Source organism: Mauremys reevesii, linkage group 4 (assembly GCF_016161935.1).
Source record: "Mauremys reevesii isolate NIE-2019 linkage group 4, ASM1616193v1, whole genome shotgun sequence".
Lineage (NCBI taxonomy): Eukaryota > Metazoa > Chordata > Testudines > Geoemydidae > Mauremys > Mauremys reevesii.
The window spans coordinates 19,636,231-19,742,237 of NC_052626.1; the positions used below are offsets into that span (position 1 = coordinate 19,636,231).

At 41.5% G+C, this 106,007-nt stretch overlaps 1 protein-coding gene across 2 annotated transcripts; it reads right to left on the reverse strand.

Moving 5' to 3' along the window:
- Positions 1-8,587: 8,587 nt before the first annotated feature.
- Positions 8,588-87,856, reverse strand: ASPG (asparaginase). Of its 2 annotated transcripts, XM_039533665.1 has the most exons (17): positions 87,600-87,856; positions 75,942-76,071; positions 71,781-71,892; positions 67,718-67,843; positions 65,290-65,373; positions 62,525-62,651; positions 54,416-54,528; positions 50,139-50,324; positions 45,827-45,940; positions 41,486-41,605; positions 37,056-37,151; positions 35,884-36,047; positions 29,408-29,494; positions 14,239-14,338; positions 13,862-13,921; positions 8,773-8,832; positions 8,611-8,679 (listed from the first exon to the last, which is right to left on the reverse strand). In XM_039533665.1, exons 1-17 carry the CDS (start codon positions 87,784-87,786, stop codon positions 8,638-8,640), a joined length of 1,908 nt encoding a protein of 635 aa, XP_039389599.1. In that variant the 5' UTR covers positions 87,787-87,856; the 3' UTR covers positions 8,611-8,637. The 2 variants fall into 2 exon arrangements, with proteins under 2 accessions (XP_039389600.1, XP_039389599.1); XM_039533666.1 differs by lacking the exon at positions 8,773-8,832 and having other exon boundaries at positions 8,588-8,679; positions 87,600-87,855.
- Between the last annotated feature and the right edge of the window lie 18,151 nt (positions 87,857-106,007).

Below are 106,007 nucleotides of genomic sequence, written 5' to 3' on the forward strand. Positions count from 1 at the left end.
ATCAGAGGGGGGGCCAGGAGGGCCATTTGGCCTGGGCCTCAACTCACAGGGAGGCCTCGAATTTAGACACTTGCAAAAGTTACAAATGCCAAAAAACTTACAACTTGTTTTTATGCGCATCCCTATCGGATCAAAACATGACACACTTTCTCAGCTTAGAGCTGCAAATTTAAGCAAATAAGAGATGTGATTTGGTAAAAGACTTTTTTTTTGTTAACTGATATAGATTTTGTCATAGTAATGAGTTAAAAATGTTCATAAATATTAATCAAAATATATTGGTTCTGATGGCACAAGATTAGACCACACGTCGTCATTTTTTATATTTATTATGGCCATGGGGCCTCAAAAGCTGGAAGTGGCCCGGGCCCCTCTGGACCTCTGAAAGGGCCTGATTCCAACTGGTACAAAGCACAGCAGCCTGTGCCCAGTGAGCCCCTGTAACACATCAGTCCAGCATCCAGGCTCCCCTCTCAATACAGACTCCATGTCAAGGTCTCTCACTTACTATTTAAAGCTCTCCCTGGACTGGCCTTATTACAATCACTTGTGATAATTACTTGCCTCTGGATAAAAGACAGTCGCTAAGTTACGCCTCAGTTTAGCCTGGACTGCTTCGATAGGATACATGATACGCTAATTGGTTATTGAACTCCCAGGATCATCATTTTGCTTATATATAAATAATTTAAATTATTTGAAATCAAGTTATGCAAATAACCAGCCTACGGAAATGCATGTTTTAGTGCTTCCCTTGCCCTGCCCTCCCCTCCTGCTTACTGAACTCACATACATCGTGTCTGAATTTGGACTGTGAACTCTTCAGAGCAGAGACCACGTCTAACTGTGTGTTTGTACAGTGCGTAGCACAATAGGGCCCCAATCGGGTTTGGTCCAACAGGCCCTACTGCAAACAATGTATGTATTGTGTACCCACACCCCATTACCTGTTCTGACAGACAATATGACTAATGCACACCCAGAAACTCTGCCTGCACTGCCTAACATGCATGCCCTTGCTATGAAGAGGCTCTCACACCCATCAAGCTTCTGGTCAAGAAGACCTAGATGTGGCCTATGGTTTGAGGCTGACAGCATGTAAAACCAGGGGAAATACCCTTGCCTGAAGGGATGTCATCTAGTGTTGGAACAGGAATGAGGCAAAACCCCTCTATCCCGTGCATAGCCGTGTTTAGCAACAGAGTCTACAAACAAAGGGCCATATTCTCTCTGTTATATACTCCAGTGGGAGTTCTGAGAAAACATCAGAGTAGCCTATGGATGCAAAATGCCACCAAAACTTTCAACGAGTATCATCTAGCTCATGGGTGGGCAAACTTTTTGGCCTGAGGGCCACATCTGGGAATAGAAATTGTATGGGGGCCATGAACGCTCACAAAATTGGAGTTGGGGTAAAGGAGGGTGTGAGGGCGCTGTTTGGGAGTGCAGGCCCTGGGGTGGGGCTAGGGATGAGGAGTTTGGGGTGTAAGTGGGTGCTCTGGGCTGGGACCGAGGGGGTCAGTGGGTGGGAGGCGGATCAGGCCTTGAGCAGGGGTGCAGGTTCTGGCTGGGGCTGCAGGCTCTGGGGTGGGGCTGGGGATGAGAGGTTTGGGGTGCAGGAGGGTGCTCTGGGCTGGGACTGAGGGGTTTGGACAGCAGGAGAGGGATCAGGGCTAGGACAGGGGGTTGGAGCTCAGGGGTGCAGTCGCCAAGTGGCACTTACCTCAAGCGGCTACTGGAAACAGTGGCATGTCCCTTCTCCAGCTCCTACGCGGAGGTGCAGCCAGGCGGCTCTGCACGCTGCCCATCCGCAGACACCGCCCCTCCAGCTCCCATTGGAGTGCCGGAGGTTTCCAGGAGCCACATGGTGCCAGAGCGGGGCAAGCCCCAGACCCCACTCCCCAGCGGGAGCTTGAGGGCCAGCTTAAAACAGCTCACGGGCCAGATCTGGCCCTTGGCCGGAGTTTGCCCACCCCTGATCTAGCTAAAAAGTTTATCACCAACTTTTAGAGGTGATGCTAGATTCAGTTAATGAATCCTGGGTAATTTTAGCATTCACAGACATTATTGTGTCCTCAGCAATGTTGACAGCTGATCTTTCTGGACAAGAGAGGCTGAAAAAGTTGTGGCAACCTAATTAGATCATTTCCTCCAAACTAATGACCTTGCTGAGAAGTCTGACAAGGTTCAGACTTTATTTCTTTATAGAGACCAACCTTCTTAGTATTTACTAGTGGTTTGAGCAAATATAATATTGGATCATCCTGCTTCACTTAACCTATTGACCATGTGTTGGCTTGGGTAGTAACAATGTGAGACAGATTTCATTTCTTAGTGTGCATGATTGGGAAGGTGAATGGAAGTTTAAATAGGGGCCTAACAAGCAGTAGTAGGCCGGAGTCAGGATGTCTGTAGTAGCTAAGGTAAGTAGGAAAGCTTGGTGCTACAAACAGTGGACAAAATAAACCTGGAATGTAAAAGTCAAGTTATACAGGAACAGCACATGGACAGATCATGCTGTATATGGATTGGTTTCTAAAAAGTAACCAAGCCAATCAGGAAGCATATAATGCAATGTCAGGTTTCAGAGTAGCAGCCGTGTTAGTCTGTATCCACAAAAAAAACAGAAGTACTTGTGGCACCTTAAAGACTAGCAAATTTATTTTAGCATGAGCTTTCGTGAGCTGCAGCTCACTTCTTCGGATGCATAGAATGGAACACACAGACAGGGGATATTTATACATACAGAGAACATGAAAAGGTGGAAGTATGCATACCAACAGGCAGAGTCTAATCAATTGAGATGAGCTATCGTTAGCAGGAGGAAAAAAACTTTTTGAAGTGATAATTAAGATGGCCCATAGAAGGTGTGAGGAGAACTTAACATAGGGAAATAGATTCAATTGGTGTAATGACCCAACCATTCCCAGTCTTTGTTTAGGCCACAGTTAATAGTATCTAGTTTGCATATTAATTCAAGTTCAGCAGTTTCTCTTTGGAGTCTGTTTTGAAGTTTTTGTTGCAAAATTGCCACCTTCAAGTCTGTCACTGAGTGGTTAGAGAGGTTGAAGTGTTCTCCCACTGGTTTTTGAATGTTATGATTCCTGATGTCAGATTTGTGTCCATTTATTCTTTTGCGTAGAGACTGTCCGGTTTGGCCAATGTACATGGCAGAGGGGCATTGCTGGCACATGATGGCGTATATCACGTTGGTAGATGTGCAGGTGTACGAGCCCCTGATGGCGTGTCTGATGTGATTAGGTCCTATGATGGTGTCACTTGAATGGATATGTGGACAGAGCTGGCATCGGGCTTTGTTGTAAGGATAGGTTCCTGGGTTAGTGTTTATGTTGTATGGTGTGCGGTTGCTGGTGAGTATTTGCTTCAGGTTGGGAGGCTGTCTATTAGCGAGGACTGGCCTGTCTCCCAAGATCTGTGAGAGTGAGGGATCATCTTTAAGGATAGGTTGTAAATCTTTGATGATGCGCTGGAGAGGTTTTAGTTGGGGGCTGCAGGTGATGGCTAGTGGTGTTCTGTTATTTTCTTTTTTAGGCCTGTCCTGTAGAGGTGGCTTCTGGGTACTCTTCTGGCTCTGTCAATCTGTTTTTTCACTTCAGCAGGTGGGTATTGTAGGTTTAAGAATGCTTGATAGAGATCTTGTAGGTGTTTATCTCTGTCTGAGGGATTGGAGCAAATACGGTTGTATCTTAGAGCTTGGCTGTAGACAATGGATCGTGTGGTGTGTCCGGGATGGAAGCTGGAGGCATGTAAGTAAGTATAGCGGTCAGTGGGTTTCCGGTATAGGGTGGTATTTATGTGTCCATCGTTTATTAGCACAGTAGTTAATAGGAAATGGACCGCTTGTGTGGATTGGTCTAGGCTGAGGTTGATGGTGGGATGGAAATTGTTAAAATCTCGGTGGAATTCCTCGAGGGCTTCTTTTTCGTGAGTCCAGATGATGAAGATGTCATCAATGTAGCGCAAGTAGAGTGGGGGCGTTAGGGAACGAGAGTTAAGGAAGCGTTGTTCTAAGTCAGCCATAAAGATGTTGGCATACTGAGGGGCCATGCGGGTACCCATAGCAGTGCCACTGACTTGAAGATATATATTGTCCCCAAATGTGAAATAGTTGTGGGTGAGGACAAAATCACAAAGTTCAGCCACCAGGTTAGCCGTGATATTATCGGGGATACTGTTCCTGATGGCTTGTAGTCCATCTTTGTGTGGAATGTTAGTGTAGAGGGCTTCCACATCCATAGTGGCCAGAATGGTGTTTTCTGGAAGATCACTGATGGATTGTAGTTTCCTCAGGAAGTCAGTGGTGTCTCGAAGATAGCTGGGAGTGCTGGTAGCAAGCTCATGCTAAAATAAATTTGTTAGTCTTTAAGGTGCCACAAGTACTCCTGTTTTATAATGCAATGTGTAGTTAAAAATGTATGTACTACTAGCATTAGTAAAAATGTATATACGTTTTGCTGTGTAATTTTGGATGTGTAATACACTCTATATCCAGCCCCTATGCTTGAGTCTGACCAACTCAGCGTAGCTTTGGTGTATGCCAAATAAAGGAACTTGAGTGAGACTGGAGTCAGAGTTCTTGAGGAACCAAGTAAAAGGAGGTCTTGAGAAAACTCCAATTCCATGGATTGCTGCTTCAGTGATTGAAGTTCAATATGTTTTAAAGTGATTTGCCTGCACTCTGAGGTCTCACAGGGCAGAGCCCTTGGACCTATGCTGTACTGTTTGTACTATATATATTTTACATGGGTGCTATGATGCAAAGGCATAATTATCACAGTGACACTCACGAGACACATGGTTACTCCTCTCCCCATTCAGTTGACTACAGGAGAACAACTCTTGGTTTAGTTAGGATCTAACTCTAAAGTAACTTTCAGCCAAAGTCTGAGCAAACACCACAGCTGATTTAAGGTGGTCCCTGCTACTTTTTGAATACAGTAGAACCCGAGAGTTACGAACACCAGAGTTACAAACTGACTGGTCAACTACACACATCGTTTGGAACTGGAAGTACGCAACGTAAACTCCCCTCCCCCCCCCCCAAAAAAAAGCAAATACTGTACTGTATTAAATGTAAATTACTAAAAAAATAAAGGGAAAATTAAAAAAAAGATTTGACAAGGTAAGGAAACTTGCTGTGCTTGTTTCATTTAAATTAAGGTGGTTAAAACCAGCATTTTTCTTCTGCATAGTAAAGTTTCAAAGCTGTATTAAATCAGTTGTAAACTTTTGAAGAAACAACCCTAATGTTTTGTTCAGAGTTACAAACATTTCAGAATTACGAACAACCTTCATTCCCGAGGTGTTTGTAACTCTGAGGTTCCACTATAGCTTCATTCTTGTCAGTTCCCTTTAATGGGAGTATCGATAGCCTGCTACAAAGGTTCAGAACCCTGCTTTGTTCCCTTCCTGTGATAGCTTTTGCTTGCTATTTTAATTACATCATGAATCCTTTACAGTCATTTAGCATATAAAAAGGTTACTACTATTTACTGTCTCAGGTAAATGCTTAGCCTTTCTTTCATGCTTTTAATATACCTCAGCTACATAATTTAAAAAAACTCATTCTCTGCAGACCTTCCAGACTGTTTACTTTGCCAGCAGCAATTTATCTGGAACTTTTCACGTTGCTTGCTACTTTATGCAGAATGTGAACAGCATATTACATCAGCGTTAAAGGCTTACCATTGTATTTTAGTTGGATTTGACATATTTCTCTTCAGTTATAAAGCATTATTATAATTTTCCTAGCCATAGCAGGCAAGTGTTCATTCCACATACATGACTTGAGTATTGCATTCTAGTTCTAAGGTTTTATTAAGTTCTTGGATATAAACCCTTTTCTTACTATATCACATTTCTGAACTTTTGCCCAAACTTAACCAGGAATGCTGGACACACCACTGATTTCAATGGAGTAGAGTTTGCTTACACTATGACTGAAAACTTGGCCCCAAGTGTTTTAAAAATCAGAATTTGTTCACCTGGTTTATGTGCAGGAAAAAGTCAATAACTTACCTTTTTCCCAGTTTTAATGCCAAAGGCTAGTACTTTTTTTTAAGTCACTTTAAGATGCTTGTCAAGTATCAGAGGTGTAGCCGTGTTAGTCTGGATCTGTAAAAGCAGCAAAGAGTCCTATGGCACCTTATAGACTTTTTGGAGCATGAGCTTTTGTGGGTGAATACCCACTTCGTCGGATGCATGTCATGCATCCGACGAAGTGGGTATTCACCCACGAAAGCTCATGCTCCAAACGTCTGTTAGTCTATAAGGTGCCACAGGACACTCTGCTGCTTTTAAGATGCTTGTACAGGAAGTGTGGTATAGAAAGATATGCTGTATTGTACACTTTAAAGACGTGATCACCAGTTTTTCTACTTGAGCGTATATGCTTTTATGATTTTCTTTTCTAAAGATAGACTGGTATCTGCAGTATATGTCGGCCCTTAGAGGGTTTCTCAATAAGTGCTCTTGTATACTGTGTATTGCAATAATAATTCTGCTGTGTCATTAAGAATGGATGCCATGGATGAATTGATTTTTGTCTCCCAGAATCAGTTTAAAGCCCTGTGCACCCCCCAAACTCCACCATTTCAGTACCAAATTTAATTGATCTTCAAGTGACATATTACTGTTAGTGAAGGATTTCCTGCTCCAGCAATTTTTAGAAAGTTTACCATAGCAGGATTGATTCTTAAGATGTCACTCAGTCTAGGTCTTATACAAATAAAGCTATTCTAGTGCACTATGATCAGGATAATACATGTGCATAGCTTTTAAATTGTTAAGTCCGCCTATAATTTACCAGTTGAAGGATATGTTAAAATTGTGGCCTAAAACATCTTGACATTGTTCCTTTTGAAGTTTATTTAATCATCATCTTTGGATTTTATTAGCTTGATCCATATTAATGTGAGAGCTATAATTTACTTGCTATGTAATGCTAGCCATTTAATACATTTTATTAATGCAATGGGTCAGGATGTTAGCTTAGGAAGAGAAGTTCCTAATACACAAATACTGTTCAATCATACCCATACTGGATTAGGCTCATATAGTAGTAATGAGAGACAGTATTTTTGCACATGCATTAAGATGTTTTTTGTGACTAGAGGAATGCTCCAATGTGAAGGATGCACCAAATGTATGTTAGCATAAAACAAGATCATGTATTTCTAGGTGTAAAATCGGGTCACATGTCTACAGTATATTCCATAGGAGAACAGTTGTGTTTGGCAGAGAAAGTGGGGTTTCCTCCAATCACATGCATAGTGTTCACTCCATATTCCTGGGGGAATTTGGTCTGTAAGTTGGCCTGGGAAGGCTCAGAAAGGCTCAATGGAGCATTGGCTGCATGGAAAGGGTAGCTATGGAAAGGGGGAGGAACTCCTCCATGCTTCAGCAAAGGTGCCATTTGTTTGAGGAAGACATAACATCAGAAATCATAGTTGTAAATCAAAAGTTGTGTCCCCTGTCTGTGCATCTGCCATAAGTATTCTCTATATTTGTAAATTCTAGGCTTTCATACCTAGAAGCATTATTGCTTTAACCAGAAATCTATTAATTCTTTAGCCACTCAAGATCCAATCTGATGTCAAACATAGCTATTCTGATTATGTCCTGTTCAGAAGGTAGGTAAAATCATTGTTACAGAAATTCAGTTCAGTTAAAGAGTCCCACCAACTAATGTGACTATGTCTACACTGTGCCACAGTGCGAACTATGGGGATTCAAATTGCAGAGTGCACCAAAGTGTCTCTAACTATATTCATGTTAATGTGAACTGGGTACCTTTTAGTACACACCTCCTGAAGCATCCACACAGAGCAGTGAGCAACATTTTGGCGCACAATTGTGAAGCCTGTAGTCTGGACTGTGGCACAGTGCAAACAAGCCCTGTGTTTAAGGTGTCAGCCTTATAATACATTTAAAAAGTGCAGTTTAAATGACACATCGGTGAATATTAGCACAGAACTGCAGGTGGATGCTCTTGATTGATGCAATTATTTGCGCTGACACACACACAGTTGTTGTAATTATTATTACTGACACAATCTAAACTATTGCAAAAAAACAGTGAAGTGAAACAAATGTTTATTTCCAGAGATTTTATTAATGTAAATCCATGAATATATAATCAACTTTAAATTCCCCCCCCCACAAATATAAATTCCTTGTAACAGAAATGCTGCAGGTTGCATGCAGCATTTCCCCCATAGATTTACTAGATAAAAACTCAGTGTCCCAATTATAGAAAATAAAAAATTCAGCATACTAGTTATAGAAAAATAAAATAAAATATTTATACAGTAAGAGACACTATATCATGACATTCCAGTCTCATTTGATTACAGCTATATGCTCAGACACTTGGCACTGAAAAAGAACCTAAACTGAGATGTGACATGCTAGTGTAACAGGTTTTCATTTTTTAAAAGAAATTTAAAATATCAGCCATAAGAAAATGATCTTAAAAGATAAGAAAAAAGTAAATATATTTCTAAATTAATTCTAGGTTCCCAATATACTCTAGTAGCAACTGCAATCATCTCCACCTTCCTTTTTAAATTCTTCTTTTTTTTTTTTTTAAATTATTGCCCGGTATTGTTTAATTGTTCAAAACTGGCTTTTTTCCCAGGAATGTTCATTTTCCATAACCTATGGAGAAATCATATAAAGAAACAGTTAGCTTTAAGACATGCAGTGTGGACCACTTCAAATTTGCCTGAAGCCTTTCCAAGAAGAGCTTACATTGTAGCCTACTGAGTAAACTCTAATCCAACACTCAGGAATGCCTTCAGATTGTCTTTCCTATAGGTAGGGAAGATTAAAAAAAAAAGATCAAGAGATGGCCCATATGAGAGTTACAGATTTAAAGTGACATGCTTCTCAGTCTGATATCAAATTGAGGTGAATTGAGGTGAATGTAAAGGCACCACAAATCTTTGAATTTTACTGAAACACTAAATCAGCGTGTAGTAGGTATAGAATGCTACCAGTGAGAATTCCCCACTCACATACACCAATGGGAACGTTTTATATCCATTTTGTACAGGTGTAAATGACTACCCAAGGTGCATAGCAGTGGAGAATCCAGCCCAAAGTGTTTAAACATCCTGAGGGTTGTTTTTTTTTAATCTCTCCAATATCTTAGATTTTCCAGTACACTGGAAAAGAGATATCTAATCTCCAACGTGAGAGGATTGCATCAGAGTAGAATTTTGAAAAAAAAAATGTAAGTGTTTAAAATTCCTCTAGTTATAGTGGCAAGCTGAGTGGTGAATCTTCTCCAAAGATTCACGCATCATTTAAGATTTGGTTGACTGTTCTCCCAGTTTCATTTGACTGTTGGCTGGAGAAGGTATATGTCAATACTGTTAATTTTGACATTCAGTGTAAATAATTTAGAATTCAGACAATCTCTGAAATTCCTGATCTCTCCTACTGTCCTGATTCAGAATCTACAATGGCAGGGTGATTCTGTGAGGCCTTTTAAACTCAAGTCTTCTATTGTCAATATTTCCTAACGTGCTTAGTCAGGTCTCTGTCTCACTCTTTTTTTTTTTTAAATTAAGATTGTCTAAATTACATTATTAGGAACAAAATCCTGAGTTAGGATAGCCGGGGGCAAATGCTCTGCTGGTTAAATTGTCATTGGTGAATTCAGTCTAGCTGAAGATCTGCGCCACTTGGTTTCAGTGCTGGCTAACTACAATACAGTCTGTCCTCTAGCCAGTGAGCCAGAGTGTGTGTTATCATTTATGTAGTGCCATAGGTGTCCATATGAGGCAAGGGTGCTACTCAGAGGAATTTACAATCTAATACAGGCAAGACAGATGAATATGCCATCAAAACATGCCAAGGATGAGATGAGAAAGGAGTGGGATGATATGAAGTGATCCCAAGTTGTTGTTCTGGCAAATAAGCCCATCTTGTCTTTTAATCTTGACATGGAAATGGTTGGAAGTCTACACTGCAATGAAACAGCCCCACAGCCCAAGCCATGCAAGCCTGAGCCAGCTGGCACAGGCCAGCCACGAGTTTTTAATTGCAGTGTAGACATACCCCAAAAAACAGTTGTAACCAGAGCTGAAGTGTCACTCTGTTCTTTAAAAATGAGTACTTGTGGCACCGTAGAGTCTAACAAATTTATTTGGGCATAAGCTTTCGTGGGCTAAAATCCAGTTCATCAGATGCATGGAGTGGAATATACAGTAGGAAGCTATATATAGCAGTACATGAAAAGATGGGAGTTGCCAGACTAACACGACTGCCACTCTGAAATCTATTTTTTAAGTTTCTGGTGAAGGCGCAATACATATTTCCCAAAGATGCTGTTTTCTCTAGTGCTGTTATTAGATTGTTTAGCTAATTAAACTCATCCTCTGCCCAATGACTCCTAAGTCACATCATATGAAAACAGATCCATACAGTTACATGAAAGCAGCAAAGAGTCCTGTGGCACCTCATAGACTAACAGATGTTTTGGATGCATCCGACGAAGTGGGTATTCACCCACAAAAGCTCATGCTCCAAAATGTCTGTTAGTCTATGGGTACGTCTACACTACGGGACTATTCCGAATTTGCATAAACCGGTTTTGTAAAACAGATTTTATAAAATCGAGTGCGCACGGCCACACTAAACACATTAAATCGGTGGTGTGCGTCCATGGTCCGAGGCTAGCGTCGATTTCTGGAGCGTTGCACTGTGGGTAGCTATCCCGTAGCTATCCCATATTTCCCGCAGCCTCCCCCGCCCCTTGGAACTTCCGGGTTGAGATCCCAGTGCCTGATGGGGCAAAAATCATTGTCGCGGGTGGTTCTGGGTAAATGTCGTCAGTCACTCCTTCGTCTGGGAAAGCAACGGCAGACAAGCATTTTGTGCCTTTTTCCCCTGGATTGCCCTGGCAGATGCCATAGCATGGCAATCATGGAGCTTGTTTTGCCGTTTGTGACTCTCACCGTATGTGTACTAGATGCCACTCACAGAGGCGATTCAGCAGCGCTACACAGAAGCATGCTTTTGCTTTTGCATGACAGCAGAGATGGTTACTAGCCATATTGCACCATCCAAACCCTTCCATAAATTGGAACTGAGGATGATCATGGCTACCAGTCCTTTTGTACCATTTGCTGCTAGTGCCCCTGGCCGATCAGCCAGGGGCGCAAAAGCCAAGATTGGTTACTAGCCATATTGCACCTTCCATCTTTTTGTACCATTTGCTGCTGTCATAAGTGCCCCTGGCCGATCAGCCAGGGGCGCAAAAGCAAAAATTGGGAATGACTCCCTGAGTCAATCCCTCCTTTTTGGTATCTAAAAATAGAATCAGTGCTGCCTAATATAGGCAGGTGTACTAGAGAACCACCGTATCATAGAACCAGAGAGCACAGCTGCTCTCTGTCAGAGCCTGCAGAAATTATGATCTGTATGCTATTCACAGGGGGTGCTCCTGTAACAACCCCACCTGTTGATTCCGTTCTTCCCCCAGCTTTTCTTGGCTACCGTAGCATTGTCCCCCCACTTGTGTGATGAATTAATAAAGAATGCAGGAATAAGACACACTGACTTGTTAGTGAGAAATGAGTGGAAGGCAGCCTCCAGCTGCTATGATAGTCCAGACAGGACATTAAGCAGTGTGTAGGAGAGAAGCCCAGCATCCCACTGCTAGTCCAGGGGCAACTGAATCTTTTCTTTACACATGAAGGGTGGGGGCTGATGGAGCTCAGCCCCCTGTTGCTATGATGAGGATGGTTACCAGCCATATTGCACCATCCATCCACCAGAAAAAATTAGGGCCAATAGGCTGATGACGAGGACGGTTACCAGTCCTTTTGTACCATCAGCTGAGGCTGATGATGAGGATGGATTTCCATCTTATTGTACCATCAGCTGAGGCTGATGATGAGGATGGATTTCCATCGTATTGTACCATCAGCCGCCCATGGCGGGGGGGGGGAGCAAGGATGTTGGTGTTGACGGCTGCAGCATCGTGTCTATCTGCAGCATTCAGTAAAGATAGGGTGACATGTAAAAGAGTCAGAGGATTGTTTTACCTTTCGCTTCTGGGGGTGGGTGGGGGGGTGAGTAGATTGCCAAGCTATGCCCTGACCCGCGGACACTGTGTTTGACCCTAGAAGCATTTGGAGCTCAGCCAAGAATGCAAATACTTTTCGGAGGCTGCAGGAACTGTGGGATAGCTTCAGTCCTCCAGTCCATGACCATCCATTTGATTCTTTGGCTTTCCGTTACGCTTGTCACGCTGCAGTGCGCTGAGTCCCTGCTATGGCGTCTGTCTGGAGATTTTTAAAAAAGGATTCTGAATTTCATCTTCTGTAACGGAGCGCTGATAGAACGGATTTGCCTGCCCTTACAGCGATCACATCCGCATGGTCCATGCGGGAGCTCTTTTTTTATTTTGATTTCGGACTGCATCGCCACCCGTGCTGATCGGAGCTCCACGCTGGGCAAACAGGAAATATTCAAAAGTTCGCGGGGCTTTTCCTGTTTACCTGACCACTGCATCCGAGTTCAGATTGCGGTCCAGAGCGGTCACTGGTGCACTGTGGGATAGCTCCCGGAGGCCAATACCGTCGATCAGCGTCCACACTAACCCTAATCCGATATGTTAATACCGATACTAGCGTTACTCCTCTCGTTAGGGAGGAGTACAGAAACCGGTTTAAAGAGCCATTAAAATCGATATAAGGTGCCTCCTAGTGTGGACGGTTTTGGCGTTAAATCGGTTTTACGCTCCTAAAACCGATTTAAACGCCTAGTGTAGACCAGGCCTATAAGGTGCCACAGGACTCTTTGCTGCTTTTACAGATCCAGACTAACATGGCTACCCCTCTGATACTTGAGTTACATGCAGGGCCGGCTCCAGACCCCAGCGCGCCAAGCGCGTGCTTGGGGCGGCATTTTGCTGCGAGGGTGGCAGGCGGCTCCAGCGGACCTTCCGCAGTCATGACTGCGGAAGGTCCACCGGAGCCGCGGGACCAGCGGACCTCCCGCAGGCATGACTGCGGATGCTCCACTGGAGCCGTGGGACCAGCGGACCCTCCGCAGGCACGTCTGCAAGAGGTCCCCTGGAGCCGCGGGACCGGCGACCGGCAGCGCGCCCCCTGCGGCGTGCCGCCGTGCTTGGGATGGCCAAATTCCTAGCGCCGCCCTGGTTACATGAAAGGAACTTGTCGGTTTAAGTATCAAGATACTTGTTTTGGGGAATGTTTAATTCACTCAATGTATTTTCTTGGTTGCTATAAGCGTAATCTATTTGCACACATTACAAAAACATGACATTTTCCTTTTGAATGAAATATGTAAACTCTCAAGTATTTGCATGGTTGTAGTTTGTCTCTCTGTTTTCATTCTGACTAGAAATATTCCTGATTTGGGTTTACTTAAGTAAATTTAAATCGATGTACCATTGGTTGTCAGACCTGCGGAGAAGAAACTCACTAATGCATTATTTACTTTGTAAATTCTCTCTCTTTCCATTACAGTAATACTTAGATGAAATTCAGGATCCCATAGTACTAGGTGCTGTATAGGTCCTGTGTAGACACAGTCCCTGCCCCAAAGAGTTTATAATCTAAACAGACAAGGCAGTCTATTTAGATTATACCCCCGTTTTATAAATGGGGAACTGAGGCACAGAGAGGTTAAAGGTCTTGCTCAAGGTCACAGAGAAGTTTGTGGCAGAGCCAGGAACTGGACTCAGAATTCTCCAAGCCCAGTCCAGGGCCTTAACTACAAAACCATCCTATACCAGCAGCAGCAACCAAAAAGACAACTCGGGCTCATTTCAGCAAACAAGAACTTTTAAAATAACCATTACCTGCTTTATCTTCAGTTGATTAAGAAAGTCTAGGAGCTCCACATGCCCTGTAGCCTCTGCCTGTAAACAGAAATGTAAAGAGTACTGCCATGTCTTGTCTGCATGTACACATGCATGCAAAACTACTTAAAGCCTGACTGAAATGTCTAATTACTTGTGGAGAGTTGGGAGAATGATGGCTTTGAATGACGTATTACTTGACGAGTTCTGGAAGTGTCATTAATTTGAAGCAAAGACTTTTTTTTAATCAAAATGGTCGGAACCAAAGTGGCATTTATTTTGCCCAACCTAATACCATCTGACATGTCAAAACAGATATGCCATAACACACATGCTTAACAGAGCTCCACATGCAGAAAAGCAATAGTCACACTTACTATTTGTAAGGGAGTTCTGCCATCATACCCAGTTTGTTCCAGGTTTACACCAGCTAGATACCAGGCATACAACCCTTCCACATCGCCATTAGCAGCGAGGCTGGAAAAAGAACAATTAAGAACAGTTTACTTTTTCTAAATCTGTAAGGGCAACTCACTGTAATACTGTGTTCTCTTAACGATCAGAGAAACTAATGTGAACACTAAACCAACAACAATTTTAGCATGACTGCCAGGATGGAGGAGTGGAGGGGTGGGGGGGGAGGAAGCAAGGGAGGGAGAGGTTTACAAAAGCTTTGAACAGCTGAGCCAGCAACAGGGCTTGATGAATCAGTTCCTAAATTAACAGGGTTGTATTATAAGCAACTTACAACAGGCTAGTTTCACTCAGTGGGTGTGACTATGACTAAAGGGGAAAAAAGATACGCAGTTTCATATTTCACAACACAATATTTATCCTGTGAAATACCGTTTAAAGGGGACTAGGGGGGAGCTATCCCACATTTGAGTTGCAGAGTTTTGCATTTTCAATAAGTTTTACTATACAGAGATTGACAGAAGACATGCTACCAAAATATTGTACTTAAAAACAAACGCCAAAAGTTGTATAAACATATCTGATACAATATTGCCTCTAGCATTAATGTTAATAGTCATTATCAGCGGTTTCTGTGGTGCCATTTGGATAATTGTAATGATGCTACAGTATTTGGATCTTAAATTAAGGGCAATTTATAAAACTCAGTGTCAATAAACAGCCATTTTACACACAGTGAGAAAAAAAGTCTGCTAAGGGTGGTCTATGCCCATCAGTTCTAGATGACAAACATTATACAGTATCAAAGTGAATCAAGACATGTGGATTTTGAATTTGCGGTGTGACACCACAGGCAGTTTCTTGCAGGCCTGCTGGCAGTCCCACTAGTATCTGCAGAACTTAATCATTCATTTAAAAAAATGTGTTTTTAGCTCCTGTGGTGTGAAAAACACCTGGATGTGCCCCAATGCAATGTCACCTGCAGACAGGCAGAAACAACAGAACAGCATGTAGTCTGAAAAAAGTGGGTGGGTCTCACCATCATTCCACCATCTGTCTGCCTGTCCCCCCAGCAATTATTTCTGACCTCAAATCAATCCTGCCCCATAATCCACATATCAATTCTGCCCCTTTCAGCCTCACCTCTGCTCCTCCTACAGCTCTAAGGGTGCTTCACCCCACCCCAAAAGTCTGGGGAGCTGCACTGGGGTCTCCTCTCTGCTTTCCCAGGATGCAGGGACGGGAGGAGCAGAGGAGCTGTTCCATTGCTCACAGGAGGGCAGGAGAGCAGAGCCATCATGAGCCGCTGGACTCTTTCTGCTTCCTCCCCATCCCCTGCAAGAGGGGTGCAGGTTGCTTGGGGATGGAGTGGAGAGCTCTGCCTGCTTGCGGCCGCTGCCCTGGGAAAAGCAACCAATCAGAGCCCCCGCAGCTGTATTAAAAATGTGTACCCCTCAGCAACTTGGCTGGCTTCTTAGAAAGGTTGTTTCGCAGATCTGCGACCTGACCCGCTTTAAGGCCTGGGGCTACCCCCAGCCATCTCAAGAGGATGTTAGCTCTGGAGCCGTAAGGCCTTTAAACATTAATATTGACTACTTGATGAATATCTGAACAGAAACAGCCAGGTGATTCTCCAGTGAGGCTGGATCTCACTGAAGTGAGGGATGGAAAAGGCCTGTTAGTTTAGAGGCCTGTTTGTTTAGTCTGTGGTAGCATATGACCTGCTGCCCTGAATGTCGCTCTCTTTCTGAAGGAAAAGAGTACTGAGAACAGCAGGCGATGGGTAAGGAGGAAGGTGAAAGGCTCCTGAATGTGGTAGACTGGCTGAGCAGACTTGACTGCTGGGGGGGGTGCAGTAAAGGCATGTGAGATCTCAGCAGCAGGCAGCCAGGACAGCTTGTAGAAGGGTCATTCTGTAGTCAAGTCTGCAAAATTTGTTACTCCCTGCTAGTCTGAAGCCACTTCTCAACTGTTGATAATTATTTTTAGGTACTTAAAAAAAAATCTGTAAACAGGAGTGGAAACCTCTAACTGCAGCAGCCTGAGGGTGGGTGAGAAGAAAGCTTTTTCAAGGTCTTTCCTTGCAGCAGCCTGAGAGGGTGGAAAGAAAACAAAGGCTGTGCCTTTGGCTGTTGAGATGGAGTGAAGGGGTCTGGGGCAGGGTAGACGGAGAGGAGTTAGGGTCTTTGTTTTGTATGAGAAATGTAATAGTGGGAGCAGGCATAGGTAAGAGAGGAAATGTTGAGGAAGCACTAATGGAAAGCAATGTTGTTGCAAAAAGGTTATTTCCCACTGACAACAGATCAAAGGGGGGAGTTTAATAGTGAGTTAAAAGGGAAGAGCCCTTATAAATTGCACAAGACTGCAAGAGTATTAGAAAAATAGGGAAATGAGTAGCTCACAGCAGTGGCTACTCAACAAGTGAACGTTTATTTGTTTCAGAAGATTCATCTTTTGCTACAGGCAAGGTGAGATTCTCTGGCTATAAAAATCAAAGCCAGATGATGAGAATCAAGAGCTTCTCAAAGTCTGGACAGGAAAGTGCTGAGCTGCCAAAAAGGGGTCTATCATTCACCCATCATGTAAAACAAAAAATCTCTATGCCCAAAGAAGAGCACATTAAAAAACACTGTGTTACCAAACAAACCCAGGTAATTCAGACGGTATCACAGTTAGCACCACAAACAAAAGTGCTTTACTTACTTGCATGCTGCCCATCCAAAAGCTCTTGTTCAGAGAGGGCAAGCTGAGTTAAAATTGCCACAGAGGTTGAAACTATGAAGCTGCTTCTAAGTCAGTAACAAACAAACAAAAATAATACTGGTCACTGATCAGGATTTCTTGTAACAATGAAAGGCTGTTCCAAATTAAAAAAAAAAATCACATCAGAAGTTTGTTAATTTAAACTATTGCTGAATAACTATCCAGCCAAAAATAAAACAGATTTCAATGATTACTCTGCATTTCACCTAAGGATTAGCAAAAAAATTCCTCTGCTTCAATTTGGTGACTGACAATCTACGTAATGCACATCCACAATTCAGATGCTTATTTTAAATTTCTGGGATGACAAAATTTGAAGTGGAAAAAAAAAGTTTTGGGGTTTGGCTTTAATTCAAGGCCAAATAAAGGGTGCTGACCTTCAAGACTATAGTGGCACACATGCAATCTCTGTGTCTGGATTTGTCCAAATTTGCTGACATCATCATAGATGGGAGTCTTTAACAACAAAAACTAAGGCCTGGTCTACACTAGGACTTTAATTCGAATTTATCAGCGTTAATTCGAACTAACCGCTCAACCGTCCACACCAGGAAGCCATTTAATTCGAACTAGAGGGCTCTTTAGTTCGAATTTGGTACTCCACCCCGGCAGGTGGAGTAACGCTAAATTCGCACTTGCTAGCTCGAATTAGGCTTGGTGTGGATGCTAATCGAACTTAGCAGCTCCGGGAGCTATCCCACAGTGCACCACTCTGTTGACGCTCTGGACAGCAGTCCGAGCTTGGATTCTCTGGCCAGCCACACAGGAAATGACCCGCGAAAATTTGAATTCATTTTCCTGTCTGGGCGGTTTGAATCTGACGTTCTGGTTGCACATCGGGGCGAGCTCCGCAGCACCTGCAACGATGCAGAGCTCTCCAGCAGAGGAGTCTGGGCAATCCCAGAATAGAAAGAGGTCCCCAGCATGGAGTGACCGGGAAGTCCAGGATCTGATCGCTGTGTGGGGCGAGGAGTCTGTGCTCTCGGAGCTGCGCTCCAACAAGCGGAACGCAAAGACCTTCGAGAAGGTCTCTAAAGCCATGAAAGACAAAGGATACAGCCGGGATGCGATGCAGTGCCGCGTGAAAGTGAAGGACCTAAGACAAGGGTATCAAAAAGTCAGAGCGGCAAACGGACGCTCCGGAGCCCAGCCCCAGACATGCCGCTTCTACGAGGCACTGCATGCCATTCTAGGTGGGTCTGCCACCAGTGCCCCACCAGTGACGGTGGACTCCGAGGACGGAATAGTGTACCGGGACAGTTCCCCCTCCCTGTTCGCCGATGGGGAAGATGAGGAAGGGTCTTTAGAGGACGGCGCAGGCGACATCGAACCCACTCCCGCTTTCCCTGACAGCCAGGATCTCTTCATCACCCTCACAGAGATCCCCTACCAACCGTCCCTGCCCGTTAACCAGGACTCGGAATCAGGGGAAGGATCAGGCGGTAAGTGCTACAAACAGGGAAACATTTATTTTTTTAAGAAACAGGGATTTATATAAAAAATAGAAATACTATATAAACATTTTTAAATATGAAACTAAACAAACAGCAGGTCTACACAAACAGCAATGGAGCAAAAGTCCTCTGGGGATATTTCAAAAAAGCTCTCAGAGAGCAGCTGGAAAAGCCTCAGCAAGAGGTTTCTTGGGAGAGGTGCTTTATTGGGTGCTCCGTTGAAGCACACTCTTCCGCGCCATGCCATCCTCAGGTAGAGGTGACCATCGCCTCTACGAGCATGGCAGCGTAGGGTCCTGGTCTGTGCAGGGCTTCTATTAACATCCGCTCTCTCTGTGTGCGCCTGACACGCCTCAGGGTGATGTCGTTGTGGAAGTGCTGCATCTAATTAGTGGAATTAGTGTACTGTTACTATTGTGCATGGTAGACTTTTACTTTGCATAAGAATGACCCTCGCTTAACAGAGTTTTACTTTGCATAAGAATGACCCTCGCTTAACAGAGTTTTACTTTGCATAAGAATGACCCTCGCTTAACAGCCACGTGTTGCAGGCCTCAGAGGAAAAGCATACAGGGTCTTTCGCGGTCACTGGCGGGAGATGCCGCATAACGCTCATCTTTTCTGCTTTGCACATTGCCTCCAGCAGGAGAGCACAGCTAAGCACTATCTGATAAGCAGTCTGTACTGTAAGGCTTACCAGGACTTTGTGCAAGAGGGATGCAGCTGTCTCTCCTCGCTTGCGCTATCCAGTGCAATCGCGCCGCCAATGAGCGTATTCCGAAATCTCGGACTAGTTCCGAGATCTCCTGAGACTTGGTTCCCTGTTTGGTCTTCTTAACTGAAAATGACTAGACTGTGTTTACTGTTGGCAAACATGTATTTGTTCAAGGAAATCACCTACTTTTTCGCATCACACAGCTTGGCTCCTTCACGGACTGCCCCGCCATCCCCTGCAGAGGCTGGCTCAGATTAGACGCCGAAAGAAAAGACAAGGGACGACATGTTCCAGGAACTGATGGCCAGCTCCAGAGCGGAGGCGGCAGAGCAGAGACAGTCGAGGAGAGCCTGTGTCAGCAGCATCGCACACACATGGAACGGGAGGATAGGTGGCGGCAGGAAGACCAGCAGGCGACTCAAACGCTGCTTGGTCTAATGAGGAGCAAGCGGACACGCTCCGGCGCCTTGTAGATGTTCTGCAAGACCACAGGCAGGAGGAGAGCCCCTGCAGTGCATCTGCAACCGCCCTCCAACGCCAAGAAGTCCTGTCCCCTCACCCAAAGTGACAAGAAGGAGGGGCGGTAGGGGCCGTGAGAACTGTCACTGCACCGCAGCAGAGCGCTAATGTACAAGACACCTCTCGCGCTGTAAATTTGTAGAAGTTCTTCCCTTACAGGATCACCCAGTCCCAAATCCAAGTTTCAACCCCCCACTGTGTATAACATTATTAAAAGCGGTTTGCTGTTACTCTCTGTTTCCGTCACGTTTCTCGTGTCAGAAGACTTTGGGGGGGGGGGGGATTTTTAATTACAGTGCATAGCCCACATTACCAGGGTACAGACTTGGGGGAAGGGTCAACTGCAGGGCACACACAGACTGCAGTCACTAGGCACCAGGGACAGTGTGTGTGGTGTATGCTGCCCCGGCTCTTTCCTTGATGTGTAGGGTCCTGGTGCCTGACATCCCCGAATGTAAAGGCAGGCTTCCCTTCACATGCATTTGGACCGTAGTCACGATCCTCCCCGGTGCCCCGAGCCCCAAAAAGAGACCTCATCCAGGGCAGATACTCACCCTTCCCCACACCCCTCACCCCTTCCAACGCCCAAACCCACAGCCATCATGGTAACCCCTATCCAAGGACGGCACCCCTCGCCCCTTCCTGCAAACCCACCCATCAGTGCACACCTTAACCAGCACAGAATGCTTCCATGTTTCAACGAAGAAACAGAAATGCAAAGTCAACGAAAGATTTATTATTAATTACTAAAACATGTCCTTAGTTTTAAAACGTCCTTGGAAAGTGGGGAAAACTTGGTTTATGATCAGGCTCTCTTAAAATCAAGTGGACAGTCACAGGTTACCCTGCTCTGCGAGGAAACTCGCTTTCAAAGCCTCCCTGATGCATATCGCTTCCCGCTGGGATATTCTCTCAGCACGGGTGTCTGGCTGATCATAAACAGCAGCCAGGCGATTTGCCTCAACCTCCCAAGCGGCCAAAAGGTCTCGCCCTTGCTCTCACAGAGATTGTGGAGCACACAGCAAGCAGCAATAACTACGGGATATTCTTCTCGCTGATGTCCGAGCGAGTCAGTAAGGTCCGCCATCTCCCCTTGAGACGTCCGAAAGCACACTCCACCACCATTCTGCACTTGCTCAGCCGGTAGTTGAAGAGTTCCTTTTCAGTGTCCAAGGCGCCTGTATAGGGCTTCATGAGCCAGGGCATTAGCGGGTAGGCCGGGTCCCCGAGGATCACTGTAGGCATCTGCACATCCCCAACCGTTATTTTGTGGTCCGGGAAGAAAGTGCCTGCCTGGAGGCGTCTAAACAGACCAGAGTTCCTGAACACACGCGTCATGAACCTTGCCCGCCCACCCGGCGTTGATGTTGGTAAAACGTCCCCTATGGTCCACCACAGCTTGCAGCACCATTGAAAAGTAGCCCTTCGGTTAATGTACTCGCTGGCCTGGTGGGCTGGTGCCAGGATAGGGATGTGAGTCCCATCTATAGCCCCACCGCAGTTTGGGAATCCCATCGCGCGAAGCCATCTATGATGACCTGGACATTTCCGACAGTCACTACCTTTGAGAGCAGTTGCTCAACGATTGCGTGGGCTACTTGAATGACAGCAATCCCCACGGTAGATTTGCCCACGCCAAAGTGGTTCGCTACTGACCGGTAGCTGTCTGGCGTGGCAAGTTTCCAGAGGGCTATGGCCACTCGCTTCTGCACAGTCAGGGCTGCTCGCATCCTTGTGTCCTGGCGCCTCAGGGCAGGGGACAGCAAGTCACACAGTTCAAGGAAAGTGTCCTTACGCATCCTGAAGTTTCGCAGCCACTCTGTGTCATCCCAGACCTGCAGCACTATGCGGTCCCACCAGTCTGTGCTTGTTTCCCGGGCCCAGAATCGCCGTTCCACACCATGAACTTGACCCATTGCCACCATGATCTCCACTGCCCGGCGTACCCTGCTTTCTGAGAGGTCTGCGCCACTCTCCTCACCGTGCTGCCGGAGCCTCCTCGCCCGGTTTCTCAGCATCTGACTGTGGAAGAGGTGGACGATAACGTGCGAGGAGTTGACAACGGCCATAAGTGCAGCGATGATCGCAGCGGGCTCCATGCTCGCAGTGCTGTGGCGTCCGCGCTGTAACCGACCAGAGAAGGGCGCGAACAGATTTCCGCGGCGCTTTCAAGGAAGAGAGGGAGGCGGGATTGACGGTTCAATGACGACACATTTTCCCCAGCATGCATTGGGGAAATCCCTAATTCCAATGGGCAGCGGGGAGTGCGGGAACTGTGGGATAGCTTCCCACAGTGCACCGCTTCCAAAGTCGAAGCTGGCCCCGTGAATGTGGACTCAGAAGTTCGAATTTGTGTATTTAGTATGGATACACAAATTCGACTTATTAAGGTCGAATCCACAAATTCGACTTAAGTAGATTCGAAATAGTCCTGTAGTGTAGACAAGCCCTAAGAATGGCAGGTTATCAAGTCACAATTGCTCAAATGGGTAATGAACTATCCTAACCAAGAGCAAAACCAGTGAGATAAATGTTTATTACTTGTTTTCACTGCTGTCACTATATGTGACCTTTATTCTATCCTGTTGATTAATTCACAGCCAATTTACATTTCCCCTCCAAGATATCAAAGCTAAATAGGGCCGGGGGCATCCTTTGAGGTTTACTGCCTCAGAGGAATGGTTTTGGTAAAGACCTAGATGAGATTTTTAAGTTGAAAAGGTAAATCAATTTGATATGCTTGAAGAATGCAAGTAGCTTGGTCATCTTGCATCTCACAGACATTATGCTGATTCTAAATAACTTTAATCCAATTTCAGAGGTGTGCCAAAAAGGAAATCTCTTTAGGTCTGCATAACAGGAACTCCACTGGTATGTACCTTCTGAGGTTTGCAGGGCCTCCTACCCACTGCCAGAAGCCTTCTGTGCACCTAACAGGTTGGCAACAGAGGAGAGCCACTGGCATGCCTTGGAAGGAGCACAAGAGAGAAGCCCTGCTACTACAGACTCCCCTAGTTTACAACAGAAGAGCTACCTTCCTACATGTCTCGCATGGGTATGTCTACACCACATCTGGGAGAGAGCCTTCTGGCCAAGTCCACAGACTTGTGCCAGTGGGGCTTGTGCTAGGTGAGTACACGGTGCTTTGACATTTGGCCTCAGGCTGCCAGCTCCACTCCGGCCATTAGAGCCCCAGCTCTAGCCCAAGCTGCAACATCAAAGTACCATCTACAGAGCTATTTTTACCGTGCTAGCATGCGTCTTTCAACTCGGGCAGGAAGGCTTGCTCCCAAATGCAGTGTAGACATACCCCAAGAAGCTTTTGAGGCAATCCTGAGGTTTGCAAGATAGGAGCTTCCTTCTTGCACACATGCGGAAAAGCACAGGAAGGAAGGGCCTGGCTCTGTAGAAAAATGGGAGTGTGTCTGGTGCAGAACAAGTTTCAAACGCTAGCCCAGTTTCAAACGTTCAAGGCTTCTTGTATTTTTATTTTAAAAAAGGAAATCCCACCCTCCAAAACAAATAACTCTTCAACACTGGTTGAGAGTGAAAAACAACACACTGCTAAGCTCCTGTGCCGCTTGGTATACCATATAGTAGGCAGGAAGCATAAATGAGACTACCACTGGATTTTTAACATTTGGGAAGGATGATTATAGAACAGTTACATAATACAGGAATTTCCACTATGGGCAAAATGACTTGATTGTAGAAGAGTCAAGATGGTGGAAAAGTGATACATGTAATAATATTAGCTAGTATGTGCAGGTTGCACTAGATTACAAGCATAAAAACTGTTACAAAGGCTGTGAATCCTCAGTGCTTCATGACTTTTAAAATACGCATTGCAGTGACAGCAAAATAAGAATAAGAAGTTGGTAACATTTTAACTGGCTTAGAAGAAAGTACAAGTTTCTTAGCGGCTATTGACAGTGTTTACCATGAGGTACTGTTGACTCATTTGTAGGATTTTGCAAAGGGTCGGGAGGCTAAGTTCCTTTTTCTTGGTGAGTTCAGGATGGACCTCATCTTTCTCAGGGGGTCTTACACACAGTTCCATGTGGGGATCCTGCTTGTTCAATGTGTACTAAAGCCACTGGGAAATGGTGAGATATTTGTAGCTGCAGCACCACCCAGACAGTAGAGAAATTAGGTTTCTCTGCTGGTGAAGATTCTTGATATGCAAGGTAGTGATTCTGTGAGGGACTAAAATAATTCTATCTAGAGTGCACTCAAGGATACCATTCATATTATCCAGTGTCCCCAGGCCTTTTTGTTCATGTTTCATAACTGCAAGGAGAGATGGGAGGTTAAGATTATAAAAGCATGCTTCATATTTTATTTCTTCAGAAAGTTAACCAGGTATTAGGAGCATGGTCCCAGTACCTTCAGAACTATAATTTATCCCAACATCTGTGATCAGACTTAAAAAAGTATGTTATCCTGATAACAGGTTTGAAAAGAGAGCATCCTTGGATTTCATAAACTGATATTTTAACATCTGAGGATAGGAGTGAGTGAACTCATTTGGTTGCTCCCACCTGCCCTTACTTCAGCCTTGTTGAGCACAGACTGTTCAGAACAGGTGACATTCACTTAATTGACAAAAAACCAGCCAGTATAAACCAAATTTGTGGCTAAACTGTATCTAGTGGAGTAGCTTCCTGAACAAATTTGGGGAGTCACCATTGTGTGTCTTGGAGTTGTCACAGTTTTGTTTTGCATAAAGACAGCAATACCCCCGCGGTAGGAAAACAGATTTGGAAGATTCTAAGGGATGACTGGTAAGAAAACTTAGTTCTCATCTCGACAAAATGGAAACCTGAGATCAAAGAATTAAACATCTTAAAAATGCAAATTCCTCATCTCACTTTCTAAAAACAACAGGATGAATTAACTCTTAAAAGAGGCGGCTAAAAGACTGGATAACGTGATCGCATTTTGTTTGCAAATAAATTTCCAACATTAGATGCACTAGAAAGAATTCCAACTGACATTTTACAGTAATTAGCTGATGTCCTAGTTGATGTACTAAACCGACCACTTCAATTTCTAAATCCTAAATCATTTTACGTCTAAAGATAAGGAAATTAAGGGGCTAGCATTAGAACAGCAAAAGCACTGGCCATGGAGATGAATGAAATAAAGCCAAATTATTTTGACAATAGAGAAGCAGTGAGAAAAACTGGCTTTTGGATCTTAATTCAGGTAGAGAACAATATAAGATGACTCCTGACAATTCTAAAATTAGCTAGACCAGTCCTTGAATGCTACTTAGGAACCAGCCCCCCGGGGGCTGGGCCTATTGCCATGATGCCAGTCACTTAAATTAGACAGAAGGAGGAGTCAGTAAAACATCTAATTGTTCCAAAGGCAACTCTAACCAGGCTGAACACATGCAACAGCCTCACCAATATGCCAATGCCTAGTATGAGAAAACTCCTTAGGAAGATGGTGCAGGGGTGGTGAATAAAACGAAACTGAATAGCATGGAAGAATAAATCACTGAGTTTTGCTCAAATCATCTAAGAGCTGGCACATGAAATTGCAAGCCCATTAGCAAGAATTTTTCATGAATCTGTAAACTCAGGGGTTGTACCGTATGACTGGAGAATTGCAAACATAGTTCCTATTTTTAAGAAAGGAAAAAAAGGTGATCCGGGTAACTGCAGGCCTGTCAGTTTGACATCTTTAGTATGCAAGGTCTTGGAAAAATTTTTGAAGGAGAAAGTAGTTAAGGACATTGAGGTCAATGGTAATTGGGACAAAATACAACATGGTTTTACAAAAGGTAGATTATGCCAAACCAACCTGATCTCCTTCTTTGAGAAGGTAACAGATTTTTTAGACAAAGGAAATGCAGTGGATCTAATTTACCTCGATTTCAGTAAGGCATTTGATATGGTTCCACATGGGGAATTATTAGCTAAATTGGAAAAGATGGGGATCAATATGAAAATTGAAAGGTGGATAAGGAAGTGGTTAAAGGGAGATTACAACGGGTCATATTGAAAGGTGAACTGTCAGGCTGGAGGGAGGCTCTCTATAAATATATCAGAGGAATTAATACCAGGGAGGGAGAGGAATTATTTAAGCTCAGTACCAATGCGGACACAAGAACAAATGGATATAAACTGGCCATCAGAAAGTTTAGACTTGAAATTAGACAAAGGTTTCTAACCATCAGAGGAATGAAGTTCTGGAACAGCCTTCCAAGGGGAGCAGTGGGAGCAAAGGACATATCTGTCTTCAAGACTAAACTTGATAAATTTAGGGAGGGAATGGTATGATTGGATAGCCTAATTTTGACAATTAATTGGTCTTTGATGATTAGTGGTAAATATGCCCAGTGGCCTGTGATGGGATGTTAGATGGGTTGGGATCTGAGTTACTACACAGAATTCTTTCCTGGGTGTCTGGCTGGTGAGTCTTGCCCCCATGCTCAGGGTTTAGCTGATTGCCATATTTGGGGTCGGGAAGAAATTTTCCTCCAGGGCAGATTGACAGAGGCCCTGGGGGTTTTTTGCCTTCCTCTGTAGCGTGGGGCACGGGTCACTTGCTGGTGGATTCTCTGCACCTTGAAGTCTTTAAACCACTATTTGAGGACTTCAATGGCTCAGACATAGGCTAGGGGTTTGATACAGGAGTGGGTAGGTCAGATTCTGTGGCCTGCGTTGTGCAGGAGATCAGACTAGACGATCATCGTGGTCCCTTCTGACCTTCAAGTCTATGATTCTATGATATCCCAATGTGAGTATTCCTGACATCTTGGAAGGACAGAACATCTGCAACAAGACAATACTAACTACAAACACTTTAGCATTTTGTTCTCTTACACTCTGGAGGAAATTCACCCCTCTGCAAAGGGACACCGAAGGCCGTCTAGAGCAGTATAAGTGAAGTGGTTCCCTTGTGCAGAAGTGCCCTGCTGAAAAGTCAAAGTTCAGTGTCTCTCTCAATACCATGTGCATTATGGAACTGGACTCCACATCAGCTCTGTGTAGGCCAGTGCAAGGGGCATGGCCACAGGATTTACGCTGATGCAATAATCCCGGGTTCCCCATAGGCGTGAGGCCACTATTCTTCTCTGTGGGTAGGGTGGCTGTGAAAGAGCTGGTTCATGCACTGTTCATTTTGTGTGGTAGAAAGTCTCAAGACAAGGAAATTCATGCACTCTTTCCATGCACAAAGCCCACTCATTCTCCTCTCCACATATGTATATTGCACTCTCTGCACAGGAGATAGCTTTAAAGCAAATGTTTTTTTTTGTCCTCTGTTAGCTTAATACCATTAAAAACCAATTTAAAATGCCTCAAAAGCCTTAGGAGTTCATTACCACTTCATTCAAAATACAAGAGATCACGCAATACAGATCCAGTGTATACCATATTCCCTGAATGTACTACAACAAATTGCATCACATTCTCTTTTTGTTTAAAGCTACATGCTCTCATTTTTGTAGTACTACTATCAGGCTAGCCAGTTAAACAGGTTCTGCAGAGGGCAGAAGGGGCTACGTATGGGGTCAATTTATTTGTGAAAGAATGTAATTTTCTGAGCCGCTCCCCTAATACTTCTGACAGGTGGATCAGAGTTAGCAAATTCTTAATTTGAAAAGTCTTTCCATTGTTTCCATCACTTGCAATGTTCTGGGAAATATGTAGTATAGCTCTATATGGTTTGGGCGCAGGCTATGTGCCAGAGATCTCTCTTCTGCATACTGTCATAACAGTTGAGGCACTATATTTAAAGTCCCTATATTTAGATGTCCAAGAGCTGGTAGCAAGGTGTTATTAGCAGAGGGCTCTCAACTGTGGAATCCATATCTTCTGTGGGGGTAGCAGAGCAGTAGCCCTCGAGGACATGGTACAATGTATTTTGCTCAGTATTCTGTCTGGGTGAGGAGACTAGTATTTAATTTATTGTTGGGGGAATGAGGAAGAAAAAAAGAAAGGCCTGTTACTTTAAGAATTGTAGAATCTACTGACACAATTTTCAGTGGGAACTGCAGGTGATTGAGTCACCAGCACCTCTGAAAATAAGCCATATGATTTTATTTTAAGTTGATGAAATACTGCAATTTTTTATTAATGAAAAATTAGCATGGAAAAGCAGTGTATGGAAAGTGTTGACGTCAATGGGACTATGTATCTGCTTAATGTTAAGCATGTACTTAAGTGGCATAGTGACCTGGGGCTAGAGTTCCCACCAATTTGCAGGTCTGAACCCATATTTATGAGATTTTCTTGTTATTCTTCTTGAGGCAGAAGCTATTCTCGCTCTACAGTTAAGGTTGAAGCTATTCCTCCATAGTACAGGTATTTATTCTTTTTGAATAAAACCACTCCGTTGTTTCAGTATAAATTGTCCCTGGTGCTCTAATCTCAAGATCTAGACACCAAAAACACAAAGTTCCCTACAACCCAAAAGTAATAAAAAAATGTATAAAAATGCATCAGGAAGAGGGACAGATGCTTCATATCCATTTACACATTTTCCATAATGCTCTCCATTTCACTTGTGGAGTTCTGCTATACTACTTCAGGTATGTCACACAGTCAATAGTAAATTTTGTCTCTTTACTTGCATTTTAGTTATTAATTCAGCCCCAAAATAGTATATGCCAGGTACCCAATGGTCCCTGGCATATATAATAAATTACTTATATAGTGCTTTCCATCTTGAAAGGATTTGAGAAACAATTCTCACATCATTTGAAACAGGTTACTATCAAAAATCACCATTTTACAGACAGAGTAACCCAATGTCAGAATCAAGATTACAACCCAACATTACAACCCATAGGGCCTTGCTACACTGCACCACAGCTCAGACTATGGACATGTGAACTGTAGTGCACACCAAAATGCTGTGCTGTAACTCCCCCCTGTGTGGATCCCTAGTTTGCACTAACGTATTATTGTATCACTCCAGTAATTTATACCCAACCACATTGGTTTGCTTCAATAATAAAGCCCCTGTTTGTTTCCCATTTCAAAGTAAGTCCTGGGCATATTAACAACATCATTTACCCTTGAAAATAGAGATAACAGGATGATGATGATGACGTAACTGTAACTGCTGCATATTAGCACAGCTGACTTGGTGTAAGATGCCAGGACACGGGAGGCCTACCTAGTGGTTGCAGCAGGACCTTACCTGGTGGTTGTGGAGGCAGTCCAGAGTAATGGCGAGCACAGATCCAGGAGTCAGGTACCAATCCGAGGATGAAGCCAGAGTCAAGATTGAGAGGCGAAGCCAAAAAGTCAGAACCAGAATCAGAATTGGGAACACCAAGCCAAAGGGTAAGCCAAAGTCACAATCAGGAAGCCAAGCCATAGATCAGAGTCTGAGTCAGAAAAGGGCAGGGAGACAAGGACTACACTGAAGCCGACATGAGTCAAGGCAGAACAAGAGTTGGAGCAAGAAGTGGAAGCCAAGGCAGGGCAGGTACAGCTGTGGGCATGGTACGAGCCGAGCAGCTGCTGTGCTACTGCTGCTGCAAGGATCAAGTAGCAGGATGCTGGCTCCCCTGCCCCATCAGGAACACACACATCTGGAGAAGGCTCACTGAGCCCAGCTGAGCTTGCTATGTTGCCTAGCTACCAGGCTGAGAGCTAGCTGGGCTCCTGACACTTGGACCATGCTACAATGCAATATCTAAACTTAGGTCATCTTTACCTGCAAAGTTCCGTTCCTATGTTCTCTAGCTCTTGGCTGGAAAGGTGAGCTCCAGTTTCACGCAGTAACTGAATCACTTCTATGTGCCTTTATGAAAAAAATTGATAAGAAAAAGAGTTATTTTTAACAATTAAATATCCTGGGGAAAAAACATCTACAGATCAAAACAAGTATTCCATAAACACAGTTTTTATACACTGGTTCTCACCATTTTTCAGATTGGTATGTCCCATTTCCCCTCCTCTTCCCCCCCCCCCCAAAAAAAAAAGAAAAACCCAGAAAATAAAACAAACAAACAAAAAAGAGAGACTGATGAGTATGTTCTCCATTCAAGGAGCCTGAGTTTAAAGAGACAAGAGACCAACAGATAATCTCTAACCTCCTTCACATCAGAGGCCACTAAACCCCACGCAGTTTCCTCTGCACTGATGTAGGGCAAGGAAGAGGCAAAGGCTTATCACATCATTTAACTACCTTGGCACACTGAATTAACAAAAATGCTACATTCTCAATTACTGAATCCAAAACAAAGAGAACGGAACATAAATACCTTTCAAATATGAATCTATTTATTTGTCCCCTGACTGTCCCCATTTCTAGCTCTTGTTAATTCAAGCACTGAAATGCAGATAGACAATGAAAGCAGCAAAGAGCCTTGTGGCACCTTATAGACTAACAGACGTTTTGGAGCATTAGCTTTCATGGGTGAATACCCACTTCGTCGGATGCATCTAACATGGCTACCCCTCTGATAATAGACAATGAAGGCATTCACAGAGTAACAGTATTTCTGTGTGTATTTTCCACATAAAGGGATAGATTAGGCAGGCATTTTGGTTCTCTCCAAAGTAAGATTTCTGTTGTTTTTAAATGTTAGCAATGAAACCTTGTGGGTTAAAATGAGAGATGCCAAAGTTCCTATGACTTCATGGATGATATAAGCACCCATAAATTTAGATTCTTATTGACCTTTGGGAGAATCTCCCACAAAATACCCCTCTGCTGAGTTTCTTCCCAACTGGATACAGTCTTCTTCATGGCCTACTAATCCACCCATGGTCATGCTTTGGCTGGCCCTCTCCCTTGAGTGCATTCTTCTGCCTGATAGGTATGATAGGATCTACCTGACCAGCCTGGCTCCCATTCCTCAGCCACAGAACTCTGAGGCCACTGCAATGGCTCCTTAAAACTTTGTTGTTTGGATTACAATGCTGTGGGATGTATACAAAATTTGACAATAGACCATATATTACCCAAAAGGGTAATAATAAAGAGGCACTATATCGAGTTGTGGGAAAACCATCAGCCAAAATATGATAGTTGGAGAACCTGACCTAATGCCCTGTGGGATTTGGACCCAGGTCTCAAGAGAAGAAAATATGTTAATTTATTGTGCTGCCTAATTCCCAAACTGAAAGGCAGAATTTAACCCAACCAAAAACATAACTGCTCCAGAATGTCTATTTCAAGTATAATCACATCTATTGTGACTTTGTTTGGAGGGGGCTATAGGAACATTTTAAAGTGAAAAGTACAAGGCTGTTCATTACCCAAATTAACAATCTATGGCTGGATTCAATACCTTAGGAACAAACCAGTCACTCAATATTAATTCATCAACAAATACAAAAATAAGTTCACATGTATGTTCAGTTTATTCTACATTTCTTATTCTTCTTGAAGACTATAATACCCTCCTATTTTGAAACTGGACTGTAGGTCAAACAGCTTGTGTTCTGAAATCTTCATCTTGACAAAGAAGTTACTTTAAAGCTTATCATGATTTGAAGCCCACTTAAAATATAAAATTTTAAATTTGATACAAGATCCACATTTCCTTATAAGCTATTCTGGTAACAACTTTATGACAAGGTTTTAAAATTTTGCCTTTTCAAAAATTAAATTATTTCAGTTGCTCAATGGAATTTTAGCATTTAAATCATGTGGCCAATTTTTTGCCCAGAGTGAAACTGAAATCTTCATTTCTTTGTTTCTCTGCAGCAAAGTAAGCATGATCAGTTACTGCAACTGCACATATTGTAAGTTGGTCTAGTTATCTTAAATATTTCATCAGAAGAGTCCCTTGAGACATGGCTGTCTGTCAGTAAGAGTCTCCTGGAGACAGCAAGTAGGAACTAGTGCTGTATTTACTTTTCTTTACATAATACAACTCATAAGAGTATGATTTAACCACAACATATCAAGCAGTTTAGTACTCATTTGAAAAATGAAACTGATAACAGATTATAGCAGAAAAGCTTTTACATTTACCCACAAACTTGTATTTTGAACAGGACTATATGCAAATAGTGTCTGTATCGGTTTCCTTGGTAGTGGTCTGTCCTGGAGTACTCAGCATTTCTAACACTCCTAAAAAGACCATTGCTCCATTGTGGTATTTTTTGTCAGCATTAAATACATATATTGAACAGAGTGCAAGGGGTGGGAGGAGAGAAGTGTGTGTGGGCAAGACTTTTCTTTTTTAAAAATAAACTGAAAGCAAGTGGAAACCTTAATAGCCTTGAGCCCACTGTTTTCACTGCAACAGCTCCTTGTCTAGTAGATGGAATTTGGAGATCTTTAGAGGTGGTATGAGGTGCAGCCCTCCTGCCCCACAGATGACCTTAGATCCATCTAGAAATCCTTCCAATCTCAGGGCCCCTATGGAGGGCCAGACCTTCTCCGCTAGTCCCCATGGCTCCTTACTCTAACTGGTAACTCAGGAACCAGGTTCTCCTTGCATTATAATCATGTCTGAACCACAAAACCATGCTTCTCATTCCATGTGGAGGTGTGAAGGTGCAGGTTGGGAATCTGTGCTGACAAGGTCAGAATTGTGTGGGTATTTCCCACATACATTTGGCAGCAGAGAGTAGTTCCCCACAAGCGATAAATGGGCTCCTGCTACTTGTGCTCAAATTTCCCTTCCTCTGACAAATTTTTGGCCATTTGCATGGGTTCTTTTCACCTGTTGTCTCTTCCTCTACAGCTAAAACCAAGAAGAATGATCTAGCCCTCAGTCTTTTGGAATCCCTAAAAACTGGTACATACCATGGTCGCCATTAAAAAGTGAATATTCACCACAGGCGGTAATCTGAGTGATCAGAGTTATTTCATTATCCTTAGAAAAGTACCTAAGACACTGATACTGCAAGGACTTCTGAACATCAGTTTATGTACCGTGAGTGCACAAAATTAAGCCCATGTGTAAGAGGCTCAGGACCTTGGGCTGTACTTTCTACCAGCCATTTAAAGAAATGCAGGTATAACGTATGTTTAAACTTGATTAGCTTTGTTCTTTTTGATCCTTGCTTCTCTAGCAGCTAAGATGGCCATGACAGGATTGGTTCACTTTTTCTCATTCAACTTTCACAATGTTGAACCACTATGAATTTCAAACCCCGAAACACTGTATAGTATCAGACAGACTACAATGTGATTTAAAAGAGTCAGTGTGGGGTGTAGATTCTCCCTCTGTCCCAGAGGTAATAAAATAACATAACCCTAACCTTGCAGATTTCAAGTATTATAATGCATGTTTATGTGGGAAGTGACTTTACCAACAATAGTTTCTGATGTTCTCACAGCAGTGTGCAACACACACTGTATACAACTTTTTCTTTGCAATCATTTTAGTCTTAAGTTTAAAGTAGAAGGAAAAGGTTATAATAAATAAAATATATGAAATTTTGATCTGAGACATCTGTTTCATGCTTAGAAAAGTTTACTTTATAAAAGTATTTATTTTACAGTTTTGAAAAGGAATACACTATTAAGGCTCAGGGAAAATGGCAGTCAAAGAGATGTAGCTAACTTTGATAGGTCCAAACAACTGACCTACATTATCTCCTGGGTGTGAGATATTGTGTGAGGTGCCCTATAATAAAGAGAATGTGTATATACACAGTAATAAAGAGGATGAGTACATGTATTATGGGAGAGAAGATGGACATGCAGCAGATTGCTATAGTTTTTAAAAGAACTCCAATTTTAACAGCAATGAAAATATCAAGTTAATTTTTTAAAAATTAAGGAAAGCTATAAGAGATTAAACATGAGACCACTGTTGACATAGGCCATTTTGTTTGCCTACAGGTTGACAGTGCTCTGTTAAGATGCTTTTTGGCAGAAACACAAATCGTGACCATTTATACTAATGGTAAGGGAAGAGAGAAATCACCAGTCATTTTTCTGATTTGCATGAGTAGCTAAAAAACCCCAAATCATTGAGAGAAGTGACACACACATTAAAACAAAGATTTTGAGAGGAGTAGACACTGTATAGAATAAATCAGTGATTATATTCCAGTTCAACTAAAATATTAATTTCCAATCAGTGCAAAGGTCTGTGAAGTTAAGGCCATTTCTTAGATTGTTTTAAAAAGCACAATTTTATATTTTGCAATTCTGACCATGATATAAAGTACAGAATATTTATTAGTAATAATTTTTAAAACATGCATTCCCCCCCTTTGCTGCTTAATATAAAATGCAAAAGTTTAACACCAATATTGTTTCTCTTCAGCTTCAACAGGCAGTTGTTTTATGAATGCAATTCAAATATATTTTGTAGTAATCACATCTTTTTAGCACATATTTGATTCCATACACCCCCATCTACATCAGAGGTAAATTAGCTCTGCAAGATTTCTAATGTCCAGAACCAGTTCAGTTTCAGTATAAAGTTTTGTATCTTGGCAGTAGAGGCCTGAAGCTATTTTTATAGACAATAAAATGACATATTTATTTAGCTTTTCTTCTCATTCTGATAAGGGCACAAACAAACAAAAACTAAAAATAGTTAGGATTCGTTTTCCTTTTACCACTCCCCATTTCAGAATGGGTATACAGGTTTAAAGAGGCATAGTAGGAGTCAAATATAGGAGTGGCAATGAAAAGGAATCCAAACAACAAACTCATGTGAAATTCCTCAGGCAGTAGTTGGGTGTGGTAAAATAAAGGCAGGTATCTGATTTGCAGGAACATCTAATAGTGATGCAGTGCTTTCTCACACTGGACTAGGGGCACCTCTGTTCAACTGCACGTTTGTTTGATTTGCTTTTAGTTGGTGTGTGTGTGTGTGTGTGTGTGTGTGTGTGTGTGTGTGTGTGTGTGTGTGTGTGTGTGTGTGTGTGTGTGTGTGTGTGTGTGTTTACAACTTTTATAAATATTGCTTATATCAAAAAGGCTTGGATAGTTATAAGATAATGACAGTGACAACTATAAAGATGTAAGAGGCACGCAATGGTCTAGCAGTAGCACACTGTGCAGCCACCCAGAGCTTTGAGGGTCCTGGGTTAGCAGAAACTGGGATCAGTGCTAAGCCAGCTTCTGAGCTCCTGTGGAGGGGAAAAACCTTACATCCTTTTGCAGCGATTTCTTCAGTTGTTACATAAACAGAACAGTCAGACTCCACAGGGAGCCAGATCCAGCCCTCACAAACAGGTGAACCTGCCAACATTTGAAAGCTATAACAGAGACATTTGGAGAGAAAGACCAGGACATGCACTGGACTTGAGGGACCTTTTGGAGGCACAGAGTGAAAAAGGATAAATATTTTGTTAAGTAAAAAATGGGCACTGTCCCTCAAAAATACAGACAAATGGCCTAAAGGATAGGGTGAATAAACAGGGAAAGCATAGGTAAGTGAGAGACAGAGTCAATCTGTAGCTTCAAATGGGTGGGAAGACCAATAAGGTTGTAAATCTCCAAACTACAAGTCTTAATTTCAGCTACAGTGATTGACACCTTTATATATTCTGATAAATTGTGGCACTATGAACCTACACAATAGGATAAAGACCAGCAGAATGACTGGCCCACAGATCACCACCACCTAGGAGACCAACTTCAAGGATTATTGGTGTCACTGCCAACACGGAGAGAGAATCACTGAAGGAGGCAGCCAGCACATGCTTATTGTGCATGCCTCTGCTGATAAATGTGTGGAGTATGTGGGAGAGAAATCAGAGAAATGGTGACCCAGAAAGAGAGAGTGGGTACAAAACCCTTCAGCCTACTGGAGTAGCCTATTTTATTTTAAAACCCTCCATTCCTGACGAGGAAGGGAAGGTAAAAAGAGACAGCCCCCTCTCCCGTATTGCTCTAGTTCCTGAACTCTCCCTTCTTCAAAAACAAAATTAACAATAAGTCAAATTTTTCTTTTATAAAGAAATCTCACCACAAATAATGGAGTCTTGGAGTAGGGGGCAGGGATAAAAAAAACAGAATCTTGATTTATTTAGCTCTGGGATTTGGCATCAGCAAGGCTGTTTTCTTCAGCTACAATGTCCTAAATATCCAACCCATTTAACACATCCTTTAAAACTACAGAATTTGCTGTCACAGAATTGATCACAGCTTTCCACTATTGCAGATTGCTGACCAAAACCCAGTAATTGAAAGTGACGTACATTTGAAATGAGATGGGGTTAGCGCTCTCATAGATCTGTGTGTAAAACGTATTTTTTTAATACCTGAATTTGACTGCATACTTCAGTGGGGTAGCACCAAACATGTCTTTAGCATAAACGGTTGTTCCATACTTCAGTAAATACTCAACTAGTTGTAAATTTCCTTCACTTGATGCAATATGAAGTGGAGTTCGACCATCATAATCTTCACAGCTCAAGTTTCCACCCTACAACATAAACACACAAACTCCTAAGGAAAGAGGTACACTGGAGGCTGGTTGGTTCAGAGGCTCAGTCACAATGATACCTACTCCAACGTTACAGTTTGAATCCAATGACCAAAAATCATTAAACATGCAACAGTTTCTCAAAAGCTTATGTGAAACTAATTGGTTAGTCAAGTCCATAATGGTGTCCAGTAGTCACGGGTAAACATGTATACTTTGAGATGCATAGACCTATGGATGTAACAAACAGTAGTTTTGTATATCAAGACCATCCTTCGCACCTCCTTCAGCTCTGGAACCTTCACAAGTGGCTAAAGATACTCTACCACATCAAGAAATTCTTTGGTGAATTCTCCAGTTCCAATACTTTGAACAGTCTGTGGATGGAAAAGTACAGGTCCAAACGCCATATCACACCTACCACAATGCCTGACCACTCGTCATAAAGAATGAATATTCAGATCTAAGAATGTGCACCACTCATGCAGACGCACACATAAATATGCATACATATATTAAATACGACCAGAAAGAACCCGCATATTTAAAAACAGCAAGGAAAGAATTATTGCTAGGGCTGTCAATTAATTGCAATTAACTCATGCGATTAACTCAAAAAAATTAATCGCGATTAAAAAAATTAATCCCAGTTTTAATCACACTGTTAAACAATAGAATACCAATGGAAATTTATTAAATATTTTGGATGTTGTTCTACATTTTCATATAGTATTCTGTGTTGTAACTGAAATCAAAATGCGTACTGCTTATTACAAATATTTGCACTGTAAAAATGATAAACAAAAGAAACAGTATTTTTCAATTCACCTCATACAAGTACTGTAGTGCAATCTCTTTGTCGTGAAAGTGCAACTTAAAAATGTAGATTTTTTTGGTGTGTTACTACCATACTCTATTATACAGACATATTGCTTGCTTCCAGTTTCTTACAAATGCATTATGTATTAAGCTATAAATAAAAGATTTGTAAAAAGTTTAATTTTTTACCATTTCTCTTATGGCTTTTAGTGCATCTGTGTCACCTGTTCTAGCTGCAGCACAGGCCAAAGAAGGAATTAATGCATCTCTAATGGCTTCCAGCTCCTGGGAAACAAAAAATAAAATTTAAAAGTTTTAGTAACATACATATCTTTTTATTTACCATTTGTGTCCTTAGAACTACTGATATTTACATCAGAAGAACAATATTGCACCCACGCTTACTTCTAGAGTAACCAAATATAATAATTGAGGAGACCAGTTAATAAAAACAATCTTGTTCACATTCTTTGAGGGAAAAGAAGTTACATGTATACTCTCCCCCAAGTTCATAAAACCCGGTTTCCATAGTTATTTGGACTTTTCTCACTTCCTAGTTACACTGGAATTAAATTAAGAGGATTTCTGAACTATGCTATTTCAGACGCACATGCTAATTACAGCAAAGAGTCCTGTGGCACCTTATAGACTAACAGATGTAATGGAGCATGAGCTTTCGTGGGTGAATACTCACTTCGTCGGATGCATGCTAATTACAGTTTTTTTCAGATCCCCCAAATGACATCCCTGAATCCACACGTGAATTCTACACAGCAAAACTCCATCCTATTATCAATATGTGCTCATGTCAAACCAATATTAGTTTTTTGGAAACCATTTCTGGTTTGGCCAATAATCAATATGCAACTGGAATAGCATATTTTAAAACGTCTATTTTCCTGAACAATGAGCATGTCGGTTCTTCTAGTGCAAGTGGCAATGAAAAAGCCCCTATGCAGTCATCTTTAAAGTTTGATAATTAATTTTAAAACAATCTCCCACTTCATATAAAAATCAATATAATAAAGAAGTGATCAAGATAATAAATTAAATGCCTGAAAACTGTATTATTACCAAACTTACCACTTCTGTACTAACTACAGATATCAGTTTCCTGAGGTCAATATGGAGTTAGGATACTTCTGAGTCCTACTCTGACCATGCTGATTCTAACAGCTATTTAATAAACAACCTTTTTCAGTATTCACAAGCCCCATAGCTAAGTAGGATCCTGCAAAATATGGCACATCCTAATATCGATAAGATGTGACCTTTTTAAATCACATTTGTTAAAGATTCTTAAATTTTGAGACCTGATTGAGTCACATACAAATTTACAATATTTTGTCTTTTTGTGGTAGCTGGTCAGAGTGAAGGGTAAAATATATAAATATGATGGACATATCATGGATCCACCATCATAAGGCTCTTAAAAAACTCATGCTGATTAAAGAGATCAAGGCCTTAATTTTCAAAAGGGACTAACAACTATGGGTGTCTCCATTTTTGGGAACCCAACCTGAGGCAACTTAAAAAGGGGTCTGAGTTTCAAAAGATCACCCAGGCTTTGAAAGTAAGACCCCTATAAGGTGTATCAAATGGGGCACCTAAACATAGGAACAATCCAAGAATCACTGGCCATTTTTGAGATTTTAAGCCTATAAACATACTATGAGAACAATATTGAACTCCATTTAAAGTATACATATAACATTATTTGCTGATATATACTATGCTGAGAAGTTTCTACTGATGTTTTGAACCAAGGAGACCAACACTTGCTATTTTTTTTTTTAATCATTCTGCTTGGAAATACTTTTCATAGTGGAAGAATATGCTGCATAAACTCCAAAAAATAGATCTATGTTACTAACGTATGTTACTTATTCACTATTTGAGCTGCGCAAATAATGAATTTTTTTTGGTACAGGGACCAAACTGAAAAAAAAAATCAGATAAAAAATCTGGTTTGATTCATACCAAAACATTTTTTCGTCTAATCAAAAACAAAAAAATCATTTTGTCAACTGAAATGTTTTGGTCGACTCAAAACAAATTATGCTTTTTGTTCTTCCCCTCCTCCTCGAGTTTTTTGTTTTGATATGGCTGTTCTTCACCTTTTTTATTGGCCACATTTGAAATTAAAAGGCTGTTTTTTCCAACCAAAGGTATTCATGGAATTTGACCTGAATTTGGCAAATAGTTTCAGGCCCCCCCCAAATGCAGTTTTCAGCAAAAACCCAATGTGTTGTAAAAACCATTGCCCAACTCTACTCGCTAGAAGGGTTGAGCATCAACAAACTTCTGGTGCACTCAACACTCCGTAGGCAGCCACCCAGGCCTTCAACATTAACACACATGATGCTCGACCAGTGGCTCTCAAACTTTGGCACTGGTGACCTCTTTCACACAGCAAGCCTCTGAATTCAACCCCCCTTATAAATTAAAAACACTTTTTTATATATTTAACACCATTATAAACGCTGGAGGCAAAGCGGGATTTGGGGTGGAGGTTGACAGCTTGCAACCCCGCATGTAATAACTTCGCGACCCCCTCAGGGGTCCTGACCCCCAGTTTGAGAACCTCTGTGCTAGACCCTTATATGTACTGGAACACGTCGTCTCTTAGGGCTCTCCCTATTTCCTAATTTTAACCTATCATTGTACTACTGTGCTTAGTGGCATGGCTTACAGGTAGATACCTTCACCCACATGCATTGGGTAACATGGTCAACTTTCCGCTTCAAGTCCTGAGGCTACATTTAGCCCGGGTGGACCAGGCTTTTGGGTCCTTAAGCTCCTTGTCTGCCTTCCGTCTGCTCAGATCACCTGGGTCAGGGTTTACCAAAAGCAAACAATGCATGTATTCTCCCCTTACAGACCTCTGTGTTGATCCAGTCCAACTGCACCAAAGATTTATTTATTGGCCAGAGGTGCATGAGATTAGAAATGGTGTAGCTGTTCCACAATAAAGCATTTATCAGCTTACCAGCTGTTATCCAGGTCAAACAAGCTATTTCCCAGTGTCTGCAGATTCACCCATTTGACCTGCAGATTAACAAAGATGCTGTCTCAGCTCCAGCCCTAAAATCAAAATAGGAGCAAAATGCAGCATCTCCCAGAAGTAGGGCACAGGACTAGTGCTTTTCTATCAAAATTCTCTCAGATCTCAGCCTCTGGGAACACAAGCTGAATCTATGGTTCACAAAAGCCAACAAAAAATGCAGCATGAAGATACTTGTGATCTTCATGTGTATTACGTAAAGCAGAGAGAGAGAAAAAAATATTTTCGATATGTATCTCAGCCCTGCAAGTTTCATATCATTCCTACTTCACTCTCACCCATATGTTAAGAATGAGTGTGGCCGATAAGGCTCTTGACTCATCTCTGATAGGACTATGAAGAGACACTTTATTAGAAGACACCAACTTCATAAAGATGAAAAGAGCCGAAGAGTCCAATGGCTTTGCTTTGTACTCTTCCTTAGACCTGATCCACGCAGTTTTTGTACCAAATTAGTTATTTTGAGTAGTTGTGTGATTTTTTTTTAACCAAAATAGTTAAGTTTGTACAACCCCCTACCATAGACAGTTATAAGCTATACCACTATAGGCACCTTTATACTGGTATAATTGTGTCCACAATAGAGGTTTGTACTGATTTAACTATATAGTTTCTAAATGATAAAGTTAAAGCAGTACAAAAACTGTATTTACACAAGCCCTGGAGTCTTATTTGGGGTCATTCCAAGCCTCCCCAATGGGTCATTAGTGAGATCTTGTCTCATAAAGCATGATAAAGAGCTTAGTGACCCACAATTCAAAGAACAGCAGCAACAAGTTCCGCTGACACTAACAGAATGACCCCAGAAAATCTGGAACACGCTGTCTGTCCTATAAGTGGGGGGTTATTTTTGTTTATTTTGTTCGTTCTGTCTCAACCACAGAATGATCCCAATTCCATGAGTTCAATGAGCAGGAGAGCGTGTAACCTTCTAAACGTAGTCTTCAACTTCTTTTATGTTTAACTCACCCTCTTTTTCCTTCTCTCCTACCCCCATGCACTCTAGAGTAGGTATTCAATTAAACCTTCCCTGAAAACAAGCCAAGAGAAGACCATAATAATTATATCTTGCAATGTTTTCCATAGAACATTTGTTGTGCAATCAACAGTGACTAATATTGACTCCACATTAACAGCTACATGCAGAATGCCTCTCATTGTACTAGTCATTTATAATTTTGTGTATTACAGTATTTTCCCTCTATGCTTCAATTGTTCCATATTGTCAAAATATGTAGAAAATTCAAAATAATTTAGTATTTTCTTTCACACCATAAGTACCATGCGTGACAATGACCCGTGTACTATTTGTGATAGCATAGATCATCAGTGAACCAAGAAGTAATCAAGAGAATTTTACAGACATAGAAAAGAAATTCAAGGTTTAACTTATTGTTGGTACCAAATGCCCCCCATGGCCTGGTTAGCTGGGACACTTAGCAAAGAAATCTGTGTTTCGTTTTCAACGTTGCACTGTATTTCACCTCTAAGATATATTTGTTTACGTTAATTTTCTGCTGTACATGAGTTCACTTTAAATATTTAAAGTAGGTACCTCCTTGCAGCTGACACTTAGAGATTTGGCAATAACTTGAATAAACTTGCTATCTGTAAGAGAGATCTTGGCTCCTGTGGGTACTACAGTCATTTCTCCTCTCAGATTCTCACTCAGCATCTGAAAAATGGGCAAACAAACAAATCATTGTAAAAAGCAAGAGAAAAAAGGGTTGATGCTGTTAATTTTTATTAGTCTAACCTAGAAAGTTACAGAAAATGCAAATGAGTGCAATTTACTGTAAAAATTACTCTTGCCCCATAGAATAAGAACACAATTGAAATTACTTAAAAATTTCTATAAGTTATTATTTATTTGCTTTGCACAGTGGAAGTGGCACTGGAAAAGACACAAAGGTAAAAACAGTTATCATTCCAAAGAGTTTATAACCTAAAAGATAGAGAAATGTCAGAACATACTCGAAAATCCAGAAGGCGGAGCAAGTTGTTTGGGGGTGGGGGGGGTGCGAGAACGGTTTGGTTTAAGTAGTCAAGATTTCCCAGCATGTTAAGTAGCATTAAAACACTGAATGAGAAAATAAAACTAGGAGATCAGTGGTGACTTTAGGAAAAGCACTGGGCCTTCTGAGATCCTGCCTTTGTCCAGTGTTTTAGAGTAACGAAGCAAGGCAATGTTTAACTCGTATGCCTTGCACTGACTACACACTTCTGGGGGAGGGATAGCTCAGTGGTTTGAGCATTGGCCTGCTAAACCCAGGGTTGTGAGTTCAATCCTTGAGGGGGCCACTTAGGGATCTGGGGCAAAATCAGGACTTGGTCCTGCTAGTGAAGGCAGGGGGCTGGACTCAATGACCCTTCAGGGTCCCTTCCAGCTCTATGAGATGATAATAATATATGGAGATATACCTGTCGCTCAATCAAAAGCTCAATGATGTCAATGGAAAGGTTCATACCAATTTTAATAGGCTTTGAATCAGGCCCTTTGGCCCTGATTCTATAAACCCTTAGGCACATGCTTAACTTTGATTTCAGTGTTTCAACATTAAACATGTATTTAGTATTTGCAGGATGAGGGCCTTAGCACTAACCAGGATCAAGTATCAATGAGAGACTCCCTGCTCAGAAGCAGCCTCTGAAACAAGACTGGAGAAGAACAGAGACGTAGATGCTGAAACTAGGGGTTCTGCTGCACCCCCTGGCTTGAAGTGGACTCCATTATACACAGGGTTTACAGAATGCTTCAATGGCTCTCAGCACCCCCACGATACAAATTGTTCCAGCACCCGTAAATAGAGACACTCTTAAACCTAGAAATAAGATTCCATAAAAGCTGGAGGAAAGAGGGAACAAATCTGAACATCATGAATATTAACAAATCCACTGGTTTCTCCAACTTAGCCAGAATATAAAATCATCATTCTCTCGTCAAGATGCCGCCACAACTATTAACAGTAAGTTGCCTCAATTACCTTGCATGGTGACAGGTTTCAGAGTGGTAGCAGTGTTAGTCTGTATTGGCAAAAAGAATGAGTAGTACTTGTGGCACCTTAGAGACTAACGAATTTATTTGGCCATAAGTTTTCATGGGCTAAAGCCCACTTCATTAGATGCATGCAGTGGAAAATACAGTAGGAAGATATATAGATATAGATATATATGGAGAGAGAGAGAGATACACACACACACACACACACACACACACACACAGAGAACATGAAAAATAGGTGTTGCCATACCAACTCTAACGAGACTAATCAATTAAAGTGGGCTATTACCAGCAGGAGAAAAAAAAACTTTTGTAGTGATAATCAGGATGGGCCATTTCAAACAGTTGACAACTCCCAGTCCTTATTCAAGCCTAATTTAATGGTGTCCAGTTTGCAAATTAATTCCAGTTCTGCAGTTTCTCCAATGGATGGGTCATTACACAAAGTAAAAACTATTTCCCCATGACAATTTTCCCCCTACTGTTACTCGCAACTTCTTGCATGCATCTGATGAAGTGGGCTTTAGCCCACGAAAGCTTATGCCCAAATAAATTTGTTAGTCTCGAAGGTGTCACAAGTACTCCTCATTCTTTTTGTCTCAATTAGAATTTTAAGAAGCAGGACTGTGCAAGTTTGCAAGAAAGCAAGGTGTGATGTGGGAAGAAAGAGTGCCCCAGATTTACCTGTGTCTAGGCATGCCCTTTATAAAAAAAACACTCCTAAACACTTACAATATTGTAACTGTCTGCTGGAAGAGTCCCATTACATCTATATTAGTGGAAGTTATGTACTGATTGGGTGCATGGAAATTTCCAGATCTGACAGGCTGACATAATTCAGATTGGTCCGCCTGCTAAAATACACTATTGAAGAGGATCATCCAAAGAGGATGGATCTAGACTGTTCTCAGTGGTAGAAGATGACAGAACAAGGAGTAATGGTCTCAAGTTGCAGAGGGGGAGGTTTAGGTTGGATATTAGGAAAAACTTTTTCACTAGTAGGGTGGTGAAGAACTGGAATGGGTTACCTAGGGAGGTAGTGGAATCTCCTTCCTTAGAGGTTTTTAAGGTCAGGCTTGACAAAGCCCTGGCTGGGATGATTTAGTTGGGTTTGGTCCTGCTTTGAGCAGGAGGTTGGACTAGATGACCTCCTGAGGTCCCTTCCAACCCTGAGATTCTATGATTCTATGATTCTAAGAGCTTTCATTAAAAAAATACATTTTTTAAAAAGGCAAAGTAGAAATTATACATTCATTGCTGTGGGATCACATATGGACTACCACTGCTTCTTGGGCAGCGCTATACCTATAAGCCATGTTCTCTACTGCACCCTTTGCTGAATGTGTTCCTGCATAAAGTATGTTGTGCACAGTTGCTCCTCCCACAGCAAAGACACCTCCTCCTTTCCGGGACAAAGATTTTGTTAAGTTACACACACAGAAAATGTTTAAAATATAAGAAACTACTAAATTAGATAGAGGTAAGAAAAAGACAAGGTTGATAGTTATAAAAATATTAAAATTTCATATTCAGACAGCTAGTAAATCTCTTACAAAGTTTATAAAACTATTTAAATTTAAAGCTGGAAAGAAAGGAAAAGCCACCACCCTCCATCTCCATAGATAAATATTCTATAGGATTTGCTTTTTTACAGCCATTATTTGAAGGTATTGACTTGGAAATAGATTTTTTTTCACAACTGATCAGGTTGCTTTTTTTTTTTTTTACCTAGCACATCCAATGGAGGGGGAAATCATTAGTTTGATAGGTTAAATCTAGTGAATGACTCATGTTGATAATCATCCAAAAATCAGGATAACAACTTTACTCCATCAGGACTATGACTTTACTGCATATAAAAACAAGTTTTAGTGTATACGTGTGCTAGCATTCCACCACCGAAAAGAGAATGTTTAACAGAGGGCTATATATTTGCATGTGTTGTATTAACTCTATCTATTTCCCAACACCTAAGACATTAATTAACCAAAACAAATCTGTCATTAACAAGTAATTATAAATATATAGCAAATTAATAAACACTTGAAAGTCAGGGATGCAGAGAAATGGTCTGTGTTTAAAGCACATACTCATTTCAAATCTTTTCATCTTAACAAAATTACATCTAACATTGACACTCAAGACTCACAGGCTTCAAATAAAGTGACAAGAATAATAAGATGCACCAGTTACTACATGAAGACTTAAATATAAACCCTGGGTGAAATCCAGGCTCCACTGAAATCAGTGACAAAGTTTTCATTGACTTCAATGGAGCCAGGATTTCACCTCAGTTCTGTTTCAGTTTGCACATTATTTATTTGGAGTCTGTGCTGAAGCCAGGGGCGGCTCTAGGAATTTTGCCGCCCCAAGCACGGAAGGCAGGCTGCCTTCGGCGGCTTGCCTGCGGACGGTCCGCCAAAGCCCCGCGGGACCAGCAGACCCTCTGCAGGCAAGCTGCTGAGGGCAGCCTGCCTGCCGCCCTCGCGGCGCCGGCAGAGTGCCCCCCGCGGCTTACCTCCCCAAGCACACGCTTGGCGTGCTGGGGCCTGGAGCCGCCCCTGGCTGAAGCTGCAGGACAGATCCACTGCTGAATTTAAAAGCAGAAGTTTTAAATATCGGTGCTGGTTTTCAACTTACCTCTATGCAGAGGTCTAAGGATTTTCTTTCCCCCTCAAATCTACCTATTTTCATAGTTCTATAACAACATTATTTTGCATAAAGTAAGAGGGTGTGAGGTATTCACATTAGATAGTGGAAGCGAATGCTCATAAATTAACAGAAAAGGTCAAATAATTTTACTTGTCAGAAGTCAGTGTAGTAAATATTAAAAAAAATAGATTTTGAAAACCAACCACTATTAAAAGTCTACTAAACTAACAGTGAAATATTTACCTCTTTCTTCTCCTCCCAGCTAAGATGGCTTTTGCTCAGTGTGTATGAGAGTTTAGCTAGGGCTGCTTCTGGTGTCATATCACCTCCTGGAATTACTCCTACAGCAGTGAGAGTCTGTGAATGAAAAGTATCAGAGAGGTAGCCGTGTTAGTCTGGATCTGTAAAAGCAGCAAAGAGTCCTGTGGCACATTATAGACTAACAGACGTATTGGAGCATGAGCTTTCGTGGGTGAATACCCACTTCGTCGGATGCATGTATCCAATACGTCTGTCTATAAGATGCCACAGGACTTTGTGAATGAAAAGAAACTTTGACTTAAGTAGCATAGTATTCAGAAACACTTCTATACAATATTGATGCATATGGGATTACGAGAGACCCAGAATGACCATTTTTTTATCCTAAAAGGAAAAGGTTATGGGTGTGCATTAACTACATAAAGAGTTGTTAGGTTAGCCCTTATTATAAAGCTGCAGTTACCAGCTTTTAAAATCAGTGTGTTTTTTAAATTGCCAAATATGTTGTTTTCCCACAAACATATTGACAAGTCATATTATGGGGTATTACCCTGGATGAATTCCAGTACTGCAGTGTGCTACCAATATGGGTGTTGTCAGACCATTCTAAGCTGCATTACCTGTGTATGATTTAGGATATGAGACTAGACTGCATAATTACAGTTCTGGCAAAAACCAAATAGTGCAATTAACTAATGACTGAACCAATGCAAAAACAGAACCAAATTGACTTATCTTCAGTATGTACATTTACAGAGCATACTGACCATGGAGTGAAGACAAAGGAGGTTTCCTTAAGATCTTCATGTACCATTTAAAACTTCCTTCTGTGCTGTAAAGTTACACAGTGTTTTCAGCCAAAGAACAGCTAAGGCTTTTTCAGGGGCCTTGATAAGAAGGGAAGTGATTTCCCCCACTTCCTATCACCACATAGACCCCTCAATTATAATCTGTTCTGGGGAGGTGGATCAGAGCGCAGATATTCAGTTACCGTAATTAAGAGAGTTTGAGATGAACCATGATTATTTAATCACTAAATCACCCGACTAGCTAAAATATGTACAGATGACAGGATAAAGCCACATGTAGTAAAGGTAACATGTTATTACCAGCTACACAAAATGTTATTTACTTTTTTTAAAATATAAAAAATTTAATACAATGTTTTTTAAACAAACTAATATTATAGTAAATTTCCAGAACTCAGCCAACATGTTTCCTCCACAGAGCTGTTACTCTTGAAAAGGGAAGGGCAGTGAAAAACCACCATTAAATAAATTCTGTAGAATTCAGCCAGAAGACACCATGGCTCTGTCCACGTTGGCAATGTTCTCCTGTACAGATACCAATATAAATAGGGTTTAGCCTCCATCAGTGGAAGTTGGTGAAGCCACATAATACATGCACCACGTTGAAAAGCTGGGGCCCAGGAATTAACAAGTGACTAAATAACCCTGTAAAGGTTTAATAAGATTAAATTAGGAAAACAGCACTTTGGATCAAACACAAGAAGTCATTTTCAGAGGTGCTTTACTTATGGAGAATTTTTCAGCCAAAATATAGGGGAAAAATTGCTACATTTTTGTTGAAGCAGAATGTCATATAGTAAATTAGATTTTGTTCTCATGAAATTTTGCAGTTTCAGGTATCTTGGGATTATTTAGTGAACAAACTTTACATTGTTTCAATTTTTACATTCAGTTGTTTGTTTATTGCTTTTTTCATTCTCCGTATATTTTGCATTAACCAACATGTATGGGAGCTCCATGATGGTCAAAGTAATCCCTCTAAATTCCCCATTTATGTAAGCCCAAAACTTTATAGCCTACTCAGTAAAAGATCTGACCTTATGTTTCAGAAGGTCTCAAGTTCAAATCTTGTGACGCCTGCTCTTTTGACATTTGTGACAGTCTGTTCCCCTATGTTCACCCCTTTTACAAGACTATGATAAATTTTGTACAAAGTATGCCTTGTGAGGTATTATCTGAAAACTCAATTTACTAATCATTATTGTCTTGGTAAAATATTTGTGGCAACATCATATGTAAAGTTATAACATTCTACTGTAATGACATTACTGAGACATGTTCTGAGTTTGAAAAAGGAGCCACAAACCAGTTCCTCGGAGACAAAAGGCAAACTGACACGTTAGCCAGATGTCAATGAAATCAAATGAACTATCACCTAGTTAAGTGGCCATTCTTTGGCAGGAAAAAGGATGTGAGCGAGATATTTACATCTTTGCAAAGAAACAGCTAGAGGTTCCCATCCCCACAGACTTTCTGTTTCCTGAACTCCAGTTGGAGATGACTCTCAAAGAAGAGGAAAAGTGTAAGAATGGAGAATAGACACCCCAAGTTATTCCTTCCTTATTTCTCTCTACCCACAGCAGCCATTACACCTGAGCAACAAAGAAACAGCTTTGGACTGAGGGAGAGATCCTGTCTGAAAGTAAAAAGCGGCAAAGAGTCCTGTGGCACCTTATAGACTAACAGAAGTATTGGAGCATGAGCTTTCATGGGTGAATATCCACTTTTTAAGATGAAGTGGGTATTTACCCACAAAAGCTTATGCTCCAATACTTCTGTCAGTCTATAAGGTTCCACAGGACTCTTTGCCTCTTTTTACAGATCCAGACTAACACAGCTACCCCTCTGATACTTGTCTGAAAGTAGTTTAGCCAGTAAGACTGCTGACACATGTGGTGAGAGAGGACTTTTGCTTTGATTCACTTAGCTTGTTAAGTTAGGTATTAGATGCATTTTACTTCTTTTTCCCTTGTAACCAATTCTGACTTTTATGCCTCATTACCTGTAATCATGTAAAATCTATCTTTCGGTAGTTGTTAAACTTGTTTTATTGTTTTATCTAAACTGGCATGCTTGGATTGAAGTGTTGGGACACTTCATTTGAGATAACAGGATTTAAGCATATAATTTTCTATTAATAAAATTATGGGCTTTATATAAGCTTGTGTTGTCCAGGAGAGGGCTGAGCAGTCCAAGATGCACATTTCTGACGACAGTCTGAGACTGGGAGTTTGCTGGTATTGCTCTACAGTGTAATTAAGAGTGGCTGGCTATAGCACTCTTGTAGTATAGCTGGGAGTAATTTACATGCTGGAGGCTGTGAGAGAGCAGACCAGGAATGGTTGCTCCCACAGTGAAGCAGTGTAAAAGGCTGGTGTAAAATCCCGTTTGGAGACTTGAAGGGACACAGCTGTTTAACAGTCCAGATTGTACCCTGGGTAATGTCACAATTCACGTTTCCCGTTTTCCTCAGTTATATATTAGGTTATAAGAAAGTTGTTGAAACAAAAAATAAATAAAGCTGCACCAAAATATTTTATGTATAAGAAACAATAATCTTTCTCCAGTAGGACTGAACGAAGTGATATTTATAAACACAAGGCATACTATGAAAAGATTAGCCATTGAATGGTCAATGGAGATCTGAAAGCAGGCGTAGGCTAGGGAATAGGAGGAAAGTTAAGCAAGACAAATGAACTTTCCTCCCACAATTCAGAATTCTCACACAGGTTATGAACACTGGTGGCGTCTGTAAGGTTCATTAGTACTACCAATATTTTGACTAACCAAAAAGGTTGTGAATTGCAAATAAAGTTAGGAAAACTCTATTAAAATGTGATGAATACCCTGAATACCAAGAGTGTCAGTATTTGCATATCAATTTGCTTTAAAGTAGCCTACACCTGCTTTCAGATCTCCAGAAGTCACAGACTACTGGCCTCCATTCAGAGGGACATCCCAATACATACTATACTGCTGAGCTCATTGGCACATTCAGATAGCCTAATGGGAGTCTTGAGGGTCAAGTAAGTGATGATGTTTAGAATATTTCAGAAGTTTGCCACCTTACTGAATGCCCTTATTTTGTAACTATTAAAGTAACTGCAAACCTGAAAAGGTATTACTTGACTTGTCTGCGCTGTGAGCCAGCACCACACTCACTGGAGTTCTTTTGGGATTGACATCAGCAGTATTTTGCAAATGGATGCTGGGGTGTCACACACACAGTAGAAGCCAACAATCAGTAAATTGGGATCAGATCTAGCTAATTACAAAATTCAGTCTAAAATAAAGGGCTTTTTTTTAATCTTGTTTGCAGATCAGCTTGAACCACTTAAAAGCTAACTGAATATGGCTGTTTTATAGACAACATCTTCCTGTAGCTAGATGTTTGTTTTCTAGCATATTAAACATACAGCCAATCACGTAAGTGAAATATTTCTTTTACATAATGTTGCAATCAGAAATTGCTGTATTTCTCTCACCTGTCCAGTTGCATAGACTGCAGCAACACTCCCTCGTAAGCACTGGGTACAATTCAGAATCACTACTTTTCGTTCTGTTGCTTTCTTCAGTTCATCTAGCAAATCTTGTCGATTATTTGGTGCATTACCAGTTCCGTAAGTTTCAAGTACAATGCCCTCCATTGGAGGCTGAAGAAATGCCTTCACCTATTTAAAATAAGGTGTTAAAGTATTACAATGCCATGCCTTTAATGTTATATAATTCAATTAGCAACTCCTTTCTCCCCCATAAATGTTTTTCAAAAGATCTTACAAAAGCAGTGGATGGCACTCACGAGCCAAAAAAAAAAAAAAAGGAATTAAACTTCTTGCTACCATGATTGACAGTATTTATAGAGAGTATCCCCACCGAGGTACCATACAGTAGCACAAACATATTAACCATGTTCAGAGCTTTATATCTGTATATGACTAATCCAGTACCAAAGTATATGGAAAAACAAATTGGAAGGGAGGGTTCAAGACAGGTTGGTAGATGCTTACAAATATTGTGGCAGTAGTGGCATCTTTGAGGAAAAAAAATAAGTATGCGAAAGGATGGACCAAGATGGACTTCAGTGGGAAACAAGTTCCAAATTTTACATGACATCAGAGCACAAATAAGAATATGGGACCCCTGAAAGGTTACACAGTGTCAGTATAGACTAAACCTGGAATTAGCCAGGGCCTACACCATTGAGGATATTAAAAACCAACAGTGTCAATTTAAAGTCAATCTACCACAAAACAGGGTCAGTATAAAAAAATTTACAGGGTAAACACTTAATTTGATTAGAGTTTCTCAAGCCAGTGAGGAAATATGCAGTTGAATACTGGTGTGTGTGTGTGTGTGTGTGTGTGTGTGTGTGTGTGTGTGTGTGTGTGTGTGTGTGTGTGTGTGTGTGTGTGTGTGTGTGTGTGTGTGTGTGTGTGTGTGTGTGTGTGTGTGTGTGAGAGAGAGAGAGAGAGAGAGAGAGAGAGAGAACATACTCTCTTTGGACCCCTACACAGAAATTAATTGCAAAAATGAAACCTCATGATTTACATGAGGGCATGTTTTACACTTGTGAGGTTGTCAACTAATAAATAAGGGTGCGGCCTGTACAAATTGCACAACTGGAAAAACTATTTTCATACTGCTTCTGACACATGGCTTTCCAAGGCAAGGGCACTGTCAAAAAGTGATGCCATGATTACTAATAATCACATGGTACTTTCAAACAAGTTCCCTCAATAAGAGGTGCATACAGAAGTGTTTAGTTAAAATGTCATTATGTCTCAAGCAGGAATCAGTGTCTTACAAATAATAAGTCCTTCATCTACACTGGCCATTTGTGGTGATCATTTTTAAAAAAATAAGGCTGGGATTTTCAAAAAGAAGGCTATGGGAGTTGGGAAACAACTTCTTTAAACTCCTATGAAAATCCCAAAGGGATAGATTTTAAAATAATGGCAATTTTCTACAGGAAGGGCTGATTAAAATGACCTTAGGGAGAAAAGGATGGCAAGCTATTGTTTAAATACATTACATAGGCTATCTGCAGTATTGTAGCCATGTTGGTGCCAGGATATTAGAGAGACAAGGTGGGTGAGGGTAATATATTTTATTGGATCAACTTCCGCTAGGGAAAGAGAGAAGCTTTCAAGCTCTGTGTGAACTCAAAAGCTTGTTTCTTTCACCAACAGAAGTTGATCCAATAAAAGCTATTACCCTCACCCATCTTATCTGTCTTACATAAGCTATGCACTTGCATGATGACTGAACACTATTTCATAAATGTAAATGTATTACTTGTAAATGCAGAAATATTCATAAATGGAACACCACATTCACAGAATTCTTACTTGATACATTTGAACCACAATGATAAAATCTACCATGTTTAGTACATATGCCTTCCAAACATTAGAAAACAAAATCATAATGAAGCCTGCAGGAATTAATTTAAATTCAAGAGACGGTTCATTTAACTGAAGAGTCGAGGGGAGGGGAGGGAGAAGTAGTTTTCTATGGGCCAATTGGTAACCACGCAGCTACTGTATCTCATCAATGTAAGGAGTCATCTAGTGAAATTATTTTAAACAACTTAGATATTTCTTTGTTGATCACATAAACTACTTGCAATACACTACAGTTGCCTATGAGGCTAACTATACAATTGGAGTTTTATTACAAATCTACCACCTGACTACATTTCCATCTGTTCAGATTCACCTAAAAAAAGACTAGTATAATTGAGGAATTTCTGCTTAAACTACTGGATGCAATTTAAGCTGACAATGGCCACGAGAAAGATAACTCAGGTTGGTGGAACATCAAAAACAGACACACCGGCACTTCAATCCTGAACTTTGCAACCCCTAACTTTTTGGCACCCTTCTGCCTAGTGGACACATCAGTAGGTCAAAATACACTATGGAATTTTTAGTATGCAGCCGCAAGATATACACGACCAGTTTGCGCACGGCACACCAGAACGCTCATAGATTTACACCTCTGTTTGCCATGCACTAACTCTCTGTATAGACAAGCCGTACACATTTCATGCAAAGTGAAAGAGCTTCAGAAAGGAGAGACAGACCTATCCCAAAATACCCTCTGACTAGTGGCTAGTCAGGGTTGGGGCACTCACCTCAGAGGTGGAAGACCTGGGTTCAAGACCCTGGTCTAAAATCAGGAAGAGGAGGGATTTGAACTCCCATGCTACATATCCTGGATGAGTGCTCTAACCACTGGACTATTGAGTATATAAGGCAGGAGGGGGCACCGCTTCAACACATTTTGTGCAATGCCTGATCTGGTAAGGTGCTTTTAGGTGGCCTCTCTATACGCCAACTGGATTTGGCCCCACAAGCGAGATAGGCTGTGGAAATGCCTAGTTTGTGAATCCTGCCAGGGCCTAGGGGTGAGTTAGGCACAAAGCTGCTCAGTGGCATCAGGACTTAGGTGGCTTTATGCATGCCCATCAGCAGACATGTAGGCAGCTAGGGAACTATAAGGTGGAATCTTAGGTGCCTAGGGACTTTAGGCACCTACAGGTTTCAGTGGACCTGAACGGGGGGTGTGAGTGTCAGTGGCACCTAAATGTTGAACGGAGGCACCTAAAATAGCAGTTAGGCACCTAACTTCCCCTCGTGAATCTAGCCCATACCATACCTCAATTCTGCAAAGCAACCTCCTAGAATTGGCCTCTGTGGAGTCCCATTGTTATCAATAGGGCTCCAGGTGTTCACAAGGGTGCAGGGGTTCACATTAGCACATCACAGAAAAGGATCAGAGCCCTGAATCCTTAAACCAGTTGCAGGAAGAAGCATGAATTGTAGAAAAGGGCACAATTTCCTCACTCCATTTCCCCATATTGTATATGCCTGCATACCTTTGGCAACGTGTATATTATACACACACACTTGACTGCATGGCAAATAGATACTTCTGGCCATTATAGCTTGCACGTGCTTGTCAAGAGTTCAAATACATCTTCCAGACACATCGAAGTGATACATTATCAATTCCAAAGCCCACGTGATTCAGGTTAAAGGTACTTTTAAAACCTTCAAAAATAGTTTTCCATGCTAGGACTGTTCAGTCATATTACTACCAGGAATGTTTCCCAACACAATTAGGGTACATTGCTTAATACTGTTTACCAAAACAATTAAACATCTTAAGAACATAAGAAAGATCATACTGAGTCAGACCAATGGTCCATCCACCCCAGTATCCTGTCTTCTGACAAAAATAATGAGGAGTACTTGTGGCACTTTAGAGACTAACAAATTTATTTGGGCATAAGCTTTCATGGGCTAAAACCCACTTCATGAGATGCGTGGAGTGGAAAATACAGTCAGAAGATATATATACATAGTACCAATTCTAACAAGACAATTCAATTAAAGTGGGCTATTATCAACAGGAGGAAAAATCCTCCCTTTTGTTTCCTATCTTTTAACCAGTTATTGATCCACGAGAGGACCTTCCCTTTTATCCCTTTTACTTTGCTTAAGAGCCTTTGGGGAGGGACCTTGCCAAAGGCTTTCTGAAAATCTAAGTACACTATATCCACTGGATCACCCTTTTCCACGTGCTTCTCAAAGAATTCTAGTAGATTCGCGAGGCATGATTTCCCTTTACAAAAAGATCTGATCAATTTTTCCATCTATAACAACAGGTATTGCATCATTGCAGCTCTGTTAGGCCAAGCAGCCATGTGTTTGGATACTCTTTCTACCATTTCAACAATTAAAAACAGAATACTTACAGTGGCAGCATTAATTCCTGGGAAGATTCGCAGCAGCCCAACATTCCTGTTCATGTTAGTGTGGACCTTAAACTTCTCTGTGGTGTTGGCTCTCCACACTGTTTCCCAGTTAACTGTTAAAGAGAAATAGAACACCATAAAGAAAGAGAAGTCTGACTGCTCATTTAATTAAGCTTCACAACATTATATTAAGTGTATTTGTAGTACTTCATACTTCCTTATTTTTAAAATCTGTACTATAATTCATTAGTATGACCTTCATAAAAAAAAATTAAAAAGGAGAAGAGAAGGAATAATCAAGAGTGCCAACCAAAATAGCTGATCTTTATTATGATCCTATATTTCAATAGTGTCCAAAGGAACCATTAGGTCAGGCTTCATCATGCTCTATTTTAAATCTTAAAATTATAAATAATTTAGATCTCCAGAAAAAAAAACAATATTATTCAGCAGAAAAGTTTCCACATTATTATTCCCCCATGTATTTATTTATATAATACAGCAGCTCAGTTATAAAATACTAATTTAAGACAATAAATATTAAATGCAAGTGTATCTGTTTGGTCCTTACTAGTGAACAGCATGATCTGCTGTTAAAAAAAGTAGACACTACATTCTAATATAATCTTCTGAAAATGTAAAGTAATTCAGTGATTGTGCAAAGTCCTTGACTGAAAATCCACTTACACCTACGCCATCATTACTATCCCCTGTTATAAACTACCCTCCTTCTACCTTCACCTGTTTAGAATACTTGGAAGGTTTGGGGCAACAGAATGGTATGAAGACAGTCTAACGTAAATGAAACATTTACTTTTCACACATTTTAATCAGGACTTCATTATTTTGTAATTGGAATTATATCAACAAGTACTCCAAGTCAGACAAAATACATCTTCTCAACTATGAAAGATGTGACACAAATTCCAAATGTCATATTAAAGACAGATGTTGTTACTATTGCCACTAATCATCTCCAGACCTTATAATGTAGTTACTAATGATTAAATAAAAAAGCAAGGATTCAATTAACTGTGATTATATATTTAAAGCCAGATGCCAGCTGTTTCATAGTCTGTGTTCCATTATTAAAAACCAAATCATGCATTATGGATTCCAAAAAGTTTACTATTCCAATGCAAGAGAGAAATGTCAGTAACTGACAACTTGTAGAAGGGGCTTTGGCATTACTCCTCAGGGCATTCTGCATCAAAAAATTAAAAATTCTGCGCCCCCCCCCAAAAAAAATTCTGCACACAATATTTTAAAATTCTGCAAATTTTATTTGTCAAAAAAATGTGGAGGCTCCAGCATGGCCTTGGGAAGTACAGGCCACTGGCTGCACAGAGGTGGGAGATCACTCTGCAGCTCCTCCCCAACCCCCAGGACATGGCTCAGCAGTGAGGCTGCACGCAACCCTGACAGAGTCCAAGGACCAAGCCTGCCCTAGAAACACCCCCAGGCCCTACTCCCCCCTGCCAGGTGCACCAGATGTGGAAAAATCCATGGATGAAAATAAAATTAATAGCAGAAATACAGAAGGCACTTGATGTATGCTCAGAAGGCACTGGATGTATGCTCAGTTGCTCAACATTAATCAAGTCCTAATGGCTCAAATGAATCATAGCTCTATGTTCAATCGTGTAACATGCAAATACTTTCTATAATCTGAAAAACACTGTGTTTGATAAAACTTCAACTGCAAAGCAGGATCCTAAATCAGCTGCAAAAAGCATTCCACCACAATAGCCCTACAGACCAGGACACCTAGCCTTTGAAGATGGATCAACTCTACTGCAGCAAATCAGTATTTGATGAGAATAGCAAGCACCACTTATTCTCCACACTTTTATCCCATTTTACACTGGTTTAAGATTCTGTCTCCCACCATGTTTCAACTGCTTCCCTTCCTGCATCCAGCATGGCATCCTCTTCACACACAGAATAGCTGAAGTACTCTTAGGTTTAAATAAAACAGGGAAAAAGTGGCCTACAATGTTTACAATAAGAAGCTGCAACAAAAGAAGGCATCTGGAAGCTGTTATAACTCATATCCCAAACAAAAGCTTCTTTCTGGGATCGTGTCAAGGGAAACTCTCATATGTGCCTGTAATGAACTGTACCGAAACATCATTAACTAGACTTGAAAATCTCCATCACTCGGTCTCCAATAGTTTGATTCCAACCCCTTGATTCTATTTAGCAAGGAAGAATTTATTGGGGCAAAATTACTGGTCGGGGGTTGAAGATGTGATAGCTCTCTCACCCAGACCAGGAGGCTCTACAGGTAAGTGGGTGTTAAAGAAATTTTTGAGCCCTGTTCATCATAACCATAGGTGGGAGGAGAGAGAGAGCAGCAGCAGTATTTACTATGATGCCAAGAATTCCCAGTTCTCTTTTTCCCCTGCAACAAGGGATTTTTTTTAAAGCTGTCTCATCTACACTCAAAGCCAGTGCCACCTAAAGGACACAAAAGCTTTTTTTCTTCTATACTCAGTCAAAGATTAGACTTTGCTGAGACATCCTTCAGAATGTATGTTACCTACTTCGGAAACTATCAGTGTACTTAATGTTTTCTTAAAAAAATCTGAAGAGTGAATTAGACCTAACCTGGTTAACTTTGCCAAAATAAGATTAAACCATCTCTCATTAGAGATCCATGCCAAGATAAGAAGACTAACGCTGAGATAACCAGCACAGGTCTAATGTTTACCTTATATTTTCTGAACCTATGTCTGAAAATGCACTCTACTGAATAATGCTCTGTGTTCGAAATGTTACAGCATTAATGGAGGAAAGTAACTTATCCCAGAAGAGAGATCTATTTTAAACAAAATTAATATAGCCAGAAAACTTTCCTCTAGTTAGCATCATTCCCCACACCAAGAGTTTTGCTGATCTGCTTAATGCAGATCATGACTTCAGGGATAAGAGTAGCAGTTATCTTTACAAATGACATTTTTCCATCCTGAAATTAACACCACTTGTACATTCTGCTCTGGCTTCCAACCTAATGAATCCAACTGAGCTGGATTAGTTCTCAAACAAACAAAAGTATAAATCCTTCCATGTCCAGCTAAGGCTTGTTCTGAGCCATTTCAAATCATGCAGAGAGCCATACACAAACTCATTCAGTAATTCTTTTGCACTGTTTGTGTTATCATATACAATATCCAAAAAATGGAGAAATTTTCCATGTCATGGCTCAATTTGTGCACAATTTATGTCATTCTGTTGGATGAACATGCTATCCCACAACTTCTGCAGCTACATCAGGTTGCGTGGATTGTTTGATGAAAATAATCTTAAGAACTGCCAATATGAAGTAAGGAAGCTTATAGATAGGCAGATGAAGTATGAGAATTTCTACCTTTCTGTGTTCAGAATAGTGCTTTATGGAATCCTATATGATGAACTGGCTAACGAGAGGAGTTATTCATTGAGCTTTTGGCACATTGCAACAGATAACGAGCAACTTGTTCTGACTTGGATGGGCTATGCTTGTAAAAAAAAGCTTTCAACTGATGTAGCATACATACTCCTCTGCATTATGTAAATTTGAGTACAAAGCTGATTATTTTAGGAACAAAGATAAGCACATTACTCATCTTCCTCAGAAACAGGCAAGCCTCTAAAGAGGATGTACACTATTTTAAAAGTTAGGTAATTATATTTTAGTGTACTAAATGTCCAACACGGCCTGGGGCAGGAAGGAAAACAGGCCAAAGCATATGAGATACAAAAACAAAAATTTAAAACCTTAAAGATTTTCAAAATTGGGTGCCTAAAATTAGACACCTACAAATGTGGTCTGATTTTCAAATGTGCCAAGCATTCACAATTCCCTTTCATTTCAGACCCTTCTGAGATAATCAGGCCACTTTCTGAGGAGTCTAATTTTAAGCAGCCAAGTTTGAAAGTTTTGACCTTCATACATAACTGTATGCTAAACCATTTTTGGCAGAGGGATTGGGGGGCAGAAGGTGTTGTGGTGTCTGGAAGTCTGGCTAGCTTCTGTTCCATTGTTAAGCCTCAGCACGAACCAGACTGTGACACCATTGTTACCATACAATCCAGTTGAAGTATGAAGAGGTTGATTTAGTATATTGTGCAGACTTTTTAAGATTTTAAATTTGTGTTTTATATCCCACAAGGTGTAATATCTGAGATATCCGTGACAGGATGTCAGAATGTGTGTACTGAGGATGTTGTTCACTTGAAAGGTTTAGAATTACTGAATAGAAAGGAGTAAGAATGTGGAAGGTTCCAGGGTCATAGGTCCTGGAAGGTAAATGAAAACCTCTTTTCCCTTTACAGAAGGGAATCTAATAAAGAGAAGACCATACATCAGGACAGAGGGAAAGAAATCAAACTAATACAACACATTCTAGAAAGCAGCAAACTTTTGTTAGGCAACACATACACAAACACCACAATACAGGTTTGAACTCATTCATTATAGGAGTACAGTAGCTTTAAAAGTGACACCTCCCTAAGGAGTGGTGACTGAACTCAAAGTTATGAAATCAAACAAGAAATACAGCTTTTAATGATCGCAAAGCTCCAGTCAAACAGCAGCACTTTCTTCTCACCCTCCTCTGCAAAGTGACAGGCAAGTCGTACCATTATATAAGCTACACCAGTGTTCATTAGAATTCAGGGTGACAGCCAATGGGTGGAGAGCACAAACCAACTTATGGATGGTTCTTAAAGGTGGAAAGCAAGACAAAAAAATACAGCTGCCTTTTTCTGGCAATAATTTGTCATAATTGATACACACCTTTTGAAATGAGTCTATCCCAACTAAATATTCATTCCAACAATAAACATGTCTGTATTTGTAAGAAAAAAATACCTTAATGTAGAGAGCTGATATTTACCTTGATAATATGAATAAACAAATGACTTGGGCTTTTTACTATGTACAGCCGGAACTGCCTAATACTGCCAAGCAAAACACAGTAACCTGGCCAATGATAACTAACCATCCTCTGTCTTTTACGTTAGTGATGCTATTAAGGTTGATAGTGTGCATCCTCTCAACTTTCCCTGTTATATCTATCTGCAAAGTCCAAGCAATTTTTTTATGTACTTGATTTTTCCTGCATAAATCTTTCAATGTTTCTTTAAAAAAAATAAAGAAAACAAAACCACAATGATGACAACCTCAGCACTCAAAATCCATATGCTAACAAACCACATGCATGTGTGATGGAGAAAAACTAGGTAGAATAAAGAAGCAGATTTTAGTTTGATACTTTCAGGCAATAAAATACTTTTGGATGATTTAGTTGGGGACTGATCCTGCTTTGAGCAGGGGGTTGGACTAGATGACCTCCTGAGGTCCCTTCTAACCCTGATATTCTATGATTCTATGAATAAAGAGTAGCTGAAGTGAGAAATACGTTATGAAATGCACTGAGACTGTCCTTATACACTGTAGTTAGTAATTAGCCTGGGCTTCTTTTTTGTCTGCTCCGTTCAAATCGGTAAGGCATCACTGGAATCAAGGTCTGTTCTTGATCACTGACGATACTACAAATATATTTTTTAATGTATTCCAATGCTTTTTGTCCTATGCTGCATCAGGAACTTAGAGTAAGTATTTCATGGGTGCTTCCTGAGGCTTGTTCACATGAACAGCACTCTGGAATCTTTTAACCGGTGCCTACAAGAATCAAGCTCACCAGATCCAAAATTTTGGGGAAGTTGATACAGCCAGTGGGTCCAGAGATGGACAATGGGACTGAAGGAAGGTGCTGCCAAAGTCATAGGAAACTTCTAAATATTGACCGGGGACATTAAAGGAAAAAAGAGGATTGATGAGGTCTGAAACCAACCACAAGGACTGATCAGTGGGAGCATGGATCAATGGGGAAAAAACGAGAAGAGCAACTGGAGGTGAAGAGGCTGCTGCAGATGCACAGAATGCAGATTAACCTTCTCTATTCTGCCTCACTCTTTGGTTCTGAGACAGATACAGCATAGCATAGCTCTCTAACCGCCAGCAGTATCTCTCCACCTCACCCTTCTGCACCAATTAATCAGTCATAGTGGGCTCTGGTCCCATTATACTCCCACCTTCCATTCTCTTGCTGGAAACAGATAATCAACTCCTCCTAATCTCTCTCACACACCTCCCAAGCCCAGCCTGTCTTCCACTTTGTAGACCTGTGGAGCTGGATTCTCAGTGGAAAGTTTCTGTAGACTGCCTATATCTCCTTCTGGAACTGACAGCAAATTGGAAGCAGACTGAAGCAGCCAGGGACAGCTCCAGCTTTTTTGCTGACCCAATCGGCAAAGAGACGGGGGGGGGGAAAAAAGGCATTTCAATGGAGGAGTTCTGCTTACAATTTAATGGGACATTATGGCCAGGAAAAAGTAACTGATAGCTTTATTGTTTTTCTACTACAAAAAACAGGTACTCATAAAGCAGATCATTTGAACCCAAGAAAGAATTTACATAAAATTTGATTCCATTATTGATCATTAAGAAAACCAAATATTTATAATGTCATTTATCCCAGTTTATAAAAATTCAAAGGAAAAATTCAAGACAACCCATCCCAGTATTCAGAAATAGTACAAAGGGAAGCATTCTGGTTAACCTAATACATTAAATAGCTGTATTTTTTCCTTAACTACAGAAGTCATTTATTTGCCTGAGTTAATTTTAACTAAATTGTGATAGCAACAGTAAGAAAGAGATTCCCTTTATCTCCCAGATGTTCTGAAGGCAGTTATTGTGGGGACTCTCGCAAGATGCACCTCAGTTCTGAGAAGTACAAACTCACTATTCCAATCTTGGAATGTGGCTGAATGGACTGTCAATGTACTTTAAATTTTAAAAAAATAAATTATAGTTGGTTTTTTTTTTTAAACACTGCTCATCATCATAGTATCTGTATAAACATTAATGGAATTATCCTTACAAGAGCATTCTGAGATAGGGAAGTATTATTAACTTAATTTTTCAACTGCAGAAAACTGAGGGACAGAAAAGTTAAGTGACCTCTTAAGGTTACACAGGAGGCCTGTGACATAGCAAGGAACAGAACTCAGATCTTCCAAATCCTAATCTAATGTCTTAGCCACAGTACCAGTCTTTTCAACAACACTAACAGGAGAGGTTTTTCAAGTTAGGTGGACATCCACTAGGGACTAGCGATGAGGGAAGGAGGTGAAAGGTTAGTGCATCCATTCCCTGCACCACTTTTACCCCCAGATATATTATTTAAATTAACTGGACACTGGCACGAACAGATAATTTTCAGAAGTATGAAATATATCTTGGTCAAGGTTTGTAGCAACCCCTTGACACCTTGATGTTTTAAATAAGTTTCTTCACCAAAAAGGAACTTCATCCATCACATATGCATAATCATTTGTGACAGTAACTTTGCATACTGGTACTGAAATCCTTATGTATTTTTTAATAATTAAAAAAACAAAAGGAACACACATCTAGATTGCCTAATGTCTAAATAAATTAGGAAGAAAGATTAAATTTTAGATCTATCAACATTAACAGTGTCCCTCTGATTTAAAAGAATCTTAGTTTCTTAAGCACCTAATAAAGCACCTTACCAAATGACTATGAACTAAAGTGCAGACACAAACAATCTGTCAAAAACTGTACGGATGCTGCCCCACCTGCTGTGCCTTATTTCAGCGATCCAGTGTAATCATTAAAGAGATTAAACTACTTTGTTCTTTCATTTTTCCCTACCTTATTTTATCCCTAGACCAAGCATTGTTGTGGCAGAAGAGCATATTCCCAAAATGCTTCCCTCCGAGAGTCTGAATATTTGTTAAGAATCAATCCAGCCATGTCTATGTATATTAGAGAACTGTACAAAATCTACCTGCAGTTTAATCGCTGATTCTTATATCTTATACAACTATCATTTTAACAACTTCTAGGGCACATGGAGTGGTGTCAAGACACAAATGGCATAACACAATGCTTTTAAATCACATCCATACTTAAGAAAATGTGTGTCTCAATTGTTTAAGTACTGATCAAATCCTGAAACAGCTCTTGAGGAAGGTAGTGCGCTTTTGCATGTGTCACAAATTACAAAGGGCTTAAACGATGAAATTGCTTACCTGTAATATCAACCTCAGCATTTGCAAGTGGAGGCAGGTTAGGTGAGGAAAAGGCATTGAAACTCCCAGCATCCACCTTAGTCACCCTATTTCCCCTGTACAGTTTATGATAAAAATACAGGCACACCTACAAGAAAAATAAAGAAACACGTCTGTGTAGAAGCCAATAATTAAAGATATAAATAAATATTGTTGTCTGCCCCTTTTAAAACGTTTTCTAATCTTTAAACTAATGAGAATTACTTAGAGGTTGGCAGATTTACAACCCTGACACTTTTTTTTTTTAAGTGGAATGCCTGTCACTTTATGGATTGTTCTTTAACTCTTAAAAAGTTAAACCTTAACTAGTTACATAATTCCCTCACAAGAGCAGGCAAAGTCTAGGAAAGACAGCGAAGGCTGTTTCTTTGGGGTTTTTTGGTCAAGTTTAAGTGGAGGTAGGTGAGAAGAAAAGAGAGGACTTTTAAAGAGCTGTTATGAGCATCTGAAAATCAAAGTCCAATTGCTTTTTGGTGGCTTACACAAAATGGTCAAGTTTTTCCAAAGGGACTAGTGATTTTGGATACATTCATTTTTGGGTGCCCAATTTAAGATGCCTAAAAGGCATCAGGCGACTCCATGCTTAGTAAAAAGTCAGTCCCCTTCAAGACGAACTCCACAAAAATTACGGCACTGAAAACCGCTAAAAACAATGAGTCGTCCTTGTGACACCTTAGAAACTAACAAATTTATTTGGACATAAGCTGTCTTGGGCTAGAACCCACTTCATCAGATGCATGGAGTGGAAAATACAGGAGCAGGTATAAATACATGAAAAGATGGGAGTTGCAAACTGGACATCATCAAATTAGGCCTGAATAAAGACTGGGAGTGGTTGAGTCATTACAAAACCTAAACCAGGGGTCTCAAACTCAAATGACCACGAAGGCCACATGAGGGCTAGTTCATTGGCCCGAGGGTCGCATCACTGCCAGGAAGTTGGGCTGCAGGAGGGGTGTGGGATGCGGCAGGGGGCTCAGGGCAGGGGCTTGGGTGCAGGAGGGGGTTGAGGTTCAGGCAGGGGGCTCAAGACAGGGAGTTTGGGTGCAGCAGGGGATTGGGGTTCAGAAAGGGGGCTCAGGGCAGGGGATTGGGGTGCAGAAGGGGTGTGGGATGCAGCAGGGGGCTCAGGGCATGGGGTTGAGGTATGGGGTGCAGCAGGGAGCTCAGGGCAGGGAGTTGGGGTGCAGGAGGGGGTTGAGGGTCAGGCAGGGGGCTCAGGGCAGGGAGTTGGGGGTGGGGTGCAGGAGGTCTTCGGGCTCTGGGGCGGCAGCGGCGCACGCCAGGGCCGGGGCTGGGGCCAGGGCCGGGGCCGGGGCCAGGGCCAGGACTGGCAGCCTGCCCTGGCCCTGGCCCCGCTCCGCTCCGGGAAGTAGCTGGAACCATGTCCCTGCAGCACCTGGAGGAGGGGGATGCTGGGCTCCGTGCGCTGCTTGCCGCGCCTCCAGGTACTTACCCCGAAGCTCCCATTGGCTGCGGTTCCCTGTTCCCGGCCAATGGGAGCTGCGGGGGGGGGGGGCAGTGCCTAGAAGCCAGGGCAACACAGAGACAGAACCCTCTGCTTCTTCCCCCCCACACCCCTCCAGCTGCAGGGACGTGATGCCAGCCGCTTCAGGGAGCAGCGTGGGGCTTGAGGGGGGCAATCCCGCGGGTGTAGTTTGCCCACCCCTCGCCTGGAGGTAGGCCGGGGGGGCAGGTGCAAGCCGCTTGGTGGACCGCAGGAAATAGCCCCACGGGCCACATGTTTGAGACCCCTGACCTAAACCTAATTTCCCCCATACTAATTTCTCCCTACTGTTACTCACACCTTCTTGTCAACTGTTTGAAATGGGCCACTCTCATTACCACTACAAAAGTTATTTTTCCTCACTTGGTATCCTACTGTTAATTGAATTGTCTCATTAGACTGACCTCACACTTGGTAAGGCAACTCCCATCTTTTCATGTATTTATACCTGCTCCTGTATTTTCTACTCCATGCATCTGATGAAGTGGGTTCTAGCCCATGAAAGTTTATGCCCAAATAAATTTGTTAGTCTCTAAGGTGCCACAAGGGCTCCTTGTTCTTTTTGCTGATACAGGCTAACACGGCTACCACTCTGAAACCTTAAAATTACTAGTCACTTTGGAAAATCTTGGTCAGTAAGCTGCTGGTCTTAACCCACATCAAACTGGCAGTTTCAGAACAGAGACAGACTGAATGAGGGTGAAAACTGAACTACTGTCTCTCTCCGCTTGATGGGTGGGTTCTGCTGGTCAGATTTCAAGCATATTAGTGAGGCAGTGTGGGGAAGCTTCCACAGTTGCTGAGTGTGATGTCCTTTATTAACATAACAGGCACTACTATCTCTACAGAGGCAAAAATTCTCTACATTTCACCAGTCTTAAACGTCTCTTCAATTTTAACTATTCTCACCACCTCCACCACCACACCACTACTTGTTTCGAGTCTCAAGCACAGTGTGCAAATGAAAATCTTTGATTTCAAGTCTACTGCACTAGTATGTCAGAGACATGACAAGTCTATACAATATATTAGGAACATACTGGTAAGTTAAGCCTGACAACAGCACGCGCACTGTGTCAGATGGGGGTCTGTTAGCCTTGACAGGGTTCCTTTAAAGATCAATGCACATACCTTGTTAGTTAACAGATATATTTTAAAAGTGTAAACATTTGGTTTTACTAGATTCAGGAAAGCAAATTCTGATGCTAGGGAAACAGACCTCAGGAATTACAAACTGTCCAGCGATCAGCAGCGCCCCTAGTAGGTTAGCTCGACCATCATTCCGCAATTCATATATAGGCACCTAAGAAGAAGAGACTGAAATTACACCCCATTTCTTATATATAAACAGAAGAAGAGATTCCAGTTCACGCAATACAAATCCAGTATAAAACATGAATAATTTATGTAACAATCAAGGCAATTCTCTCATTATATCATTTACGGTGAATAAGATTTACTTCTTCATCCAAACTAACTATTTTAGACAGAAGCAGATGGTGGAATTTCTCCCTCTGAATGTAAAACAGATTAAGCAACTGCATATTTTCTTTCAGAAGTGAAAGCCAGGTTAGCAACAATATCAAGAACAGAAAATGTGTGTACTCAGTTCTTCAGTGAGGAAGCATGAGGGAGAAAAGTGTACAGAGAGTAAGATGAGCAACAGCCTCACTTCATTCAGAGTTACCCATAGCATCATCTGAGGATATAATTTGCCCTACCCTTCCTGGCTGGATATAAAACGTGAACAGGTAGTTTGTTATTGACAGACTAGGACAAGACTAAATGTAGAGAATTTGTGTGGTTACTTTAAGGATGATGACTTCTAAGCCTTTTTAGAATGAATCTTTATTAGCAAAATCATCCCCAATGTCTGAGCTCCTTTAAACAATGCAAAAGTTAAGACTGCATGCTCAGCTGCTGGTTCATGTGCCAGGCAGATCTTTAGATAATACAGCAAAAAATGAAAGTAAAATCCTTATTTTTTTTAATGAAGTAAACAGTACAGCTAATCCTACAAACCCACCACCATTTAGAGACAGTGACCTGCATTCTATTCCTTCTTTATCATCCAAATTCTTTACTAAGTCCCAAGTACAAACTCAATCATGTAATAAATAACAACAACACTCAGATCTTATATAGCACATTTCATCAGAAGCTCTCAAAGTGCTTTACGAAGGAGGTAAGTATCCTCCTCCTCTTTTTACAGATGGAGAAACTGAGGCACAGAGATGATATGATTTGCCCAAGGTCACCTAGTAGATTAGTAGCAAAGCTGGGAATAAAATCCAAGTCTTCAGAGTCCCAGTCCAGTGCTTTAGACACTAGATTACACTGCCTCTCCTGCACAAACCCAGAGATAACAATAGGAATACACAATTATTGTTCTTTAATTAAATTGTGATAGTGCCTAGATGCCAATCAGGCTGGGGTCCAATTGTGCTAGGCACTGTACAACCATAAAGAGGAAGGCAGCCCCTGACCCAAAGATCTTACAGTCTTAAAAAAAAACAAAAAAAACCCATAACGGATTAAACCAACAAGCAGGTTGAGAAGGCAGGGTAACAAAATAATAGGATGTGCATAATTCTTAGTCAATCAGGAGTGGTAATAATAACTTGCTGCCTGCGTACCTATTGTGTCAATAAAAGCATAATATGGCCTGGACCTTTATTACTTGGGGAAATGAATGTTTCTCAGATCTCAAGTTCATTTTTCAGAGCTAGCAATAAATAAATATTTTTATTTGCAACAGATCATGTTTGATGTGGAAGTTACTGGAAGATAATAGATGAAATCTCACAATACCATTTTTCAAGTCACTTTTAAGACTAGAGTTGCACTTTTATGTTTAAACAAACAGCAGAGGCCATTCTGGTAAAACAGCAGGCGTAAAATGCACACTGGTGCAAAATAAAAAGTCAGCTTCAGACACAACATGGTAAGGCCCAATCACCAGGGTGATGGAGATGAATAAATTAAAGGAAGCATGCCAACTGTGAAATTGGGCATAAGACATCCCACTCCTATACCATGTTAGACACACCGTGGCCAAGGAAGCACATGCATCCTGTCCTGGCAATCATAAAAGGGTTAAAAATGGAGACAAAGAGTATTGAAAAAATTAAGTTAATTGTCTCCCACAACAAAGAGATGGGTGATTGCTACACTCAGATACAAAAATAATCCACATACAACAGCCCAGGACAGGATAACAATTTATAAAGGAATATAAGCCTCCATGCTCCTGGGCTTAAACAAACCGCTAACAGCCTGGTTTTAGGCAGATGTTTCCTATATAAAGAGGTTATTACACAATAGCCCACTACAGGATTTGTTGCACCTTCCTCAGAAGCATCCAGTACTGGCCACTGCTGGCAGCTGGACTAGGACCACTACTGGTCTGATTTAATATGGCAGTTCTTATGTTTCCAGAATCACTAACAATAAAAAAAAACCTGTGAACAGATCCTCTGCTGGTGTGAGCTTCCATGGCTCTATTGAAATCAATGACAACTGACAATTCATACCAGCAGAGAATCTGCCCCTGAAAGTCTAAAGCATATAGTGTTAATCAGTATACTATGAAATTTACCTACAGACACACTAAAATAAAAATGCATTTGACCTGAATTAAGGTTTACCTGAGATCCTGTCAGAACAATGGTTTTACCCAGGTTCTCACACATGAAGGATAAAGCTGAAGCAGTATATGCCATTGTGTCCGTGCCATGAAGGATCACAAAACCATCGTATTGTTCATAGTATTTCTGGAGATGGAAAGACATTTTTTCACATTAAACAGAATTAGAATAATGCTGTGCTGGTGCTGACACAAATCAAACATATATTGCTTTACTTCTGCTACTGCAGGGTGATCATTTTAACTGCTATACATTAAAAGTACTATATTTTATATATAAAATATGTTTCCTCCTAGAGAAGTCCAGGTTTTCAGTTTAACATAATTAAGAGTTAATAAGGCAAATCAACATAAAATCTAGTTCTTCTAACTAATTATGGAAGAGTCAAAGACAGATTTGTCTATGTATACATATTAATGCAGCATTTTTAAACCAGAAGACTGCTAATTAAGAAAAGTTTAGCAATGGCTTTAAACAGGAATGTTAACATATGTAAATCTGTCGCACAGTCTGATTTCTTGTAGCTGCTTTTACTCTGGAGATTACACCATTTACAAGAACAGATTAGGCAAACCAGTACTATCGTACCACACCAAAAACAGCCCATTTAATCCAATTGGCAGAAAGGCAAATTGCCAGCGTAAGAGTGCCCTCTTCCGTTCAGAAGTTAACACTGAAGTAACTATTGCATGATGTTTAACTTTTCATTGGTCATGTTACTGTGAATCTGGATTCTCTAACAAAGGCAGATGAATAAGCATGAAATTGTCACTACTGTAGGTCCATGGCTAAGTAACAAACTGAAAGAGCTCTCACAAAAAAGGACCTCTGCTATTGTTAATATGAACTATTCAAGACATGTACACATTTTAAAAGTAAGGAATGTGAAGGCCTCATAATATTCTGGGTTGTAATAGTACAAAGGCACGCAGTTCACAGCAGATTCTGTTGGAATGAAGACATCCGCTAGGTTTCGGAAGGGGGAAGGGGAAGGCCAAAACCCTTCACTATTTAATGAGCTGTTCATACAAGACATTTCCTAGTGTAATTCTGCTGTCTTCATTTTTTTAACTGCTATTTTACCTTTGATTTTCAGTTGAGCATGTGCCAGCAACAGCATGGAAGTCAGCACATGCATGTTTGTTTGTTTTCATGAAATGGAATATTTCTTTTAATGATGTTATTTGCCAGAATAAGCAAGCATTAGTTTAAGTTTTGCACTACTATGTCATCTGACAATATCACCTCCTCTACCACATGCTGATTTCTACCTCTGTACTTGCCTACAGATACTCAAATGGGTACTATTGCCACCTACTCAGAATTTGATGGGGCTCAGTTCTGCAAGTTAAATATGCAGGAAATAAAAGGGATCAAAAATCTCTTTGGGGACAAATCAACATGTCATGATGCCAAATTGTAACATGCTAAAGTCCGCACTTAAGTTATGACATGATACTGTGGTGGTATGTCATGGTAAGACTGTCCAAGGCAATCAAGCTTAAACTGTGGCTGTGGTCAGAAAAATGATCATGTGTCCCTTCTTACTCAACCAATATGCTCCCTGTGTTCTTTCAGAGTCTCATTTGCTTACACTACAAAAGTAAATTTTATTATTTAATATTCCCATTAGCTCTGTAATACTAATGCAGCTATGGGAGAGTGAGCTGGATTTGTTTCTGGCCTGTGCATCATCAACATATAGTTAACTGACATTTCAGTGGCAGAATCTTTATTGAGAATGATGTATCAGCCAGAAAGAACATAGCTTGACTTAAATTCTGAGTTTGAAGAGCTGGCAAATTAGAAAAAACATCTTTTAATTTGGAACCTGAGCAGATTTGATCTGAAGATCATTGATTCACAAATGTGAAACCCCACAATTCCATTTTTACAGAGTTATTTTTCAGCATGGAACCAGACTACAAGAGTCCTATTTTATTTGTACTTTACTGCTAAGTGTTAGTAACACATGGATGGAAATTTAATTTAGCTTCACATTAAGGACCAGATTCTTATCTGATATGAACTGGTGTAGTTCCATTGACTTCAATGGAGCTATGCAGATTTACATCATTTGAGGATGTACCCCACAGACCGAGATCAAATCCACCACCACTAGCCACCTCCTTCCAGGCAGTTTTCCAATAAGATGATACAGAAGCTAAGAGTAGTACACTGATCAAAATATGTATTTTGATTTCTTTCTCATGCTCCAAAACAATAGAAAACAATCAAAATGCATTTTTCTTAGACAAAGCATGTCTATGACAAGTCATCAGCATGCCACCATTATGCTCTGTAAATGTTCAAGAGAAATTATGTGTCTCCATCTTGTGGTAGCATGCACTTAAGCAGGAAAATTGAAATGAGTGCTACAGATTAACAGAGAGGAAAGAGTCCCTTGACAGAATAAACAAGCAGGGAAGCTCATATGAAAAAGGACATTTTGTTGTGAGCTGAAGCTAAAATAAAGCTAACATGAAATTTTAAAGAAATACAGTAGTGTTGAGCTCTCTTCTGTACCGGAATTGCTGTTGGGAGAGGCCAACATGCAGAAGTGAAAATCAGAGTGCAAATATCCTTCACAAACAGTCACCCATTTGCAGAAAAAGTGGCTCTTTGATATAAAGTCTGCTGGCTGTAACTCTGCAAGCCTGTTTGTTTATTTTATTTTATTTTTTTGCAGTGTGACATACAGGACTGAACCAGGGACCTTCAGAACTAAAAGCAGAAGATGGGTACATCTTAAGCTAAAAAGCCAAAGCTCTCTAGTTGGGGGCTATAACAGACTCCAACCCTCTGTGGCTCAGGAATAGAGGGAGACCTATAACATACATTCATCAGTGGGTTAACATGAGCAACTGCCTTCATAAACAATTTTAAAAGATTAATATATTTTTTAAAAAGTCAAACATAAGCCACTGAGATCATTTCAATGCGAATTGAAGGCTGCATATGTTCATCTTGGCTGAATCTACAGAGATAGCTGTCTGAAAGTCTCCCCTCATGGCTGCAGCACCAGTGAAGCTCCAGTGGTGGCAGCAAGAGTGGGAGCGGCCAGCCAGTGATGTCACTAGATCTGCTTCAGTTAGGGTTAGAGGAACAACACTGGCAGCTGGTCTTCAGCAGTGCTCCACAGTTGCTAGTGCTGGTTGAACTGCATTGGTGCTACTCCAGTGGTGGAGGAAAAAAGAGTCACTGTACACAAGCCCAGTTGAAATCTCATCACCAACATGCAGGGTGAACAGAACCAGGGCAGCACAGTGTTTTTTACAACCAAAATCATAATGATTAATTTTGCAAGAAGTCACATATAATTTCCTAAAAGATTGCACATTATCAACTACATGTTCACGTTTCCCAGTGTTTTGTCACAACAGATCTAGTTCCTAAAAGCACACAAGTGATTTAGATTGGGGGATGAAGACAATTTTTGTTAAACCACACAAAATTCAAGGATTTTGTAAGTTTGTTTTCATAAATGTCAGTTATTTTTGTGCACATAGACATTTCTCCAACTGTAGGTAAATCCATCCACAATAATATTGTTCTAATGACTAATGAAGCTAAGCAGTCTAGTTTCAGTGTCCAAGACAAGGGACACAGAAAAAACTAATCCATTCTTCACAGTTTTCATCATCCATGCTACTAGTACTACAGAGCCTCAGATCCATTATCTTCTTGCAATTATAATTGACATAATTTTGTAAAAATAAATCACATAAGATAACTATCAGTGATATAAAATTATTTCAATTATAACTAAATGCTCAAACATTTCTAATAAATCTGACATTTTCACAAAACATAATCCCTCTCTGGCTCTGATTTGCAAAACTGTTACTTACTATGTATCTTTTCACCGATTTTTATAAGCATACAAAAGTGAACAAGTCATCAGCAATCTAGTGTGCTGCGTAAAATACTGAATAGTATTGTACTTTTATTAAGTATATAAATGATATGAGCAGAGTACAAGTGAATTATTTTATCAGAAGATTATAATTAAACTGCAGCATATCACCTGAAAAATGATCAAGGCTATTCACACTTACGGTACCTCAATATTCCTGGCAATTTTAGCCCAATCATCTGTTGTCATGTTGGAAGAATCAAGCAGTGGTGAAAGTTCCAGAATTGTGTAAACAATTCTTTTATTTTGTTCAGAGAGGCTGAAAAGGACAAGAACATGAAAAAGTTTTAGGCTATGAACTATTGTGTGCTCATAATTTTTTAACCTTTAACTGAATGAATGATCCATCATAAACCTGTTTTTATTCACATGTGTAAAAATAGGCAATGGAATATTGACATCAAGTTTGGTAGGTTAAACCTGGGGCCATGGTAGAATTCTTCTATCAAGGTAGAAATGCACTGAACCATGAGCTCCTGAATTACAACATCCTAAATATAAAGGGTTTAAAAAATCCTAACTTTTGCTTTTTGCTGTAAAGTGCCAAAAAGTAGGAAGGCAGGGAAAAACAAAACCTAGTTTACTGGACTCACCTTACCAAGCTCTAGTGCCCAAGATTAAAAGTTAGTTTATTAAACTCTACTTCAGAAAATTAGAAACATTTTAAACTAACTCCTAAGGCTGGTCAAGGAGATCCACAAGCCTCCCATTGCCTGTGGAGTACACAGAGAAATTGGGTCAGCTTTGAAAAGCCTTCTAAAGCTTGCCACGGGGCTGAAGCATTTATCGCAGGTGAAGTAGTTCACCCCTTAAGCCTCCCCTGAATGGGTCTCTTGTGGTCCTCATAAGGTCCATGTTAAAGGAGAGAGCAATGCACCCCTGTGTGCTCCCCTCACAACTTCCTCATAAGGCTTCAGAAACAAATCTCTTCTCCTTCAGATCTTAATTACCCCCCAAAAGTGGGATACTGCTCACTGCAGACTTCAGGAAATAAGATGGAATACCCACCATGTAAGACCCCTTTCTCTCCCCTAGTCCTCATTAGGAAGTGTGTGTGTGTGTGTGCGCGCGCGTGTTTATTTATTTATTTTTTTAAGAGGAGATTCTCACACCAAAAGGCAGGTAAAGAGAGAAATTTGTTAAGGTGAATTTAAGGTTGAGAGTACACACTAGTAAAAACTCTTAAAATTCAGTCACAAGGTTAAACTAAACTGGCAATAAATCCAAACATTTGAAAACATGGCAGTGCACTGTTCATGTTTTCCATTTCAATTAGCTTCCTAAATGGCAAGCTACTGGCACACAAGAAGCTAGTTGAAATAAAAAATGTTTGAAGGCAAAATCAGCTTTTGATATTTTCTCTTCTGAGCAGGTATGTCCAGGGTTCCCTTGGAATACAGATGTGACTAAGGTGAATGGTCATTTGGACTATGAGCTTGATACAGAAATTACCAGGCGAGGTTCTTTGCCCTGTGTCATGAAGGAAGTCAGACTAATGGTCCCTCCTGCCTTAAAATCTATGAACCTATGAATCTGAGGATTAAGTATTAAGTACATCCTGATGCTTATTATGGAATAGAGGGGAGTTACCATATTTTGTTTTTAAAAATCTTTTATTAACAACATTTATACTGCAGTAGCACTTACAAGCTCCAATAAGGATCAGGATCCCCATGTGCTAGGTGCTGTACAAAAACAATGAGACCCTGCTCTGAGCAGCTTACAAGAAACATACAAATGGTGGGAGAGAAGAAAAATCAGATTTATACATTTCTTATATACACTATTTATAAACCAATTGAAAATACGCCAAAACAGGAGTCAGTTATCCCCAGCTGCCATAAATCCATCATTAATTGGCTAATTTATTATAGGTATCATGGCAGAAGTGGGTCTGCATATTTGAATAGTTTATAGTGTTAACATTCAAACAAACTTTCTGTTTCCAATCTTCTATAACTGACATACTGTAACTAAGAAATGTAGGTTTTATACAGGATTTTGCCTTAACGTTCACCATTATGCACACAAAAAAGACTCTGTATGAGAGCAAGGTTTTAAAACAACTAGAAAGAAAGTCAAGAAACAGTAGTGAAATGGGATCCTCTGCACCAGTGCTGTTTAAAAAGGAGACATATGACAGTACGGTCAGTCAACTCTTTTACTGTGGTGGAAACACCTCCACAAAAACAAATCATTAAGTCAACAGAATGTTCCATTTCATTACATTAGAATTATCAGACTGATCTACAAAGTCCACTAAATGTTCACATTTTCTTCCCTCAAAACTTACAATATTTCTCAATTGTCTAGTTAAAATATCACTAAGCAATCATTGAAATATAAAAACTACAATGGCAAACAAAATTTTGCAACACTAACCTTTGCGAAATAGTGATCAATAATACTAAAGAACAAACAAAATTTTTATTTGCCAATCCTTCACCTGAAACATATTTTTTATACTTCATGTATTTATACATTTGTTTTTTCCCTGTCTGTACACGTCACATGAAATGCACTTAGGACACAAAAAGGGCACATCAGTAGAGTTCCACTATCTTTCAGTTCCTTTCAAAATGTCTAACAAATTATTCAATTATAAGCACTTAAATATTTTGGTTATTTTAAGAAAAATATGTTTTCTTACTCATAGATGACTTTTTATTTAACAAGATCAAGTATATCATAAACTTGTGTTAGTATTGTCCCCTTTGGACTTTCCTTTGTCCTAATTTCTTTATTTTAAGTGCTTCAATTAATTGAGGTTTGAACTAAAAAATGTACTTTATTTCTTGGCTTATGTGTGTCTCCTAATTTTCCCCTCAAAGAGATGATTTTCCATAATCAACCTCAATCCCCACTCCTTATAGCAAAACAGCCATAATTCTATATAACTTTTCAAATATTTTGTAAAATATACTCCTGCAATCTATGTGTAATGTAACATGTTTACAGGGATTCAGTCATTCGTCACAGCTGGGGAAGACATCAAATTAGCATATAGTCCTCTAAATAAAACCTATAAGCCGGTTAATCATTGCCCAACAGTTAAAAAGCCATGTAGATTAATTATAAAGACCATATCTAATTGCCATGATTTTGCATAAGTTTGGGGCAGAAAGAGAGAATTGGCTTTTAGGGATTCTAAACAGCAGCAAGGACTGTAGAATTAAAGCATGAAGCCAGTTCAAAGCTGTATTAATTAGCTGCTGCTGCTACTTCTTCAGACATATATTGGAGATAATTCACATAGTGCTCTATACAGTATTCATCATAACCACCATTTATTTACGTGATAGTACCATGGCAAATAAGCACCCATGGACAGATAAAGTGTATATTTGGGGGGAAAGGTTTAAGCTTCATGACATACATTGACTGTGAGATGGTTGATTTGAAGAGTTTCAGAGTAGCAGCCGTGTTAGTCTGTATCCGCAAAAAAAATAGGAGTACTTGTGGCACCTTAAAGACTAACAAATTTATTTAAGCATGAGCTTTCGTGAGCTACAGCTCACTTCTTCGGATGCATAGAATGGAACACACAGACAGGGGATATTTATACATACAGAGAACATGAAAACGTGGAAGTATGCATACCGAAGAAGTGAGCTGTAGCTCACGAAAGCTCATGCTTAAATAAATTTGTTAGTCTTTAAGGTGCCACAAGTACTCCTATTTTTTTTTATTTGAAGAGTGTTTCTTAGGTTTTGATAATTATTTTGTAACTTAATTGTGTTTGGCAACTAGCAGAGATTGTATTAGGCACTATGTAGATCAAAATAAGTACATACTATGGTTAACTAATGTGTTTGGCATTCTGATTTTAAAGTAATGTAATATACATATTTTTGCTAACCCTACAGTGATTTATCTTGTGGTCTTAACACATCAGCTGTTAGAACATGGATGAAAGGTAACTCCACTAGCTAAGACAGGTACCTGAACAGATTTTATTTTCCACACATTCTCTCTTGATATTCCCCTCTGGCCAAGAAAAAGCCTAAAAACTACTTGGCTATTAAAAAACATTCATATCCCAGAATTTACCAAATAATGACTTATTTTAGACTGTCTCAACAATTTGATCAAGAAGGGTATTATTTTGCCTTCTACAAGTTAAAGAGGTCATGATTAATGACCCCGCAAAGCATAACAATTTAGCATTCATAAAATAAGTTATCTTATTTTAAATTATGTTAAATTAATTTCACAAGAACAACATTGGAGTCTTCATGTTAAGACGTCAGAGCACTTTACAAAAATTTCTCAAAATGAGTGAGGAGACATGTTTTTTCAGTTACTTACGGAAGCACCAAGGTGTTATCAGGAAACTTGCAGCAATCACAGTGTTTGTTTTCTTTCGCATAAACCTCATCATGCAGCATCGGCATTTTTTTCAGGGCCTTTACTAACTTATTAGGTTCAGGAGCAAGTCCTAGAAAATAAAGGGGGAAAAAACTACTGATGAAACATTCATTTTTCTCTTTTCCCTCTCGCTGGTTTTTCTTTGGCTTCTTCTGCTCCCCTGCGTTGACATTCCATGTATTTTCCAGCACAGACTTAAACCCAGTATATTCACTCCAAAAAGAACACTCAATATTAAATAGACATGGTTAGAAAGATTAAAAGTAACTGCTATCATTGCTTAAACCTTAACATGATCAGAAAGGAGAAAACATCCTGTTTATAATGCATACTCTTCCAGATCAGTTTTAAATCAGTTACCAGCAGGTTTAGAGATTGTCAACAAATCTGAGCAATTGTAAACAAATTATCTGTAATATTTCCCTGACACATACCAGGATCAGGAAAACAAGAGAACCCTTTATTTAGTTAAAAACAACAATGATGTTACCTCCTTCCTACACATCGAACTTTGATTCTTTATCCATATTATAAGACCCTCGGCCACCAATGACATTCATCCATTAGCTTTTTGTGGAACTGGGAATTTAACTAAAATGAGAGACTATGAAGAACTCAGATGGCGCCAAAAGCCATTTCAGAAATCATTTAAAACACTGTGTGCTCTCTCCATCCCCACCACTGACTCTTTGCCACTTGTTCTCCAAAGGCAACTTTCTTGCCATGCTACCTGTAATAGACAAGCAGGAGTTGGGTTCTGAAAACCTCCAGGCATCCTAGGAATTTTTCATTTTAAATTTTCTTCCTCTCTTGTTCAGAGGAGGATAAATTCAGGAGTCCAGTAGGCAAGGCGGGTATTGCATTATAGGCAGTCCTAATCTTTATTTTCAGACATGCACCTCTGCTATGCTCAGCCTCTTAAAACATGGAAACTCAATTTTTAAATGTGGATGGAGCTTTCAAAGTCTAAACCCACTTAGAGTTTAAGTTTAAAATGTTATAAAATATATATATTAGAAACCTCCAACTCCTGACTGCATTTCCTGGTCTAAAGGGACAAGGTTAGATAGCAGTCTGTGTTTCACCACTCAGAGCCTTGACACTGTCAGAAGGGTTGTCAACTTTCTAATCACACAAAACCAAACACCCCTGCCCTGCTCCTTCTCTGAAGCTCCATCCCCCACTCTTCCCCACCCTCACTCACTTTCACCGGGCTGGGAGTGCAGGCTCTGGGGTCGGGCCAGGGATGAGGGGTTTGGGGTGCAGGAGGGGGCTCTGGTGGGGGAGGGGGGAGTCCCAGCGGCGCTTACTGTGGCTCCAAGGAAGTGGTTGCCAGGTCCCTGCAGCCTCTAGGCACATGGGCAGCCAGGCAACTCTGCACAGTGCACGCTGCCTTCACACCTGCAAGGGCCGCCCCCTGCAGCTCCCATTGGTCGTGGCTCCTGGCCAATGGCAGATGCGGAGCCGGTGCTGGGGGCAGTGCACAGAGCCTCCCTGGCCGCCCCAGCACCCAGGGGCCACAGGGACATGCCCGCTGCTTTCGGGAGCCGCGTGGAGCTAGGGCAGGCAGGGATCCCTCCTTAGCCCCAGGCCCCTGCTGCGCCACCATCCGAACTTTTGATGGCCTGGTTGACAGTGCCAACCAGAGCCACTAGGGTCCCTTTTCAACCGGGCGTTCTGGTCAAAAACCAGAGACTGGCAACCCTAACTGTCAGAGCCAGAGGAAAATAAATACCTTCCCCTTCCACCTAGAGATCCAAATTAGGGGGAAAGTGGAGGACTGGACTTCCAGTAGTTAATGTCAAGGCCACCAGCAAACGACAACTATGCATCTCTGGAGCTATGAGGTGCTGCACAGCACTCTCCTTAAAACTCAAAATCCCCTTCAATCCTCCCTAGGTTCCCAAATGTCAGGGGCCCAGAAGAATACAGATTTTCCTAGTAATATTTTCTAAAATGTCTAAGGGACGTAGGAGTTTAAATCCTACTGACTTTCAATGATACTTCATCTCCAAAGTGCCTATATCACTAATGAAAATGGGACTTGTGCTCCTAAGTCACTTAGGCATTTTGAAAAATTTACCTCCAGTCTGTAGCATAGTCTCAAACACATTTTTAAACAGTTAGGCTCCTTCTGTGCTGCGCAGCCAAATTGATTATACTGAACTAACATGGTCCGGACCATACAGATTTAGGGTCTGAGTCACAGATGATCCTGATTATCAGGCCTGGATTTCTCATCTCCCAGACTCCACAAGCTGACATTGAAGATGTTTTAAATGACAGTATCCGTAAAATAGAGTAGTACAAAACATTATACAAAGCATGAATGAGACAGTGTTCCACTAGAACACGCATATGTGATCTGTACTATTAGCTTCAATGATCTGCAGCAATGTCTTGCTGGCTTGACACAGATACATGAACACATTTTTTTCTTACAGATGGAATCTGGAAAGCATCCATCTGTGTAACAAGCAATAACAGATTAATCTCAGTGTGACGGGGTGCACCTGGCTTGTGTGGCTCCCTACAGAAGGCTCCACGGTCCTCCTAGACCATGCCCCAGAAACAGGGCCGGCTCCAGACCCCAGCGCGACAAGCACGTGCGGGGGGCGGCAGTTGTCGTCAGGGGCGGCAGATTGGGCCGGCGGACCTGCCGCAGTCATGCCTGCGGGAGGTCCACCGGAGCCCCGGGACGACCGGACCTGCCGCAGGCATGACTGCGGACGGTTCGCTGGTCGCGCGGCTCGGCTGGACCTCCCGCAGGCATGACTGCGGCAGGTCCGGTCGTCCCGGGGCTCCGGTGGACCTCCCGCAGGCATGACTGCGGCAGCTCAACCGGAGCCACCGGACCAGCCAACCGTCCGCAGCTGCGGGAGGTCCATCCGAGCAGCGCGACTAGCGGACCCTCACCAGTCAAGCCAGCGGGAGGTCCGCTGCTCCCGGGGCTCCGGGGCGTCTCCCGCGCATGACTGCTTGGGGCGGCCGAATATGTAGAGCCGGCCCTGCCCAGAAAGCAGCAAACTGACAGAAAAGGAGCAGCAAAAATGGGTACTCCAGACCTGCCTAGAGAGGCCTCTCAAAAGCAGCCAATCAGAACCTACCAGACTCAGACAAAAGGAGATGCAGGCCCTTAGCAGGTTAGTTCCTGACTGGAAGCAGAAGGGCAAGGAAGGGGGCTCCTCTCTGGCCACAGGTGCTTGAAGGATTGCCAGAGTTTGTTTCTGGCTGAATTTTGCTTAGCTGGGCTTGCAGGGAGAGAGGACCTAAGAACTTGAACCCTGAGATCAGGTGAAGCTAAAAGGGCCAAGCAGGAAGAGACCCAGGGAAATAGCAGTGATGGACTGGAATAAGCAGTATGTGGCTGCTGTGTTTAGTGTCCCTGGGTTGGAACCTGGAGTAGTGGGTGGGCCCAGATTCCTCCCCAGATAAAGTGGCATTAACCCCAAGAAGTGATAGGCACTCAATATAAAGGCTTGTAAATGAAAACATAGGAATTACTGAAGAAAATAAACTAAGAAGAATTTCCTCTCTACCTATAATTGTTATATTTTGGAGGTTTAGTATCTTGCAGTCTAGAGGTTGTAATTATCCAAGGTCCATTCTGAACGGACCATTTATAAAAACATGCTGGGTTGGAGGAGATTGGATTGTCCCCAATTTTCCTTTAATTCCAGATCTTGATGGAAAATAAATACCATAATCAGGGCTGGATTTACCTTATGCGCTCCTAGGCACGGCATCTTAGGCCTCCCCCCTGTGCCTACAGCCAAGCCCCCACTACTGTACCCCGCCACCCCACTGGCTGAGACTGGCCCAGCTTCTGCATCAGTTCCAGGTGGCTTGGCTCCAGGAAAGTGGGTGTCAGATGTGGGTTAGTGGGAAAAGCAGCCGCCTTTTGCTCCCCCGGAGGGGTGGGGGAAAGGGAAAAGCAAAGGAGGGGAAAAGGAAGTCCACCCGCACTGCCCCTTGCTCCAGGGGTGGCAGGTTTGTATAATTTTTGGTGGTGCCCAGAACAGGTCCAAGTCCTGCTCCCTTCCCCACCTGCCTAAGGCTCTGGGAGGGAGTTTGGGTGTGGGAGGGGTGAGGATCTGAGCTCTGGGAGGGCGTTTGGGTGCAGGCTCTGGGGTGAGGCGGGGGTTGGGGTGAAGGAATGGGTGCGGGGGTTTGGGTGCAGGGGGTGGGCTCTGGGGTGGGGCAGGAGGTTGGGGACGGGCTCTGGGCTGGGGGAAGGGTTGGGGTGCAGGACAGGGTGTGGGGGATGGGCTCTGGAGGCTGGGCTGGGGCAGGGGGTTGGGGTGTGGTGCTCACTTCAGGCAGCTCCTGAAAGCGACCCGCACCCCCCTCTGGCAGCAGCTCCTAGGCGGGGGCGGGGGGAAAGGGTCTCCGCATGCCGCTGCCCGCAGGCACCACCCCTGCAGCTTCTATTGACTGTAGTTGGCAGAGTTGACTTTGAACTGACAAGACCTTTAAATTGTAGCCAGAGTTTAGATGAGAGGAATAGGAAGGGGTTGGTTTTTAAAAACCCACAGTGTCACACAGGAATTTCAGAGGCTATTAGTGATCTGAGATCCAGGATACTTTCAGTTGTGTGCATTTAGATTTTTCCCAATTTGAGTCATGAACTTGGGTATGGAAGTCCAATTTTAGGCAAGACAGAAATCATAATTCTAGAGTCCCACACCTGAAGTCCAAAGTCTGTCCAAAACTTTAGAAAAAATTTGTGTCTTACTGCTTACGAGACATTCCATCTGAAACACTTTTTTAAAAATTAAATTTAACTCTCTTTATTGGCATCGTTATCCAATTCAATTCAAACTTAACATGAGTAAACCTATTTCAGCTTCCCAGAACTCATTCTCAGACTGCAGAAATCAAATTCTCAACCCAGAGAATTTGGACTACTGTTAGTGCCTGTTAGTTTGGTGCTCACTCATTTTCTTTGATTCTCCACTTCCTAGCTCTCTCAGTTTGTCTGGCCTAATCATCGTATTTGAGCCAGCATGTACAATTTCCCTGTTTTTCAGATTCAATACCAAAGTCTCTTTTATTGTCATTTAAATGCCCAAACGAGCAGAGAAACTGTGTGCATACTAGGTAATGCCAAGCTATGCCCATTTAGCTTGGGGGTGTATGCACTTTCCAAACTAATGGAAAGACTGATTTTAGGCACTCGCTAATCTCTTTCTTGGCTTGCCTTAAATTAAATAGCAGGCCTTTTCATGGCCAACTTTCTCACAAGACAGCAACAGCATTTAACTGGACTTGTCTGGACTATTGCCAGAGTAGTTTGGTTTACACAATATACTTAACATGCTTTCAAGCTTCAGACATTTCACTCGTTCCATTAGAATCTCTCCTCCTGTGAAGGAGATACTGCTCCTAACTTCATCACAAATGGCCACTTCTGCTGCTGTGCTGTTGCATAGAATCATTCCACCTTAGAAGCACAGCCCACAGTTTCAAGTGTTTTGGGCTTCCATTTGCTGATTTTAATTTCACAGATACCTAGCTAAATCCAGACTTGTGGTCAGTTTACCCCAGATATCTGTAGTGGGACCTGGACAACAGAGACACATTAATATTCTCAGGTCCTTTGCTAATCTGTCTTGCTTTTAAATGGACCTCTGGCTGAATCATCGTTGTAGTATGTCCCAAATTACACAGCAAGAGCTTGCACCAAATTTATGTAACTGTCTTTTTGCTAGGCTTAATTCTATAGAAGCATCAGAGCTGATCCACTTAGTATTAAAACAGCCTCCCCTCACCACCACACACACACCTGTTTATCACAGGGGTTTCTGCCCTGTGGCCCTTAAAGCACTAAAAGGGGGCCCTTTGGGCATATCTGGGTTAAGGAAGTGGATATCTAATTCTAAATCAAAACTGCGGTCCCTGAGCCAAACTCTGTTTTTAAACTGAAGTGTATGAATCAGCCCATCACTACAGGGAAGAGACAGAAGGTGCTGCCTCCCACCACTTCCAGTGCAGCAGCTCTGACCATCAGCTCAGACCACTCTGAACACAACAGCAGCCCTTTCCCTACTGCAGCTACTTAGCAGCTCCCCTGCTGCACCACAAGCAAGGGTGCTGGAACAATTTATATAGTGGGAGTGCTGAGAGCCATTGAACCTGTATATAATGGAAACCACTGCAAGCCAGTGGGTGCTGCAGCACCCCCAGTTCTAGCACCTATGATCACAAAGGGAAGAAAGATTAGCTCTGGCTGCTCAGCTGCTGAATTATATGGACCCCAGAAGGACAGGAACTCAAATGGCTCTGTCTGAGCCTAGCATAGCAGCTAGCAAAAGAGAGACACTCCCCACATACAGCACAGGCAACCCAGGAGAGAGGAAAGTGAGGAGAAGCTGAGAGAACAAGTGTCTCATAGATCCCTCATTCTCTGTTCCAGCCCCAATTAAAGTCCAGGAGCTCCTCTAACTTGAATGAGCTGACAACAGTTCCCTAGGGACCATATACCAGGTACAGAAGCTAGAGCATAGTGTGCTTCTGACAGGCATCCCACATTGTCTCCATCCGTAATATGTCTCCTACACTAGGGACTGTGGGGAGGAAGGCATAGGATCTGGCTATACTAACTCTATGACCACTGGGAACAACTATGTTGAGGAAATCCCCAACAAGGGACTGGTGTATGGTTTCACCTCCCGCTGCGCCATATGAGTGGAATAAAGGAAGAGGAACAGAATAGAGCATCTGCTCCCAAGTATTGCATGTGGCAACTTGATCTTTGTGAAATACTGTGTTTGACCCTCAATCTGAAAAAAAAAGGGAAACCACTGGTTTATAAAGTAGCTCCAAGCATTCATGATGGGGGGAGGGATAGCTCAGTGGTTTGAGCATCAGCCTGCTAAACCCAGGGTTGTGAGTTCAATCCTTGAGGGGGCCGTTTAGGGATTTGGGGGTTGGTCCTGCTTTGAGCAGGGGGTTGGACTAGATGACCTCCTGAGGTCCCTTCCAACCATAATAATCTATGATTCACTATGTTAAATGGAACTAAATAGGCTTCCCAGAATATGCTTTGTCACAGAGTGGGCTGGTCCTTTAAGGGGAGTTGAGTAAAGAAGGCCGAAACTCAATAATATTTGATTTGTGACAAATGTCAACACTTCACTTAGTAAGAAAGAATCTCATGCACCGCTACAGGCTAGGGACCAACTGGCTACGCAGCAGTTCTGCAGAAAAGAACCTGGAGATTACAGTGGATGAGAAGCTGGAGATGAGTCAGCAGTGTGCCCTCATTACCAACAGCATATTGGGCTGTATTAGTAGGAGCATTGCTAGCAGATTGAGGGAAGTGATTATTTCCCTCTATTCAACACTCATGAGGCCACCCCTGGAGTATTGTGTCCAGTTTGGGTCCCCCCACTACAGAAGGGATGTGGACAAATTGGAGAGAGTGTCCAGCAGAGGGCAATGAAAATGATTAGGGGACTGGAGCACGTGACTTATGAGGAGAGGCTGAGGGAACTGGGGTTATTTAGTCTTCAGAAGAGAAGAGTGAGGGGACGGGGGTTGATAGCAGCCCTTCAACTACCTGAAGTTCCAAAGAGGATGGAGTTTGGCTGTTCTCAGTGGTGGCAGATGACAGAACGAGAAGCAATGGTCTCAGTTGCAGTCCGGGAGGCTGGATATTAGGAAACACTATTTCACTAGGAGGGTGGTGAAGCACTGAAATGGGTTACCTAGGGAGTTGATGGAATCTCCATCCTTAGAGGTTTTTAAGGCCCAGCTTGACAAAACCTTGGCTGGGATGATTTAGTTGGTGTGGGTCCTGCTTTGAGCAGGGGGTTGGACTAGATGACCTCCCGAGGTCTCTTCCAACCCTAATATTCTATGATTTTATGATTGGAACAAAACCAAATATTTCAAAATTTCTTGGAAACTGGAAAACCAAAACCAATTACACATTGGAAAGCCTGACACATGGTATTTCTGAAACATACACTCCACAGACCAGTGACTGAAATTGACATTCTTCTCAATTTTACCACTATTAATGTCAAATTCAGTCAGTGGCTGTCAGAGATCCCAGGATCTGGGGAACCCCCACCACGCAGACTGCCAGGGACTCCAGGAATTGCAGTCCCCCAGGGCTCAGGACTCAAACACATGGGGAACCAGCTGGCCCAGGAGTCTGGATACCCTGGGGGTCTGGCCCTGGGGCTGTCCAAATAGTGGGGCTGATACAGAGCCATGGGCCCTGGAATCTATCCCACTACCTCCAGGCTCCCAGCTCTGCCCGAGTGAGCCTCCAGGGTTTCCAGGCTCCCTGCTGCAGAGCTGGGGGCCCAGACTGAGACCTCTGGCTAGAGCTGGGTCTCGCAAGACTTCCACGACTGCCTGGTTCCATGATAGGGAGCCTGAAGGCACTGGCATGGAAGGGTTGCCCCAGAGCTGTGGACCCTGGAAGCCCAGTGTCCTTAGTCCCAGGGCTGTCCTACCACCATGGAACCTGAAAGCCTGAAATCCTCCATCCTGGAGCTGTCCAGCTGGCAGGGCTTCCCAGTAGCTCATTAGGTGAATTGGCAGGGAACCAATGGAACCCTGCCTGTGATTTGGCATAAGTGTGTCAAACCCAACTTGATTTTGTGAAAAATTCCAATGAAATTCTGTTTCATCAGAAATTTTCCAACCAGCTCTAGTTTAGCCCCACAGTTTCACTGGACATAGTTATCCACCACACGCCTCGTGATGGGCTTGGGCTTGGGCCAGTGGTTGTGTCAGATGACCAAGCATGACGTGGTGATAGCCCAGGGCTGATACAAAGGTAAAGAGACGTGCAGAAAACCCAGAAGGGATGCAGAGTTAGAAAAGGCTGGGGATGAACCTCTCCATACCAGCCAAAGGGAAAGGTTGGCTGGAGCTACCTGCAGTGAGGAGCAGGAGCAAATCACTTAAGCAGGGCATAATGGATTGGAGCAGAAGGCTTTAAGATAAACTTATGTTAATAAGCCACACCTCAGGGAAGAGTAATTCAGAAGCACCGTGTGTGTGTGTGTGTGTGTGTGTGTGTGTGTGTGTGTGTGTGTGTGTGTGTGTGTGTGTGTGTGTGTGTGTGTGTGTGTGTGTGTGTGTGTGTGTGTGTGTGTGTGTGTGTGTGAGAGAGAGAGACAGAGAGAGAGAGAGAGAGAGAGAGAGAGACAGAGAAATACAGTCCGATAGCTGATGTGCTATGACTGGACTACATGCTCCCTTAAACGTAACCAGCTCCTGCTGTGGGAGGACCTAGTCTTACCCTGTGATGATTCATCTACCTCAGATGCATAAAGCTTGTTTACTTTACCTTTGAATAAATTATGCCTTTTTATGCAGGGCTATTAACAGACAGTACACTCACGGCAGTTTCTAGTCACTGACTAGAGTTTGAGGAGAACAAGGTGAAATTAATGTATATAAAGGAAGGCTTGTATTTAAAGCAAACTGTGGAGACTTTACTTATAAAGACAGCTGAACACCCTGAAAGAGATGAACCAGAAAATCTTCTGTTATGTGTTGAGACACGTTGAGAATTTCGTTTAGTCAGTATGAAGCCAGTATCATTTTAAAGAGCGTAATCTTGTATCCACTGGTGTCAGCAGAGCTGTCTTCCTGAATCTAGTGTCTTATAGCCTCCCTGACATTAGTGAAAACAAACTTATTCAGTATTAAAGGAATGTGGTTAAAAGAGAATTGTTGAGTCTGTTTTTGTGTTTTGTTCTGGCTTGGGTAAATCATTAATGAATCACATTTTGCTTGATTAAACTTTCACTTTCCTTTTCATAGAATCATCTATGCATACTAGGTGCACTAGGTCCAGGCACCTATGATTCTATGATTCTATGAAAAGGAAAGTGAAAGTTTAATCAAGCAAAATGTGATTCATTAATGATTTACCCTAGCCAGAACAAAACACAAAAACAGACTCAACAATTCTCTTTTAACCACATTCCTTTAATACTGAATAAGTTTGTTTTCACTAATGTCAGGGAGGCTATAAGACACTAGATTCAGGAAGACAGCTCTGCTGACACCAGTGGATACAAGATTATTATTCAGTGTTAGAGGGATGTGATTAAAGCAAGATAGAAGAAAATACCCAAAATTAAAATGGAAAGATTTTACCTTAAAATGTCTTTGTTTAAACAAGAAAAAAATTCCACACTTGACAGAGTCTTAAAATCGACCATCAATAGAAAACAAAACTAACAATGTATCTTCACTCACTGTCACCAAGATTGACCAGCCAGAATTAATCTTATTGACCATATTAATATCCTACCTTCCCCCTCCCTCATAAACAAACCAACCCATAAGCATCTCTTCCCTCTCCACAAGCCGAAGCCAATAGATGGATTTTCTAGTATGCCCAGAAAGTCAGAGTGAGGAGCTAGAAGCCCCAGGGTATGTCTACGCTGAAATGAAAAATTGTGACTGGCCTGTGCCAGCTGACTCAGGCTCACAGGGCTTGGGCAAAGGGGCTGTTTAACTGCAGTATAGATGTTCGGGCTTGTCCTGGAACCCAAGCTTTGGGACCCTCCCACCTCACAGGGTCACAGAGCCTGGGCCCGAGCCCAGACATCTACACTGCAATTAAACAGCCCCTTAGCCCAAGCCCCAAGTCAGTTGGCATGGGCCAGACATGGGCTTTTAATTGCATTGTCGATATATGTTGAGCGCCCCTCCTAGAGTTGGAGCTCCCAGAGCACCTAGCCCCCTGGCTCTATGGCAGGGAGTCTGGAAGCCCTGCCTCCAAGGCACTCAGCATGGCAGGGCTGCTAACCCTAAAAAACTCTGGGGTTCCTGGCAGTCCGCGTGGTGGAGCTATCCCACTGCTGGCGACTCTGGAAACCCAGGTAAGCGGGCAGCAAACCAGGCAGCTTCTGACAGAACCCTGCCTGCATTTCGGAGAAAGTTGGTTAAAACCAAATTGTTCACACCACCACTTAGGTTTTGATAAAATTGGCATTTTCCAGCAAAAACCTGTTTTGTTAGAAAATTCCCAACTAGTTCTAGTCCTGACTATTACTGATGATGTAACCAACTGTGGCCATACACCCTCAATGATAGGGAGAGACACACTCCTGGCTATGTTTTCAGATTGCTTTCCCCAGCCTACCAGCATCATTGTAGTGATATCTGAATCAAACAGCCAGTTAGGGCCTCCTACCTAGGTTTAAAAAGGAGCTAGTTATTTCTGGATTCCCCTTGGGAGCTCACACCCAATCCCTCCCGCCCCCTGCTGTGCACCCCTGAGGGATTCATGCCCACCCTTCAATCGCCGCGACAGGTGGGTACCCCCGGGGTGCTGGAACTAGGAGAGCAGCGGCACCCCCAAGCTTGAAGCAATAATAGCAGCTAAATACCTGGCTTCCATCACGGGCTGTGTTTACAAGTTTCTGCGATGACTTTCAGCACCCCGCCTATCCACAGTGTTCTGGTGCCTCACACCAGTCTCCTGCCCACCCACCCCGCTGCTTTGCTAGGTGCCCCTCAGGGACTGCGGCCACCATCGACCCAGAGCCTGCGGGCTGGCGGTGCCCTCACAGCTCCCGCCCACACCAGCCCCTCTGCCCCGCCGGGCGCTCCCCTCACCTTTCTCCTCCTCCACCATCCCGATGGTGCCGCCCGTGTTGATCACCAGCACCCGCACCTGCACCGGTGCCCTGCAGCCGCCCCCGAGCTCCAGGGAGCCCGAGCGCCGCAGGCAGGCCGGGCGCGGGGGGCAGGAGAGGGCTCTGCCCAGGGGGAACCCGCCAGCCGACGGCGCCGCTGCCTCCATCCCGGCCCCAATGAGACCGCTACCGGCCACGCGGGGACCGGCCGGCTGCCGGCGCTGCCCCTTTCCGGAGCGCCCGCCCCACAGGCGGGGCCTCGAAGGGGCTCGTCCGGGAAGGGGGCGGGGGGAGACGTAGCCGTGCCGGGCTCAGCACGGGGGTCGAGTGGTCCTGGGGCGGGAAGGCTCGGACCCCCCCCTCCTTCCCAAGCAGCCAGGACTCCCGGGGAGACAGACCCACACTCCCCCCCACCCCCGCAACGGGTCAGGGACGAGGCCCCCTCGGTCCACGGGCCCAGCCCTCCCCCAACCAGCGGGCGGAGCCAGCGCATGGGCCTGTTGTCCCCAAGGAGACTCCGCTGCCCCCTGCTAAGAGCAGCGGCCCCGCCCGTGGGCTCGGCCTTTGACACCCGGCCCGAGGAGCCAGCGGCCCGGCGGGGGAGCAGCGAGACGCGGGGAGTAGGAACGCCGATCCTGCCAGCCGCCCAGGCATCCGCAGAAAAGGCATTTGAGCGGGCAGGGCATCTTCTGGGACTGGCACCTCTAGCAGACGCCCAGTTCCCGGGATGGGATCATAGGGAGGGGAGGCAACCCGATTAACTTAAAACAGTTCAAAAAAATTAAAATGAGTCAGCTGAGGATTTCCCCAGGCTGGAGGTATCGCACAAAACCAAACTTGGTCCCTCATTCTTCCTTCCCTTGTCCTTATTAAAAAGCTAACGGGGGGAGGGAGGGGAGGAGAGAATCTCATTAATATAAATTTAAATATTCACGGTTCATGAAAACAAATGTATGAATTTTAATATATTAAGAATATACTTTTTTGAGACACAAAGAAGACCCCCATCTCAGCCATTGTCATTGCCTCATAATTTGAATAAGTGACATTTAAAGATGTGTAAAATTGCAAACTACCTCTCTGGCCATCCAAAGTGACAGGTCACTTCTGTTAGACCTTTCGGAAATAGCTGGAACCTGACACTCCATGACCCTAAGCTTCATTTCTATATAAAGCACTGTCAAAAATAGTTTGTCATGTTCAGGAAGTCAAAGCTAATTACACATTCTAGGAACAGTTGCAAAATCGAAAATGGGGTTGTATCATGGGGCAGCATTTGTGCAGAAAGCAATTTAAAAAAAAATTTGTTTTAAATAGCCTTTGGATAAGGAACTGAGAATAAGGGTCCAATTTCAGCCTCCTAAGAAACACTTACCACAAAGCTGACATAAAAGTTTCTACAAGCCCCAGGCTCTTGGTCCAAGATGTAGGTGGTGTGGCTGGAGGACTGGGACATGGACAGGATGCTGCTGCATCCACATGATTCCCAGTTGCCAAAGTGATCTTTGGGGTTACTGGCAGCTGCAGAGTAGTATCCAGAGGACCAAGCTACACTTGCATTTTCCACCCTTCACATAAAAACACAAATCTGTATCAAGCACAAATTGGCCAGTCCCTGGTGTTTGGCTGACTACCTATACAAGACTGAGAAGTGTGATATGGTTAATACGTTACATTTGAACATGCACAGTATTAGGCTACAACATAAGCTACTGTGAACGTGCACAATAGAAATATTGAATACTGATTAGAATTTTACTTTGGGGAGGAGATACATAAAAATGTGTCAAATAAAGGACTCTGGAGAAGTTACAACTTCCAAAAAGTTTTTTTTTAAAAAACCCTTTCTTCCCCCTTCCAAATTATACTATTTACAGTCTACCTCAGTAGCATAACATTAGTTAGATAAATTAAATCTGCCAAAATTAATTGATGACGACCTGGGAAAAAATCTAGCCTGGCAAATAACCCCAAAATGAACAGAGAAAGCTCAGAAGTATGTTGGATTTTTAGTTCAACAAACACCTTTTTAGGCCTTCTGGAGTTAATTGTCTGCCATTTTGGCAAACACATAGTAGGGTATTAAAATCTGGAAAATTAACACCAGGGTAAAATAAGCTTCCATTATTGCCCATAAAAGTTTGTGCTTTATCGCTCTCCTAAATCTAGACTGCATTTAAAACAATAGGAAACTCTCTGCTGTTTTCTGCGATTTTTATAATACTGTATATTTCATATTGTAGACATTTCCTTGCTATTCCATTTTTAGACAGTAGAGGACAGTGTCAGTTTACAGCAGGGATCTAATTGTAAAGAGACCAAAAGCTGCATTGTGTCTTAATACTGTCTCAAGAATTCCCACATCAGATTTGTTCAGTTTACTTAATTGCCAGCTCTGAAAAAAATCACCACAGGATCTGAAAAATAAACTAGGTTCTCACTTTTTCCTTTCCTACAACAAGACTAGTAATAAAGATTATTACTAAACTAAGCAGATATTTCTCTGTTTACTTACTAGGATCACACATGTCAAGAAGATGTCTTATTAACAGTCATAGACTTCACTGCAGAATCTTTAGAATGATCTAATGACACAGACATGTAATTTGAGGTGACCTGAAAGATATTTTGTCACTTAGAAGAAGTCAAAGCCCGGTAAATATTCAAGTAGATTTGGAAAATGGAAATGGGATAGGAATGTCATCTGTTGTAGCTTTTTCTGCAAAAATAAATGATAGGTGTGGAAGAGGCCACTTCCCAGATCATGCAGGGATGTGTAATTTGGGATGACGCAATAAGTTTGTCATTTGCAGGAAATCAAAGTCAATTCCTTATTGTGAGGAAAAGGGAAGTGGGTATGAGTGTCGCACAGGTCAGTGATTTCCATAGAAATTAAACTTGATTCATAGAGAGTCGTTCCCCAGCTATTTCAGAAAAATCTAATGGTCGTATGTACGTGTCACTTGGGATAAGTGTAGACTTCAACACTGATGCAAAAATGATTACTGATCAAATTCTTATATTCTTAGGTCATTACAAACTTGTCTGCACTTTTATTTTAATTTTACGAGATACTTATCAATCAATCACACACAAGATGCTTGCAGAATATCGTAACTTACATGCTCATGTATCAGATGTTCAAGCTAGCCAACAGGAGCAGCAAACGGAGGTTTTGCGAGGGAGTTCTCCAGAAGAGAGGAAGTAACTATATGACCCTTGGGGTGAGTTTATTGTCTGTCTGTCTGTTGTGTGCTTTCTGCTTGCCATGTGCCTGCTTGACTGAAGTAATATTAGCAACTGAATGCCTGGTTTCCATCATGTACAGTGTTTACAGGTTTGTTCAATGGCTTTCAGCACCCCTCCTATAAACAGTGTTCTGGTGTTGTGGGTGCCTCACATCATTCTCCTGCCCTGGAGGATTCATGCGCACCTCACCCCCTCTGCCCTGCTTTGCTAGATGCCCCTCAGGGGCTGCAGCCACCATCACAACACACACTGCCCTCTTGGCAGGCTGCAGGCCCCTTCAGGGGTTGGACTCAGAGCCTGCGGGTTGGTGGAGCCCTCACAGCTTCTGCCCCTCCAAGAGTGATCCATTGGATATAGTGTATATTGTACAAGTATAGTGTACTTGGACTTTCAGAAAGCCTTTGACAAGGTCCCACACTAAAGCCTCTTAAGCAGAGTAAGGAGTCATGGGATAAGAGGGAAGGCTCTTTCATGGATCAGTAACTGGTTAAAGACAAGAAGCAAAAGGGTAGGAATAAATGGTCCGTTTTCAGAATGGAGAGAGGTAAATAGCAGGGTCCTCTAAGGGTCTATAGTGGAACCAATTCTGTTCAACATACCCATAAATGATCTGGAAAAGGGGGTAAACAGTGAGGTGGCAAAGTTTGCAGATGATACAAAATTGCTCAAGATAGTTAAGTCCAAAGCTGAGTGCAAAGAGTTACAAAGGGATCTCACAAAACTAAGTGACTGGGCAACAAAAATTAAAGATGAAATTCAGTGTTGACAAATGCAAAGTAATGCATATTGGAAAACATAATCCCAATGATACATAAAAAATGATGGGGCCTAAATTAGTTATTACCACTCAAGAAAGAGATCTTGAAGTCATTGTGGGCAATTCTCTCAAAACATCTGTTCAGTGTGCAGCGGCAGTCAAAAAAAACTAACAATGTTAGGAACCATTAGGAAAGGTATAAATAATAAGACAGTAGATGATATAATGCCACTGTATTGTAGCCAATTATTTTAGTTTAGTATCCATTTATTGTGTGATGTTATGATTAATCAATATGTAATATGACATATTCACTGTATGTTAATCAGAGTTGATTTGTAGGATTATAAAAGTATAAGGGCAGGTCCATACTCACCGCGCAGGTCGATGCGGTGAGTTCGACTTCTCCGAGTTCGAACTATCGCGTCTAATCAAGACGCGATAGTTCGAACTCCCCGCGCGCTCCGGTCGACTCCGGAACTCCACCACTGCGAATGGTGGTGGTGGAGTTGACCTTGGAGCCGCGGAGTTCGACCCCGCCGCGTCTGGACGGGTAAGTAAGTCGAACTAGGGTACTTCGAGTTCAGCTACGCTATTCGCGTAGCTGAACTTGCGTACCCTAGCTCGACCCCCGCCCTTAGTGTAGACCAGGCCTAAGATTGATCAGTATTTAGAGGAACTAGGTAGTAGACATGAGTAAGACAAACCGAAATGCAAGAGCCTGTGGGCTGAGGCCTGCAAGACTTTAGCTTAGGTATTTTAGGCCTTGGAAACAAGAAATGATGGCGTAAGTCAACAACAGAGAAATAACCCAAAAGATTATAGGAAAAGAGGTACCAACTGGTAATATTGCAGAAGTAAGGCTGGGAAGATTGAATTTAAATTATAAAGTGCTGTAACAACAAATATTGTCTCTAACACATGCCTTAACCACGTCAATATTAACAAGAACCTACATAACCTATAGAATTCAGTATCCTTTATATTTTTAGGGGACACAGACCAATAAGAAAGAGTTAACACTTTCGTGTACATGTGCAGACCGTAGGTATAGACAGACTCACATTATAAGAAAGGGTGCCTAGAGCAGGAAAATTGAGCTTCCTATGGGAGACTCCAGCAGGAGCCACTCCCATATTGATTATCAATCCATGAGAGGGCCAACAGACTATCATCATCTAGGAGGATGTGAGTAGGTCTGTAGGCATAACTGGTACATTGTACTTATCTTTAGGAATTGTATATGCTGTAACATTTATAATTTTGTTGGTAACTTTAATAAAACTACTAAAAGATAGATGCTTTTGTACTTGTATGTTTTATTTGCCTATGGTTTCATATGTTCCTATGGACTCTAGATCCAACAAGCCTGTCTCCTATTTCCATCTCAACCTCAGTCCAAGTGTGTATGTTTTTAATATATAAGGCAACACCTCCTCCCTTTTTTCCTTGCCTGTCCTTCCTGAGCAAGCTGTACCCTTCTATACCAATATTCCAGTCACGCATATTATCTCACCAAGTCTCTATGTTGCCAACTATGTCATAGTTGTGTTTATTTACTAGCATTTCAAGTTCTTCCTGCTTATTCCCCATATTTCTTGTATTAGTATACAGACATCTAAGATACTGATTTGATTTCCACCTCCTCCCCCCATTCTGTCTTGTCTCTCCCTTATCCCTGCCCATGCTCCCTCCAAATTCCGGCCTCTGTCTCAGGTCTCCATGTTTTTCACTTACATGTGGGCTTTGGTCACCTGCCCCTTTCAAATCTAGTTTAAAGCCCTCCTCACTAGGTTAGCCAGTCTGTATTCAAATATGCTCTTCCCCTTCCTTGATAGGTGGACCCCATCTCTGCTTAGCAGCGCTTCTTCCTAGAACAGCATCTCATTGTCAAGTAAACAACAGTAATGGAAGTTTTGATAAGAAATTAAATATTAGAGTTTTAAAGCAAGAAATGGAACAAACAGCAATTAGTAGCTGTTGTGAGAGTGAGGAAAAAGAGGGACAAAGATGAGTAAGTCAATTAAGTCAGAAGGAATAATGAAAAGGACAAGTGGCATGCATATTTCATTTTGAATCCGATATACCCACTTACTCCAAGCCACTTTAGAGCCAAAACCAGAATCTCCAGAGAAACCCATGCCAGTGCCAAATCTTCCTAAATTACAGTCACCTACCCCAGCCAAAAGAAAATGTAAAGGATTATGGCAAAACTCTACACCTAAATTGTCTACTGCTAAAGTTGACCAAACTTGGGAGATACCAGTCCCTCTAGAGAAAGAGGAACCCAGACTCCCCAATATAACTGTGAAAGAGGAGAAAGACTATTTCTAATGTGGAACCTGTAAAATCCAGTAGTCAAGTCTCTCCAATAGCCATGGTGACAAATGTAAAAACCTTAGAAGCCATTGCAAAAATGGTTGGGCCAATGAAAAAAAGGAGATCCAGCGGCTGACCACGCAGCACATTTAAAAACAATAGAGAAGTTGTTCCAGTTAGATGAAGAGGATTTGGTTAAGATTTTACAGTTAACTGTAAACAGAGCTGCCTTATGGACTATGTTGCCACCAGAATTTCGAGAAGGGGAAAAATCATTGAGGGACACTGCAGCTGTTAGAAAGACATATGCACCTAGGCTAGGCAGGAGTTATTTGGTAGCTAACATGAAACAACGGGAACGCAAGTCACTGCGTGAATTTCATCATAAACTTTCTGCAGCTTGGATAGCTAATAAAATGCCTAGAAAGGAAACAGAACCACAATATATTATTTTCTTGTTAAAAATTCTTAACCAGCAGTTCAGGGTAAAGTAAGGATACATGTCAACCTCAGGAGCACTGTTCCAAAAGTGTTGGACATATTGTCTAAAGCCTGTAGTTATATTCACACCCAACAGAAAGGTTCCAAGAGAACTCACCCTCCTATAGTAACTGTTCAAGGAGCCTCGGGTAAACCAGTAATTAAAGTAGATGGCCCACAAACTGTGACACAGGGACAATCACTGGTCCAAAAGGGTTGGATAATAATATTAAAATCAGATCAGACCGAAGGGGGGCCATACCACGACTTCCCCAAATTCAAAATCCCAGATTCTATAACCCTAGAAACATGAATGAAGGGATAGGGACATGCTCCTTAACATCTTCTCCAACCACAAGTAGAAAACAATTCACGCCTGACATGAATTATTACCACTCTCGTCCAAGAAGCCTGATCTATCGACCCCCTAGTCCTATAATGAACATGATGATTAAAGAACTTTATCAAATAGGGGGAACACTAGATTTTTAAAAGCATGGAAGGCGAGAAATACAGCGGCCAATGAATTCCATAATGTTAGACAGCCAACATGCCCCACCTCAACCCATTGTAATAGCAACTGAACTGGCATTCTGGATTTCAACTCCATGCATGGAGTATAAAAACCAGGAAGCGAAGGAAAATATAGACTCAGAAGAACAGAATGTGTGATGCCAAAAGACTCCATGCAGTTATAGCCCCTTTAGGAAGAGATGTAAATGGGAGACCCACAGTATCAGCAATGATGAGGGGCCATTTTCAATTTATTATTGATATTGGAGCCTCAATCAGCATAATCAGTGATAAAAATCCAGAATTATCCCCTTTCTCATCAGGACAACCCAGGGTGTTAGCAACATTTGCAAGTACCCAGATCACAGAGGTGTTATCAAAACCAGTGGTGATAAAAATAGGGGACTTAACACATGTATTTGCACTAGCAAATTTGAAAAAAAACAAACAAAAAAAACCTACAATTTATTGGGAGTAAATTTTCTAAGGACACCTGGGTGCACTGTAGCTTTGACCAATCACTTGCTATGCATAACTACAGCACCGGCATTAGACAATCAACCTGTTGTCATTTCCATTTGTGACATTGTTTCAACTGTAACAATACCAGGAATGTATACCCTAAAAAACATTGCAGAAGGGAAAGGTGATGTGCAGACATTAGTAACTAAGCATGTTGATGCTTTTGCTAATTCTAAATAGTATTACATGATTGTTTGGTACAGGAATGTCAATTTGGAATAAGGTGAATGTTGAAATAATCAACATTTATGTAATCCAGGAAGAAGCTATTCAAGTGATTAATCTAAAAAGTTAAAAGGAATTTATGGTTTACCAACGGATAAATCATTTACGGTGTATAATATGCATGAAATGACTAAATTGTTTAATAAAACTCAAGAGAAAAACCAATCAATTGCTAAAGTATAATAATGATCAAAACAGAAATCATTATCTTGGGGAAAAAAATATTTGTTCAGCATATGGAGAAATATATAATCAACACCACTGAGAATACCTTACAATTCTTATAACTGAAAAAGGTACCAGAATTAATTGGAGACCAGCAAATTTTGAGTTGGTATTGCCCACAGTGTATTCAAAAGTTTAAAGGAGAGAAAGCTGAATGGCAAATGAAATGTAAGAAAATATCATTCGGGGCTATTAGAATCTGTGACGCCACATCCAAATCATGATACATGTTATTTTAGAAAAGCTTGTGACATGTCACAAACCTTATGTGTTTTGTTCACTCCATTGCTACCCGTGTTCAACCCAGATAAGCATGTGTTTGACCAATTGGCTACTGTCCAGTCCATAGGCCACCTAAAAAATTATATTTACAAGGAACGAATACAAGTACCTCTGCTAATAGTGTATCATCACGCTACCCAAACAGGGAAAGGCCCGCACATGGCTTGTTGCTCTCAAAAGGGGCATGAACGAATCTGTAGGTGTAATGTATTTAAGGTAATAACTCCACTATGTGGTCAGCCGGACAGGTACCAACGAGATTTACTAGTAGTGAATGCAGCACAAATATCATGTCCAGTACAACTAACTAAATGGAAATATCCTATGGAGCAAATAGCCTATGCAGAAAAAGGACAGTATTGCGTAGTAACCAATCACAAACAATTCTATCATGGTAAACATAGATGTATGGTCAAAAAAAATCCACATTTTTGTTTTAAACCACAAGTGCCTACAACAATTGGTCACACAACAATATCTCTGATACCCATTTTTTAAAATGAAACTATTATTCTGAGTTAACCCCAATGATCAGGACTTGACTAAACAAAGTACTCCAGTTTTTCATGCATATATACCACCACTAACCTTACAGCTAAAACAATTACTAGAAAAAAAAATCACATTTAATTGAGATTAGTAATAACACGGATAAAGCAAATCAAGCAAGTGTTAAAATTTTAGATAGTGGCAGTTCACAAAACAGTACACCTAAAAAAATGGGAATTGGATTAAAAGGATGGATTATTGGCTACAGTATCCTTACTATGTTTACCATCCTTGCCCTATGTCACATGGGAGAAAAACTTAGAGCAATATGTACGAAAAGGGTTAACTCCCTGCGGCATATGATTCAGCCTGTTTCTTTTCCCTTGTTGTCAGCAGCAGGCAGAAGTAATATAAGAGAAGAGTACGAGGATGTTAATACTTATGAAGAAATGCAGAGTATAAGTCCATATCAAGTTCCAGAAGCTCCATATTAATATAACTCTATACCACAATGCAAAGAAGTAATTGCTCCACCAGTTAAGAGTCCCTAGAGAAAGAACCAATCCCTGATAATAAAAAAGAATGACATGCAGATAGAGTTAAGTTATATATAATCTTTAAACACAGATTTAAGTTACAAATAAGATTTAAACATTATATCAATTAGATTTGTTATGTGCTATTGTATTAATCATTACTGTCATATGTATGTGACTGGGCTCTTATCTAATCATCACTTCACGATGAGATAACAGTTGCTGGCTGGTCACCCTAATTTAGAGGAACTAGGTAGTAGACATGAGTAAGACAAACCGAAATGCAAGAGCCTGTGGGCTGAGGCCTGCAAGACTTTAGCTTAACTATTTTAGGCCTTGGAAACAAGAAATGATGGCGTAAGTCAACAACAGAGAAATAACCCAAAAGCTTATAAGAAAAGAGGTAGCAACTGGTAATATTGCAGAAGTATAGCTGGGAAGATTGAATTTAAATTACAAAGCACGGTAACAACAAATATTGTCTCTAACACAGGCCTTAACCGCAAGATAGATAAAGGTGGTACATCAATATTAACAAGAACCTACACAACCTATAGAATTCGGGATCCCTTATATTTCAGTGGGACACAGACCAATAAGAAAGAAAGGGTTAACACTTTCATGTACATGCGCAAAATGTAGGTATAGATAGACTCACATTATAAGAAAGGGTGCCTAGAGCAGGAAAATTGAACTTCCTATGGAAAACTCCAGCAGGAACCACTCCTGTATTGATGATCAATCCATAAAAGGGCCAACAAGCACCATCTAGGAGAATGTAAGTATGTTTGTAGGTATAACTGGTATATTGTACTTATCTTTAGAAATTGTATATGCTGTAACATTTATAACTTGGTTGGTAACTTTAATAAAACTACTAAAAGATAGATGCTCTTGTAACTGTGTGTGTTATTTGTCTATGGTTCCATGTGTACCTATAGACTCTACATCCAAAACAAACATCAATAACTCTGTTGAACTTTAGACTGTAGCTACCACAGCTGAACCCACTAAAGTTTAATTAACATTAAATAAAATAAAGGTTACACTATAAACCCATGGTGTGTTCACACCTCAAATACTGCATGCAATTCTGGTCACCCCATTTCAAAAAAGATATATTGGAATTGGAAAAGGCACAGAAGAGGGCAACAAAAACGATTAGGTGTATGGAACAGCTTCCATATGAGAAGACATTAAAAAGACTGACTGTTGAGCTTGGAAAAGAGATGAGTAAGGGGGGATATGATAGAAGTCTATAAAATCATGAATGGTGTGGAGAAAGTGAAGAAGTAAGTATTATTTACACCTTCACATAACACAAGAACCAGGGGTCATCCAATGAAATTAACAGGCAGCAGGTTTAAAACAAACAAAAGGAAGTATTTCTTTACATACAACGCACAGTCAACCTGCGGAGCTAGTTGCCAAGGGATGCTGTGAAGGCCAAAAGTATAACTAGGTTCAAAAATAATTAGGTAAGTTCGTGGAGGATCAGTCCACCAATGGCTATTAGCCAAGATGAATAAGCCTCTGACTGCTAGATGCTGGTAGTGGATGACAGGTGATGGATCACTCGACAATTGTCCTGTTCCGCTCATTCCCTCTGAAGCACCTGGCATTGGCTACTGTTGGAAGACAGGATACTGGCCTAGATGGACCATTGATCTAAGCCAGTAGGGTCATTCTTATGTTCTCATTTAATTATATGAAATGTTCACGCTAAGGAGTTAGAACGTACAGGAAATAAATGATCTCTGTATCCTCAGGACAGATGACCCAAATTCCTGCTTTTTGATATTCTGAATAGAAACCTGAATAGTTACACTGGGGCTCATGATACAAAGTGCATCCTCTGATGCAGAAAAACTCCAGAGAATTTCTAGATCTTCCTTAGACTCAATACTGTACTATCAGTAGACACATATTCCTTCCCTTTCTGCCTCCTGGCTATGGAGCAGAAAAACAAACTCCCTGCTACAGCACGGGAACAAATCTACACAGACCCTCCCCTAGAGCCCCGACCAGGAGTATTCTATCTGCTACCCAAGATCCACAAACCTGGAAATCCTGGGCACCCCATCATCTTAGGCATTGGCACTCTTACAGCAGGATTATCTGGCTATTTGGACTCTCTTCTCAGACCCTACGCTACCAGCACTCCTAGCTATCTTCAAGACCCCACCAACTTCCTGAGGAAACTACAATGCATTGATGATCTTCCTGAAAACACCATCCTGGCCACCCTGGATGTAGAAGCTCTTTATACTAATATTCCACACAAGGATGGACTACAAGCTGTCAGGAACAGTATCCCTGATGAGGCCACGGCACACCTGGTGGCTGAGCTTTGTAACTTTGTCCTGACCAATAACCATTTCAGATTTGGGGACAATTTATACCTTCAAGTCAGCGGCACTGCTATGGGTACCCACATGGCCCTACAGTATAACAACGTTTTTATGGCTGATATAGAACAACGCTTCCCCAGCTCTCGTCCCCTAGCACCCTCCTCTACTTGCACTACATTGATGATGTCCTCATCATATGGACCGAGGGGAAGGAGACCCTTGAAGAATTCCACTTGGAGTTCAACAATTTCCACCCCACCATCAACCTCAGCCTGGACCAGTCCACACAAGAGATCCACTTCCTGGACACTACAAATAAGTGAGAATTTTTTTAAACTAATGAAACTGCATTTAATGTGTGGTTCTGCTGTGAAGTATGACTGTCAATAAGACACCTTAACAACATGTGTGATCCCTGTATGTATGCAAAGAAATACTTGCTTAGTGTAGTAATTTTTTTTTTAAACTAGTGATGATGCATAAATTGAGAGCCTAGCTTAGTTTCAGATCCTATTGTGATTTTTCAAAGCTAGCAATTAGGAAGAATTTTTTTTTACTAGTAAACTGAGCAAATCTGATGTGGAAATTGTTGAGATAATATTAAGATGCAATCCTGCAATGTCACTTTTGCAACCACTTAACAGAGTGGAACCCAACTGTAAATTCACACTGCTGTCAGTGTCCAACGATGGAATAGCAAGGAAATTTCTACTAGAGGAAATGTATGCAAAAATGCAGAAAACAGCATTTAGTTTCTTATTATTTTAGATGCAGTCAAAAGTCAGAGAACAAAAAAAAAGTCAAGATTTTAAGGAAAATAATATCAGCTGTAGTAGAAAGAGAGAACCTGAGACACGAGACCTGGTAGAAGAGGCTTAAGGCCTAAACTAAAGTAGTCAGGCTCTGCAATATAAAGCAAAGTCAGGTTGTGAGCAGAAGTCAAGCCCTGTTACTTACACTCTTAAGAAGTGTACACCATACACAATGTGCATAACATTGCTCAACTGTTTCATCAACACACAAGTAAAAATTAACAACCTAATGGCAGCAAACAACATGCAGACAAGGAAAAAAAATTAGTCAAGAAATTATTAAGTTACATAATAACTACAAATTGTGTAAACAAATTCCCTGTTAATACCAGTCATAATTTGGGTCAGTGATACTGAATCCTTACTGAGGCACATGTTATTCTAAACAATCTTGTTCAGTGTCTAGTTAACAATATCGAATCCCGACACAGAAATATTTGATAAATTGGTTACTGTCCATTCAGTAGGTTATTTGAAAGATAGCATCTGTCAGAAACAGCTGGATTTATATCAACTACTGGTGTATCACAGAAAAATGCAACCAATGGAACAGAGAAGCTAGCTGTTCCTGTTTCCTGCCCAGCAAAGCTTACCAGAGGGTGACAACCAGCAGGAAGAGTAACCTATAACATGGATGGACAGTACTAATTATAAGAAATATATATCTATCCAGATATATAGATAGATACATATATGAAAAGCCTCATTTGTAATGTCACTACTCCAAATTTCTGTTTTACTTCTCATATACATAGTACTGTGGGACACACTGTAATAATGCCTATCCCAGTATTTCAAAACACTCATCCCACTACTGATGATGATACAGGTGGTAACTGTAATTGCCTAATAGGAGTGTGTTCCTCAGTAGCAAAGTAAAAGGGCCAGACTGCAACACCAGATTGGAAAAGGATTGTTATGCTTGGATATGGGGTGGAGTTATATGTACACATACGTACTATACATATATACACATACACACTACAAATACCCCATTCATATATATTATTTGGGAGTGCCCTCAAGGCTCAGTCATAAAAATACATTCCTCAAAGTCCCAGACCTAACATTCCCAGACCCACCATAAGGGATAAAAAAAATAAATTGGAAAACAAAATCTGTCCACCAGTCATATGAAGGAATGTGCAAAACAAGGGAGAGATGGGGCATGAATGTGTGGATAATAAAATAAGGTGACCATATAACAGTGTTTAGCCCACTGGGTGATCTTCAGTCCATGCATTATGCTTTTCCAGGATGAAGGGTAAACCATCCTCTCCATAAAAAGACAGAAAGTGGGAGAATGTAGTAGAAAGAGAGAGCCTGAGACACAAGGCCTGATATAAGAGGCCTATGGCCTGAATTAAAGCAGTCAGGCCCTGGTGATACAAAGCAAAGTCAGGCTGTGGGCAGAAGTCAAGCCCTGTTACAAAACATGCCTACTTGTAAGTTCACAAAACCTGGCAAGAACAGGGCTGGTACTGCAAAAACACAAACATCCCTAAGGGTATGTCTTCACTACTGGCCAGATAGGCAGGCAGTGATCAATCCAGTGGGGATCGATTTATCACGTCTAGTCTAGACATGATAAATCAATCCCTGAGCATTCTCCCGTCGACTCCTGTACTCCAGTGCCACGAGAGGCGCAGGCAGAGTCGATGGGGGAGCGGCAGCAGTCGACTCATCGTGGTGAAGACACCGCGGTAAGTCGATCTAAGTACGTCAACTTCAGCTACGTTATTCACGTAGCTGAAGTTGCATAACTTAGATCGATCCTCCCTTCCCCCAGCCCCCCAGTGTAGACCAGGCCTTAGAAGTGCTCGGCAGACTGTTGACTCATATCCAGCTTCTCATCCACTCTAATCCCCAGATCCTTTTCTTCAGAAAAACTAATTACGCAGGGACTAACCCCCCGCAAGCATCGAGAAATGAAAAATGAAGTGCTTTATAAACAACAGACTGATCAACTACACCTCAGTCTACCATATATGGACAATTAAGTAGGCAATAAAAATAAAAAAGAATTTCAAAGTGAAAAACTGAGAATGAGCAATTTAACACCTAAAACTGATATATTAACATGAGTTACCCAAAAACAGTTAACTGTAGCCATCAAGGGCACACCTGCAATCCATTTGGTATGCAGACAAAAGCAACAGATAAGGTATAGGATGCTAAGTAACCAGGTCAGAGGAGCAACACGTAACTTGTTTGCATAGATGCATCTAAACAGGTGTCTCAGAGGGTGGGGTCTTTTGTCCTGCTGAGGTGGGAATTGAACGTCCTGCCATTCACTCACCTGGTCCATTGTAATGGGCATACCCGTGTTCGTGGTCCTGTAGAGTCTACGGAATGCTAGGACCGTGCTTTGTTGACAATAAACCTGGTTGGATGCCTTTGCTACTGACACAGGTCTGAGATCTTTGTGGGCAGTTCAATCAAGGTCTGCTGTGTTGGCTATCTGCGCAGAGGTGGGACAGCACACACAAAGAAAACACACACATACACACAGCTGGCAACTAACAACAGGTTTTTATCTTGGTGTTAATTTGCTAGATTACTAAGGAAAGAAATAACACAGTAGCACAGTATTGAAGACAGCAAGAGGCTGGATGGGTCAGGAGACTGGTAAGATGATGATACACACTTCAAGGTCATCATCTTGAAAGCAATGATCAAACATCATTAACATCTGCTGGTTGCTCAATAGTTTATCTGAAATAAATTGGTGGTGTCAGTTAAGTTCATAGTGCAAGGTGACCATTACAAATGACGTAACTATGCTTCCAGGCATATTGATTGATGGATGAATCAAGTAGCGATTTGAAATATCAGCCTCGCCCTTGGGCACCCAACAGCAGTGGGAAACCTACACAGATCCAGCATAAAAAAAAAAAAAAGACGATGATACATAGATGCATTAATTGGTATATCCACTAGACCCAAATCCTTTAAGAGTTTCTCCATGGAGAAAAAGTGGCACATTCATTACCCATTCATTTGGTTTATAGCACTTTCCATGTGTTCTACAACTGCCTGTCTTCAAACTTAGGCTGAAATGAAACTGTAGGTGCATTAAAACATGAATCCCTATGCCCCGTTGAGTAGCCTCTACATGCCGGAAGCAGTTTATTGGAGTGTGTTAAGCTATGTAATTTAAAGCACATTCAAAAATCAACCACAAGAGGGAGGGGTTACACACACTGAATAAGTGACACTGGTTCTTTCAGTAAAATTTAGTGAATAGTTAATATAACCCCCCCCCCCCACATAAAAACTAAAGATTCTCTGCAAAAATGCAAATTTTGCATTTTTCTGTGACAAATGGATTTCTAGGCTCCCTGATGATAAGCAGCTACAGAGAATGCAAAAACATTTGTGCCAGCATTAAGTTTTACTGACACTATGAAATACATGATTCCTAAACTATGAGATCCTAAGATGAAAGACATAAAATTGTAAATATTATTTCTACAATTTTCAAATGTGACTTTCAAAAGTCACAATAATGAAAAATGTGTATTTCCTTTCCTTTTGCATATTCAGTAGATTCTGCTTATTAGCAATCCCTTGGTTGCCACCAAAAAGTTGACATTATTCCGCAGTTGCTAATAAGTGGAAGGGCAGGTTTCCAGGGCTGCAGCCAAGGAAGGAAGTGCTGGGATTTCTGAGTGCAGATATCGGTCAGAAAGTCTCAAATATAACCAGGGCATACACCATTCAAAGTTTTAAAAGCAGCAGCACCAACTTAAATTCAGACTGTATAAAAAAAATATAGGGTAGACATAATATAATAGTTGCTTAAATCTGTGCAGAAATATGCTGCCACATGCTGTACAATTACAAGGAAGAGAAAAATTCTGCTAAAACCCATGTTAGAGACATGAATGATCAAACCTAATGTCACCAGGACATGTTTTGCTAACGCAAGGTTGCACAAAATAAATACGCGTGCACCCTGTGCCGAGTGCATAACTGGAAAAAAGCCCTCTTATTACACCTTATTACTTTACTGGGAAAGGATTAGTTTGACAATGCCAAGATTAGCATAGTAATTTATTATTTGTTTAGTACCTCCAAATGAATTCCCTCAATAAGATGTACATAAAACACTATTTGGTTTTCTGATCCCAAAGGACCAACCACACACCCAGGTCAATATACAACTCAGATCTTACCCAAAAATTACGCTGCTGCCAATCCTTTGGCATCTAAAATCTAAAGGCTTATTCATAAAAAGAAAGAAAGGTGAGAGTTAAAATTGGTTAAAGGAATCAAATCCATACAGTAATTGCAAAGATCTTGGTTCAGGCTTGTAGCAGTGATGGAATAAACTGCTGGCTTGATAAGTCTCTGGTTGCTTCCAAATTATTAGAAGGACCTCAGTCCCTTGGTAAGAATGCTCAACAGTATAAGTCCATAGTCCAGAGGTTTGAGCAGGAAAAAAACAAAATGGAGGTGTATCCAGGGCCTTTTATAGCTTCTGCTATGTGGAGGGAAACCCATTGTTTCAAACAAAGCCCTCAGCGCAATTAGTGGAAAATTACAGGTAAAGATGGGAGTTTGGAGTCACGTGTCCCTGCGTAATTTCACTTAGTCATGGCAAGAAAGTCCATTATCTGTAGATAGGTGTCTCCCATGGACCATTGTGAGTTAAGTGCTCCTTGATGAGCCACTTAATTTGAATAGTCCCTTCAAGATGTGCAGGCTAAATATATTGTGGGTGTTACCCTAGAAGCAAACATTTGAAATACAAGTATAGAGCCAATACTCAACTTCAAATACAAAAATGATACATGCAATACAAATCATATTAATCAAACTATGACCTTTCCATCGACATCTGTCTATATCTTCATCAATGATTCTGATGGCATATAGAGTACACTTATAAAGTTTGCGGACAATACCAAGCTCGAAGGGGTTGCAAGTGATTTGGAGGATAGGATTAAAATTCAAAATGATCTGGACAAACTGGAGAAATGGTCTAAAGTACAGACTCCCGCCCGAGTTATGCAAACCCCGACTTACGCAAATCCGCACTTATGGAAAAAAGTTCTGTGAGCTAGAAATAGGTTTTTTGCATAATGGTCAGGTATATGTTTCCGACTTACGCAAAATTTGAGTTATGCAAGGCGTTCCAGAATGGAACGCTTGCATAAGTCGGAGAGCGTCTGTAAATAGGATGAAATTCAATAGAACAAATGCAAAGTACTCCATTTAGGAAGGAACAATCAGTTGCACACATACAAAATGGGAAATGTCTGCCTGGGAAGGAGTACTGCAGAAAGAGATCTGGTGGTTATAGGGGACCACAAGCTAAATAGGAGTCAATAGTGTAACGCTGTTGCAAAAAAAGCGAACATCTGGGATATATTAGCAGGAGTGCTGTAAACAAGTCAAGAGAAGTAATTCTGCCACTCTACTCCGCTCTGATTAGGCCTCAACCTGAGTATTATGTCCAGTTCTGGGCGCCATATTTCAGGAAGGAGGTGGACAAATTGGAGAGAGTCCAGAGAAGAAAAATAAAAACGATTAAAAGAAAACATGACCTATGAGGGAAAATGGAAAAGAGAAGACAGAGGGGAAATAACAGTTTTCAAGTATGTAAAAGGTTGTTACAAGAAG

What these genes read in the sequence shown, in the direction of transcription:
- ASPG (XM_039533665.1), bottom strand. Translation starts at nt 87,786, where the DNA reads ATGGAGGCAGCGGCGCCGTCGGCTGGCGGGTTCCCCCTGGGCAGAGCC. An exon ending in GCTGGGAGGAGAAGAAAGAG is followed by an intron (nt 41,606 to 45,826) that starts GTAAATATTTCA and finishes CCCATTTTTCAG; the next exon opens with ATGCTGAGTGAGAATCTGAG. An exon ending in AAGTATGCAGTCAAATTCAG is followed by an intron (nt 29,495 to 35,883) that starts GTATTAAAAAAA and finishes TTTTTCATAAAG; the next exon opens with GCACATAGAAGTGATTCAGT.